The 140,640-nt window shown below is 44.7% G+C and overlaps 3 protein-coding genes across 3 annotated transcripts; 2 read left to right on the forward strand and 1 right to left on the reverse strand.

Moving 5' to 3' along the window:
- Nucleotides 1-15,838: 15,838 nt before the first annotated feature.
- Nucleotides 15,839-17,956, reverse strand: SERP1 (stress associated endoplasmic reticulum protein 1). Its single transcript, XM_004597696.3, has 3 exons — nucleotides 17,626-17,956; nucleotides 17,267-17,342; nucleotides 15,839-16,122 (listed from the first exon to the last, which is right to left on the reverse strand). Exons 1-3 carry the CDS (start codon nucleotides 17,707-17,709, stop codon nucleotides 16,082-16,084), a joined length of 201 nt encoding a protein of 66 aa, XP_004597753.1. The 5' UTR covers nucleotides 17,710-17,956; the 3' UTR covers nucleotides 15,839-16,081.
- A 220-nt stretch (nucleotides 17,957-18,176) lies between these two features.
- Nucleotides 18,177-61,160, forward strand: EIF2A (eukaryotic translation initiation factor 2A). The gene is made up of 14 exons (XM_058661435.1): nucleotides 18,177-18,248; nucleotides 26,285-26,354; nucleotides 35,194-35,268; nucleotides 38,206-38,324; nucleotides 41,209-41,308; nucleotides 41,667-41,749; nucleotides 45,371-45,444; nucleotides 45,584-45,728; nucleotides 45,879-45,995; nucleotides 48,692-49,263; nucleotides 53,203-53,313; nucleotides 58,947-59,075; nucleotides 59,983-60,048; nucleotides 60,762-61,160. The coding sequence occupies exons 1-14, from the start codon at nucleotides 18,221-18,223 to the stop codon at nucleotides 60,825-60,827; spliced, it is 1,755 nt and encodes a 584-aa protein (XP_058517418.1). The 5' UTR covers nucleotides 18,177-18,220; the 3' UTR covers nucleotides 60,828-61,160.
- A 13,806-nt stretch (nucleotides 61,161-74,966) lies between these two features.
- SELENOT (selenoprotein T) lies at nucleotides 74,967-110,697 on the forward strand. Its single transcript, XM_012930518.2, has 6 exons — nucleotides 74,967-75,189; nucleotides 99,857-99,967; nucleotides 101,030-101,156; nucleotides 102,966-103,053; nucleotides 109,638-109,790; nucleotides 110,288-110,697. Exons 1-5 carry the CDS (start codon nucleotides 75,053-75,055, stop codon nucleotides 109,760-109,762), a joined length of 588 nt encoding a protein of 195 aa, XP_012785972.1. The 5' UTR covers nucleotides 74,967-75,052; the 3' UTR covers nucleotides 109,763-109,790; nucleotides 110,288-110,697.
- The last annotated feature ends 29,943 nt before the right edge of the window (nucleotides 110,698-140,640 follow it).

Genomic DNA, 140,640 nt, shown 5'->3' on the forward strand with positions numbered 1-140,640 from the left:
AATGACTTTCATTTGCTTGTTTGTATATGATCTATATGGCTTCATCAAGCATGATACATCTGCATCATGAAATAGCTTCGGATCGGTGCGCATCGGCCCGTTGCGGCTCACTTGGGGAGTGAATCATCGGACGGAAGATCTTCCTCTCTGTCTCTCCTCCTCTGTGTATATCTGGCTGTAATAAAATGAATAAATCTTTAAAAAACAAAAACAAAACCAAGATAGCCTAGGTTTACCCGAGCTGTGACTGTGTCTTTTCATTTCCCTAAGAACTCTGGTTTCTTTTTTTCCCTGGGTTTGTTTTTTTGGTTTTTTGTATTTTTTTTTTTTGAAGGTAGATCAGATTTACAGAGAAAAAGAGAGACAAAGATCTTCCATCTGCTGGTTTGTTCCCCAAATGGCCACAGTGAACAGAGCTGAGCCAATCTGAAGCCAGGAGCTTCTTCCAGGTCTCCCATGCAGGAGCAGGATCCCAAGGCTTGGGCCGTCCTCTGCTACTTCCTCAAGCCATAAACAGGGAGCTGAATGTGAAGCGGAGCAGCCAGGACACAAACCGGTGGCCATATGGGACCCTGGTGTGTGCAAGGTGAGAACTGAGCCATTGTGCTGGGCCCACTCTCTCTCTCTTTTTTTTTTTTAATCAGGATGTGGTATTTGGAGATCACAATCTGTACTGTGAGGGAACACATTGCAACCAGATTGTCATTACTCCTAAGACTAAGTGAGCAAATCAAGAGAATCAATATTTTTGAGAAAAAGTACATCATGAGTTTGATTTTATATTTTTGAATTCACATTTTAGATAATAGATTTTCAATGTTTTTAATTTTACAATTGTTCCTTCCGCCTGCCTTTTTTATTAAATTGAAAGGGTTCCTAACATTCATTACTTAGTTAATCCTATTAATTGTAAAATAAGTTCACAATAATAGCAGTTGTATTTCTAATTGTATAATTACTGAAAACTTTAATTTTTAAGACATTCTGTCTTAATTTTTAAGACATTGAAAGACTTAAAGATTTATTTACTTACATGAAAGAGAGAGGGAGCCACAGAGAGATCTTCCTGCTGCTGGTTAACTCCCAAAGCACGACAGCACCCAGGCCACCCAGATCTTCAACTGGGTTTCCCACGTGGGGGCCCACGCACCTGGGCGAGCTGCTGCTGCTTTATAAAATACACTAGAGCAAGGAGCTGCATTGGAAGTGGAGCAACCAAGACTCAAATCAGCATTCCAACATGGATGCTGACACTGCCAACTAAGGCTTGCTACACTGCACCACAATGCTGGCCTCTTCATACTTCCTTTGTGTATGAAATATTTCTGGGGCATGTAGAGTCAAAATGCTGGCTTGTTAATGAACTAAACATTCTTTATGGCATGCCACTAACTTCATAAACAGCTAAGTTTAATTGTACCATTTGAATTTGATTTTTAGGGTTTCCTTTAAAAATAATTAAAAGAAAATCTTGACAGAGACATGATCACATACTATACACTTTACCTAGAACAAGCAAAGCTTTTAATACATTCACAGAGGTGTGTAGTCGGAGTACTGTGGCACAGAACTTGAAGCTCCTACCTGCAGAGCTGGCAATTCATAGAGGCACTGATTTGAGTTCTGGCTAATCCACTCCTGATCCAGTGGTTTGAGCTCTGGCTGTTTCACTCCCTGGGGAAGCAGAAAAGGATGGCTCATATGCTTGGGCTCCTGCGTCCATTTAGGAGACCCAGAAGAAGTTCCTAGTTCCTGGCTTCAGCCTGGCCCAAGCTATTGTGGCCATTTTAGGAGTGAACCACTGAATGAAGTGTTTTCTGTATTTTCTTTCTCTCTCTGAAACTTAGCTTTTCAAATCAATGAAACAGATCTTTTAAAAAAAAAGGGTGTGTAACCATCTGCATATTGTTATGTTTTTAATCACCTTGACAATAATAAACTCAATGTTCATTAGCCATCACTACTCACTGACTGTTCCCTACTCCTGCCCCACACAGCCTGGGCATTTCCTGTAAGAGAGTAGATCCCTGACATGTAACATTGCAATGATTGATTTCATCTGTGTTGTAGCATGCACTGACACATTATTCCTTTTTATGGCTGAGAGCTATTTCTTTTTTTTTTTTTTTAAGATTTTATTATTATTGGAAAGCCGGATATACAGAAAGGAGGAGAGACAGAGAGAGGAAGATCTCCCGTCCGATGTTTCACTCCCCAAGTGAGCCGCAACGGGCCGGTGCACGCCGATCTGATGCCGGGAACCAGGAACCTCTTCCGGGCCTCCCACGCGGGTGCAGTGTCCCAAAGCTTTGGGCCGTCCTCGACTGCTTTCCCAGGCCACAAGCAGGGAGCTGGATGGGAAGTGGAGCTGCCGGGATTAGAACTGGCGCCCATATGGAATCCTGGTGCGTTCAAGGCGAGGACTTTAGCCGCAAGGCCACGCCGCCAGGCCCAGGGGTATCTTGTTATGCAGTTTTATTTCCATGTGCTTTACACACAGTAGCCTATTTAGTCTTTCATTTACAGTTAAGGAAACTGAACGTTCGATAAACTGTGCAAGATCACTTAGATATAAAAATCACAAAAAATATAGAAATTCATGCTTCAATCCAGCACTTGAAATGTTTAGTCTTGTTCAAAAAAACAAAAGGCATAATTCTGGGAAAGTAGCAAGGGAAGGACCCAAGTCCTGGGGATCCAGCAACCACGTGGGAGAACTGAAAAAGTGTAGAGTTGAAAACAAAATGGAATAAATATGGCTTATTGCTGACTACAATACTTTCGTGCAGGCCAAACGGCCTGTGTGACCTTCAGCACTGATGGACCCCAGTTCTCAGTGAATCAAGGCCCAGTCTGGTTATCTCACAAATGGCTCCAAGGCCCAAGCCTGCTTATCTCATAGTAATGAAGTGATGGCTACCTTAATTACTGGACTAGAGAAGAGCCAGGCATGGGCTGTCGAGTGGAGACAGGCAGGGACTGTGTGGCATTCCTTGCAGGCTATTGGCCATTGCCCCTTTTAAGCTATTGTGGACTGCCCCTGTAAAAACTGTGAGTGTGCTGTTTGGGGCCACACTTCGGTAAGGGGTGTTGGTCAGTAGGTGGGTCGGTTGGTTGCCTTGCCTCTCATTTTTTATAAAACTTTGTTGTGACTGTCACTGGTAAATGCAACATTCTGTATTAGCAGTTGAGTTAATACAACAGAAGCTCCTGGTTCCCGGCTTCAGATTGGCCCAATCCCAGGCATTGTGGCTATTTGGAAAGTGAACCACCAGATTGAATCTCTCTCTGTCTTTCCTTCTCACTGTGTAACTCTGCCCTTCAAATAAAGATAAATAAATCTTAAAAAAAAAAAAAAAAAGTAGTGAAACTTCACCTTCTTCAGTGAGAAATACGTTAGTATCTAGTGAAATGAAATTCTAGTAAGCATTTAAAGAAATAGAAACTTTCACACTGACGGTAAATATTGAATTTTTGGAATCTTTTGGGGGGGGTGTAGCAATTTTTTTTAAGGATTTATTTATTTATTTATTTATTTTTAAGATTTTATTATTATTGGAAAGCCGGATAAGATTTTATTATTATTGGAAAGCTGGATATATTATTGGAAAGAGAGGAGGAGAGACAGAGAGGAAGATCTTCCATCCCCAAGTGAGCCGCAACGGGCCGGTGCGCGCCGGGAACCAGGAACCTCTTCCTGGTCTCCCACGCGGGTGCAGTGTCCCAATGCATTGGGCCGTTCTCGACTGCTTTCCCAGGCCACAAGCAGGGAGCTGGATGGGAAGTGGAGCTGCCGGGATTAGAACCGGCGCCCATATGGGATCCCGGCACGTTCAAGGTGAGGACTTTAGCCGCTAGGCCATGCCGCCGGGCCCCAAGGATTTATTTATTTTTATTACAAAGTCAGATATATAGAGAGAAGGAGAGACAGAGAGGAAGATCTTCCATCCAATGATTCACTCTCCAAGTGAGCGCAACAGCCGGTGCTGTGCTGATCCAAAGCCAGGAGCCAGGAGCTCTTCCAGGTCTCCCATGTGGGTGCAGGATCCCAAGGCTTTAGGCTGACCTTGACTGCTTTCCCAGGCCACAAGCAGGAGCTGGATGGGAAGCGGGGCTTCCCGGGATTAGAACCGGCACCCATATGGGATCTTGGTGCATTCAAGGCGAGGACTTTAGCTGCTAGGCCACTGTGCTGGGCCCTGGGTAGCAATTTCATCACACTGAATACATCTGAAGGTGCGCTAAATAATGTCCAGATATCCCACTTCTAGAGCTCAGAAGTTCTATATGCAGCTTTGTGAAGAGAAGATGTATAAGCCCCTTGTTGATTTCAGCTGGGATTGCAACAGCGAACAAGAGGAAACAAGGTCAGCACCCCTCAGAAGGAGGTTAACTACACAAATGTAGCTGCTTATTTGTAAAGGGCACACTGCCTAGCACAAATATAATGAATGAATCAGAACCACTGGGGAGATCTCAAGAGAAGGTTAGGTGCGAAGTTGCAAGCGGAAAGGCATGCTTCGGAGGTAGGTGTTTGCTTAGTCCTGACGCCGTGGGTGAGGACACCACATTCCACAGAGTGCCTCGGTTCACTCCCAGCTCTGACTCCTGACTCTGTCCTGGCCAACACAGACCCCGGGTGGCAGTGGGTGACAGCCCAAGTGGCAGAACCCGCATGCGAGATTTGAACTGCGTTGCTAGCCTCTGGCTTTGTTCAGGCTCAGACCTTAATGTAGCCATCTGGGGAGTGAATCAGAGATGGAAGATCTCTCTCCCTCTCTCTCTGTAACTCTTACTTTCAAATAAATAAAACTTGAAGTCAAAAAACAGATGCAATATTGAAGCAAGTTGTATAAAAGCTATTTACAGAACTGTTCTAAGCTATCTTTGCAACTTTTTTACAAATGTAAGCTTAATTTAGATATGAGTAAAAATACTAAATAAAATTCCTTATATATTTCTAGGCATTATTTTCCTTTAAGTGGAATCCAAGCATTTTCAAGAACAAGTCTTTTTAAAAAACATTTTTATTTATTTGAAAGGCAGAGTTCCAGTGAGAGAGAAAAAGAGAAATCTTTCATGTGCTGTTTCACTCCCCAGATGAGTGCAACGGCCAGGGTTGAACTGGGCCGAGGCTAGGAAGCAATAACTCCATCGTAGCCAGCAGCCCCTAGGTAGCAGGACTCTATGCACCTCTGCTATCTGCCGCTGCCTGCACAGGAACTCCATCAGAAGTGGGAGCATCTAGGACTTGGACAGATCCTCCAATGCATGCCACAATGCCAGCTTCAAAGGGCAAGTTTCAGGAATCTGTATATTTGAAAGCCTTCAGGCTAACACTATCTGCAGTTACAGTCACTTCCCTTTCCAGGGATGGTCATTTCTTTCTTTTTTAAAGTGGGTAATACCATTGTTTCCACACTAATATCATTTCCCCCGCTGTGTCTGGGGTCAGGGAAGAAACAAAGGGAAAAGCCCCATCCAGCCTCCCACCTATCTCCGGTCCCCAGTGTGAGGCACGCTCCAAGGGTCCTGCTGAAGCAGTTTTGATAGTTCAACAGTTCTGAATTGCTGCCAATCTTGCCGTTCCAATCGCAATGAAACCTATTCAGAATCCACTGGCTGACATAGTCTCTTCATGGTTGGGGTTCTGAGATCAGTAGTTCAGTTGGAGGGATCTCCAAAGAAACTTCATCTCAGATGATCCCAAATCCGATTCTTGTGTGAGTTTGCCAGTACAGGGTCTGGCACAGTCCGTCGCCCCAATCAGCTTATGCACATGCTGGTCATTGCAATTGCTGGGCCAGTTCTGTTTCCAGCCCTGTCTTCCACTTGAACCAATGGGTGTTGTAGTTCAGCTTGATCCTACCCACTTCATACTCGGCCCTCACATATACCAGTGGGAGCTGCAGCCTAGTTGGGGCGACTCACCACAAACCCCACCAGGCCTGCTCCCTACTCTGGTTCCCATGCATGCCAGTATGTACTGCAGGCTTATTCAGTCCGTCCCACTTCCCATTTAGGTCTCGTACTTGTCAATGGGCATTGAAGCCTAGTTCAACCCAACCAACCTACTATCCAGCCCACACACATACTGGCAGGTACCTTTCTGTCTAGCCAGGTCTGCCCTTGTCCTGGTTTTTGTGCTCTCCAGTGGGAGTGGTTACCCATGAGGGAGGTGCCTACTAGGCCTCTCCAACTTCCAGATTATGCACTCTCCGGGTGGTTCTGGCTTTTAACTTAACAGAATTAGTCCCCAGTGCCAGCCTCTGCCATCTGAATCTGCGGCAAAGTCCAACCAACCCTCACCCACTCTAACTGTTGCTTGCACCAGTGGGAACTGTCAGCCCAATCTGGCCCTTTCCTAATCTAGCTCACATGAGGCCCACAGGCGTTGTAGCCCTGCCTGGTCTGGTCTGTCCCCATCCCAACTCACACTCTACAATGGCAGTGGTTGTCCAGCAGGGGAGTCCACATTCCCCTGCCAGCTTTGCCTTCTCCCCGCCTCCGGTTCACACATGTGCTGTTTGGGCGCTGCAACCGCATCTGGTACAGCTCGCCTCACTTTGGCATTCCTTAATGTGCACCGGCATGCCTTGCGAGCGAAATTGGCCTGACCCACACTCTATGCTGGCACTCAGATTCACCCAAGTTGATGTGAATGGGCTCAGCCTGGTCTGCTCCCCACCTATGCCAAATGTATGATGGTGGGTATCTTCCTCTGGCCTGGTCTGGGTTGCTCCATATCATGGTTCTTATGCTCACCTGTAGGGGCTGTCTCAGCCTTTGCCTTCGATGCTGTGCCATAGTATCCCTGCCTTGTGAAGACCAGTTGGGGTAAGAGCCCTGGGGGAAGATCTCTCTTGGGCCTGAAGATGGCCAAGGACTCAGACACTGCCTTTCGGCAGTGGCTTTGGCCTGAGTCCCCAGCCTTGGATCTGGTCCGGCAGGGGCACCCCCCACAGCTGCCACACTGTAGGGAGCTGCAAGCCCCCAACCCCAAGGCCCGACCGTATGTCTGCTGCTTTCAGTTCATTTTTGCAAATGCAGCACAGCTTCCTGAGGACCTGGTACATGCGAAATGTCTCATGGTGAGAGCTAAATATGATTCATGGCTCTACAAGATCTGAGAAGTCGCTCAGAAGGCAAAACCTTGGCAAGGTAAAACTGTAACTCAGGATCTATATTCAGCCACTGATCCTGAGACTGCTGGGGGACTTCCTGCTAAGCAAAGAGGCAGGCTAGTATCCTTTTCTGTTTTTCTCGCAAAGCGCGTCTCTTTCAGAGATCTTTTCCTGTTTGCAGCTCACCAAGTCGATAGTATCTTATTTGCATAGAGTATTTTTAACTTCTCAAAGGGCTTTTTACCATCATTAGATTTCATAATGGCTGCAGGAAGCAGGGACATAGAGTGTTTCCTTTGTTTTTGGAAAGACAACACTAAAGGAGGTTGTGGGACCCATGGTCACAGGACTTAAGCGCCCAGCTAGCACTAGACATGGAGAGGCCACCGCAGTATTGGTCAGTGCACAAGTTGCAGACACATCACTCAGAGGCCCTCTGGGAGTTACGGTATTTCTTTTATGATGATGATTATTAAAAGATTTATGTATTTTTATTGAAAAGGAGATTTACAGAGAAAAGAGACAAAGATCTTCTGCCTGCTGGTTCACTCCCCAAGTGGCCACTGTTGTGCTGGATTTTGAGATCCCCAGAAAATCATGAGTCTGAAGTCAGTGCTAACGCATAAAGGGCAGTTTACTCAGGTTAACCTAGGTCTCCCAGCCACCCACCCCATCAGCCAGGCAGGGCTGGGCAGGGGAGGGGCCGCTGCAGCCCAGGCTGCTGCAGGAACAGCAGAGCAGAAAGAAAGAGCGAGGTGCATCAGCACAGGGTTCTTATACATTTCAGGCCAATTCCATAGAATTATACAGTCATGATTGGTCAGTTTTAACTGTGAACTTTCAAAAAGAGCAAGTTGGCAGGCTTCTATTGGTAGATTTGAAACAAGCAACTTTCAAAAGTACAAACTGATGAGCTATAGGGCGGTGGGTCTTATCAAACACCAGGGACTTCCTTCCTGAGGCGTGCTCTGCCTCCGTGACCTGCAGGTGTCCTGCTGGGTGTCACACAGACTGTCAGGCCTGGAGTTCACACAGCCCCCAGCCAAGCAAGTGAGGCAGAAATCACAAAACATTTAGGGTCTTCCCTTCCATGGCCAGAGCTGAAGCCAGGAGCCAGGATTTCCTCAAGGCCTGCCATGTGGGTGGAGGGTCCCTAGGCTTTTAGGCCATCCTCTACTGCTTTCCTAAGCCACAAGCAGGATGGGAAGCGAAGCAGCCAGGACAAGAATTGGTGTCCACATATTATTATAGATCTGGTATTTCTACAAATCTGTGGACCACTGCTGGTCTCCTGAGATGACGTGCAGCAGTATAGATTAGATCAGCTTGGGTGCTGAACGCCACTGATCCACTCTGTGTATTCAGCTACCCGGCAATGCACATTGTAACAACAGGTTTAGTAAATGAAATGATTCTCACCTTGAAAAACATCTTTAAGGGCCCGGCGGTGTGGCCTAGCAGCTAAAGTCCTCGCCTTGAACACGCACCAAGATCCCATATGGGCGCCGGTTCTAATCCCGGCAGCTCCACTTCCCATCCAGCTCCCTGCTTGTGGCCTGGGAAAGCAGTTGAGGACGGCCCAATGTATTGGGACACTGCACCCGCGTGGGAGACCCGGAAGAGGTTCCTGGTTCCCGGCATCGGATAGGCGCGCACCGGCCCGTTGCGGCTCACTTGGGGAGTGAATCATCAGACGGAAGATCTTGCTCTCTGTCTCTCCTCCTCTCTGTATATCTGGCTATAATAAAAATAAATCTTTAAAAAAAAAAAAAGAAAAACATCTTTAAGATTTTGGTATAGTTTTCATTCTCTCGGCATATGACCCATCCCTAATTAAGACTGGGGCCAGGCAGAAGCATGTTTGAATAATCCCAATATTTATTTGCTTTTATCTGGGCTCTATTGGATATGATTACCGGTCTCCCTCCTGGCCACAGATGCTCGCAATCTGTGGCTGTGTGCTGAGGCGTTGCCCCACAGGGCAAGCACAAAGGCAACTCGCAGCACCCCTGGGTGCCAGGGGTAACTACCTTGCCAAGTGGGCATTCGGTGTCTCTCCACGGTGGCTAAACTCCCCGCAAGGGCCTAGGGACTCTGCTTTGCCGGTGTGCGCTAGCCGGGCTGGTAACCACGCTATATTCTAGTTGCTAGTCAACATGGAGCTGTGAATCTGGTCATGAGGAATTCCTTCGTGGGAACAAGTGAGCTCTTCTCAGGGTCAGCATGGAGATCAATCTGACATCAGTCTGGCATGCAGAAGGGTGCACCTGGGTGGCACTCGTGCACCTCCACACCCTGGGCCGGGGCAGAGGGCACCTCACTGCCTACAAGCACCTGCTGTCAACAAGCATGGCTACTTGACTCTGTCCTTGTAACTGGACTGACTGGTGTAGCAAGGTGTCAGCTTTCTGTGACAAAACACTAGCTGGTATTCTCAACAGCACTCACTGTGAATGGATTTCAGATAGGGCTGATAAACAACTCATGCATTTCTATATATGAAACCTCTCCTGGCTGGGCTTGTTTGCAGAGTGGAGATCCAAGTCCGTGCTGAGCCCAGATACCAACCAGAGGTCACCTGATTTAGACAGTTGGGGGAAGGGGCAGCGCCACGTCGCAGAAGGTTAGCCTCTGCCTGCTGTGACTGCATCCATTTGAGTGCCAGTTTGAGTCCTGGATTCCCCACTTCTCATTTAGCTCTCTGGAAAGCAGCAGAGGATGGCTCAAGTCCTTGGGCCCCTGCACCCTAGGGGGAGACCAGGAAGAGAAGCTCCTGGTTCCTGACCGGCCCCGTTCCAGCCATTGTAGCCATGTGGGGAGTGAACTAAGAGATGGAAAGCTCTGTGTGTTTCTCCATCTCTCTAAAACTCTTTCAAATAATTAACTCTTCGAAGAAAAAAAGAAGAAGTTGGGATAATTGTAATATCAAGGCTGGAGGATTTTGTAAGATACATCTTACTTTGAAGATTCATTGGCATTTTTCCATTTTTCCCACTTCATCATACAACTAATGTAAGCGGAAGTCCCGTGTGTGTAAAGCTTCAAACCTGCTTTGTCTGTGGCGCAAACAGGTGAAGAAAATCAAATAGAACAAGATAGGGCATCCATCCCCAGTCTATAGTGTAGCTGAGAAAATCAGAAACACAACCAGTAACCACGACAACATTGTAGATACCAACTGGTCCAAAGTCATCAATCCCAGAGAATGACTCCCATGGGAAAGCAGGAAAACTTTCTAGTGGTGAAACAAAGTTGACGCTGGGGGTGAGCACTGTGGGATAGTACTTTAAGCTGTCACTTGCTAACAGAATGCTGGCTTAAGACCTGGGTACTGTGTTTCTGATCCAGCTCCTTGAGAGTACACCTGCCAAGTCAGCAGCTGACGGCCCTAGAGCCGGGGTCCTCACAGCTGGGTGGGAGAGCAGGCTGGAGTCCCCTGCTCCTGGCCGCCTCTCGGCCCTCTGGAGGTTTCGCCAGCAGATGGACGATCTGCCTCGGCCCGGTAGATGAACAAACTGAAAACTAATCAGCCAACCGCCCCACAGGTGAAACTGACAGGAGAGGCAGTATTGTAATGAACACTAAACCACTGACAGAATATACAAGTATTTGAAAACATGTGGCAAGTTTTACGGAGGGAAGCTGTGGTGAACAGGACTGATGGCGGCAAAGTGTACGGAAATCAACCTGAACAATTATTGCATTCTAACAACAGCGGTAAGCCATTGGGGGTGAGTGAATCTTCAGATTTTTTTTTTAAGATTTTTTATTTTTATTGCAAAGTCAGATATACAGAGAGGAGGAGAGACAGAGAGGAAGATATTCTGTCCGATGATTCACTCCCCAAGTGGCCTCAACAGCTGGAACTGAGCTGATCCGAAGCCAGGAGGCAGGAGCCTCTTCCAGGTCTCCCACGTGAGTGCAGGGTCCCAAAACTTTGGGCAGTCCTCTACTGCTTTCCCAGGCCACAAGCAGGGAGCTGGATGGTTAGTGGAGCTGCCGGGATTAGAACTGGCATCCATATCGGACTCCAACACATGCAAGGCGAGGACTTTAACCACTACGCTACTGCACAATGCCCAAATCTTTAGATTTTTTACCTCCCTGCAAAACTCAGTGAGTTTCATATGGTTCTACACAACCGTCTCCGGTAAATCTAAGGCTGGTGTTGTAGTGTAGCAAGTAAAGCTGCATGCAACAAGGTGCAAGGTGAAAATTTAGCTATTGTGTGGGCCCTGCTTTAATGATTTAAAGGTAGAGACTAATATCTGCACCAAAGCATATCATGACTGCTTTTTTTTTTGTACTGCCAAATTCTTTTTTTTTTTTTTTTAAAGATTTATTTATTTTATTGGAAAGTAGTTGTACAGAGAGGAGGAGAGACAGAGAGGAAGATCTTTCGTCCGATGATTCACTTCCCAAGTGGCTGCAAGGGCCAGTGCTGTGACGATCCGAAGCCAGGAGCCAGGAACCTCTTTCCGGGTCTCCCACACAGGTGCAGGGTCCCAAGGCTTTAGGCCATCCTCGACTGCTTTCCCAGGCCACAAGCAGGGAGCTGGATGGGAAGTGGAGCTGCAGGGATTAGAAGCGGCGCCCATATGGAATCCAGCGTGTTCAAGGCATGGACCTTAACTATTATGCTATCGTGCCAGGCCCTGTACTGCCAAATTCTTTAAGATTTACTTATTTTTATTAAAAAGCCAGGTTTACAGAAAGGAGAGACAGAAAGATCTTCCATCTGCTGGATCACTTCCCAAGTGGCCGCAATGACCAGAGATGAGCCGATCCTAAGCCAGGAGTCACTTCCAGGCCTCCCCTATGTGTGCGGGTTTCCCAAGGCTTTGGGCTGTCCTCTACAGCTTTCCCAGGCCACAGGCAGGGAGCTGGATGGGAGGCAGGGCGGCCAGGATATAAACCTGTGCCCATACGGAATCCCAACATATGCAAAGTAAGGACTTTTGGCTACTGCGCCTGGTCCTAATTCTTTTAAAATTTCTTTTATTATAGAAATTTTTCAGGCCCAAATGGCTCATATCCCCTTGCAAGCACCAGTTCATGTTCTGGCAGCTTCACTTCCCATCTAGCTCCCTGGTTTTAGCCAGGGAAAGCAGAGGAGAATGGCCCAAGGCCTTGGAAAGCTGCACCAGTGTGGGAAACCCGGAAGCTCTTGGTTCTGATCATCTCCGCTTCAGCAGTTGTGGCTATTTGGGGAGTGAATTGGCAGATGGAAGACCTTTGTCTCTCTTCTCTGCAAATCTGCCTTTCCAATAAAATCTTTTTTATAAAAAACATTTATTTATTTTCACTACAAAGTCAGATATGCAGAGAGGAGGAGAGACAGAAAGGAAGACCTTCCGTCCGATGATTCATGCGCCGATCCGAAGCTGGGAACCTCTTCCGGGTCTCCCACATGGGTGCAGGATCCCAAAGCTTTGGGCCATCCTCGGCTGCTTTCCCAGGCCACAAGCAGGGAGCTGGATGGGAAGTGGAGCTGCTGGGATTAGAACCGGCGCCCATATGGCATCTTAGTGCGTTCAAGGTGAGGACTTAAGCCGCTAGGCCATGCTGCTTGGCCCTGCCATTCCAATAAAATCTTTTAAAAATATTTTTCAACATCACAAAAAAATAAAGAATTGCAGCAAAAACAATTTGTTTTTCAAAAGTCCTCGAATGTCAGTGGTAACATAACTGACTTATCTTTGCATTTTTGTGGTGCACAGGAAACACCAATAGTAAATGTCACTTAAATTCATTTTCAAAATGAATTGCATCCATAAAAGGACAAATTCCTTTCTTCTTTGAATTGGCAAGTGGAAAAAAAGTTAAAAACTTTCTAAACTTGGAAGCAAAGGGCTCAAGAATGCAGAAGTCTATCTCAGATTTTGCAATCGCTCCATGGCTTCTACAGTGAAGTCCGTGAGTCAAGTATACGTCAACCCTAGCTTCTCTTTTACCCCCAATGAGGTCTTAGCAAAGACCACAAGGTGGTTTGGCTTTCCTTATGAAACCCTACCGTGGTGGTCGTGTTTTCATTGGTTGTCTGTTACCCTTTACCAGACAGAGACTTGTGCTAGGGCCGACTCCATATTCGGCACGGTACTCAGTGTGCAAGGGCCCAAGGCTTGTGTTTGGTTACCTGTAAACAGCAGTGCTTGGGCTAAATGTTCTGTGTTCTTTCTACCTTTATGTTCCTGCCATAAGCATGAGTTTACTTTCTGATCTAAGCAGTTGTCTACCTTCACCTTAATTTCTAGCCTGTTGCTGTTCAGAGGTACTCTTCCCAAAGGAGAAAATGTTGCTGTTGATTCAACTTGAAGAGAAAGCCATAAACACTGGGAATAGAACCAAGTCTGTGTTAGAGAAGCTCTAACAGAGAGACTTCTGCTGCCACAGCCTGTTTCTATAAGTTGGCTTGCACATACAGCATTCCATAAAAAACAAAATTAAAAAGGCAGGTCAAGGAACATCAAACTTAAGAACACTTCCTAAATGGGGAATTAGATGATGTTCCAAACTTCCCACAATGGCAATGTACAACTAAAGTTTTGTTGGCGAATCTATTGTGAACCAAAGTATCTAATGCAACTCTCCAGGGTGGTCCTCTGTGACAACAGACCCCGGAGAGGTTACAACACCTTGCAGCTGAGTAGAAAGGTATACACTGTTAAAATGTCAAACCATCATATACAACCTAACAGACAATGAAATAACTGACAACTTCAAATGTTAGCACTAAATTCAAATAACTGGATAATGCAGACAGCCCTGGGAAAGCATGTATTCCTACATTGTGCTCAACATTAGTTTATACGTAAAATGCAACTGGGAAAGGAAGATGAAACAACCATGCTTTTTCTTCGAATCAGGTGCAGATAACATGAGGAAATCCTGATTTTAGCTCATTGTGCTTGCTGCATATTTTCCTTGTGTCCATTTTCAATCATAAACCTTGCATCTGCACTTCTAGGTACTATTCTTTTTTAAACTGAAGTATAACATAATGCAGCATTCTTAAAACTTTTGTGTTACCTACAGTGTACTTAGTTAAAAACCCCATCATTTTCCTTTAGAAGAAAAGCATCAAATATCCAGGGAACTTTATTTTCAAATGATAAATCAAATAGACACAACTTGCATTTACCCATACAAGCATAATCCAATCTGAATATAAAATGCACTCAACTGGTAAATCACACAGGGAGTACAAACGGAATGCAATTTTACATGTGAAATGATTGTTGGCTACTGCAGTTTAACAGATTAATGAAAACGTACATCAAGGCAAAAAAAGTCTTACAGCCAGTGATCTATCATAAACCAAGGGAAATGCTGATGGGGAATGATTGGATTTCCAAGTAACAAATAAGGCACCTGCTATGGAGTTAGAGCAGTCAATTTCACCTTCAAAGGTACAACAAAACACGATTAGTTAATCATGACTTGTTTCAAACAGGGAAACAAGTATGGAGACTGGCTTACTGGGTAAGAAACACAGAGAATACCTCAGTTATGAGCCTGTTGGCCCGCGGTCAGCTATTCCTTTACTAGGCCAGAGTGGGTAAGCTCCTGTACCTCTGGAACCTCTCCAGCCCTCTGCTCCACATCTGAGGCCATCAGAAGCTCTCTGAGGTTCAAACTGTGTCTGGATTAGGTAGCAGTTTTCCCTTCTGTTCCTCTTCAAACAGCTTATTTTAAAGGAGATGTCCTGAGGCAATTAACAAAGTAAACTAAGCAGCTTTCATCGAATTCATTAATAGACACTGCTCAAGCCTTTTCACCAACAACGGGCCAAGCGCATAAGCAGCTAGTACCAGTACTAAGATCCCAAGCCTGCCTTATCACTCTCACCCTATTAGAAGAAAATTTGACCAATCATAACCTATAAAATCATACAACTAAGGGAAGACTAAAGATTGATCCTTATCAACAAATCCATTTAATTCCAAACAAGAACTCTGATGTGTACTTAAGATACCCTAGGGACATTCCAGAGACCTGGAAAAGTCATTCACAAACGCAGTGTAACTTCTTAGTTGATGTGCCTTGTTTGGTATTAAAAGTGCCATTCACAGGCTAAGAGGCCTCCAGCGCTGTAGACCAAGTATTGATGAGGCACTCATTTTTTAGTATTTTTCTTCCTAAAGTTTTGTCTAGTATAGTAAAATCCTTTAAAATACTCAAATAATTCTGCAATCATGTGACATAGCCAACTTTCCCTGATTTGACCACAGAAACTTCCAGTGAAACTGCAGTGACCAAGTCACAAAATGCTCCACGAGAATTAGGTTACCAGATCAGTTATACAAAAATCCAAAGAGTGCAACAGAAACAAAATTGTTACCACAGAAGGCGTGGCTTTAAGCATCTCCCTTCACACAATGTATCTACAAGCTGTTTTAAAACCTCAGGTGCTAACAGTTGTGGCCAAACTAAGCTGCATGGTGTGTTGTTCTGTGGATAAGCACCTTATTACGAGTTGGTTACAAGACCCTCTAAGGGAGTGTGCTTTTGAGACAGTAATAAAGTGCCTAGCTAGAAAAAAAAAATTAGCAAAGTCCACATTTTAAATTAAGCTAATTTCATGTTCATATTAGGGTGAACGAAATTTAGATCCTGTCTACTCAGATTTAATCTAATTTATTCATACTGCAGATTGTCTTAGTAATATTAAAAAAAAGAAACTCTTCACTGACTGAATAAGTAGGGTCCACTACTGTAGCTTAACAATCAAATTTTATTGCTTTTCTCATGTGGTGTTTTTGCAAGGCACTGTGGTATGGACTAGAAAACTTGGAATGACTTGTGAAGAAATCTTGGAATGACACAGGAAGGATGATAGGAAAGTCATTCGGAGGCAGGATGCTTTACTGAGCTGTTTTTAACCAGGGTATCAAACATCAGGAATGAGTTCAAGTTAAAATTCACAGGAGAATGGAAACATCTTAAGGTCAGTCACTTCACATGCCCATCCTGATACTCTGAATAATCTGGAAAATCGCTGCAAAGAGAAAAAGCAAACAACAAGATGAGCTTTCAACAACACAGACCTCACTGGATGCCAAGCCACCTGCTAGGGGGGCGGCAGTGCACTGCAACGCACTGCACAAGGGAGACCAGCCCGACTGCAGGAGGACAGTGAAATGTCCATACGCTACCTCTTAAAAGATCCCAGCTTCTCTGAGCCCCTGAGAGCATTCCTAAGTAACCACTTTATTTATAAAGAACTTAAAGCACCCAAAGCAAACTGGTTTTTCTAGCATGGAATTACTGTGGTTTACCCCAAAATAATTCAGCATCCTTCTAAGGTCTGGCAATAACATATGCACGCTTCCTCATTCTCACAAAGCTGAAATCCAATAATCCTTTTAGGTTATATAAACTGCTTGGCTCCAGGCCATTGATCAGGAGAGCTTCCAGTTGGTAGGTTCAGCGCAAAGGCAAAGTGGAATGTTCAACAGAAATCCCCGTAACCTTGGCATGTGGACGGCAGAAGTATCTCTTTCAATTTTGAGAGCTTGCCTACCAAGACAATAAATGAAGACAGGACAGCTATCCTGCGGTCTGTCCGGGTATCCCTGTTAACGGCAGAGCGCCCAGCTAAAACTTGCTTACCATATGTCAAACATTTCTTTATCGGAAAACATTTGTCTCACGGGTTTAAATCGCCCAACAGCTGTGTTTCCTCTACAGGGAATTCATTCTTTGCACTTGCTCTACTTTATAAAGTAGACCCAATGTTGACAATAAAGACAGGACATTCTGCTAGGCGTTAATCCCAGTTCTAAGGGACACATGACGTTCATATTCTTCCCTGGAAAGGCACTGATAATAGAGCTGCAAACCATTCTAAATTTTCATTCCACGAGGATCTGAGGGGTGCTGTTTGATCTCGGATGCTTTCCAATTTCATCATCACTACAGATCTGACCTCCTTTCTGATCTCCTCCGGGCATAAATCAAGCTGGAAGTTTCTGGAGCCTTTGGTTCACATGAAACAGCAGTAGGTGGAGGTCTTGGCAGGTGGGTCGCGCACCCGGCGGGCTGGACTCGCCACACACGCCTAGCTGGGTCGCTACGTCAACCCAAACCCTTCGCTGCACACCCTCACCCCCTGCCCGATGGGAGCCCCCGCAAACACTCACCGGAGCCACAAACAACAAAAATGAAGAGCGCCAGTAACCAGGGCCCTACAGATGCCTTCTCTTCGGGGGCATTTCTCTGCAAAAGGGAAAAAACAAAACAAACAAAAAAAAACCACCACCGATTCAGATGCAGCGCGCACTCGCAGCCCGAGTTACCAAAATCTGCAGCGTAGACCACCAGATCGCAGGCCCTCCCGCACGCCCGCCAGCCAGCCAGCGATCGCCCACCCCCCACCCCAGCCCCGCGCCCAACTTATTGTCCGGCTCGCAGCCCCCAGAACCCAGGGCCTGGGGGTCCGGGCAGAGCTGGACTCCCAGGCCCACTGCGGGGACGTAAGGGGCGCCGCTTTTTCTCGTACCGAGGTCTTGGCCACGTTGCCGCGCTGCGTGATGTTCTTGCTGTGCTTCTCGTTGGCCATCCGGATCCGCTGTTTGGCGACCATCTTTGCGGCGCCGGCACCTGCCACGGCCGCCCCGGGAAGGCCGCTGCGAGGGCGCTCCGCCTGTGCTGGCCGCGCCGGCGAGGCCGGGCGCTGGCTTCGGGCCTCGGGGCCGGGGCCCGGCGAGCGCGAGGCGGGGGCGTGGGGAGGAAGCGAGCAGGCCGCCGCGGAACGAGAGCGCCGAGACAAGAAGCCAGGACGCGCAACGCAACCAGCCAGCCGTGCAGCCCGCCGCCTCCAACTGCCCGGGTTCGGGTGCCAACGTCAGCACTGAGCAGGCTCCGCCCGCCCGAGAGGAGGGCCGAGCCGCACGCCGGCCCTCGCCCAGCCCGCCCGCCGAGGCCGAGCCCGGCGCTGCGCCTGCGCCTTCCGCTGCCGGAAGTCGCCGGGCCCCGAGCCCGCCGGCCCCGGAAACACCGACGCTGCTTCCCCACGCCTGGAGAGACGTGTAGCGGCTGGGTTCGGCCCCTGTGAACTCTCACCTCGGCGTGTGGATTTCTTTTTCCGGGACAAGATGGCGCCGTCCACGCCGCTCTTGACAGGTGGGTTCTCAACGAGCAAACAGCTCTTGTTTTCCTAAGAGTAGTTTCTTTTTGTGCCTCTTTGCCCTTGAAGAACAACCCTAGGGGCCTTGGGGGGGCGGCTGGGGGGTGGGGTCTCTTCTCCCGTGTCCTGTGTCTTTCGGCAGCGCCAGGTGGTCCTTTAGCTTTCCTCAGCTGTGGCATGGCAGTCCGAAGTGAGGCGCTGTCGTCCTCCCCGCCGCCCTTTACCCATCCATCCTGCTTCCCTGCTGTTTCATGTAAAGTGATGCAAGCAAGCAGAAGAACTGAACGCGATAGCTCAAGCTCTGACCCTGGGGGTCCCCAGTCCTGATGTCCCACGGGCTCTCGTGCAACCATTCCTCTCACTTGTCTCCAGTGATCCTACACGTTAAATGCCCCCGGTCTTAAGTCATCCACAATAAGGAACGAGGTTTGCAGGACCGAACGGGGAGCTGTGCTGGCAGGCTCCAAATGTCAGCGGCGTGGTCATCGCTGCTAGGGGTGCCACAGACGCATTTGGTGATGCTCGATGTGGAAATGGTTATGAGCGTTTTCAAAGTTGAACGCTCATGAACTCCTGAGAATTTGAAGCTGACACGGAGTTGGTGTTGGAGCTTGGGCTTGGCAGTGCCGGGGGCGACCCTGCACTGGGACTTGGTCGGGCGTAAGTCGCAGCTCGCCAGCAGCATGCCAGAGGGATGCTTAGGCGAGGAAGGATAGTCATGGGGAGAGAAAAAGCCCGTTCAGAGAAATGTTATCTACTTGTTGAGGGGCGAAGGAATTCTTGCTGGAGCCTTGAGATGAATCTTAAACTTCTGTACTTTTTGCCATTCTGTATTTTAAAATCTTTGTTGTTATGCATCCTGCCTGCCGGAGTTCATTTACCAAACGTCAAATACTGACTGTAACCTACTGGGTGATGTGTTAGGCAGACTGTTCTAAATGGCATAGACACCTAAATAAATGGATTTTTTAAACTTCATAAATGTAGCTTGTATATCCATATATTAAAATAGTAGATACTTATTTGAAGTCTAGGAAAAATTTTCTTTTTTGAGATTGATCTATTCTACTTGAAAGAGTTACCTAGAGTCCACTGATTCACTATCCAAATGGCTGCCGGGGTTGCAGCCTAGCTGGTGCAAAGCCAGCAGCCAGGAGCTTCTTCCGGATCTTCCACCTGGGTGCTGAGCCCAAGGACCTGAGCCATCCTCTGCTGCTTCCCCAGGCCGTAAGCAGGAAGCTGGAGCGTAAGTGGAGCAGTCAGCTTCTCATCTGGCTCCCTACTTGTGGCCTGGGAAATCAGCAGAGGATGGGCTAAAGCCTTGGGACCCTGCACCCACATGCGAAACTCAAAAAGAAGCTCCTGGCTGCTGGCTTCAGATCAGCTCGGCTCAGGCCGTTGTGGCCACTTAGGGAATAATCCTGTGGATGGAAGATCTTTGTGAATCTCATCTGTATTTCCAATAAAATAAATAAATAGAGTGATGGATAAATCTTTAAAAAAAGTGAAACAACCTGGACTAGATCTGGTGTCCATATGGAATATCATCACCACAGGCAGAGGATCAGGTTGCTATGCCACCATGTCAGCCCCAATCAAAAGGAAATTTTTTTTTTTTTTTAAGATTTACTTATTTGTATTGAAAAGTCAGATTTACAGAGAGAAAAATCTTCCATTCCCTGGTTCACTTCCCAAGTGGCCGCAACAGCCAGAGCTAGGCTGATCCAAAGCCAGGAGCCCTTCTGGGTCTCCCACACAGGTGCAGGGTCCCAAGGCCACAAGCAGGGAGCTGATGGGAAGCGGGGCTGCCGGGATATGAACCTGCGACGCTATGGGATCCCAGCACGTGCAAGGCATGGACTTTAGCCATTAGGCTACTATGCTGGGCCCAATCATTTTATTTTCAAACCTAATACATTTTTTTCTGTTTTGTGATGTTTACAATGGTCTCTCACTGCTTGCACAGTAAATTCCATCTTGTTTTACATAGTAGATCTCTTTGTAATCCTAGAATAGCTCTTGACATTTCATTTCTTTCCCTGCAAGCCATCTTATTTTGTGCCACACTAATACTGAACTCTTTGTTAATCCCTTTAAAAATGTAGCCGATTTCTTCGGCCCAGGGTTTGCCTGTTGTACTTGTTGATTTTGGCAGCTTTTTCTGTTCAATTTGGTTTCAGCCATCATTGTTCTGGGGAACCTTTCCTGACCTTCTCAGATAGAGGCAACGCACCCTGGTCTGTTTCTGTCACTGCTTCATACTTAGGATTATTTTTACTTATTGTAGAAGGTAATTACTTACCTGCTAGAGTCTTTTTCTCTCCTGTGAGTTTGTATGCCCTTGGGTAGCAGGGGGCTCTTACTCAGGCCTGTCTTCACAGTAGCGAATGAAGTAAGTGCCCAGTTAACACATGAACTCCAAATGTTTACTAGAGGAAGAAGGGCAGGCCTTTTAGCTAGCCAGAAAGTTGCTGCCGTCCGCTGTCTAAACAGCGTGGGTTTAGGATTTGGTTCCACGCTACATTCCAGCTTTCTGCTAATGCATGCTCTGGGGTCAGCGTGTGATGACTCACACGGTTGAGTCCAAGTCTTCCGCTCATACACTGAGCTCTCAGGGTCGGCCTGGCGCAGCCCAGCTGCTGTGGGCAATTGGGGAAAGAACTGGCAGATGTCTCTCTGCCTCTCAAATGAAAAAATGAATCATTTTCTTTTCATTCATGAAGGATAACTCCCTTACGGTCAAATTACTGGAGAGTGATGATCCTCTGTTCTGAGAGGCCCCCGGAGCAGGACTGATGAAATTCACAGTGGAAATTGTCACGGTCAGGATTGTATTCAGATTAGCTAATTCTGTAGTACAATTTCCTTTCAATAGAATACACTTGATAATTTTTTACACATAGTGTAAATATTTTATCCAACTATGGATTTTTTTTTAACTTCTAAATGCTTTTGTTAAATTTAGACTTGAGTGATTTTAGAGCTGTGGGTAACTCGGAGATTACCCAGTACATTTATTAGTCAAGACTGTTAATTAGAAATGTGAAAAACCTAACTGAAAACTGGGATTTTGGTTTGAATTTCCATATGCTTAAGGCGTCAGTCAGGCCAGTGCTGCCCATGGCTCAGCTTCATGCCCAAAGTGCCTTTCAGCCACCCAATGGCTCTGAGGGCCCAGCAGGAGCCCTAAGGCTGAGTCTCTTTTGCTTGAATCGGTTCATCAGTCAACTTCTAATCAAATTGTGAAGGCCAGATTAGAATTCTCACCCTTGAATAGTCTTTAGAAAAACAAAATAAAAAAATCTCTAATGTCTCCTTTAAGGAGGTCTAAATGCTATGTGTCTAAAACAGTAATAACCGTAACACGAAATCCATGTAGTCCCAGCAGCTGACCTGATTGTCACTGAGTCATTTCTCCTAAATTGTGACGTGCAGTTGAGCTAATGGAAGGGTTGGGAAAAGTATCGTGTTTTAAGGATCACTGTATCCCTGCCGTAAGACCCTTGTTTATAAAGCCGATTGCTTTTGTGATTCTAACTCAGGCCTAGAGGAAGACAAGAAAACGTTAGAGTTGCTGAAGTTTTCAGTACATTTAGAAAGTATATTGTGTAGATACAAAATTTAATATAATAACTATTTTTATTGGAAAGTCAGATATACCGGAGGAGGCAAGATAGTCTGATCATTCACTCCCCAAGTGGCTGTAAGAGCTGGAGCTGAGCCGATCTGAAGCCAGGAGCCTGGAACCTCTCCCGGGTCGCAAGGCGCTGGGTCGTCCTCGACTGCTCTCCCAGGCTACAGGCAGGGAGCTGGATGGGAAGTGGGGCTGCTGGGATTAGAACCGGTGCCCATAAGGGATCCTGGCATGTTCAAGGTGAGGACTTTAGCCGCTAGGCTACCGCGCCTGGCCCAAGATTTATTTATTTTTGTTGGAAAATCAGATATACAGAAAGGAGGAGAGACAGAGAGGAAGATCTTTCGTCTGCTGATTCACTCCTCAAGTGGCCAGGAGCCTCTTCCAGGTCTCCCACGCGGGTGCAGGGTCTCAAGACTTTGGGCCGTTCTCGACTGCTCTCCCAGGCCACAAGCAGGGAGCTAGATAGGAAGCGGGGCTGCCGGTATTTGAACCTGCGCCCATATGGGATCCCGGCATGTTCAAGGCTAAGATTTGAACCACTAGGCTACCCTGCCGGGGTGTAATAACTCTTTTTAAAAAGTTACAGATTATCTTTAATAGCTTCTAACAGAGATTATCTTTATTTAGCAGGGCCTGTCACTGATCCTTTTTGATTATAGGAAGAAAGCATTAAAAGCTCAAAATCTCACCCAATTTGACTCTATTAAACAAATTTAAAATTCTCCTTGCTGTTTCTGATTCATATACTTGTAATTAAAATGAATTTCTCTTTAGAAAGTTATATTGTAAAAAATTCACTTGCTGAAATTTTGAGTCTATGTTTATTTTTGCTTTTGTTAACATACAAAGCAGTGACTGTTCCATTATGGATTTCATTTTTTGTTTTGCTTGATAAACTTTGTGTATCCAATACAAATTTCTGTAAGGAAGTTGTGTAAAATGATTGGATCCATTCAAGTAACTTAGAGGTCCAAAATGTCCTTCCTTACTTTCTTCTAGATGGGGAGATACAAAATGGAATAATTAATTTAAATAGTGTTTTCTCATATGAACAAACTATAATGATCCAGTATGATACATATGATGGATTCAATTGACAATTGATTCCACTAATGCCCGACATACATATTATAAAGCATTGTGTACAAACAAGATTGTCTAATTTAATGGAGAACCAACATTTTCAGCAGCCTTCATAGCAGTTTTGATAACTGCTTGTCTTATGAAATATGTTTTTTAAGATTTATTTACTTTTATTATAAAGTCAGATATACAGAGAGGAGGAGAGACAGAGAGGAAGATCTTCCGTCCGATGATTCACTCCCCAAGTGAGCTGCAACTGCCGGTGTGCGCCGATCCGAAGCCGGGAACCTGGAACCTCTTCCGGGTCTCCCACGCGGGTGCAGTGTCCCAAAGCTTTGGGCCGTCCTCCACTGCTTTCCCAGGCCACAAGCAGGGAGCTGGATGGGAAGTGGAGCAGCCGGGATAAGAACCGGCGCCCATATGGGATCCTGGGGCTTTCAAGGTGAGGACTTTAGCCGCTAGGCCACGCCACCAGGCCCAGGACACATGATTTTTTATAAACATCTTTAGAGATTTTCAAACTGGATGTTTGAATGTGTGTGCACGTTGTAGCAATAGACCAAGATTCTTTGAAATCATAATATTTTAGTTAAATCCAATGATGGATTTAACTAATTATTAATTAAGAAGCAGAGAGAGAGAAAGCTTCATCTCACTTCCCAAATACCTTCAGTGACTTGTGGGTTGGTAGGTGGGTGGAGGGACGTGCTGCAGCCAGGAGCCGGAAGCCCAGTCGCCAGGTCTGTTGCGGGATTGGCAGGGGCCCAGGTCCTGAAACTCCCCACTTCCCTGACAGGGGCTTTGTTAGCATAGCAGGACCCTGGAGTCAGGAACCAGGGGCAGACACCAAGCCCACATTGTGGGATGTGAGTGTCTCAGCCGTTTATTTTCAATCCTTAATGCCTGACACATAGTTGAGCTTTTCAGGGACCAGCTCTCAGAACTGTGCGGGCTGTGATATAAGGAGTTTGGATTTTGATGCATGCAGAGTACTTTTCCAGGCTCCACTCTCAGACAAACCACCCACGGGGGCAGCTGTCCTCCCCAAATAGCTGGGTGCTGAGTTCTGTATAAGACCAAACATGGCATCCAGCTGTACACTAACAGATGTTTCACAATAAACTCATCATGCAGTTATGTATGTTTATTTTCTGTGGAGGCTCTACAAGGGTATAGTTGTGTTACTCATTGCTGATTCTTTTGTTCTAAGTTTAGATTTACTTTGGGGTCCTCAAATATCTGAAATTTGAGCTAGTTCTCAAGTAGAATAGCAGTGTTCTGAGACCCATTTCCTGGTAGTTTTTTTGTTTTTTTCAATGTTTGTTCTGTGCATCAGAGACGCAGCCAAGAGAGCCTGAGCAAGCGCTAGACGCAAGAGACCATCGCCCTCTGCTGGTTCATTGGTAAATGAGCATGCCAGGCCTGAGCCTGGCCCAGCTCTCAGCTCTCCCCGGTGCTTGGCAGGGCCTCCAGCACTTTGGCCATCATTCTCTGAAGCATAGCATGCTCATTAGCGAAAAGGCAGACTGGAAGCAGAGAAACCAGGACTCAGCTACACTGTGGCAAGGGAGGGGTTGACCAGGTAGTCGGCCACAGCGTCCACCCCTTGACGGTTCTTGGGAAGGAAAGAAATGGAGATCACAGAGCCAAGGATCCCCTCTCCACCAGTAACCAAGAGAAGGATGAAGATGTGTGAGTAGCTCGTAGAAATGAAAGCATATGAACAGTAGCCATGGACCTCCATAAATGTTTTTATTGCCTTCATTACTTACACTTTTTTTAAGATGTATTTATTTATTTTATTGGAAAGTCAGATTTACAGGGAGGAGGAGAGACAGAGAGGAAGATCTTCTATCCAATGATTCACTCTCCAAATGGCCGCAATGGCTGAAGCTGAGCTGACCCAAAGCCAGAAGCACAGAGCCTCTTCCAGGTCTCCCATGTGGGCAAAGGGTCCCAAGGCCTTAGGCCATCCTCAACTGCTTTCCCAGTCCACAGGCAGGGAGCTGGATGGGAAAGGGGCCATTGGGATTAAAACTGGCACCCATACAGGATCCTGGCGCGTTCTATGCGAGGACTTTAACTGCTAGGCCATGCTGCCTGGCTCCTGTCTCTTCATCTTTACACTTGATTTTCTATATTCATTATACCAGGTTGACCTTTTCCAAGTGCAGATCTGGTTTTAGCAATCAGCTTGAGTTTCCCAGCATCCTTAGGGTACAGAACAACAGTGCTTCACTTGCAGAGAGATCTCAGCCCTGTTCTCTCTTCCAGCCTGTGTGCCTTGTCTCCGTCCCTCTGGTACTTTGTCATTGTTCTTGCTGTGCAGCTTTTGTAGGTGTTACTAATTCTCTTTGCTTATTATGTGCTGCTCTCTGTTTAGACCTCAGCGTATGCATCGTTCAAGCACACTTTTCCTAACTTTTATCTTTTAGGTCGGAACTCCTTGTTACACACTCCACCTTCCGGTTTCCTTGTAGCGCTAGCTTCAGTGTTAGTTACATGTTGGGGTGACTGACCACTGTTTGCTGAGAGACCAGGCACAGGACGGGTTCCCCTCCCTGATCTGTGTTAGTTACATGTTGGGGTGACTGACCACTGTTTGCTGAGAGACCATGCGCAGGACTGGTTCCCCTCCCTGGTCTGTGTCCTGTGCCCAACACTGGACCTCGGACCTTGGAGATGATTTGCCAGTAAACATTTCTTGAATGACTCAATTGACTATTTGGCCTATTTTAGATACGTTTAACTCACCCATTTAAAACCATAATGTGATTCTACAGGTGCTTTATTTACTTATTTATTCATGAACTCTGGTCTCACTTGAGTTTTTAGGATATTACTATCATTGAAAACTTATTAGTAAATAATGTTTCATTTTGCTTGTTCTCTTTCAGTGATTGTAAACATATTTGTAATGCTTCGCATAGCTAAGAATGTTACATACATTTTATATTTTCATTCTATCTTACATAGCTCATGTGCTGTGATATCTGTTTTACATGTTAGGACACAGGAGCCCACGTCTGCCCTTCGCTGGTGTCATTTTTACTGTATCACAGTGCCATTTATTCTGCTGATAACCATGAACGTTTCAAATTTTTAGTTCTGAAAACCACATATTTATTTCTCAGCAGTTACTTGATTTAGAGGAAGAAACCACGCCCCATTAATGCTAGCATTCTATAATTCAGTAAAATGTTTGACAGTTATGCTAATATTTTGTCTGTAAAGTTTTTGATTTTTTTTTAGAACACTTCTGATAATTGTACCAGTAGAGTAATGGTGGTCCCTTTCGTTTTGTTTTTACAGTTCGAGGCTCAGAAGGACTGTATATGGTCAATGGGCCACCGCATTTCACGGAAAGCACGGTGTTTCCAAGGTACGGCTTGGTTTGTCGAGTGGTGTTATAGAGAACATAGAGTAGAAAATTTGTGTTGTAGTTGGGTATGTTTTAAACAGGAATAAAAAGGATACATAAGGTTTTGGGGACATACTCTGTAGTATCAATAGAATGTGGAAAAGCACTGTCAAGGATAGTGATCTTCAGATTTGAAAAACAATACCCGCCGTTGGGAGGTGCTGCTGGGGGCAGGCAGAGAAAGGGAGTGTGCAGACCTCACAGACATTGAATTCAAGTCATTTTTCTCCAGAAGAGGTAAATGATAAACTAGTAAAAACAACTACCTTATACTCACAGAGTGAGAGAGAGTTAAGGGACTCGGAGGTATTGGCTGTGGATCAACTTTGATGAATGTAGTTTTGAATTTGAACTGTGTAATTATCTTAAATTAATCAAATTTCAGTGCTGGTGTGGTGGCTCTACAAACTAATCCTCCGCTCTGAAGAACCAACATCCCAAATGACATTGGTCCCGCTCTTGGCTCCTTTGCTTCCGATCCAGCTCCCTGCCTGTGGCCTGGGAAGGCAGCGCGGGATGGCTTAAAGTGCTTAGAACCCCACCATGCATATCAGAGACCAGAAAGAGATTCCAGGGCTCCCAGCATCAAATCAGCTCAGTTCTGGCCTGGCAGCCTTTAGGGCAGTGAACCAGGCAATGGAAGATCACTCTTTCTCTATACATTTTTCCCCCGTCTGTAAAATCTGATTTCAAATAAAAATATAAATAAATCTTGGGTCTGGCATGGTAGCCTAGTGGCTAGAGTCCTCGCCTTGCATGCACTGCGATCCCATATGGGCACCGGTTCTAATTCCGGCGGCCCTGCTTCCCATCCAGCTCCCTGCTTCCCATCCTGCTCCCTGCTTGTGGCCTGGGGAAGCAGTCAAGGACGGCCCAACGCCTTGGGACCCTGCACCCGTGTGGGAGACCCAGAAGCTGCTGACCCCTGGCTTCGGATCGGCACAGCTCTAGACATTGCAGCCACTTGGGGAATGAACCAGTGAATGGAAGATTTTTGTGACTCCTCCTCTCTGTAAATCTGATTTTCCAATAAAAAATAAAATATATATATATTTAATTTTTAAAGAAACAACCTTCCTTTAAAATAAATAAATCTTCAAAAAGAGAGAAATTAAAAATACTTAAATGGAAACAGAAACAAATGAACGTAGCTGTGTACCAGAGAGTTAGTGCTGTAACCACAGAAAACCACAATTTTTTTTAAAGATTTATTTATTTATTATTATTATTATTTTTTAAAGATTTATTTATTTTTATTGGAAAGGCAGATATACAGAGAGGAGGAGAGACAGAGAGGAAGATCTTCCGTCCGATGATTCACTCCCCAAGTGAGCCGCAACGGGCCGGTGCGCACTGATCCGAAGCCGGGAACCTGGAACCTCTTCCGGGTCTCCCACGCGGGTGCAGGGTCCCAAAGCTTTGGGCCATCCTTGACTGCTTTCCCAGGCCACAAGCAGGGAGCTGGATGGGAAGTGGAGCTGCCGGGATTAGAACCGGCGCCATCTGGGATCCCGGGGCTTTCAAGGCGAGGACTTTAGCCGCTAGGCCACGCTGCCAGGCCCTATTTATTTGTTATTACAAAGTCATATATACAGAGGACGAGAGACAGAGAGGAAGATCTTCCATCCGATGTTTCACTCCCCAAGTGAGCCGCAACAGCCAGTGCTGTGCCGATCCAAAACCAGGAAACAGGAGCTTCCTCCAGGTCTCCCACACGGGTGCAGGGTCCCAAAGCATTGGGCCATCCTCAATTGCTTTCCCAGGCCACAAGCAGGGAGCTGGATGGAAAGTGGAGCCGCCAGGATTAGAACTGGTGCCCATGTGGGATCCCGGCACATTCAAGGTGAGGACTTTAGCCACTAGGCCACTCTGCCGGGCCCAACCACAATTTTTTTTTAAGATTTATTTGTTTTTATTGGAAAGTCAGATATACAGAGAGGACAGACAGGAAGATTTTCCATCCAATGATTCACTCTCCCAGTGGCTAAAGCTGAACTGATCTGAAGCCAGGAGCTTCTTCCTGGTTTCCCACATGGGTGCAGCGTCCCAAGGTTTTGGGCCGTCTTCGACTGCTTTCCCAGGCCACAAGCAGGGAGCTGGATGGGAAGTGGGGCTGCCAGGATTAGAACTGGCACTGATATGGGATCCTGGTGCGTGCAAGCAAAGGACTTTAGCCACTAGGCTACTGCACCGGGCCCAACCTACACAGTTTTCAGGTATATTTGATCATTTCATGGTAAGCGGTAAACTCATGTAGTCATTTGACTTATTGTGGGATACAGTAAATACAGAATTATATTACTATCATTAGGAAGCAAGATTTCTCAAATTTTGTTCATTAGAATGTTCTGGAAGCAGTGATAACGCACTAACAGCAGCCTTCCAGATTACGGTCTCTAAATACCGTTCCTTATTGAAAAGAAACAGCTCTTGGAGAAGTGGTCAGCTCATGTGTAGCACACCGAGTGCACTTCATACACTCGGGGCATCTCGCAGCAGAACGCAGGAAGCTGGAGTTAGGGCGAGCTGCCCCCTCGGCCACTGTGGCCGCGCAGGGAGTGGGCCAGCTGGTGCAGGAGCTGCCTCTGTGTCTCCAGTCCAATAAAGAAAACCATTTGTGATAACTGATAAAGTGATCTAGCATTTATTTTGCCTTTCTTGTACATACTTTTTTTCAGGGACCAAATTGTGGATGAAGGAGAGTTTTTTTGATTATATTTTGTTTTATTTCACCTTTTCCCGCCCACAAGGTTTTTTTTTGTTTGTTTGTTTTAAGTTGGGTTATTCTAAGAAAAGGAGAAACAGACAGAGGTTCCCCAAAAACCCACAACAGCTGGAGCTGAGCCAATTTGAAACAGGAACCAGGCACTTTTTCTGGGCTCCTAGCAGATGCAGGGGCCCAGCAGACTGAGCCGTTCTCCACCACTGTACAGGATCATAAGCAAGGAGATGGACTGGAAGCGGAACAGCCAGATCTTGTACCAGTGTCCATATGGGATGCTGCCCTGCAGGTGCACGGTTAGCATGCTGCACCTCCTTACTGGCCACATAAAAGTTTTTGTTTTGTTTTTATTTTATTTTTTTATTGAAGAATTTCAGCAGGTAATTACAGAGGGAATGATGGTATTAGATGGTTGCCATTTTGTAGCCCTAAGGGCATCAAAAGTGTAGGCCAGTCATTCTTAGACCTGGGCGTGCGTCAGAGTCATTTGAAAGGCTTGTTAAAACATAAATTACAGCTGCCCTCCACATTTTCTAATACGTTGGATCAGGAGTGGAGCCTGATAATTCGCATTTTTAGCAAATTCCCGGTGATACTGCCCCCTGAGTGTGTTAACTAGCATATGAAGCCCTGGTTTAGGTCAGTAGTTATCCAGTGAACTGTTGCTGGAGAATGTTAGAATCAGGTTGATCCCATGCAAATCTAAGGCCCAATTTTAGCGTTTCTTTATGCAGAACCTACAGGAAATGTAGGCCTGAGATCAGCTATAGAGACATCACCCATGAAGTGAAGTAGATGCGCAGTAAAGTGGCCTAGTGGCCAAAGTCCTCGCCTTGAACGTGCCGGGATCCCACATGGGCACCAGTTCTAATCCTGGCGGCTCCATTCCCATCCAGCTCCCTGCTTGTGGCCTGGGAAAGCAGTCGAGGACGGCCCAATGCCTTGGGACCCTGCACCCGTGTGGGAGACCTGGAGGAAGAGGCTCCTGGCTTTGGATTGGCTCAGCTTTAGCCATTGTGGCCGTTTGGGGAGTGAATCATTAGATGGAAAATCTTCATCTCTGTCTCTCCTCTCTATATATCTGACTTTCCAATAAAGATAAATAAATATTTTAATATATATATTTAGCTGTGTATTTATAAATATATACTTTTAAATTTGGCAAACAGGGCATATATGTGTGTGTATTTGTAAATATATAAAAATATATATATTTTAATTTGGCAGACACAAAACACACCTTCCGTCTGCTTTATTTCTCAAATCCTAGGCTGTGTGAGAGCCAGGAACCAGGAACTCCAGCTGTTTGTCCCCTGTGGGTGGCAGGGACCCAGCTCTGTGGGCACAGCTGGTGTGCATGTCCTCAGGGAGCAGGCATTGGAGATGAATCAGCACTCGGATCATATGCACATTACTGTTTTAAAAGCACGTGGCTCGGGGAGGAGGGGAAGGATTGCACCTGCAGCCAGAGTGGTTTGCACTGTTAGGATTGCCTCTTGGTGCCAGCTCTCCTGTTGCTATTCCTGTCATGGAGGCAGTGGAGGTGTATTGGTGTAGAGTCTGTGACAACCGGTGGTGTTGGGGAATGAAGTGACTAGGTCTTTCCATTGAAGAGTTGAGGCTTGGCAGCAGGAAGGGTTAGGTTAGGTAGGTGTCTAAGTTGCCTGGAGAACTTCTAGGGCCTAACAGGCTCCCACTGTGATTTGGCGGTGCTGACATCCCAAATGGATGCTGGGTCAAGTCTTGGCTGCTCCAGTTCCCTACTAATGTACCTGGAAAATCACCAGAAGATGGCTCAAGTGCTGGGTCCCTGCTCTCACATGCGAGACCCAGAAGAAGCTCCTGGCTCTTGGCTGCCCGCTTGAGCCTGGCTGCGCCCCAACTGCAGTCCTAGTCAGTGCAGCCGTTTGGGAAGTGTGCCCGTGGAAGGAAGATCTCTCTTGTCTGTCTCTCTCCTCACTTTCACTCTGTAACTCTGCCTTTCAAATAAATAAATCTTTTTTTTTTTAATTGCAAAGTCAGATATACAGAGAGGAGGAGAGAAAGAGGAAGATCTTCCATCCTGTGATTCATTCCCCAAGTGACTGCAACGGCTGGTGCTGCGCTAATCCAAAGCCAGGAGCCAGGAACTTGCTCCAGGTCTCCCACATGGGTGCGCAGGGTCCCAAGGCTTTGGGCCGTCCTTGACTGCTTTCCCAGGCCACAAGCAGGAAGCTGGATGGGAAGTGGGACTGCTGGGATTAGAACCGGTGCCCATATGGGATCCCGGTGCATTCAAGGTGAAGACTTTGGCTGCTAGGCCACGCCAGCAGGCCAAAATAAATACATCTTTAGAAAAGAAAGACATGGCTATTTGTGACTGGTGTGGTACGGCAAGTTGAACTGCAGCCTGTATTGCTGGTGTCCCAGATGGATGCTGACTTGAGTCCCAGCTGCTCTGCTTCTAATCCGTCTCCCTGCGAATGCTCCTGGGAAAGCAGCAGAATGTACAACTCTTGGTCCCCTGGAAGCCTTCTGGGAAACCCGGTTGCAGTTACAGGCTCCCAGCTTTGGCCTCCCCCAGCCCTGACTTTGGAGGCCAATTTCTTCTTGCTATAACTCTGCCTTTCAAATAAATCAATAAAGACATCTTTAAAACTTTTTAAAAGTGCCTATCCAGTGTAAGTACTAGGTATTAGATGATAGTGGAGTTAATTTTATAGGATGAAGTTATATATTAGTGATTTTTAAAAGACTGTCTTCAATTATAGATGCATACTGAAATGTCAAAGAGAGTAATATGACATCTGAATTTTGCTTAAAATAAAAGTGAGAGGTAGAGAAAAAAATTTCAATATTTAAAGTTGGTGCCATCTGCCTGCATGGATTAATGGATTATACTTTTTTTCTGTCCTCATTTGTGTTTGAAATTTTTCATTTAAAAATTTATGCCAAAAATAAATAAAAATTTATACCAAAATAAGCAAAATCTCTCAACTACCATGATTTAGAAAACAATTGAGAATTGAGGTTTTTTTTTTTTTTTTTTTTTTTTATTCTTTTACAGTTGAGTTCTGGATTCTGCAGTTTAATAAGTTTGCCATCCACCCTAAACATAGTTCTAGAATGAGTTGAGAGAGCACTTTATAACCACTGAGATAAGAGTGTAATTATGGGCTCAAAATGAGAACAGATTTCCATGTATCTTGTTTCAGCGTAGAATTTACAGACACAGCAAAGTAAATAGAACTGTAAACGTGATTTTAGCAAAGTGGGAAATAAGGAAGCTTTTGGGTGGGGTGATGGTGACAGTGAAGTTAACTGGTTAAGGAGTTGGTTTTAGTTTAAGGGAGAAGCAGTTTCTGAACTGCAAGATGTTCTGAACTTATTCATCATTCTTGTAGGTAATTTGTGTGATAGATTAGAAATATTTTATAATTTATACATTATGTACATCTGTGAGGAAAGATGTAATGTTTTATTTTCTTTTGACTATTGGTTGTGTAGGTGGGAGGGCTGCATGCTCATGTGGTGGGGAAGGGGCTAGGGTGGGGAAGGTGAGGTATCAAGGAGGTGGATGGGATGTATGTTTCAGTCTTTTTTTTCTCCTGTGTCTCCAGTGGGAGAAGGGAAGGGGGCCACTCCTTGCTGTCAGATCATTATCAGCATCCAGGGAGAGGGGACAGTCCCTTGATGTTGCTGTAGAGACCCTGATGTGGAGAAGAGTGTTCCGAGTTTCAGTACCCCTGACATGTCGTCAGTTTTGTTGCTCTGTGGTTGAGAAAATCTTCCCAAGATCTACTGGTTAACAAAGTGTGCCTTAGTGTGTCCACCACCCCAGGAACATGTTGCAGAGCTGTTCTGCTTTGCATCCTCTGATAAGGCAGTTGGCATCCTCTGCTGCCCGTGTTCACTGCGCAGGCATCAGGAGCTGAGGAGGCCCAGTCCCAATACATGCACTTCAGGGTTGGACCACACAGCCTGTGATTCTTCCCTTTCCAGGGTCTGAGTCCAGCAGTCTAGTCCAGGAATCCTTTAAGACACCTCTCCTGGGGTAACAGAAGACTTGACTCTTCCATGTGTTAGCCAGTGCAGGGTCAGGTGTGGCCTGCCACCTGCAGCAGCCAGTGCATATACTGGTGGATGTAACTTGGTTCGCCACCTCAGTCCTGTATCTCTCACACACTAATGGGTGCTGCAGCCCAGTCCAGCCAGCCTTCCTGCCACAGAGCTGCTCCTCACGTATCCCAGTGGGTGCTGTGGTCTAATGGTGACTCCCAGCAATCGCCCCCCCCCCCACTAGAACCACTACCAGTTCCCTTTTTTGTGCATGCCAGTCTCTGCTGTAGGCTAGCCTGGCCCAACCCAACCCACATCACATCTGGCTCGTGTGCACACTCATGCGTGCAGCAGCTTAGCTCACCTTGACTCTGCTCCGGACTTGGCCCTCATGTATGCCAACAGGTGATACTGCCTTGTCCAGTCTGGCCTGCTCCACCCCTGCTTCATGTGCTCATTAGCCATAGGTACAGCTTCACAGGAGAGTGCCCACTGTTCCCCTGCCAGAAATGTTCTAAGCTCCAGATCTTGTTCCTGTGAGGGGGTCATGTGGTCCAGCATGACTTGCTCGCAGTCCCAGCCTTGCCAGCCGGTGCTGCGCCCTAGCTCAGCTGGCCCAAGCCCATTCTGTCTCCTGCAAGATGTCATGGTTTAAAAGAGAAAATAACATTTAAATAGTTATAAACAGGCTATAGTGATAGGTCAAAAGGTGGGAGAAATTTAGTAAGAATAAATGTAGAATTCGACCTTAGTTTTGGAAGTGAGTTACATAAATAATAGGATGGCGGACATCTTGGTCGTAACAACTTACTAAAGGGTAGTGATTTTGTAAAATGGACTGTATTCTCAGTATATTATTGTTACTCAGCAATTCACATTATTTATTAGTCACAGAGTTCTCATCTCGTGTTGGGATGCCCCAGTGGACGTGTACATACCCAGACATTTCTGCTTGGATCTTCATTGTCAGCAGGAAATACAGTGTCCGGCATTGTTTTGCTTTGTTTTTAACTTTTAATTTTTAAAAAGTTTTTTTTTTTAATTGCAAAGTCAGATATATAGAGAGAGGAGGAGAGACAGAGAGGAAAATCTTCTCTCCAGTGATTCACTCCCCAAGCAGCCACAATGGCCACCATGCCGGACCCAAGTGCCCATTTTTGGTTGAGAAATACAGTATTTGGGCCTGGCGCAGTAGCCTAGTGGCTAAAGTCCTCACCTCATATGCACCGGATCCCATATGGTTGCCTGTTCTAATCCTGGCAGCCCTGCTTCCCATCCAGCTCCCTGCTTGTGGCCTGGGAAAGCAGTCAAGGATGGTCCAAAACCATGGGACCCTGCACCCATGTGGGAGACCCAGAAGAGACTTCTAGCTTCTGGCTTCGGATTGACTCAGCTGCAGCCATAGCCAGTGCTTGGGGAGTTAATCATCGGGTGGAAGATCTTCCTCTCTGTCTCTCCTCCTCTCTGTATATCTGATTTTCCAATAAAAATAAATTAATCTTTAAAAAAAAAGGAGAGATACAGTACTTAGAGCCTTGATTATTTCTAGAGTAGTGCCCAGCAGTGTGAAAATGATCTGGGTTTGTGTGGAATCCTGTCAGTATTTCCGGAATGTGAAGCTCCTAGTGTTGTTAAGCTCCGTGTGAGACCGATGGCAGGTGTTTTCTGCTTCCTGGGGATGTCCTGTCCTTCACTGCTTTGTTGTGTAGGTGGTCTAGGGTTTCTCCACAAAACCTCCTAGTTGAACCCCTTTAACTTTGTTAACAGAGCAAGGCTGGCTCCTGGTAGCTTTTACATGGAATCACATTTTGGGGATTCCACACAGTCCCAGTTCTTGACCCCGAGGGCTGTTTCTGGAGTCTAAACTGTTGCTGGGATCAGATTCCCAGTCTATTTTACAATGATTGTTGGCATTGTATTTTGGCAGACTGAAGCATTTTGAATTATCTTCTAAAATTTGTGTAAGTTCTGAGTCATTAAGTCAAATGTTTGGAAATTATTAATGTGTATATTAATCTAAACTCTTTTTGTCATTTTCAGGGAATCTGGGAAAAATTGCAAAGTCTATGCCTTCAGTAAGGATGGCACGTTGTTTACCTGGTGCAATGGAGAAAAGTTAGTGTTCAGATTTTATTGCTATTTTGTGTCTTTTGATTATAAATGTAACTAGTGTTACTTGAATATCATGTGCTTGGATATCATTAACAAAATCCATCTTTTAGTGTCATGATATGGTGAAATACATCCAGTGTAAAGTTCAAAACAACTTTGATAACATTTGAAGTTCTTTTTGTATATATGCCATGACTGACTTATCTAGTTAGAATTAAAAATCAATATATATGAAACATAGGGTTATAATTAATTTAATATTGATGTTGAGAAGTTGTTGCTTAGAGTATCTAAAATTCCAAACTAACAGTTTGCTTATTTAGACACTTTTTCTCTTTACTATTAGTAACAACTGTCTTCAGTTAGTATCACTTTTAGTATTAATATTAGCATTGTGTATAAAAATGTGTAAATTATTCAAAAGAATGTTTCATGTGATCTGTATTATGTAAAATAATCAGATTATAAAATTGGTCTGAGCAGAAAAGTAAATATTTTGATTAAATACTAAAATTTTACTAAGAAAATAAGTCCTTTTCAGTTTTCAAAGAGTCACTACAATGTGTCATTTCACAGACTGGGAAATGCTCAAATATTTGTTGTTAGATTTAAAATTACTATCTTTAGCCATAGGTGGTACTGTTGGGTTCTTTGAGGAAAAAAATTTATGGATTAGTTTGGAAAGCACATTTTAAATGTTGGTCATTACAGTGGAAATATGTTTTGAAGTCTTAGAAATTTCACCTCAGATTGGATAAACATTTTGGAACATTGCCAAGGAGATGCATAGAATGTAGTGGGTTTAGCTGCTGCATCCCATACGGGTGCTGGGTCATTCCTGGATGCTCCATTGCGGATCCAGCTTCCTGCACCCTGCTGCAATGCCTAAGGAAGCAGCTCCTGGCTTCAGCCTGCTCTGCCCTGGCATTGCAGCCATTTGGAATGAGCTGGTGAATGGAAGACCTCTCTGCTGTGTGTCTCCTCCCTCTGTAACTCTGCCTTTCAAATGAACATATAATTTTTAAAAATTAACAGTTAGAATGCATTGAATTACTTGATTGACCTTTCATAAGAATTAGCTCTATAATGGCAAAATAAACGGAAGCATTAATTTATTTTTAAGTTATTGAGTCCATATGTTAAGCTGCTACTCTCAGATGATTAATCATGTAATTGTCTTGAGTATCTGCTGCAATTTTAAAAGCATAGATGCCAGAATAAATGTTCAAATTTTCTCATTTATTCTGGTATAGTCTACTATGAATACTTATTTTTTAAATCACATTTTAATTTGAAGTATTTGAGTAATGAGTCAGTAGAAATTTGCAATCACTTTTTAAGTATTCCTTTTTCTAATATTTTAGAGATTTTTGCATAAGTGGTGGTTATTAATAATTTTGTATACTTTTATCCTCATTTAGCCTTCTGATGGATTCAATTTTGAATCTTTTAAAAAAATTATCTGTTTGTTTGAGGGGGGCACATTCCTTGAGGCACTAGAGCGCCCCTCCACCATTTCGTGCACTGACACAGCTGGACCTTTTGTCCTGGCTCGTGTGGTGGCAGAAGCCCGGCTGCTTGAGGAAGTTTTGTCATCGCTGCTTGCCAGGGTTCTGCTTTAGCAGGAGGACGAGCCAGGCCTCAAAAACAGGCCTCCCACGTGGGATGCCGAGTGTCCTACCCAGTGTCTTCACTGCTAGGCCCAATGTCCACTGCTGAATCTTCTTAATCTGGCGCTATAAGTCCTGTCCATCATCGTCGTAGGTAATTTCTAAAGCAGATTTTAGCATTTATTTCCCGAATATCCTGAGGCCGCAATGCTACAGTTTCAGTCAAGAGAATCAGATTTTGATCTTAGCTCATTTTGTGGTTAACTAAGTCAGAAACTATAGTTTTTCCTTTAATGGTTTTAGGTTAAATAAGCACCATTCATTAAGCTAAGAATATTAAGATGATAATAATAAAAAATAAAGTTTCATGTTACTCTACATAATGTGATTTACAATAAGTGTAAAGAATCCTGTGTGTGGGTTCAAGCAATATATGATAATCTTTCATTCCCAAGTGGTTACTAGTCATTTTAACACCAATCTCCTCCTCAAACTTGGGCTATAACAAATACTTTCAACAATTTTTGGAATAAGGTAGGGTATCATTTTCTTTACCAGTGAGTGTAGTACAGTACGTTAGAACAAATCAGGCCAAAATGAATTCACATTGGCCCTGGAAGTATCAATAGTATGACCTTAGGCCAATTGTCAAATCGTTTGAATTTTGTTAGTCTAAACAGTTTGTAAAAAAAAAATAGGGCTGATGATACCTTCTAAGAGTTAAATGAATAAATGTGCATCAACTGTTTAGGCCACTCTATGGTACTTTGGAAGCATCCGAACAACACTATTTATTACACACTATTGTTAGTTTTGTCATTATTGAGTCTTAATGCTTCTTGCAGTCATGTCCTTTGGAGACTGCTTTTGAGGTCTGAGTAAACGCCAGATTTCCCTAGCTGCAGTTTGCATCGATTCCCATCCAACACGTGTTCTTTCGCCACTCTCTCTGGAAGCTCTGCCTCCTCTGCCTGCTCTCTGCCTCAGCTCCCCGCAGCTTAGCTCTGTGTCCAGTGAAAGGCCTTGCGGCTTCCTTCTTAGCTGAAGATCAAATGGTTCTTGTGTCTCCTCTACTGTTCTATATCATTTCCCAAAATTAGCTTTAGAGAAGGCTAATGTGCTCATTTTATTTTATTGTTAGCAAAATGTACTAATTTTATTTTATTGTTAGAGTATATTCTGAGTATTTTCTAGAAGCAACTGAAAGTAGATTTTATGAATAATGAATATTTTGGAGTGATGTGTGTTTGAAAAGAAGTATGAAGTTTTGGTTAGTGCTGGGTATCATAAAACAGTGTTTCATTGCTGAAGTAATTTCTTTCAAAACCAGAGTAAACACTATCAATGTCACTAACAAGGAACCACTGCACTCCTTCGAACTCCCAAAGACAGTTTGCCTTGAATTCTCGCCAAAAAACACTGTTCTGGCAACGTGGCAGCCTTACACTAGTAAGTATTTTTATATTTTAAAAATGTTCTGACAGGACCAATCAAATTTCATGAAAACAGAAGTTTTATGGCCTTAAGAAGATATAATTAGCTTTTATGATACTAAATAGTGTTTGAATATTTGTTATCAACAATAATCATTGTATTCTTCAAATACAGTATACTGAAGATAGATTTTTAAAATGCAGTAGTCCTCCCTTACCCACAATGGATACGTTCCAAGATGCTGCTAGAGTCCTGACATTACAGACAGTACTCAGCTATATCGTTTAATTCTTTTCCATCTTAACTAAGCACTCTTCATGCATTGTGGTCATCACTATTGTAATTTGAGGTGCAGCAACAATACAAACATCAATTTAGTTTGTGAATCTATTTATTTATTTATGTGAAATGCAGAAATACAGAGACAGAGCAACAGAGAGCTCATAAACCTGCTGATTGACTCACCAAATGGCCACAATGGCCAAAGCCAGGAGATTGAAAATCTCTCCAGGTCATTGGGCCATCTTGCACTGTTTTTTAAAATAGAACAGCAGGGAGCTGGATTGGAAGTGGAGGTGCTGGAATTCAGACCAGAGCTGCAGTGCCTAATGCTGATACCACAAAATGCGACTTAATTTATTGCATTACAACTCCAGCTCCACAAATTTCTTTTTTCCTCTTTACACTTTGAAGGGTAAGATTCCTTCTTATTGTCATTTCATCTTAATGTTATTAGCTTGGGATTTTTTTTTTCTTGCCTTATTGAGAACTTTTACCATTTCCCAATGGCTTCTTGTTACAGATCCAAATTGCTAACAGCACAATTCTTGTACTTTGGGAATCATCCTTAAATAAAGTAAGAGTTACTTGAATGCGAGCACTGTGGAACAGTAGATTTGATACCGTGACAGCCGCTTAGGCAGTAGCTCAGTAGCCCAGCCAGGACAGTGGGGACAAGATTTCACCATGCTACTCAGAACAGTGAATAACCTGTAACCTACGAATTGTTTTTCTGGGATTTTCCATTTAATTATCTCTGGGCTGCAGTAGGCCACAGATAACTGTAACCACAGAGAATGAAATTTATTCTATGCAGAAACTTATAGACTGTGTAGAATAAGTTAATGGGGAAAAAATGCATTATGAGATAGAGGAGAAGAGAAAGTCAAGGGAAAGTTTAGAAGGCAAATAGCTATGTGATACAGAAGGTCTCCTTATAAAAGAATGAGTGGAGGAATGTTACACAGCATGTAAGAGAGGCGTATGATATGACAGAGTAGGAAATGTGTGCCGTCTAAAGCTTTTGTGATCACATGTTATTTGGACATTTTATATAGCTGTACTTCACAGATTAGTAATAAAATCTTGGAAGCTGGCATAAGGAGTTTCTAAGAACCTGCTCTAATAATGTCAATCTAATTGAATCATAAATGGGCCATAAACTTTCATGGTTTTGTTTTTTAGCAGGCATGAACACTCATTCTCTTTTTCCAAACAAAATCGAAGTTGAGAACCATACGAGTGATTTGATATAAATGTTTTCTGTTACGTTGGTGATACTGACCCAGACTTTCATGGTTTAATCCATTTAACAGTATTCCACGCCAAACTTAATAGAAAAGAGGTCTCTGAAATAATCTTGAAATCAGTAGCAGTTTATTTCAGAGATACTGGACTTATGGTCATACTATCATGTCTTGAGGGATGGATGTTTTATTCCTTAATTAAAGTACAAAAGGAAAGTTAATCGAGGCAAGTCTTTTTTTTTTTAAGATTTCTTTATTTTTTATTTATTTATTTATTATTTTTTTTAAAGATTTATTCATTTTATTACAGCCAAATATACACAGAGGAGGAGAGACAGAGAGGAAGATCTTCCATCCGATGTTTCACTCCCCAAGTGAGCCACAACGGGCCGATGCGTGCCAATCCGATGCCGAGAACCAGGAACCTCTTCCGGGTCTCCCACGCGGGTGCAGGGTCCCAAGGCATTGGGCCGTCCTCAACTGCTTTCCCAGGCCACAAGCAGGGAGCTGGATGGGAAGTGGAGCTGCCGGGATTAGAACCAGCGCCCATATGGGATCCCGGGGCTTTCAAGGCGAGGACTTTAGCCGCTAGGCCGCGCCGCTGGGCCCAGATTTCTTTATTTTTTATTGGAAAGGCAGATCAGATTTACAGAGAGAAAGGACAGAAAGATCTTCCATCTGCTGGTTTACTCCCCACATGGCCGTAACAGTTGGAGCTGAGCTGGTCCAAAGCCAGGAGCCGGCAGCTAGAAGCTTCTTCTGGGTCTTTCTGCTTTGGGCCATCCTCTACTGCTTTTCCAGGCCACAAGTAGAGAGTTAGGTGGGAAATAGTGCAGCCATGACATGAACTGGGGTCCATGTGGGATCCCAGCACTTGCAAGATGAGGGCTTAGCCATCGAGCCATTGTGCCAGGCCCCTTAAAAACTTTGTGCCAGGCCCCTTAAAAACTTTTTTTTTTTTTTTGAAAGGCAGAGTTATAGACAGAAGGGAGAGAGAGAGGGGTCTTCCATGTGCTCGTTCACTCCCCAGTTGCTACAATGGCTGGAGCTGAGGCAATCTGAAGCTGAGAGCCAGGAGTTTCTTCCTGATCTCTTATGTGTGTTTAGGATCCAGAGAGTTTGGGCCATCCTCTGCTGTTTTCCCAGGCCACAAGCAGGGGGCAGGATGGGAAGTGGAGCAGTTGGGACAGGAACTGGTGCCCATATGGGATGCCAGTGCTGCAGGCAGAGGCATACTTGCTCTGCCATCTTGCTTGCTGTTGCCAGAAGCAACTCTTGATCTTTATAACCTTGCTCAATTTTTTTTCCTAAGAATGAAATGTTTTTGCATGTGTTAGGAGATGATGATTGTAAAAATTTTTACTTCATTGCAGCTTCTAAAGATGGCACAGCTGGGACACCTAACCTTCAGCTTTATGATTTGAAAACTGGGACATGTTTGAAGTCTTTCATCCAGAAAAAAATACAAAATTGGTAAATAAAATAAATTTAAAGTACTAATTATTTACTCAAAATTTTAAGTACCATCATGGTATAATAATTGTTTCTCTGCTATTTAAGTAAACTCCCAAATCAAAATTTGTGTCTTTAAAGATTTTGTGTATTGAGTGCAGTAGAATAAAAGCTGGATCTTTTGTTTAGCGTTTTTAAATGGAAAGAGCAGTTTTTTTTTCTGTTACAATCAGTGGCTGAAACTGTTAGTAGCTGATTTGATATTTATATGTACTGTTTAAGTATTTTTCTTTAAGGTAGTAAATAGCCTCAGACATTAAAATGTGAACATAAAAATGTTCATTTCTGATTTTTTTTCTACCCTTTCTTTTTTCTGTAGGTGTCCATCCTGGTCAGAAGATGAAAATATTTGTGCCCGGAATGTGAACAATGAAGTTCACTTCTTTGAAAACAACAATTTCAGTATGGAAAGATTATAAAATAGCCAGTATTTAATACACATGTGTACATTCAGCTTCCTTCACCTTTTGTGGTGCCATAGGGCTCTCATAGATGCTAATCAGTACTTTGCTTAACTCTTTATAGTCTAAATGTAGTGAAATTCTGTTGCAAATGCTTTCTTTTATATTAACTTGTATTGTCTATGCTCATTGCTGTTAGATTAGGACATCTGAATACTTCTGAGTATACTAATAAAAAAAAACCTCTCTAACACTTTTTGCACATGTTTTGTTGCATAGAAGAGTCGACACCTAGTCCCAGTTAGCATTGATCGGCGGCCAGGCCTGCCCAGCTATGCCTCTTTCCAGCCACTCTCTTACCGAGACAGCCCCTAGACATCACAAAGCTTTATCAGTAAAAATGTCAGTATACACTCTGAAGATAAGGACTATTACTTTTTTTTTTAAGATTTATTTATTTTTTTTATTGGACAGTCAGGTTTACAGAGAGAAGGAAATGTGCAGTGTAAGATCTTCCATTGCCTAGTTCACTCCCCAGGTGGCTGCAATGGCCGGAGCTGAGCTGGTCCAAAGCCAGGAGCCAGGAGCCAGGAGCTTCTTCTGGGTCTCCCACTTGGCTTTGGGCCGTCCTCCACTGTTCTCCCAGGCCATAGGCAGGGAGCTAGATGGGTAGTGGAGCTGCCAGGATACCGACCAATGCCCATATGGGATCCTAGCGGATGCAAGGTGAGGAGTTAGATACTAGGCCACTGCTCCAAGCCCTATCCATCTCTCCCCGCACCCCCCTTTATAATGCATTCAGGAAACAAGTTATTTGACTTGTATTTTTCTGTAACTTGAGTTTTGTTTTTGTATACCATGGTGTATTTCAACGTATTTGCCTTTCTCTTAAAAATTACTAGTTGGATTTAGAGATGTTCAGGTGCAGGTTCTTCTATTTGTGGCACGTGGCAGCAAGACTACATTGTATGACCTTTCGTTCTTTTTTAAGAAGTACGTGCCGTGTTAAGTGACATCAGTGTTCAATCCTGTCAGCTTTATTTCATTAGTATTTGCAAATTGTTGTATTCTGATTTTCCCCTTCTTATGCATTGATTGTACTATTATAAAGGAAAATTCTCCCGTTTACTACTAGCGGTATTGTTTGGATGGAAGAGGCGGGGTGAGTGATTAGCTTTGTGGCACAACATGCTCAGCCTCCACTTGGGACAACCATGTCCCATACCAGTTTGACTCCTGGCATCTGTGGTTCCAGTCTGGCTCCTGCCAGTGCATCTAGTAAATAGCAAATCATGCCTCAACTACTTGCCTCTCACTCACAAGGGAAAAGTGGATGGAATTGCTGGCTCCTGGCTTTCGCCTGGTCCAGCTCCAGCTGTTGGGGCATTTGGGGAGTGAACCAGCTGATGGAAATCCTGTCTTTGCTGCTCTGGGTCACTCTGCCTTTCTAATGAATGAATTAGGGAAGTGGGGAAAGGTGGCAGGATGAATATTGTTTTCCTTTGTCAACTTACTATAAAATATTCTTTCTCTATCAATTAACATTTAACAAGTTGGCTTTCCCCTATCCGTGTTGAACTTTAAAATTTTAAATACGTACTTCAGTCCCCTGCGTTTGTTTTTCTTAGTTGAAGCTTAAATTGTCTCATCCTAATCTGTTAATCTTTAATGGCTCATTTGAGGATTGTGTAGGTATAAAAGGTATTCTAGGATTATCCTGAATATGTCCTGCTACACTCCTAGGATGAACCAATATTCCCAGAAACTTTGGTTGCTTTAAAGACAAAAGGGCATTTAGAAGCCACAAGCTGTGTTCTAGGGCATTCTGTCTATGCCCTTTGTTTTTCTTTTTGTAAAGTTGTAATAATCCTGAGTTTGTACTGATACCTCCATTAAAGACTAGAAGATGGGCCTGGCGCAGTAGCCTCGTGGCTAAAGTCCTCATCTTGCTCGTGCCGGGATCCCATATGGGCGCTGGTTCTAATCCCTGTGGTCCTGCTTCCCATCCAGCTCCCTGCTTGTGGCCTGGGAAAGCAGGAGAGGACGGTCCAGAGCCTTGGGACCCTGCACAGGTGTTGGGGACCCGGAAGAGGCTCCTGGCTTTGGGTCACCTCAGCTCTGACCATTGTAGCTACTTGGGGAATGAATCAACGGACGGAAGATCTTTCTGTCTCACCTCCTCTCTGTATATGACTTTCTAATAAAAATAGAAAAAGAAATTAACAAAAGACTAGAAGATTTTTTTGCTTAACTTGTTTACTCATATTGTTTTTTGTTAATGCCAATAGTCTTGTTTTTCTTTATTATCAGAGGCAATTGGAATGTTACATTTACGTAATATTCATTTGTTTTGTCCCACATTATCATGTAATTGTAGATTAGCAATACCAACAGCAACTCCAGTGATTACTAAAAATAATTTAAAGAAAAATATTTGCAATTCCAAGTTTGTTTATTTATTTGAAAGGCAGAGCATCAGAGATCTTCCATCTATTAGCTCACTCCTCAGATGCCCACAACAGCCACGATAGGACCAGGCTGAAGCCTCAGACACTCCATCCCTGTCTTCTTATGGGTGGCAGTTGGCCAAGTATGTGCGCCTGATCTGCCTTCCTAGGAACATTGGCAGGAGGCCGATTTGGAAACAGAGTAGCCAGGGCTGAGCCAGGCCAAAGCCTGGGTTTCGCAAATTGGGGGCAGGAATCCAGGACTTCAGCCCAGTTCTGCTGCCTTCCCAGCCACCTTAGCAGGGAGCTGGTTGGAACTGGAACAGTCAGGACTTGAACCAGTGCTTGCTCATGTGAGCTGCTCACAGTGCTGATGCTAGCCCCACGGTAGCAGTATTGTTCATAGTATAGGTTCTGATTGCCTATCCTATGTAAATATTCAAATACCAGCCATTGTTACTGTTGTGATGGATGGATTAGCTTATGCAGATTCTATAGGAGCAGGCCAGCATTCAGTCTTCCCACATCTCATGAGCATTGAAACTGTATTTTATGTATTTTAATTAGTTAATTTCTTTGAAAGTCAGAGGGAGAGAAAAAAAAAAGAGGGAGAAACAGAATCTTCTGCCCACTTGTTCACTACCCCAGTATTTGTGATGGCCAGGTTGAACAAGGTCAAGTGCCAGGAACTTCTTCCAGGTTTCTCACATGGGTGGCAGGGGCCCAAGCATTTGGGCTACTTTTCCTGGGGCACTAGCAGGGAGATGGATGGGAATTAGAGCAGCTAGGTTATAAACCAGTGTCCGTGTGGGATGCCAGCGCTGCAGGCTGCCGCTTTACCCCCCACATTTCACAACACCAGCCCCAAGCTTACTTTATTTCAGCAGCTAAAGAGCAGAACACTGATATCCAGTGAATATCTTCTTTTGCCTGGCACTGTGCTGTTAAAATCAATCACTGGGATCAGGTGATATAATTCTATTGACTGCCTAAGCTTGCTGTTATGTGACTGAATGAGAAGTCAAACCAGGGCCTTGCCAGTAGCCCAGTCTTTTTCTTTTGTGTCACTCTGACTCAATATTAGTGTGTAGTTATAGTAACGTCTTATAATGCATTCAGAGTTTAACATATTTCAGTTAACTTTCATCAAGCTAATACTATTTACTCTTTTGCAGATACAATTGCAAATAAGTTACATTTGCAAAAAATTAATGATTTTGTGTTATCACCAGGACCCCAGCCATACAAGGTGAGTACTGTGGTTTTGTTTGTGTGGAATATTACGAGTTGAAACCTTTTCCTGTTTTTTTTGGCAATTGTGTAAACACTAAGTAGTGAAGTAAAATTATTATTAGCATTCAGTAATTATTTGTATCTGTGTGTCTCAGGTTGCTGTCTACGTTCCAGGGAGCAAAGGCGCCCCTTCGTTTGTTAGGCTGTATCAGTACCCCAACTTTGCCGGGCCTCATGCAGCTTTAGCCAATAAAAGTTTCTTTAAGGCTGATAAGGTTACAATGCTGTGGAATAAAAAAGGTATGAGCAATATGTTTTATTCCTTATTTATCAAGTCTTTGTTATTTAATAAAGTCAAGTATTAGTGTCTAGTGTTCTTATGTGTGTTAAAAAGCAAAGTAATTGCTTATTAATTAGCTTGAAATCTAACTAAAATATTCACTGTTTCAGCTACTGCTGTCCTGGTAATAGCTAGCACAGATGTGGACAAGACCGGAGCGTCCTACTATGGGGAGCAGACGTTGCATTACATTGCAACGAATGGAGAAAGTGCTGTGGTACAATTACGTGAGTATTGCCGCAGTATTCTTGGATAAAGACAAAAATAGTTTTTTTTAAAAAATACCATGCCATAAAGGTGTAGCATCTAAATTTTTGGATCAACTCCTAGAACTCAAATACCTTAATCACCTTTAAGATAAAATTCCTGTATGGGCACATCATCCTCCGACTTACCCTTCCTTGCCAGAATCCAGTGAGTTAATTGGGTTTTACTAGCCCTTCAGGAGGGTGCTTCCTGACTGGGGACCACAGCTTCGGCTAGTGAGTGGACCATTGAGAATTATGAATAATGTCTGAGAGTGTTATCACTTCTTATGTTGATGAAATAAATTAATTTTGAAATACTGGCAGACAGGTCACCATTTTTTTCTCTCTTTGAATTGAGTATTTGTGTAACATATCCTTTCTTAGTAACTACCCGTAATGAAGTCACGGGTAAAACAAGACTGGCTCTGCTTCCACGGTGTGACATCCACGCTTCTGTAGGCGTTGGTAGATAATAAAGTCAACATTTATGTCAATGTAGAAAATAATGGGCATTTAATATGTTTTAGAGACAACTGGCTAGCCATTTGGAACAAAAAATTAATATCTCTAACTCTTCACCAAAATACATTCAATTGGACCAGAAAAAACCACAATAAAGAACTAGAAGAAAACGTGGAAGAATTATTTCTCTAATCTTTATGAGCCAGGGAACCTTTTTTCCCTGCCAAGGACCATTTAGGTATTTATTTTTAACGTCATTCACAGACCATACAAAATCAAGTTAAAAAAATCACGCTGCCATAGATATACTGGATTTCAAGTTCCACCTTTGGTTGTCCTGGCAGGGCCAAATCGGGATTTTGACATTTGCTATCCATAACAAAAAGACCTTCAAAACAAGACAGAAGGAGCAGGCATTCTACGCAGTGTTTAAGCTGCCACAAGGGACATCCCCCTCCTGTATGGTAGTGCCTGGATTCAGGTCCCACCTTTGTTCTCAGTTCTGGCTTTCTGCTAATGCTTACACTAGAAGGCAGCAGGTGACAGCGTTAGCAGTGGAGTCCGTCAGCCAGGTGTGAACCCAGGCCAAGTCCTCAGCTCCCTGACTGCTGTGGGCAGTTGGGAAGGGAACCACATGCTGACCACAGTTATCTGTCACGCTTGCTTTCAAATAAATTAATTTTTTAAAAAATTGAATAGGATTCTATAATGGGGAAAATGATAAATTTGACCATATACAACTTATACATTGAAAAATAATTAGAAATGTATAAATTATAGATTGTATAGGAGCTTCATCTGGGGTTCCCACATGGGTGCAGAGCCACTCCCTTGGGTCATCCTGCACTGCTTTCTCAGGCCAATAGCAAGGAGCTGCATCCAAAGTGGAACAGCTGGAATACAAGCCTGCTCTGTATGGGGTGTTCATGCTGCAGGGGCAGAATTAACGTGTACCATGTAGTGCCCCCCCACAATAAGTGAGTCTTTTTAAAAATTCATAAATGAAGTATAGTGAATAAAAATTGGAGAAATACACTTTTTAAATGAAAAAGTAATAAGAAATTTTAATATTTCAAGTATGCTAACACATATAAGGCAAATAAAATTGATGCACAGAAAAAATGAAATTATTTAGAAATATGTTAGAAAATGCTTAGCTTATAATTAAAGAAGTGGAAATTAAAGCAAGATATAAGTTTTTATTTAGTAGATTGGCAAACATAATAATTTTGGCTGGCACAGTGGTTCAGTGGCTAAATCCTTGCCCTGTACATGCCAGGATCCCATATTGGTGCCGATTCGTGTTCTTGCTGCCCCTCTTCCCATCCAGCTCCCTGCTTGTGGCCTGGGAAAGCAGTCAAGGATGGCCCAAAGCCTTGGGACCCTGCACCCGTGTGGGAGACCAGGAAGAAGCTCTGGACTCCTGGTTTTTGGTTGGTTCAGCCTTAGTCTTTGCAGCCACTTGAGGAATGATCCAACAGATGGAAGATCTTTCTCTCCATCTCTCCGTAAACCTGCTTTTCTAATCAAAATAGCAAATCTGGTTTTTGTTGTAAGATAGTGATAAATTACCTGGGATAGGTGAGAATGTGGGGGCATCCTGACCGGAGCATCTGTAGATAAGCGTATGAGCTTTACAACTCTTTGGAAAGGCATTCTGTTGGTCTGTTAGCAAGGAAGTGGATATGCCCTTTGCTTTTGGGCACATCCATAGTAAAGAATATGCAGTCAGATTTACAATGGAATACATTGCAGCTAAAAAAGAATGAAGTAGATCTTAATGTACTAATGAGGAAAAGTCACCAAAGGTAGTACTCGCTGAGATAACGAAGGCCACGGCTGTCATTTTCGAGTATGTTCTTAGAGAGTGGGGTGCTGTATTGCACACAAATATTCTGAAAGGATGTGCAGGAAATAGAGTTCGTCCGTGTGGATAGGTGTGTTGTTTTATAGTGTATTTTCATCACAAAGTACATATGTTACACTTCCCAACGAAGTTCATTTATTAACAGTAGTAAACTATTTCAGTAGCCCAAATTTGCATCTGTGAGCTCATATTGCTAGCATGTTTGCTCAGCAGAGATTCTTCAATTCATGATTTTGCATTCTTCCTATAGTATACCATTTGATATGTTTGAGTACTCTGGTTATATCTTTGTCAGTATTAATGTAATTCTTTATTACTAACTTGAGATTTTGTATTCTTTTTCTAGCAAAAGGTGGCCCCATTTATGATGTGGTTTGGAATTCTAGTTCTACTGAATTCTGTGCTGTTTATGGTTTTATGCCTGCCAAAGCGACGATTTTCAACTTGAAATGTGACCCCGTGTTTGACTTTGGGACTGGTCCTCGCAATGCGGCCTACTACAGCCCTCATGGACATATATTAGTACTGGCTGGCTTTGGAAATCTGAGAGGACAGATGGAAGTGTGGGATGCTAAAAATTACAAGCTGATTTCTAAACCGGTGGCTTCTGATTCTACATATTTTGCTTGGTGCCCAGATGGGGAGCATATTTTAACAGCCACGTGTGCTCCCAGATTACGAGTGAATAATGGGTATAAGATTTGGCATTACACTGGCTCTATCTTGCACAAATACGATGTGCCCGCAAATGGAGAATTGTGGCAGGTTTCATGGCAGCCGTTTTTGGATGGAGTATTTCCAGCAAAAGCAATCACTTACCAGGCAGTGCCAAGTGAGGTACCCAGTGAGGAGCCTAAAGTCACAACAGCTTATAGACCTCCTGCTTTAAGAAATAAACCTGTCACTCATTCCAAACTGGTAAGTAAAGTTTTATTACTTTGGTTGGAAAAAATATTGTCATTATGCCGAGTTCTATAAACCCTTTTCTTGTGTTCTTAAGTTACTTAATACCTGACTAGAATATGTAGTGTAGGACAGAGCTCAAAGTACTTAGTTCATTCACATTTGAAGATCTGAGAGGCTGGCACCATGGTTAAGCTTCTGTCTGTGGTGCTGGGATCCTGTACGGGCGCCAGTTTGAATCCTACCAGCTCCACTTCCAAAGCAGCTTCCTTGCTAATATGCTTGGAAAAGCATTGGAGGATGGTTCAAGAACTTGGGCCCCTGAACCCACATGAAGACCCAGATGAAGCTCTGGGTTTGGACCAGGCCAGCTGTGTTCATTATGACCATAAGGTGAGTGAACCAGCAGATGAAAGGCCCTCTCCTTTCTCTGCCTTTCAAAAAAAAAGTTTGAGAATGACCTACCGGGTTTGTAGATGAAGTACTCAAATTCATTTACCAAGCTGGGCCAGTAATGTGAGGCAACAGTGTATATAAAGGATGTCAGAGAGGAGAGCTTGTGCCCGCTTTGTAGGCCTTGGCGACTGCACAGCAGTGACTGATTTGCCCAGTTTGATTTTCAAGGCAAAATGATTCTAGAGGCTTAAGGGGAATCTCTCGTAATTATTAAAACAGTGCTAGACAGGCAGAGCGAGTTTGTCCTTCTCAGGCCCCTAGTTCCCTACCACTGTAAAGGAATAACCAGGGAATTGGTGACTTTATGGTGTGCTTTAAAAATATTTAGCTTTCCATAGCTCAGGAGAGAGACCAGATGGCCCAGATTTGTTTCACAGCACTACGGATTAAAGGTCTCAAAATGAACAGTACGATTGTTGCTTTTAGCAAAGTGACCAGAGATGGGCACTGTGGTACAGCGTGCTAAGCCACCACTTGGAAGTCCCACTTCCCATGTTGGAGTGCCAGAGTGCTAGCTGAGGTCCCGACTGCTTTGCTTCCTACTGATACGAAACTCCCCACAGTTGCATTCTGGAAGGCCGGAGGCGACAGGACTCAAGGTCTGGGCTCCTTCTCAGCTTGGTAGTGCTGGACTTTGGGAGAGTGCAGTAGTAGACAGAAGATCTCTCTCTTGCCCAATTTCTTCTCAATATCTCCTTCTCTTTGTTTTTGTCAATCTGCCTTTCGAAAAGATAAAAATAAGCAGTAAAAATGAAACAAAAAATGATCATACAAAATCCATCAGTTGGTATTGTTCCGAGTAGAAAGGGATGTATGGTCACTTAATTGTTAGGCACTCATGGGGCCTAGCCTAGTAGCCTAGTGGCTAAAGTCCTCGCCTTGAATGTGCCGGGATCCCATCTGGGTGCCGGTTCTAATCCCGGTGGCCCCGCTTCCCTTCCAGCTCCCTGCTTGTGGCCTGGAAAAAGTTGAGAACGGCCCAAAGCCTTGGGACCCTGCACCCACGTGGGAGACCTGGAAGGGGCTCCTTGCTCCTGGCTTCGGATCAGCTCAGCCGTTGCTGTTGCGGCTGCTTGGGGAGTGAATCGTCAGACCGAAGATCTTCCTCTCTGTTTCTCCTCATATCTGTTTATCTGTCTTTCCAATAGAAATAAATAAATCTTTAAAAAAAAAAAAACAAATTATTAGGCACTTTGGAAAGTAGATACTTTTCCAAGAAATAAATATCCCTATGCTTGCATTATTGAATTTCCACCACAAAAACATAAAGGTACAGCCTTTCTTCTTGAACTCAAAGAATGTAGCAGTGATCTGTAACTTCATTCATAGGAATATTCTACTTAAACACGTGATTGTTACATTATTATTTAAGAAAGACTATGTAGAAATAATGTAATATATGAAGCCTTGCAATATTTGTATTTATTCTGTTTGTATTTAGACCAAGAGAAAACATACATTAATCTTCAGGTTTAGCCTATCCCTCCACTGAAAATTTGTTGTATCTAAGATAAAGAAAGAAATAATCCTGACTCATCCTGCCTTCTAAATCCATGTAAGACGGCACAGGAGTAAGAAATTCTAAATTAATGCATATTTTTTGAATTATTTGATTCATTAAACTGTTTGGTTTGTTTTCACATAAAGAAGATTACTTTGAAAATGGTGAAAAGGTAAAAACTGAAAATCAGAATTTTCTGATCTTGAAGATTTCCTACTGAATTTTATTTACTAATTTGTAAAGATGTATTTATTTTTATTGCAAAGGTAGATTTACAGAGATAAGAAGAGACAGAAAGATCTTCCATCTGCTGGTTCACTCCACAAGTGGCTTCAATGACCAGCGCTGAGCTAATCCAAAGACAGGAGCCAGGAGCTGCTTCTGGGTCTCCCACGTGGGTGCAGGGTCCCAAGGCTTTGAGCTGTCCTCAACTGCTTTCCCAGGCCACAAGCAGGGAGCTGGAAGGGAAGTGGAGCAGCTGGGATATGAACTGGCTCCCGTATCCTTCCTGCAAGGGGAGGATTAGCAAAGTGAGTCATCACACCAGGCCCTAATTCATTCTTTTTTTTTTTTTTTTTCAATATTTGAAAGGTGCAGTTATGGATAGAGGAGGAGAGGCAGAGACCTCTGCTGGTTCACTCCCTAAATGGCCGTGACAGCCAGGGCTTGTTCCTCGTACCCTGTGTGGGTGCAGGGACCCGAGCACTGGTGTGGTCTTCTGCACATCAGCAGTGAGCTGGGTCAGAATTAGAAGAGCCAGATCTCGCGCTGACCCCCATGTCGGATGCCAGCATTACAGGTGGTGGCTTTATCCACTGTGCCACACTGCCAACCCTATTTTGTGTTTTTCTTTATCATTTATTTTAGTATTTCACTTTTCAGAGATTTGTTAATTGTTAATTATTAATTGTTAATTGAACAATTGAAATTAACAATTAATTAACAATTGTTAATTAACAATTGGAAAATTGTTAATTATTCCAGTTAGAGCTGGAATAATTCAGTTTAAACAGCTGAAGTGAAATTAACAGAAGTGAATTAACACCAGCTCTTATTAACTGGAAGGTACAATATATCAATTATAAATTTATTCTACTAGTTGGAATATGCCACTGCTAATAATGAGAGCTTTGAAAATTTTGCTAATAATTAAAAAAAATAAGTTTGATAAAGTAGGCTTATTGGTGCATGGGTTAGTGAAGCAGCTGTTGGTCAGGATTTCCACATTCCAGGTTGGACTGCCCAGGTTCGAATCCTGGCTCCACTGTTATGTCTGCTTTCATGTTAACATGCACCCGGAAGGCGGTAGATGGTAGTTCAAGGAATTGCATGCATGGAAGACCTAGGTTGAGTTCCTGGATCCTGGCTTCAGCCATTACAGGCATTTGGGAAGTGAACCAGCATATAAGAACTTTCTCTCTTTAAGATCTGTTTTCTTTGTTTGAATGGCAGAGTAACATTGTTCTGGGGCAAAAAATTCCTTCTGTCTGCTGATTCACTATCTACATGGCCGCAGTAGCTGGGCTGGGCCAGGCTAGAGCCAGGAGCCTAGTGTCCACTTGAGTTGGTCACGTGGGACGCCAGCACCTGCGTGGGTCTGCTGCTGCTTGGCAGCAACGAGCTGAACCCGGAGGGAAACAGCCAGGGCGCGAGCGGCCAGTAGTGTAGGTGGCAATGCTGCCGCTCTGTCTTTTGGAGTCTCTGTCTCTCACATAGTTAAAATTGAAAGAGCTATTTTCCTCTAGTGGAAAACGTGTGTCATTTGTTATAGTGCTTTCTTTGTTTCCTGCAGTTTTGTAGGTTGGAAGTAAATGAATAGAGTAATACTTTCCATCTAGTCATCTTGCCTCATGCATTTCATGGCCTATCATTAAAATAATGAAATCGGGGCTATATATACATACACACACATTTTACATATATGTACATTATATATGTATTTATATGTATATGAATCTAATCTCCATTTCAAAACTGTTTATTTCTGTTTTCCATAGCATGAAGAGGAGCCGCCTCAAAATATGAAACCACAAGGAAATGATAAACCCATATCAAAAACAGCCCTTAAAAATCAAAGGAAACATGAAGCTAAGAAAGCTGCAAAACAGGTATTTGGGGTGTTAAACTTGTCAGAACAGAAAGACAATTCAAATTTGCTTTGCCTTAAAGTTTAAAGTACTATATTGGTTGTTATAAAATGGTATCAAATTAGACTTCAATAATATCTTTCTTTTGTTTTGCCTATGACTTTTTCAGTAGTCTTGTGCTTTGACAGTTAATGAAAAAAGCTAGGTTTGACCTTAAAGCCTGAGGCTCTGTGGGATTGTGTGGTGTGTTATTTGCTGCTGACCCTTTTTATACAGACTGTCTGAGGTGGTATCACTCTTTTACCTTTAAGCAAGAGAGACTGTCATGATGGACTGAGGTCAGCCATGTCTGGGCGCTCCCCCGTCTATGTCAGCATGTCTTGTTCGAGTCCCAGCTGCTACCCGCTGCCCATCAAGCACCCTTGGCATCTCCCCAGCCACTTGGGAGGCATCAGGGGAGTTTTTGGCTCCTGTCTTCAGCTTTGTCTAGCCCTGACTGTTGCAAACATTTGGAGAATGAAGCAGCAGACGGGAGTTCTTTTTTTTTTTAAATTTAATTTTATTTTATTTTTATTAATTACATTGTATTATGTGACATAATTTCATAGGTACTGGGATTCTCCCCAGCCCCCCAAACCCTCCCCCCATGGTGGATTCTTCCACCTTGTTGCATAACCACAGTTCAAGTTCAGTTGAGATTCCCTCATTGCAAGCATATACCAAACATAGAGTCCAGTATCTTATTGTCCAGTCAAGTTCAACGGCTTCTTAGGTATACCCTTTCTGGTCTGAAGACAGAGCCAGCAGTGTATCATCCTGATCAATTAAAAGCTCCAACATACCATCAGCAAAAATTTACATCATTATGGAATTAATTGACATAGTAATGAATAACCAGTATGTTAAAAATAAATGCGAGTTCTTAACCACCTTCTGTGACCACCTCATTGACATTTCAATTTTAGTTTATACACAACATATAACACACATAACATAACATGTTATACGTAACATCATATCATCTTAAATTAAGGCAAACATGTGGTATTTAACCTTTTGGGATTGGCTCATTTCCCTTAGCATTATGGTTTCCAGTTTGACCCATTTGGCCACAAAGAACTGCATTTTGTTTTTTTTAATAGCTGAGTAGTATTCCATGGAGTAGATGAACCATAGCTTTCTTATCCAATCCTCTGCTGATGGGCATTTTGGCTGCTTCCATGTTTTTGCAATTACTGATTGTGCTGCTATGAACATAGGAGTGCATGTTGGTTTCTCATAAAGCAAGTGTTCTGGATATATTCCTAGGAGTGCTATTGCTGGATCATACGGTATGTTGATTTTGAGTTGTTTGAATGTTCTCCATACTGATTTCCATAGAGGCTGTACCAGCCTGCAGCCCCACCAGCAGTGGAGTAGGGTTCCCTTTTCCCCACAACCTCGCCAACAAATGTTGTCGGTGCAGACAGGAGTTCTTTCCACTCTTTGCCTTTCCAATAAATAATAAATCTTTAAAAAATAATTTTAACAAAGGATGAAAATGACTGAATTGTAATAAAGTCAGTTTGTCGATCAGTATTGCATTACTGAATGCAATTATTCAGCTAGGAATCTAAATGTCAGAAATGCCCAAATGATGCATTCATTCTAAAGTATTTATTTATTTGAGTCCTAGTTGAAAAGCCACACTACTGTAATAATTGATAGTTCAGTCGTTGCATCGTGTGGCTCGCGGTGCTAGTGTGGCCAGGCAGGCTGGGAGTGTTCCGGCAGTGATGCTGTGCTGGTTGTTTGAGATTCAGACAGTGAATGTGTTAGTCTCCTTAGACTGCCATACAAAAGTATTGTTAAGTTGGGTAATTTTAAGATATTTATTTATTTATTTATTTAAGAAAATGGGAATTTTTTTTTAAAGATTTATTTATTTTTATTGTAAAGCCCGCTATACAGAGAGGAGAAACAGTGAGGAAGATCTTCTGTCTGATGATTCACTCCCCAAGTGACTGCAACGGCTGGAGCTGAGCCAATCCAAAGCCAGGAGCCAGGAGCTCTTCTGGGTCTCCCATGCAGGTGCAAGCTCCCAAGGCTTTGGATTGTCCTCTACTGCTTTCCCAGGCCACAAGCAGGGAGCTGGATGGAAAGCAGGGCTGCCAGGATTAGAACCGGTGCCCATATGGGATCCCGGTATGTGCAAGGTGAGGACTTTAACCACTACACTATTGCGCCAGGCCCAAGATACTTATTTTTAAATTAATTTTAAAAATAGAGTTACAGAGAGAGGAAGAAATAGAGGGAGCTTCCATTCACTGGTTCACTCTCCAAATGCTTACAACAATTGGCTATGCCAGGTTGAAGCCAGGGACTGGGAACCATGTACACCTCGTCCACGTGAGTACAGCGGCCCAAGGTCTTGGCCCAGCTTCTCATCCCAGGCACATTCCCAGGAAGTTGAATCAGAAGTGGAACAGCCAGGACAGAAATTGGTGCCCATGTGGAATGCCAGCGTTACACGTGGTGGCTTTATCTGCTATGCCACACTGCCAGCCCTGGATAATTTGTAGACAGCAGCCATATTGTTTATGGTCCCGTAGCCAGGGGAGTCCAAGAGGGCCTGCTTCTCTCAGATCATACTCGCTTTGTCTTCTCACATGTCCCGTGAGCCTCTTCTTAGGGTAATAATGCCACGCACTGAGGGAAGAGGTCCCCCGTCTTAGATCTGTCACCTTGGAGAGAAGGTCCCAGTGTAACAGGACACCAGCATTCGAATCCTAGCGGCAGTGGAGGTACATTTATGTCAGAATATTTACTTGTTTTATTTTTAAAATTTATTTCATTTGAAAGGAAGAGAGAGCAAAAAGCAGAAGAAGGGAAGTATCCTATAATCAGATGTCTCACTCAAAAACAATCCATGTTAATGTAGCTGACTTGGCCTGGTACGTGGGCCGAGCAAGCTCATCCTGCACTTCCAGCGTTGCATCCCTCTGGGGCATCGGTTCAAGGCTCAACTGCTTTACTTACAGTCCAGCAGAGGATGGCGAGAGGCCTTGGGCCTTCAGCACCTGCGAGGGAGACCAGGAAGAAGCTCCTGTCTCCCAGCTTCTCTGGCCTTGTGGCCATCTGGGGAATGACCAGCAGGTAGAAGAGCTCTCTCTCTCCTCCCTCTCTGTGTAACTCTGACTTTCAAATAAGATAAATCATAAAATATAAATCACTGTTGTTGCTTACTAAAGGTAATACTGTTAATCCACCATTATTGAATTGCTCTGTAAATGTTTTCAAATGATAGCAGAGGGTTTTTAACACATAGTAGGTCTCATGCATACATGTTTTTAAAATATTTATTTTTATTGGAAATACAGATCAGATTTATGGGGAGGAGGAGAGACAGAAATATCTTTTATCCACTGGTTCACTCCCCAGATAGCTGCAACAGCCAGAGCTGAGCTGATCCAAAGTCAGAAGCCAGGAGCTTCTTCCAGGTCTCCCATGCGAATGCAGGGTCCCAAGGCTTTGGGCCATCCTGTACTGCTTTCCCAGGCCACAAGCAGGGAGCTGGATGGGAAGTGGAACAGCCAGGACACAAACCAGAACCTATGTGGGATCCTGGCTCTTGCAAGGCGAGGATTTAGCCTTTGAACCACCCATATATATTTTTGAAATAAGTGGCTGGAATTACATCTTTGAAGAAATATAGCTAAATAATCCTTATAGTTAATTTTCTGTTGGTAATACTGCAGTGTGCAAATTAGATGAGTGTATTTGGTTTTACAGATTCTGAAAGAACAAAGTTGTAGAGCTGCATCTAAAAGTGGTCTTGCTGGCAGTCCTGAGGTGGTACAAGGCAGCACGTGCTGAGGCATGGGGTGTGTGTGTGTGTGTGTGTGTGTGTGTGTGTGTGTCTTCTTTCTATAAAACTCCCAGGATATGGGCCTGGTTCAGTAACCTAGTGGTTAAAGTCCTCGCCTTGCACGTGCCAGGATCACATAATGGCACCAATTCTAATCCTGGCTCCCTGCTTCCCATCCAGCTCCCTGCTTGTGGCCTGGGAAAGCAGTCAAGGACAGCCCAAAGCCTTGGGAGCCTGCACCTGCGTGGGAGACCTGGAAGAGCTCCTGGCTCCTGGCTTCAGATTGGCTCAGCTCCAGTCATTGTGGCTAGTTGAGAGTGAACCAGCAGATGGAAGATCTTCCTCTCTGTCTGTCCTTCTCTCTGTATGTCTGACTTTTCAACAAAAATAAATAAATCCTAAACAAACAAACAAAAACAACTCCCGGGATTCAGTCATGAGGCCTCCACCTAATGACTTTCCATCATTCTGATCACTTCACACAGGCCTTACCTTTGAGTAACAAAATTGGATTCAATTTCCACTCTCTTTTTACCTCACAAGGGAGATTAAATTTCAACACATGAATCTTTGGGGTGATTACTCATATCCCGTTCAAACCATAGCAGTTGTCAAACAGAACATTACCAGAATTTACAGGCTCCTTAAGAATAGAAACTCGGGGACTGGCGCCTTGCTTAGCAGTTCTATACGCCACCTGTGGCACCAGCATCCCATATGGATGCCTCTTTGAGTCCCAGCTGCTCCACTCCCCATCCAGCTCCCAGCCAATGACCTGGAAAAGCAGAAGAGGAGAGTCTGTGGGCCCCTGTACCCAGAAGAATATCCAGGGTTCTAACCTGGAACTGGCCATTTAGGGAGTGAACTAGCAGATGAAAGATCTCTCTGTCTCTCCTCTTTCTGTAATTCTGCCGTTTCAATAAAATAAATAAATAAAGCTTAAAAACAAACAAACAGAAATTTGGGCTAAATGTTTGGCACAGCAGTTTCAGTGCCGCTTAAGATACTTGTGTGCCGTATCAAGGTGTCTGGATTTCACTGTCAGTTCTGCTCCCCACTCCAGCTTCTACATAGTTAGCACGTAGTGGTACCTTCCTGCCATGCCTGGGCTGGCTCCGTTGACTGACTGCTGAACTGTGCAGCTGCCCCAGCCTTGGTCGGGGCATTTCCCGGGGGGCTTCAAGGATAAGTAGGGTTCAATGGATGACCTGCGGAGACATACCCTGCGTCCCCCAGGGCCAGCCCCTTTGGAGAAATAAACAATGGTTCCCAGTCAGTGTTCCTTCAAAGTGCAGAAATGACACCAGGAAGGTTATCCGGGCTTGGATCCCACAGAAGCAACGTAGAGGTTCTTTATCAGCAAAACGGGTTCTAGGGAGCTGGGTGACAGAGCAAAGTCGATTGGACCATGGATTCATCTGTACAAGACTTTGGTCCACCTGCTGTCACCCATTACACCTGCCTGATCATGTGCACTCTTGTTGTGGAGGTATTCTCAAGAGCAAAACTTTAAATACCTTAACTAGAAAAGTCCTATCATGTTCCCAGACCATCCCTAGAATACCCAGAAGGTAGGAATGCCTGTTCGCTTGTGCAGGATCTCCTGGTTTGCACTCAGGACCTTTGATTTCTGTCTTTTATGGGAATGTGTAGTGTACTTCATGATACCTTTAATTCAGATTTTTTGACCACACAAAATACAGATAAAATTACACATTTGGTTTCTGTAGTATATGTACCAAGGCTGTATTAATTGAAATACTTTGATGTTTTTTAAAACTGAATTTTAAGAAAATTATTCCTGCAGGAAGCAAGAAGTGACAAAAGTCCAGATTTGACATCTACTCCTGCTCCACAAAGCACGCCACGAAACATCACCTCGCAGTCAACTTCTGGAGACCCTGAGGTGGACAAAAAAATTAAGAACCTGAAGAAGGTGAGAAACTTAAAAAGAGCTATGTGTACTGAAAGAAGTACTTGAGAATGGTGTTAGCGAAAGTCAAGGTTGGTTGCCTGAAGCCAGTTATCTATGGATGGTTTCCTAACCTTGGGAAATCAGCAGAGGACGGCCCAAGTACTTTGGAGCCTTAGTCTCACATAGGAGACCAGGAAGAGGCTTCTGGTTCCTGGCTTGGGATTGGCTCAGTTCCAGCTGTTGTGGCCATTTTGGGAGTGAACCAGGAGATGAAAGATTCTTTCTGTCTCTTCTCTATTTGTAATTCTGCTCTTCAGATAAAAATAAATCTTTAAAATACACACACACTCAAATTTTGCTTTTACATATGCTTTTCTAACTTCTAACTTTAAAATGGTTTACCTGGGGCTAAATGTTGTGGCGTGGTGAGTAAAGCCACCATATGCCATACTGACAGCTCATTTGGGCACTCCTTTGACTCCTTGCCAATCTGCTTCCAAATCAGCTCCCTGCTAGTGGCCTGAGAAAAGCAGCAGCACGTGGCCCTGCCGTTTGGTCACTTGCCACCCACTTGGGAGACCTGGGTATAACTCCTGGCTTCAGCCTGGCCATTGTGGCCATCTGGGGAGTGGGCCAGTAGGTGGAAGCCATCTCTCTCTGTGTCTCTCTGTGTCTCTCATTCTGTCTCTGATTCTTTGAAAATAAATAAATATTCAAAAAAATAGCTTAACCTAACATTTTAACGGACCGTTCTTGATAGAAATATAAGATAATTGACTATCCTTATTAAAGTCTCACATTCACATAGCTCAGTTGTCATTAGGAAAATGTGGGCCTGGTGGTGTGGCCTAGCGGCTAGAGTCATTAGGAAAATGTACCAATCAAACGGCTTTCTTCCTGCTTCTTGACTCGTATTTGATGTTTATAGAAACTGAAAGCAATTGAACAACTAAAAGAACAAGCGGCCGGTGGGAAACAGCTGGAGAAGAACCAGGTATGTGCTGCGTGCTTCATCTGTGGTCCTAATCACAGCCACTTCCCCCGGCACTTCTGCTGTAAGCAGTGATTTAATGTGATAAAAAAAAATCACGTTAATTTTTAAGAGTAGGCATTTCTCTTTCTTGAACAGTGTTCAACTTATCTGGACAATAAGATGCTGGACTCTATGCTTGGTATAAGTTTGCAAAGAAAGCATCTTGATTGAATTTGAACTGTAGTACTGCAACAAGGTGGAGGAATCCACCAGGGGGGAAGGGCATCGGGAGGGGTGGGGGAAACCCAGAGCCTATGAAACTGTCACATAATGCAATGTAATTAATAAAAAAAAATGAAAAAAAAAAACGATGCATATAGCTGATGGGCGAGTCACTAGCCCTCATATGCCAGTGAGGCCGCTGCTGGAAGAGCCGGCGGTTCCCCGTGTCAGTCACCCGCTTCCTGGGTCGCCTCTTCCCTCCTGGCTGCACTGCTGCCTCAGCCCACGTTACGTGGGAAATCTTCCGCAAAGCATTCAGAAAGTCAGTTCCTGTCGTTTCCCAACTTGAGTCATATCAGATATGTTAAAATTTGTTTCTAGCGTGTTTTTAAAGTGCATTTACCCACAAATCTCAAAAGTGTCAGAAATATTCTTTCTCCTGTTGTTTTAGTGACAAAACCGATAATTTTTCCTTTTCTTTTAGTAACTTCTTTGTGTTTGAACTTTTCCAGTTGGAGAAAATTCAGAAAGAGAAAGCACTTCTTCAAGAGCTGGAAGATTTAGAATTGGGTATTTAAAGTTTCATCCAAAACAGGTGGCTACCAGAAGTCAGTTCAAGCATCTCTTCTGTTAAGCTGTTGGTCTACGTGGGACACCCATGTGCCCACATTTAATGTGGCTCTATAATTTTAGCCATTCATTCAGGATTCTGCTTGTGTGTAAAGATATTTAATAATGCCTGTTAAGTTGACTTTTACATTCTGCATCCTGTATCATGTCAGTATGCAATACAGAAAGAGAAATGAACTTTCAGCTAACTAAGCTTGACAGATTGAGAGACAAATGTCATTGTTTTTTTCACAAGGGGCAGTATTTACCACATAAATGAAATAAAGACATTTTAAATTTAATCATTTTGTCTTTATTTTAAATTTCTTTACTAATTTATGAGGCATGTATTAAATTAAGAGATATATATTGTAATCTATCATATATATATTTTAAAGATTTAATTCACTTGTTTGAAAGACAGAGAAGAGAGGGAGAGACGAGAGATCTTCCACTCGCTGGTCTGCTGTTTCCTAAATGGCCACAGTAACGGAGGCTGGGCCTGCCAGTGCCAGGAGCCGGGCATGCTCCCCTGGCTGGCAGGGACCCAGACACCTGACAGGTTGTCTGCTACCTCCCAGGGTGCAGCAGCAGGAAGCTGGATCCAAAATAGAGCAACTGAGACTGAACCTAGCACTTTCTATGTGAGCAAGGGCCAGGCCAACCGGCAGTGTCACAAGCCTGGCCCAGAGAGTTTTTAATTCAGGAATTTCAAAATGGTTCCTGGATTGAGCCACCTGTGTGAATGCATCAATATCCAAAGCATGACAAACTTGGCCAGAATTTCTAAGTAGTGACATGATAGGATGTGACTGTGAGAGCCCTGCTGTCCCCATCATACCCAGGTTTTGTTGGCTCTGAAAAGGAGGGGTGGGCTAAGCACGTATCAGGCACCCTCATCTCTAGGCCTACTCAACTGGCAAGGTCATCAAGTCAAACCAGATTTAGCAATAACAATCTGTATACATGGGTCAGTTCACTGGATATACTGCAAATTACAAAGGAAATTTAGAAGCATAAAGTTATTTAGGGATATGTTTGTGGATTTGTTAACTTCATGCATCAGAAGGCAATTCAAGATTCCAGATGTGGTACCAAAGGATACTACCAGAGAAAAATATTACAGCAAGTATTCGCTGTGTAGTACTGGGCAAATACGGTAGACACATGTTGACTGTGTTAATATTTCTTGTGGCTTTTGCCTTTGTGCCCATGGGAAAATTTCACTTCCATTGCCCCTTGAGTTAGGCCTGACTGTATTTCTTGATGCTTCTAACAAAGTGTTAATGAAAAATGAGCAGAAGGGTTGATGAGCTGATATTTGATTTTTGTGCCGCCTTTCCTGCTCTGGTGGACCCGGAGTCCTGGGGGTGAGTTAGCACCATTATAGATGGAGGGTCTCCAGTGAGCAAGATTAGCAAAATCCCCCTTTCAAATCATGTTGGACTTAAGACCTGAGTGAGAAATAGACTTGCTTTTTAAGCCATTGAGATTTTTGGAGGTGTTGTCTATTTTCAGGATAATTTAGCCCAGTGATTCCCAAGTTTTGTTGAATTTTAATGATCAAACTCCCTTCACAGCAGTTACGTTTTAAGAAAAAGTTAGTGGTAGAAATCAGGTGTCTATATTTTTGATTCTGCAATGACTCCAGTGTGTTCCCGAAGTTTGGGAACTTAGCCCATGTTCCCTACAATATGTGATACTATGTTCCTAAAAATGTGTCAACAGTCAAGTGACATTTTTTTCGCTTAAGAAGTGTTTCTAGAAAGCTTAAAATAGAAATAAATTATGGCACACCTTATGGACATCTTTGCTATATTTATAATGTTTCAGGTGATTTTATTCTTTGTTTTCATTTGGATATGTCAAACATCCTATGGTCATCTTTTACTAAATATTTTCTACTTTTGGCATACCTAGTTTTTTTTTAATTTGGTGTAATCTTTTTAAGTATCAAATGTAGCTCTCTCTTGGACTTTGTTATTGTTTTTTTTTTTTTAAGATTCATTTATTTTTTATTACAAGGTCAGATATACAGAGAGGAAGCGAGACAAAGAGGAAGATCTTCCGTCCGATGATTCACTCCCCAAGTGAGCTGCAACGGGCCGGTGCGCGCCGATCCGATGCCAGGAACCAGGAACCTCTTCCGGGTCTCCCACGCGGGTGCAGGATCCCAATGCATTGGGCCGTTCTCGAGTGCTTTCCCAGGCCACAAGCAGGGAGCTGGATGGGAAGTGGAGCTGCCGGGATTAGAACCAGCGCCCATATGAGATCCCAGGGCGTTCAAGGCGAGGACTTTAGCCGCTAGGCCGCTGTGCCGGGCCCTGTTATTGTTTTTAAAATCATTTAATTGATGTGAAAGGCAGATCATGTGTGCGGGGCTTCACTTCTTACACGCTTGCAGTAGTCAGGGCCTGGACCTTCTTCTGGGGCTTCCGCACGAGTGGGGCACCCCAAGCGCTGGGGCCATCTGCTGCTTCCCAGGCTGCACCTGGCAGGAATCTAGAGCCAGAAAACAGAGCTGGGACTCAAAGTCGAACGCTCCAGGACGGAATGACAGGAGTGCCAGATGCCTTCCCCCAATCAGTGCTTTCCTTTCTCAGTAATTTTCTTTCTTTTTTTTTCATTTTTTATTATATTTTTGACAATCTTTACACAGTTACTTAGGGTAAAAAGGTTCAAGGGTTACAGGAAAGTGGGTAAGACTATTATTTCCACATTGTTTCCTTCATGTATCTGAAGTAAAGGGGGATATTAAGGGAGAGGCCCAGTCTCCCACCTACCCCAGGTCCCGGATGTGGGGCGTGCTCCGAGGGTCTTGCTCAAATGGTTATGATAGTTCAATAGTTATGAATCGCTGCCAATCTCGCCATTCCAAGCATGATGAGGTCATTGAAGAAACCACTGATTGACATAGTCTATCATAGAGTCTCCATTTGCCAAGTATTTCACTGCCAATGTATAGCTGAGGTGGTTGATGACTTGTTCTGTCTTCTGTCTTTTCTTGGCTAGGGTTCTGAGTCCGGCATTTCGTTTGGGGAGATCCCCGAAGTAACTTTGAGGTGTTCCTAGACCAGATTCTTGTATGTACTAGCAAGCACAGGGCCCAGTACGGTCCATTGCCTGGATCAGCTGGTGGTTGCAATTGCTGGGTTGGTTCTGTTTCCAGCCCTGTCTTCCACTGGAACCAATTGGTGTTGCAGTCCAGCCTGATTCTGCCCAGCACATACTCAGCCCTCACATCAACCAGTGGGAGCTGCAGCCTTAGTCCGAGCAACCCACAGTAACCCCCACCAGGCCCGACCCGTACCGTCATTTGCCAGTATGTGCAGCAGACTAGTCCAGTCTGTCCCACATCCCATTCGGCTCTCATACATGTCAATGGGCATTGAAGCCTAGTTCCATCTAACCAACTCCACTATGCAGCCCACACAGATGTTGTTGGGTTCCTTTCTGTCTGGCCACCCCTGCCCTGTCCTGGTTTTTGTGCTCTCCAGTGAAGAGTGGTAACCCCGAGGGAGGAGCCCACTATTTCCCTACTAGGCCACTCCTACTTCCAGATTATGCACTCTCCAGGTGGTTCTGTGGTTTGACTTGACAAAATTAGCTCCCAGAGCCAGCTTCTGCCAGGTGATGCTGTGACTAAGCCCAACCATCCCTCACCCACTCTAAGTTTTGCTTGTACCAGTAGGAATAATCCGCCCAGCCTGGCTTTTCCCTGATCTGGTCCACATGAGGCCCACAGGTGTTGTAGTCCTGCACCCAGCCCAACTCACACTTTCCATGGGAGTGGTTGTCCAGCAGAGGAGCCCACATTCCCCTGCTGGCTTTGCCTCCTCCCCCCGATTTTCACATGTGCTGTTTGGGCACTGCAACCACATCTGATACGGCTCATCTCACCTTGGCATTCCTTAATGTGCACTGGTATGTGTCACAACCAAACCTGGCTCGACTCACTCTGTTCTGGTGCTTGGATTCGCCAGTGGGTGATGTGAACAGGTTCAGCCTGGTCTGTCCCCAACCCATGCCAAATGTATGCCAGTGGGATAATTTCCATGGCCTATTCTGGGTTGTTTCCTATCATGCTTCTTGCGCTTACCTGCCTGGTCTGTGTCCTGCCAGACGGGTTGCCCAGGCTCCTCCATCAGAACCTCTCCCAATGCCAGATTTTGCACGTGCCAGTTGGTTCATGAGCCAGCCCTGCTCAGTTCACCTCCTGTCCTAGCAGGAACAGTGGCTTTTCCTGACTGGCCTTCCACGCAAGCTGGTTCTTGTTGGATGTTTCCGCGCAACCATGCTAATGCAAGAATGTTAACTGGCATCTTACCCCTTAGGCTAGCCCTGGGCTGTGATTGTTGTGCACTATTGTTTCTTCATTTCCCGATTCACTTGTTTGATTTTGCAGTTTTGTTTGTTTACTTAATACAGTTTCCTGTTTGTTACTGCTATCATGGAGACCATTTTTGTTTGTTTTTGTTTTTTTAAAAATATATTTTTATTTTGAATTTTGATTTGTGTGGTACAGTTTCATATAGGATGGGATGGGATTCCCCCCCCCCCCCGCCCAAACTTCCATCCCCTAACAGATTTTCCCCATTTTGCTACAGTGGAGTAGTCCTTTTTAAGGAATCATAATTCTATCAGTTATTTAAGTGTACCCCAACCCCGTTGGTACAGACAATGTCAGACAGTCCAGCATCCCACTGTCTGCCCATGTCTAACAGTTTCATTGGGAATCCATCTTTTGTCTGGAAGCAGGGATACATGTTTTATTATGCCCCCACATCTGTATATGATAGACTCCAGTACTCCGTCACTGTACATTTCCATGATTGAGAAGCCATGAACTTTTTTGTAAGAAGTAAGGAGGCTAGATTAAGGATTTTTTTTAAAGCTTTATTATTATTATTATTATTATTGGAAAGGCAGATTTACAGAGGGCGAGGGAGAGAACTAGAAGTCTTCTGTCTCTGGTTCACTCCCTGAATGGCTACAATGGCCAGAGGTAAGCCAATGAAGCTAGGAGCCAGGAGCTTTTTCCAGGTCTCCCATGCGGGTGTGGGAACCCAAGGCTTTGGGCCATCCTCCACTGCTCTCGGAGGCCACAAGCAGGGAACTGGATGGGAAGTGGAGTAGTTAAGACATGAGCTAGCACCAATATGGGATTCTGGCATTTGTAAGGTGAGGATTTAGCAATAGAATTTTGTTCTGCATACCCCATCCTCCCTCTCCTTCTCCCCCAATGTACCATTTTTAAAAAGACTAAATTGAGCTTTATGTACCCAAAGAAATTTTATATGTCAGTCTGTGGTATTTGTATTGTACCCAAAACATTAAGGGAAAAAAGTTTTGATATTTTGAAAAGTTGTAACGTGAGCAAGGTCATGTTGGCACCTCCTCTGTGTCTGTATGTAAGGACACAATCCATTTGCAGCCACAGTCATGCTGAGATGCAAGTCCCCCATCAGCTCCGTGGTCAGGCCTCCACACCACCATGATACTTCCGCAGAGACAGCTCAGTGCTGGACACCTGAAGGTAGGCATCAGGCTGGGACACGGCTGCGGTTGTATAGGTCACCCCCTCCAATGCCAGTACCATATACAGGGTGCTTATTCGAGGCCTGGCTGCTCCACTGTAACCCAGCTCCCTGATAATGCAGCTGGGAAATAAGAGGAGAATGACCCAACTGCTTGGACCCCTGTGCCCATGTGGGAAACCTCAAAGGAGCTCCTGGCCTCTGGCTTCAGATTAGCTCAGTTCTGGTCATTGTGGCCATGAGCCATAGATGGCCTCTCTCTTGGACCTGGCATGGGGGCCCAGTGGCTAAATCCTTGCCTGGCATGCTCCAGGATCTCATATGGGCACCAGTCCCTGTCCTGATTGCTCCACTTCTCATTCAGCTCTCTGCTTGTGGCCTGGGAAGGCAGTAGAGGATGGCCTAAAAAGCCTTGGGACCCTGCACCCACCCACGTGGAAGACCCAAAGGAAGCTCCTGGCTCCTGACTTCGCGTCAGCTCAGCTCTGACCATTGCAGCCAGAAATTGGGAAGTGAGTCAACCGACCAAAGCCTTTCTAATAAAAGTACATGTGTCTTAAAAAAAAAAAAAAAAAAAAAGGAAGAAGAAGCTCTCCTTTCTGTCCTTCTCCCTCTCTGCTTCTTAAATTCCTCTTTTAGGTGTGGAGCCCAGGGCTGTCTTTGAAATGTACTTGTTGCTTACACTTGGAGGAAAGTCCTTGCCAGTGGTTCCTTTTCAGCCCGCCCCCTCCCTCCTTCTGTGGACCTGCCTTGGTTTCACCAGCTCTTAGTTTTACTCTACCCCAGTACGTTGTGGAAATGATCTGTCAGCCGGTTAGTGCAATGCCTTCTGCTTTCTGTTTCCTAGGATGTCCGCAGTGCCCCGTCCTTCCTCCTTTTCCCTGTTGCCATGGTACTTGTACTACACTTGCTGCGTTGTCACCATGAGGATAGACAAAAAAGCTCCTGTCTGCTCTGCTAAACTGGAAGTGAGAAAGGCACACTTCTCGTTACATTTCAGAATGTGTACGACCTAGGGGGGGATTTGAAAATTGGAAGTCATTTACTAATGTCACCTGCTACGAAGGTTCTTCGTAAGGCCAGTAGGGGGTTCCAAAGATGGAAGTGTAGGTAAATTCAGGAGAGCTTGGAAATGTTACTGTGTATCTGGAGCATGTCTATTTGTGTTAAAGTTGTCATTTTAATCATCTGGATTACTGATCTTTCTTCTTTTCTCACCATTAGATTCCTTGAATGAGCCCCATTTCTCCCCTTGCCATGAACTTACTCCCACTTTTCCTCTAAACTTCTCTATTCATGACCTCCCATGGACTGAAAATGAGTCATGTTCCAGGAGTTTGTTGGTAAGTCAGCAACTTATAGAATGGGGCAATATTTTCCCATGGGAGGAATGTAAAAATGATGATGGCTGCTAAGGTGAACTATGAAAATCTGCAGGACTTACTAGGGGAAAAAAAAGTTTAAAAATGTGGGGAGTGGGCAGCTGGTGAGGAAATAGATAAAAACCAGGATTTTCAGAGCAGTAAAGCTCTTCTGTAGGGACCATGTAATGGTGGCTGCCTCTCATTATACACTTGTCCAAATCTATTGAACGCAGAGCAACAAGGGCGCACCGAAGTGTGAATGACAGACTTGGGATGATAATGAGGAGTTGGTGCAGCTTTATGTTGTTCTGGGGGAGAGGGGCTGAGCAAGTATAGGGCCGGTATGTTACATTTCCTGTATGCCTCCCATTCAGTTTTCTGTGAAACCAAAGCTTCCCCAAAATTACCTTACTAATCACTTACAGTTTAAAAATTAAGATTAGAATACCAAATAGGAATAAGAATGAGAATTCTTTTTTAAGTTTGAATGATAATTTTTGTAGGAAGACCAGATTAAAGACATTTTTAGGAGATTCATAAGGATGCTTTGAAGTGTTTTTAGGTATTACCAAAAAGAGGGTAAACTTGACACACACACAAAAGATTTATTTAATTTTATTGGAAAGTCAGATTTACAGAGAGAAGGAGAGACAGAGAGAAAGATCTTCCATGTGCTGGTTCACTCTCCACGTGGCTGCAACGGCCAGAGCTGAGCTGATCTGAAGTCAGGAGCAAGGAGCTTCCTCCGGGTCTCCCATGTGGGCACTGGGTCCCAAGGCTTAGGCGGCCTCACTGCTTTCTCAGGCCACAAGCTGGAAGGGAAGTGGAGCAGCCGGACTATGAACTGGCACCACATGGTATCCTGGTGCATGCAAAGCGAGGACTTTAGCCACGAGTGTTTCTGCAGAGGAGAGAGGTCTTGCAGAAGCCAGGCATGTACCCAGGCAGAGTTACATATTAGACACTGTGTGACCTCTAGCATTTAAGCTGATTTTAAGAAAACTCAACTATAGCTTTATAGTTTTGATATCTGGAAAAGCAAACTTTTTGTATATTTACACTATTAAGCAAAATGACTTCTAGGCATAGTTTTATTGACTTAAGTTAAATTGGCTTTGCATCTTCCTCCTTCTACTGCCCACCAGGGACATCCGGGCCTCTGTTTCAGGAACTAGAAGTCCCTAACTTGTGCCTCTTCCCCTCTGCCCTGTCTCAGTTATATCTCAGATGATCCATTAAACATTGCCTGGAAAGACCTTCTCAAGGAATTTCAAATGAGAGTATGGGTACCACTTAGCATGGTATCAAGATGATCAGCCTTGGGCATAGAAGTAGGACCTGGGGCCCAGAGCAGTAGCCTAGTGGCTAAAGTCCTTGTCTTGCATGCACCAAGATCCCATATGGACACTGGGTCATGTCCCAGATGCTATGCTTCCCATCCAACTCCCTGCTTGTGGCCTGGAATAGCAGTCGAGGACAGTCCAAAGCCTTGGGACCCTGCACCTGTGTGGGAGACTCTGAGGAAGCTCCTGGCTTTGGATTGATTCAACTCTGACTGTTGTGGCCACTTGGGGAGTGAACTAGTAGATGGAAAATCTTTTTCTCTCTGTGTATCTGCCTTTCCAATCAATCAATCAACCTTTTCTTTTTAAAGTAGTGCCTGCTTCATAATTTGTGGTGTCTGTTGCAAAGCAAAAATACGAAGTTTCTTGTTTAACAAAGCCAGGCGCAGTGCATTTGGGCAGGTAACAGACTCTCAGTGCCTACCCTGCGTGGAGCTGCTGACACTCCCTCAGACAGGAGGCTCAGAGCTTTGGTTCCGGACCCGTTCTTCACCCACATCCCAGGAGGAAGAGGGGATGCCTGACACCCCAAGGCTGCTGGCAGTCTGTGAGTTGGGAGGTGCCGAGTGAAGAGATTTTTGTTTCCTGTTCTCTCCTTTTCCCCTTCTTACCAAAGCAGCCTTCGGAAGATGATGGTGTAGATATTGGTAGATAGTGTGCTAGGCAGAGAACAATGAGCTGAGGACTTACCGGCTGATATCCAGTTTAAGCCATTTTTATTTTTCATGAAATCTCTTAAAACATCAACTGACTTTTTGGAGAAAGCGTTACACAGCAATGGCACACTGTGTTAAATGCCCAGAAGTTCTTTATACACTGAAGAGAACATCTCCCTTCCCTGTCTTCAGCTGCCAGTTTTCCTCTTGGGAATCAACTGTTTGGTGTCTTGTCTACTAGTGTGTGTGTAACTGCATGTGTGTAAGACTTTGTCATCCTTAATGGCTGCTCAGAGACCTATGATGTACCGTGATTTACTTAACTCAGTGTTGGACATTGACATGGTTTCTGATATATGAGTGATATTTTGATGAGCGCTTTTGTGATTAAAGTTTTTATTCATATATTATTAATTATCTAGGTTAAGGTGGAATTGCTGGATCAAATTCAGTTTTCCCCTTTAAGTGGAATATTGTCTCGGCAGTTCTCAGAGCCTCCTTTCACCCAGACAGGCTGATTCCTCAACTTAACCATCTCTGCTGACAACTTGGGATGCTGGGCTCCGTTGCTGCAGGTGTAGATGACAAACTGATAACTCTGAGAACTACATTCCTAGGGGTTGGTCAGGGGAGGGTCTTGACTCCAGATTCACTTGCAGACAGTAGGGAGTAAATTACAAGACCCGCAGGATAACTTTCTTCACTTTAACTGTTGTAGAATCTGTTGGCCAGCCTTTCCCTGGCATAGCAATCCAGCCTTGCTGCTGTGCTTGCTGCCCGGGTGTTGCATCTGTATAAACAGCTTCCTAGATGAGGACAAGTCTATCGTTCAAACCTTCAATATTGTCTTTAATTCTATGTGTAAGAGCTGAATGTGTAAATAGCAGCAGTGGAAAAAGCTCAACCAGGCTTAAAGAAAAATGCACAGTTCTAAGAGTTTTTGCTTTGCAGACAAAATGATATATGGCTCCACATTGATTCAAAGGAAAAGATAAAGAATGAAGACTTGGAGAGGCTCGCAGTCCAGAGTTCTTCTTGAGATTCTTCTCCCAAACCCAATCCATTTTCATAGTTTGTGACTTTGCCAGATTCACCTCTGCCTGTGAAAGTGTTGAGCTTTTAATTAATTGACAGTACAAGGCTGTGAGCAATGCAGTGTGATTGACAGCCCCCCTCCACCCGCCTGCCACTAGAAGACAAACTGAGCGGCTAGCTCTAGGAGAAGAAAAACAGCACGCCCATTTTATTAACCATCTAAAGAAACCCTAGAAGATAACTGAATGTGCTACTCAATTGCTGTACTTTATTTTTCATTGACTTTAGATTCAAATGTTGTTTTTTTTCATACATATTGTTTTGAAATCTGATATGCTTGTAGTTGAGGCTTCAAGAATGTTGCATAACTGCATTTGGCTGTCCTTTGGTAACCTTAGCTTCATATGCCCTTAATAAGTCTCAAATGATTGGAAAGCAAACAGGACTCAGTCTGTACTCGCGGGGACCTTGAACCTCATGCACAGGGTGTGATTGCACATGGGAACAATCTAAGCAAATTGTAAAATATTGGGAATGCTCAGGCCCCAGACTACACCAAAAGAGTGAGGGCATCTGCCCTGGAAGGGTGAATGGTAGCTGTCTACTCGTTTGTACTCCTTGTCAGCAATCACTAAATAGGCTTATTTCTCCAGAAAATTTGTTAGTAGTTTTTCTTCCTCTCACTTATTATCACGCCATATTCAAGACTCGTACTACAATAGAGACTCTTACTACATTAGATAAAGCAGTCTTAAACCTTGCCATTCACTGAGGTACCAGCCAAAACTTTCAAAAAGTTGTGATGTATTTATTTTTGTTTTATTTGAAAGGAGAGAAAAGACAGAAAAGCTTTTTCCATATATCATTTTTAAATTGTTTTATTTATTTATATGCAAAGCCGAGTGGCAGAGAAGGAAAAACAAAGAGGAAAAGTGACATATCCACTGGTTCACTCCCCCAGATATCAGCAAGAAGGATTCTGCCATGCTAAGTCAGGGGCCAGGAGCTCCACCTGAGTTTCTCCTTTGGCTCTCAGAGGTCCAAGCACTTGGGACATCTTCCACTGCCTTCTCAGCTGCATTCATAGGAAAGTGGTTTGGAAGTGGAGCAGCCAGGACAAGAACCTACACTCTGATATGTAATGCAGGCATCACAGGCAGAAACGCAACACACTGTGCCACAATGCCAGACTTGCATATCACTTCAGTTACCAGAATCCTTTTTAAACAATTTTTATGTATTTTTACTGGAAAGTCAGATTTACAGAGAGCAGAAGAGACAGAGGGAAAGATCTTCCACGCGTTGATTCACTCCCTGAGTGGCTGCAACGGCCACTGATGGTGATCAATGTTCTGCTTCATTATCTCGGTTCTCTCTTGTTCATTTTGCACTAAGTTCCCAAGATGACCTTCCGTGAGAACTTTCTGCAGCACTTTTCTCTCTGCTCAAGAAACTGTTAAATTTGCTTTCTTTTTCAGTTTGATTTTCACAGTCAGCCAACTTCTGGCTCTTCTTTGCCTTACAGATTGTATGAGCTGTATTCTCCCAGCAAACTCCACCCAGCTAGTTCCTGATTTTTCTATAGACATGGCTACCTCTTTGTAACCTGAATTTTGGAACAAACTATCTGTGAAAATAAATGAAGTACCACTGATAATGACCACCCCATGTCCCCGACTCACTGGCCTGCATGCAGATCCCCCAGCTACAAACAGGAAGCTCCGAGATGGCTGACTTACATTGGATAAAATTAATTCCCTCTTTTAAAAAATTACTTCAAAGGCAGAGTTATGGATAGAGGGAATCTTCCACCTGCTAGTTCACTCCCTAAATGGCAGTGATGGCTAGAGCTGAGCTGGTCTGGAGCAAGGAGCCAGGAGCTTCCTCTGGGTTGTCCACATGGGTGAAGGGCCCCAAGGCTTTGGACCATCCTCCATTGCTTTCCCAAACTGAAAGCAGGGAGCTGGATGGGAAGTGGAGCAGCAATAATGAAAGGACATCATGAGTTTGTGATGAGGAAGACATAGGCTGTGGAAAACCCAATGTGACAAACACACAGTTTCTTTATCAAGTAAGAAAAAAGGAGACAAAGTAAGAGCTGGTGGGGGGAACGGACAGTAAGAAGGAGCATGGCTGCCACTTGTGCCGCTGGCATCCCATGCGGATGCTGCTTCTGTGCTGGCTGTTCCAGTTTCGTCCAGCTGCCTGCTGACGGCCTGGGAAAGGCAGCTGAGCATGGCCCAAGTGGCCATTTTTAGTGATACATATTTTAAATATGTATAGATGACATTCTATGAAGTCTGAATGTTGCTTCCAAATATCCTTAGGGGAGGAGGAGATATGTCTAGAGGCACTAACAACTCCAGACAGACAAAATGTTACCAGTTATTCAAGGTAATTTTCCTTTAAAATTTATTGGGCCTGGGGCCTGGCACAGTGGCCTAGTGGCTAAAGTTCTTGCCTTGAACGCCCCGGGATCCCATATGGGCGCCGGTTCTAATCCCGGCAGCTCCACTTCTCATCCAGCTCCCTGCTTGTGGCCTGAGAAAGCAGTTGAGGACGGCCCAGTGCATTGGGACCCTGCACCCGCGTGGGAGACCCGGAGGAGGTTCCTGGTTCCCAGGTTCGGATCGGCGTGCATCGGCCCGTTGCGGCTCACTTGGGGAGTGAATCATCGGATGGAAGATCTTCCTCTCTGTCTCTCCTCCTCTCTGTATATCTGACTGTGTAATAAATAAATCTTAAAAAATTTGTTGGGCCTGACATGACAGCTTAATGGCTAAATCCTCACCTTGCAAGTACTCGGATCCCATATGGTCTCTGGTTCATGTCCTGGCTGCTCCACTTCCCATCCAGCTCTCTGCTTGTGGCCTGGGAAAGCAGTCGAGGACAGCTCAAAGCCTTGGGACACTTCACGCATGTGGGGGACCCGAAAGAGGCTCCATGCTCCTGGCTTCGGATCATCTCAGCTCTGGTTGTTGCGGCCACTTGGGGCTTTGTGAACCAGCAGATAGAAGATCTTTGTCTCTGTCTCTTCTCTTCATAAAATCTGATCTGCCTTTGCAATAAAAATGTATAAATCTTGTTTAAGATTTACTTATTTTACTTAAAAGTCAGAGTTTCAGAGAGTGAGAGAGACAGACAACTATCCTCCATCTGCTGTTTCACTGCACAAGTGACAACAAAAGCCAGAGCTGAGCTGGTCTGAAGCTGGGTACCAGAATCTTCTTCCAGGTCTCCCACAAGAGTGTAGAGACCAAGAACTTGGCTTATCCTCCATTACTTTCCCAAGCCACCAGCAAGGCGCTAACTTGGCAGTGCAGCAGCCAGGACTTGAAGTGGCGCTCATACGGGATGCCCACACGGCAAGTGGAGGATTCACTTGCTAGGTTACCATGCTGGCCCCAACAAAGGCAAGTTTATTCTTGTCAGTGAAACTCCAAAGATTCTCCCAAAAGTTATTGACTTATTCTTTAAGTTTTATTTATTTGAAAAGCTTAGAGAGGCAATGAATGAGATTGCCATCTCTCACTTTGCTACTTCACTCAAAAAGCTGCAACAGCCCAGAGTCAGCCAGGGTCTCCCACCTGGGAGGCAGGGACCCATGTATCCAAGCTATCAGCCACAGCTTCTGCAGCAGCAGGAAGCTGGATCTGAAGTGGAGTAACTGCGACTTGTGCCAGGTACCCCTATGTGAGATACGGATGTCCAGAGGGGCTGCAACCACTGTGCCAACATCAAATCCCAACATTTCTTTTCACCATTTTTTAAGCGGGAAGCAATACTGTAGGAGTAAAGAAAGGGCTCTACCCACAGCACCCCAACAAGCCAAACATTTCGTTCACAGGGTCACAGATTTCCCATTTACCCCTGTCACAGGAATACAGGTCAAGCAGGTGTTTTTGTACGGATCTCAGGAAGATAAATGTCTGAATTACTGAGCTTGGAAGAAGAACCCGAATACACCGGGACAATAGTTTTCAGGTTTTTGCAATATCGCACTAAGCACGTGGGCCTCTTGTCTCCCAGTCTCCCTTCCCAGGGTGCCTGAAGTCAGCCAAGATGGTGGTGGGTCAGGACCACGAAGCCGGTCAGTGCCCCACTCGGTGTGTGCGCAGGCGCCGCGCCGCGCAGGCGCACCGGCGCCCGCCTGGCCGACCTTGGCGGATCGCGCCTGCGCCGTGAGGAGCGGCGCGCGGCCGGGCTTAGGGCTGGCTGCAGTGTGCGTGAGGGCGGCCGGAGAGGCTGGCTCAGTGAAGATGAGGCTTGTGCTGCTGTTCCTGGTGGCGGCGTCGGCGGTGGCCCGGAGCGAGGCCTCGGCCAACCTGGGCGGCGTGCCCAGCAAGAGATTAAAGATGCAGTACGCTACGGGGCCGCTGCTCAAGTTCCAGATCTGGTGAGTGTGCGCCGAGCCCTGGCCTCTCGGCCGCGCCCGTCGTCGGCGCGGGTCGCTACGCGAGGCTCCGGCTTTGCGGCCTAGCGTGACTGCCGCTCCCCGACTCCGGAGGACCTGCCGTCCCTGCCGCCGGGCAGCCGGACCCTCCGCCGCCCCTCCAAGGGCCGCCGCTGCTTAACCTGGGCGGGGACTGGGGCAGGAGGGCACGGGAAGGTGAAGCGCTGGAAGGGAGGCCGGCGCGCACTTGTCAGTGCGGAGGAGCGGTCGGCGCAGCGCGCGGGGACCGGGATGAGCAGGCGCCGCGTCGGCCGAACAGCTCCCGGCGGTTGTCATTCCGTTTTCGGGGTGCCTGTCCGCTTTCCCGGGGTTACGTTCGTTGGAAGCGATGGAGGGGAGCTGGGACACAGGCGCCCGGTCCCCCGGAGCTGCTGGGGCGACTGTTGAGTGGAGGGACGTGGAGCAGTTCGTTTGGGGAAGCTGGTTCTGGGTTTGGGATTTACGGAGCGCCGGAAAAGGAGCGGGGTGGCCCCTTTCAACTTGGACAGTTCGCTCACAACCAACCAGATTTGTCTTCCCTGCACCTGATCCGGAGATGGCCCACTCCGGCATCTCGGATGCCTTGGCCATTCACGTGGGAAAACAAGTCGGTAATTTTCAACATAGAGATTTTGTTCTTAGCTAGTAAGTTTGAAGCAGGGCAGTGGTGCATTTAAGAAAGAAAAAGGTAAGTGGGTTTGAGGAAGGTGAAAGAAATAACAACAGAAGACCAGAATTGTAAAATTGTGGAAATGAGAATCCTACACCCCAAAACTTGGCGGGTTTTTTTTTTCATGATGTCAGATTGGTGTATCTTAATCCTAATATCTAATGTTGCCGTTAGCTGTAATTCATTTAAAGCCGGTTTTAAAAAACTTCCTGTAGTAATGTAAGTATCCTGAAGTTTAGATCTTATACTTCAACAATGTTTGCTTAATGTTGAAGCTTAATGACGTATGTAAACATTTTAACAGATCAGCTTCAACTGGACAGTCAGGAAATAAGATGACGGTGGGACTTCATTTTTGGAGTGAAAAGCAAAAGCCGTGTAATCTTTTCCTAATTAAAACAAGAACAGTGTATGCAGTGTGTGTGTGGGGGGGTATGCCTGTTAGTACAGCAGGTGGGGCCTCGGTTGGATCATTTCTCAGTTTCCCGTTATTTTTAAAGTTAGAAAGTGGTGACTATTTTTGCCAGCCTGGAGACATGGTTAAAGGTGCAGGCTGGGGCTTGGATTTATGCGGTTAGGACTGCCGCGTCAGGTGGCGTCATTATTCGCTGCCCTCCTGGTCTAGCTCTTCATTGCACTTTTTCTCTTCCAAGAAATATTCTTGTATTCCCTTGAATTGGAGTCCTTTTCAGAATAATTTACCACGTGTGTCTTTTGCTGAGGACATACGTAACAAGGTTTTCATTGTGTAAATTCAGTACTTCAAATGACATTTTTTTTTTTAAGTTCTTCAGTTGGATTTTTGATACTTTATTTGCCTTAGTTGCACACAGACTTGTTCTGAAGCTAGGATGTTCTTGTGGGGTTATCTGATATGTATATATTGAAAAAGGGTGAATTATTTTGTAGGTACTTTGGAAACACCTTTTTTGTTTTTAAAGATGTACTTATTTTTACTACAAAGTCAGATACATAGAGAGGAGGAGAGACAGAGAGGAAGATCTTCTGACCGCAACGACCGGTGCTGTGCCAATCCGGAGCCGGGAACCAGGAACCTCCTCCGGGTTTCCCATGAGGGTGCAGGGTCCCAATGCACTGGGCCGTCCTCAACTGCTTTCCCAGGCCACAAGCAGGGAGCTGGATGGGAAGTGGAGCTGCCGGGACCAGAACCGGCGCCCATATGGGATCCCGGGGCGTTCAAGGCAAGGACTTTAGCCACTAGGCCACTGTGCCGGGCCCGGAAACACCATTTTTAATACACCTAAAAATGCAAATAAATTTAGGTTATCGCTTGAAACTTTTTTCCCCCAAAGGAAGGCAGATTTTACAGCCAGAGGGGGAGAGAGAGAGAGAGATCTTCCATTGGCTGCTTTGCTCCCCAAATGGCCCCAACAGCCTGAGCTGAGTTAATCGAGCCAGAAGCCCAGAGCCTCCTCCTGGTCTCCCATGTGGGTACAGGGTCCCAAGGCTTTGGGGTCATGCTTTGCTGCTTTCCCAGGCCACAAGCAGTGAGCTGGATGGTAAGTGCAGCAGCTGGGACGTGAACTGGTGCCCATATGGGTTGTTGGTGTTTACAGGTGGAGGACTAGCCAGCTGAGCCATCTGTTTATAGTAATGTGAAAATTAGATTTAGGTTTTGGTAAAATCTGGACATTTGTTTGCAAATTGCAGAAAGGAGAGAATGCTGACTCAATTAAGGGTAAACGTGAAAAAAATATAAAAAGAACAGATTTCACGTGTTTCAGAGGTACCGTTCTAAAAAAGATGTTGATACTTTCTTCTCCCCTCTTTCCCTTTCTTTTAATAATTACGGTAGCTTACTTTTTTTCTTTTTTTAAGATTGATTTATTTTTATTTGAAGTCAGCTTTACAGAGAGGAGAAACACAGTAAAAGATCTTTCATCTGCTGTTTCATTCCAAGTGGCCGCAATGGCTGGAGCTGAGGCAATCCGAAGCTAGGAACCAGGAGCTTCTTCCAGGTCTCCCACGTGGGTGCAGGGTCCCAAGGTTTTGTGCTATCCTCGACTGCTTTCCCAGGCCACAAGCAGGGAGCTGGATGGGAAGTGGAACAGCCAGGATACAAACTGGTGCACATTTGGGGTCCCGGGCTTGCAAGGCAAGTATTTAATAATTATAATGTTGAACAAGTAAAAAGTAGAGCACTGCTCATAGAAATATAGAAATGGGCTCAAAGCAGTAATCCAATCATAAGATGTATGTTTCATTATTACGTATTTTTCTTATATTCTGTTAATTACTCCATATCGGAGAAGACATGATTGGTCTTTTTTGGAACTGGCTTTTTTCACTAAGCATAACGGTCTCCAGTTGCATCCATTTTGTTGTAAAAGACTAAATTTCATTCTTTTGTATGGCCTAGTACAATTTCTTTATCCAGTCACCGGTTGATAAACATCCTGGTTAATTGCAGTGCTCTAAGCATGGGGTGTAGGTAACGTTCATTTTGTTGAGCTCAGTCCCCGGGAGTGGCATGGCTGGGTCATATGGTAGCTCTGTTTTCAGATTGGTGTGGATTCTCCATTCTTACTCCACAGTAGTTGTACTAGTTTAGATTCCCACCAACATTTTATTAGGGTACCTCTTTTCCTCACCAGGATTTGTTATTTTTTGATTTTTGGATGACAGCAGTTAGATACAAACTGCACCAAATAGTGGGGCTACCGAGACTAGAATGGTGATAAAACCAAACTTTTATTTGAGATCTTTTGAGAGGCTCACCGGTCAAGGTAGCAGGTGCTGAGTCGTGCCTTCACAGTGCTGCACATTCCTTACATAGTGGTGATGTCGGAGCTTGACGGAAAGGTGTGTGTTGCCTTCTAACTGGTCGGCTCCATGTAGACAAGCCCCGGGTGGCTATTCTCAGTGGAAACTTTTGGCGCCTCTTAGGGGCTAACAACAGCCAATCTTTTTTTTTTTTTTTTTTTAATTTTGGCTTAATTTCAATATTGTTTACGTGGTTGAGAGGGATGCATAGAAAGGCTGAGGCTAGGCCGTTTGGAAGCCAGAGCCAGGACCTTCTTCCAGGTCCCCCGCGTGGGCGCAAGATCCCAAGGCCTTGGGCCAGCCCCTGCTGCTTTCCCAGGTGATAAGCAGGGAGCTGACAGGAAGTGGAGTAACTGAGATTATTAAGATGCCGGCATCACAATCAGAGGCTTAGCCAACTATATAATGGCACCGACCTTTGTATTTAAAACTATATTGAGTAGGTCTTTGTATGGTGGCAAGAAAAGAAAGGACAATTTGGATGTGAGACTGATTAAGATTAGTAAAATGCTGTTTTGGAAAAACGGAGCTATGGAGAATGTTGGTTATTGCAGCCTGGGCATTTACGTGGTGAGCAGTTAGCTGAGTGTCTGCGCTGTGCAGGTACATCTGCAGGGCGTGCAGGTCAGTGATCTACTGGTCCGTATAGGCAAGGGCGGAGAACATGGTTAGGCCACAACCACCTGGGGGCCTGTTCAGACCTGTTCAGGGGGTTCTGGAGAGGTTCCTGGGAGGCAGTGAACTTTGAACTGAAATCTCATTTTTTATTGGAAAATCAGATTTACAGAGAGAAGGAGCGACAGAGAACAAGATCTTCCATCTGTTGGTTCACTCCCCAAGTCAGGTGGAGCTGAGCCGATCCGAAGCCAGGAGTCAGAAGTTTTTCCTGGGTCCCCCATGTGGGTGCAGGGTTTGCTGCTGCTTTCCCAGACCACAAGCAGGGAGCTGGATGGGAAGCGGGGCCACCAGGATATGAACCGGCGCCTGTATGGAATTCTGGCGTATTCAAGGCAAGGCCTTTAGCCAACAGGCTACCATACCAGGCCCTATAAGATTTTAAAAATTTTGGGCCTGGTGGCGTGGCCTAGCGGCTAAAGTCCTCGCCTTGAAAGCCCCGGGATCCCATATGGGCGCCGGTTCTAATCCCGGCAGCTCCACTTCCCATCCAGCTCCCTGCTTGTGGCCTGGGAAGGCAGTCGAGGATGGCCCAATGCATTGGGACACTGCACCCTCATGGGAAACCCGGAAGAGGTTCCAGGTTCCAGGTTCCCGGCATCGGATCGGCGCGCATCGGCCCGTTGCAGCTCACTTGGGGAGTGCATCATTGGATGGAAGATCTTCCTCTCTGTCTCTCCTCCTCTGTGTATATCTGGCTGTAATAAAATGAATAAATCTTTAAAAAAATTTTTTTTAAAATTTTGTTCAGTAAAGGATTCCCCAAATGATGTCAATGGGAGTTTTGTAAGTTCTTTCTCTCTGGGTGTATGAATATTCATGATAGGCATTGTGTTAGCCATTGTGACTATTTCCTGAGTTCCTTCTCTCCTACTCTGAATTGTACAGAAAAACGGTTGACACACTATTTTGAAACCTGTCTCGGCGCCAGCAGTTGAAGCTGTGAGGTGGTATTTTGACTTCCTGAAGCTTTTTCATAGGATCATGCTGATTGTGGCCTTGAGCAGCTCAAGCACAGGTTGAGTCCCTCAGGTTTTTTAGTTTGCCACTGACCTGCTGAAGTGAGTCAGAAGGCTGCGGCCCTGCAGGAATGCGCATTGCAGCTGGCAGAAGGCTGGGGCCTAGGAAGGGTCTGGAAACACTTGTTCACCTTCACAGCAGGGCAGGGGTGTGGGGAGGGGAGGCTTTGCTTCCCTCTAGTCCAAAGGAGGGAGAAAATGACTGGTCTATGATAGGATTTAGAGAGAGCTTTTGTGGCAAAGGGAGTAAGCTGTAGTGGCTTTATCATAGAGTTGAGACTCATTTACCTGTGAAGCCCACGAGTACTGACTTCAAAGATGGAGGAGATGTAATATAGTGTTTAAGGCTCTGGCATACTCTGCCTAGGAAGTACCAGCCAGTTTCATTATGGAAAAGACATTCCAGTGAATACAGGATGAAAGGGAAGTCACAAATAGGGGGAGTTTAGAAATTGCGGGAACTTTGAATAAAAAGGAGATATCAGAGCCTGCTAATGGCTTGGGAAAAGCCATGGAGGGTGGCCTGACTATTTGGGTCACTGTCACTAGTGTTCTGCCTGGCTCAGCAGTGACTGTTGCAGCCATTAGGGGAGTAAACCAGTGGATGGAAGGCCTCTGTTTCTGACTTTCAGATATTATCTTTAAATGATATATACTTACGTCTTCCACCTTTCAGCCATGTGTGCCCTGTTAAAGAAGGCAACAGAAGTATAAAGTACAAAGTAAATGGGGCTGGGTCTGGTGCAATTGCCTAGTGGCTAAATCCTCTCCTTGCATGTGCCATGATCCCATATGGGTGCGGGGGTGTATCCCAGCTGCTCCACTTCCCATCCAGCTCCCTGCTTGTGACCTGGGAAAGCAGTCAAGGACGGCCCAAAGCCTTGGGACCCTGCACCCCATGTGGGAGATCCGGAAGAAGCTCCAGGATCCTAGCTTTGGACTGACTCAGCTCCCATGTTGTGGCCACTTGGGGAGTGAGCCAGTGGATGGAAGATGTTCCTCTCTCCTTTTCTCTAAAATCTGACTTTCCAGTAAAATAAATAAATAAATAAATAAATATATTTTTTAAAGACCCCACAAAGTAAATGGGGCTGATGTTGTGTCTCAGTGGGCTGAATTCTGGCTTCTTAAATCCTGGCTGCTTGTTTTTTTTTTTTTTTTTTTTTTTTAAGATTTATTTATTTCATTACAAAGTCAGATATACAGAGAGGAGGAGAGACAGAGAGGAAGATCTTCCATCCGATGATTCACTCCCTGAGTGACCGCAACGGGCCGGTGCTGTGCCGATCTGAAGCCGGGAACCATGAACCTCTTCCGGGTCTCCCACGCGGGTGCAGGGTCCCAAGGCTTTGGGCCGTCCTTGACTGCTTTCCCAGGCCACAAGCAGGGAGCTGGATGGGAAGTGGAGCTGCCGGGATTAGAACTGGTGCCCATATGGGATCCTGGTGCGTTCAAGGCAAGGACTTTAGCCGCTAGGCCACGCCACCGGGCCCTGTATAGGGTGTTCTTTGGGACCTGGTGTAAATGGTAAGTTAAAAACATTTATTTGCAAGGCAGAGCATCACAGAGAGAGCTTTCTTCTGTTGGCCCACTTGCACAATGCCTACACTATCCAAGGTGGTGCTGGACCAGGCACTAGCTGGGAATGAGAGCCCGATCGATTTTCCCACATGGCTGGGGTCCATGTACTTCAGCCTTCACTTGGTGTGTCCCAGCTGGCACACCAGCAGGAAGCAGGGAGTAGGAAGTGGAAGGGCATTTGAGCCAGAAGAGAGAAGACACATGAGGTACGCTGGCTTTCTGCGAAGCTCACTCTGCAAGAGTTCACCCATACCCTCCAGAAAAGTGGTCATGCCTCAACTTCCTAATTAGCTTTGAAAGTTTCCAAGAGCACAGTGACAGGCAAATTTCAGCAGGAGTTTGAGGGAGATCATGTTTAAAGCATAGCATTTGAATCATATGGTCATTCTATTTTTAATTTGAAAGATTTATTTACAGAGTTGAAAGGCAGTCCATCAGGGAGGGGGAGAGGATGGCTGCTGCTGCTGGGGTGAGGCCAGGCTGAAGCCATCCAGCAGGAACTCCATCTTGGTCTCCCGAACGGGTGGAGAGGACATGTACTGGAGTCGTGTTTCACTGCCTTTCCAGCCTTTCCAGATGGAAATGGGATAGCCAGGGCTTAAACTGGTGCTTCCATGTGGAAGGCTTGCGTTGGCAGCGGTGGTTTAAATTGCTGTGCCACGATGCCAATCCCTCTGTTTGTTCTTGTAGGCCCCTCCTTGCTGTTTTCCATAATGATGGTGCCATCCTACACTCAGGCCAGCAGTGCACCAGGGTCCTGATCCCCTCATGTCATCGCCAGCACTTGCTTTGTTCTTTGGATAGTGGTCACCTTAATGGATGTGAGGTTGATTTCTTTGCGATTCTGATTTACTAGAGCTTCAAAATATGTTTAGTTGTGCTTTTGGTTTTGGGTTTCTTTCTACTCCCTCCATAAATACTGTTTCTTTTCACGGCTCCTTCCTATTGCAGGGCATTTTGGACTTTGGGTTCTTACTTTGAATTGGCTCAGCTCTGCCTGTTGTGGCCATTTGGGTTGGGAAGTGCCAGGTGGATATATTTTTCTTTCCCTCACTGCTCTGTGTACGTAAGCATTTCCAATAAAAATGAATAAATTTAAAACCAACCACTTGGAGCCTAGGCATAGGATGGGTTGGGTGTCAGACTTCAGTTTTGAATGGCGTTTGCTCTGAGTGACTGTCTTGGCGGATTTCCTCTGCTCCTGCCCTTTTGCTTTCTTTCTACTGCCCTCTTACCCAGACACGCTCCTGCTACCTGTGTTTTTGGTTCTTTCATCTTCTTTAACATGTTTTTCCAGGATGTGGAGGGTTGGGAGCGTGTGGTGTAGCACCTTACCTGCCTCATGTTGTGGAAGGTGAATAAAAGCTCTCTGGCTCTCCCTTTGAGCAGAATTGAGGTGATGTTTTTTCACCCTGTACTTTAGGCTGTCTTATAATTAGTGTAATTTTTTTAATGTTTTGTTGTTAGATTGTTGATTGGTGTCAGTATGATACATTTTGTGAATTTGTCATTTGTGATTGAATGAGGATTTGATATGGAGTCTGAGCCAAAAGATACAATAAAGACTTTCAGTGATTTTAATGTTTTTACAAAGCTAATTATCACTGGTAGAAAAAATTGAGAAATGGTGAGTAACTGGTATTAAAGGTTTGTGTAATGGTTACTATATCAAAAAGAAAATGAAACTCAGCTCTTTTGGGTGGTCTCTGTTCTCATATTGCAGCATCTGCTTTTGAAGGTAGCTTAATATTTTGTTATTGTTTGATTATATTTTTGATTTTTTTCTACGATAGATTTCTAGGCATAGGGATTCATCCCTTCCTCTCTGCTCTCAGTAATTGCTTCCAAGTTATCACCAAAGTCCAGTCATTTGTTACGCTGTTACAAGGATAACTTTTTGTTAATTAAATGTATGATTACATGGCAGATAGAGACAAAGGTTGCAAACATAATATGGTAATTTACATGTATAGTTATCAGCGGGAGTCCTGCTCATTGGGAATCCATTGTGCTCATCTACTTTGTAGCTTTTATATATATATCTGCATATATAAACATGTGCAAATATATGTAGTGTCCTGTGAGTTATTGCATAGCAGAGAGAACATATGATGTTTGTCTTTTTTGGGCTGGTTTATTTTACTGAACCTAATGGTTTCCAGCTGGGACCATTGTATTGCAGATGGTATTATCTCATTGTTTTTCTGGCTGAGTAGTATTCCATGGTATAAATGTACCAATTTCTTTTTTTTTTTTTTTTTTTAAGATTTTATTATTATTGGAAAGCTGGATATACAGAGAGGAGGAGAGACAGAGAGGAAGATCTTCCATCAGATGTTTCACTCCCCAAGTGAGCCGCAAGGGGTCGGTGCGCGCCGATCCAATGCCGGAAACCAGGAACCTCTTCTGGGTCTCCCACGCTGGTGCAGGGTCCCAAAGCTTTGGGCCATCCTCGACTGCTTTTCCCAGGCCACAAGCAGGGAGCTGGATGGGAAGTGGAGCTGCCGGGATTAGAACCGGCGCCCCTATGGGATCCCGGTGCGTTCAAGGTGAGGAGTTTAGCCGCTAGGCCACGCCGCTGGGCCCAAATTTCTTTATTCATTGCTCTGTTGATGGGCATCTGGACTGGCTCCATGACTTTGCTGTTGTGAATTGTATTGCTGTATATATGGGGTTGCAGGTCACTCTTTCAAATGCAGATTGCGTTTTGTTTGGCTAAATTCCAGGAGTGGGATGCTAGGTCATGTGGTAGCCCTGTTTTCACTTGTTTGAGGAATCTCCGTACTGACTCCATCATGGTTGTACTGGCTTGCACTCTCACCAGCAGTGGATTAAGGTACCTTTTCCCCCACATGCTTGCCAGCGATTATTTTTGGGTTGATTTCTGAATGTAAGCCATTCTCACTGAACCTCATTGTGGTTTTTATTTACATTTCCCTGATAGTTAGAGAACCTGAGCATTTTTTGAATTTGAACTGTTGAAAAATACGCTTATGTCCTTTGCACATTCCATTTCTTTTTCTTTTTCGCTTTGCTCATTTCCTAACAGAGTTGTTTGCTTTGCTGTTGGGTCAATCCTGGGTATGAGCCCCCTCTCTGCTGTGTCTGTACGGATGTTTTACCCTGTTCTGTTGGTTGTCTCCTCACTTTATTGACTCTTGTTAGTTTGATGCAGTTCCGTTTGTTTGTTTGTTTGTTTGTTTGCTTTAATTGCCTGTGCTCTAGGTGTCTTTTCAGTGCAGAGTGGTGATCTACTCCTCGCTGTGATCTTAAAAGTGTAGCGAATCCTTTGGGATCCAGCGATGTGTGCAGGGAGTGGTCTGTGCACTCTGGTTGGTACTCTGAAGTGTGGCAGTGCTGAAGGAGAAAAGATGTGTCCAGTCCTCACAGAGTGAAATGTGTTGTGGGAGTGTGTGGCAGTGTGTGGGAAGCCCCTGGAGACGGTGCTGATGGCACACATTAAGGGAGTGTAGGGTGAAGCCTGGGGCTGGGGTTTGGTACGAGTGGTAAAGATGCTGTATGCTTCAATGTTTTTGCAATTACTGATTGCGCTGCTATGAACATAGGAGTGCATGTTGGTTTCTCATAAAACAAGTGTTTTGGATATATTCCTAGGAGTGCTATTGCTGGGTCATACGGTATGTCGATTTTGAGTTGTTTGAATATTCTCCATACTGATTTCCATAGAGGATGTACCAATCTGCAGCCCCACAGCAGTGGAGTAGGGTTCCCTTTTCCCCACAACCTCGCCAACAAGTGTTGTTGGTGCTTTTATTCATGTGGGCCAGTCTTACTGGCGTTAGGTGGTACCTCATTGATGTTTTAATTTGGATTTCCCTTATTGCCAGGGAACTTGAGCATTTTTTCATATGTTTATTTGCCATTTGGGATTGTTCCTTTGTGAAATGTCTGCCCATTTCCCGTGCCCATTTCTTGAGTGGCTTGTTTATTTTGGTGTTTTGGCTGTTTTGTAGCTCTTTGTATACTCTGGAGATTAGCCCTCTATCACCTACGTAGTGTGCGAAGATCTTCTCCCATTCTGTGGGCTGCTTTTTTTACTTTGTTGATTGTTTTCTTTGCTGTGCAGAAGCTTCTTAGTTTGATGAGGTCCCATTTGTTTATTTTGGTCTCGATTTCTATTGCTTTTGGTGTCCTTCTTAGGAAGTAGGGACCTACCCCTAGATCTTGCAGAGTATTTCCAACATTTTCTTCCAAAAGTTTGAAGGTTTCTGGATGCAGGTTTAAGGATTGGATAAGAAAGCTATGGTTCATCTACTCCATGGAATACTACTCAGCTATTAAAAAAAACAAAATGCAGTTCTTTGTGGCCAAATGGGCCAAACTGGAAACCATAATGCCAAGGGAAATGAATCAATCCCAAAAGGTTAGATACCACATGTTTGCCTTAATTTAAGATGATATGATGTTAAACATAACATGTTATGTTATGGATGTTATGTCATGTTGTATATAGAAATTGAGCTGTGAATGGGGGGTCACAGAAAGTGGTTAAGAAATCGCATTTATTTTTAACATGTTGACTGCTCAATACCATGTCAATTAATTCCATAACGATGTTAATTGTTGCAGATGGTATGTTAGTGCTTTTATTTGACCGGGATGATACTCTGCTGTCTCTGCCCTCAGACCAGAGAGGGTCTACCCAATAAGTAGTTGGATTGACTGGACTATAAGATGTTGGACTCTATGCTTGGCATATACTTGCGAAGAGGGAATTTCAACTGAACTTGAACTATGGTTATGCAACAAGGTGGAGGAACCCACCATGGTGGGAGGGTGGGGGGAGAATCCCAGATTCTATGTAATTACAACACAATGTAATTAATGAATAAATTTAATAAAAAAAGAAAAGGTGCTGTGTGCGTTGCCTGGGTTCAGGTGCCAGTTCTCATTTCAGCATTAGGTTCTTGCTGATGTGCCCTTGGGAGGCGGCAGGGGAGAATGCAGGGAAATGGATTCCTGCCACCACAAGACCTAGGTTGAGCTGCAGGCTTGTGGCTTTGGCCTGGTGTCTCCCAGCACTTGGAGAACAAACCAGCAGCCAAAATATTGCTGTGTCTCTCAGCCTTTCAAAAATAGATCGATTACTTAAGTGGAAATTCTGTTGGGATCTTGAAGAATGAGTAAGAATCAGGGAATAGGAAGGTGGACTGCATGGAGTGCAGCAAGAAAGGGAAGAAGTCAGATGTAGGAGTATGTGGTAATTGGGGATGGGCCGTTGACTCGGGGTAGTGAGGGTAGAAGTTCCAGTATGGGGCTCACAGTGTAGGAGAAAGGTGTTTACATAGGTGAACAGTGTGGAGCAAACTCCATTCTGGGGCCACTGTTGTGGCACAGTGGGTGAACTAACTGCTTGTGGTGCTGATATCCCATATTGGAATGCTGGTTCAAATCCTGGCTATTTTGCTTCCAAACCAGTTTCCTACTGATGCTCCTGGGAACTTAGTGGAGGATGGGCCAATTACTTGTACCCTTGCCACTCATATGGGATTCCTGGATAGAATTCCTGGCTCCTGGCTTTAGCCTGGCCCAGCCCAAGCTGTTGGGACCATTTGGGGAGTGAGGCAGCAGATATAAGTTATTTCCCTCCATCCTACCCTCCTCTTCCTCTTCTCTCTCACTCGCCCTCCCTCTCTACTGTTCAAATAAACTGAAAGAGAGCAAGGGGAGAAGGAAGGGGGTAGGGGGAAATCCTCCTTTCTGGCAGCTGCACTGAGGCTAGAGGGGCTGCAGGCCTGCCGTGGGGTGTTCGTCCTGAGGCCTGCTGTGACCGTCGGGGGGCCGGGGGTAGGCCTGCCGTGGGGTGTTCGTCCTGAGGCCTGCTGTGACCGTCCGGGCCGGGGTAGGCCTGCCGTGGGGTGTTCGTCCTGAGGCCTGCTGTGACTGTCGGGGCCGGGGGTAGGCCTGCCGTAACAGAAATAAGAAACGTGGGCTTTAGAGACAGTTTTGAATCTCAGAAATGGCATATTACATTGTTTCAGGAGGCAGTGGAAAATCGAAATGGAGCTGAGGTGGAAACCAGCTATTCATATAGGGAATGTTGTATTCATGGGAAGGAGTTTCATCTCTTTATTCTTGAAATTTTATGTATTTATTTTTCTTTAAGATTTGGCTTATTCCGTTGAATTTGGACAATGAGATGCTGGACTCTATGCTTGGTATATGCTTGCAATGAAAGAATCTCAACTGATTTTGAACTGTGGTAATGCAGCAAGGTGGAGGAATCCACCATGGGGGGGGAGGGTTTGGGGAGGGGTGGGGAGAATCCCAGTGCATATGGGACTGTGTCACATACTGCAATGTAATTAATTAAAAAATTAAAAAAAGAAAAAAAAAGATTTGGCTTATTTTCATTGGAAAGTCAGACTTATAGAAAGAAGAGAGAGAGAAAGATTTTCTGTCTGCTGGTTCGCTCCCCAAGTGGCAGCAATAGTCAGAACTGAGCTGATCCAGAGCCAGGAGCTAGGAGCGTCTTCCGGGTCTCCCACACAGGTGCAGGGTCCCAAGACTTTGGGCCGTCCTTGACTGCTTTCCCAGGCCACAAGCAGGGAGGTGGATGGGAAGTGGGGTCATTGGGATTAGAATTGGCGCCCATATGGGATACTGGGTGTGTTCATGGCAAGGACTTTAGCTGCTAGGCTACTGTGCCAGGCCCTAAATTTTATTTTTTTAAAGATTTACTTATTTTTATTGGAAAGGAAGGCTTACAGAGAGGAGAGACAGAAAAGTTTTCATCACTGGTTCATTCCCCCAAATGGCTGCAGTGGCCAAAGCTGAGCCCACCTGAAGCTAGGAGCCAGGAGCTTCTTCTGGGTCTCCTACATGGGTGCAGGTGGCCAAGGATGTGAACTGTCTTCTGCTGCTTTGCTAAACCAGAGGATAGGAGATATCTCTGCCTTTCAAATAGACTGAAAGTAAATACCTCAACAATTTTTTTTTTGTATTTAAAAAAATGAAGTATAAGTCACATACTGTAAGATTCAGTGGTTTTCAGTGCATTTTTGTGTTAGCTTAGAAAAATAATTGTGATCTATACTATTTGATAAGCCCATGTTAAGAAGGTCTTTTGGATGCTGTGTTGTACCATTTCTTGTTTAATCTTGTCTTTTTATACGTTTGTTGTAGATTGATAATAGGTGAACATTTAAACAAAACTAGTGACGAAGCCAGAACTCTTCATCTCTTAAGAATCATCGTGTGTGTTTAGATTTTATGTATTTATTCATTAGGCTTATTTATTTTACTTGAGTTACAGAAGAGAGACGGGGGAGAGACAGAGAGACCTCAGATCTGCTGGTTTACTCCCTGAATGACAGGAGCCAGGAGCTTCTGTGTTGCCTTAATGTGTGCAGGGGTCCGAGGCCTTTGGCCAGCCTCTCTGCTTTCCCAGAGAATTGGCGGAGGGCTGGAGCAGAAGTGGAGCAGTCGGGAGTGAGCTGTGCCTGTGTGGATGCTGGAGCCACAGTTGGGGGTTAGCCTGACTGATCGTTGTGTTTTTAGTCAGGGCATTAGAGTGTTCCAAGAGTGGGCAGCCAGGAGGGGAGGCCACCGGATTTCATGTAACACAGTTCCTTAATCTGATAAGGTGCAACCTCTTTAGTCTTGCTTTTGCAACTTTTTGGAGAATTGTGCAAGTTCTGGCCCACATCTTTAAAATTCCTTCATGTACAGGAATGAGCACTCCTGTTTACGACTTAGAAACTAATTATTAGTTATTTACGTACTTTTGAGCAGAGGTAGAGCTTCCATCCCAGTGCCCACAGGGTCTGGGGCTAGGCACTGGGGCCAGAGCCAGGTGCAGGGCCCTTGCCCGTGGCTCCCATGTGGGTGTCAGGCCAGTTATGGACTGTGTTGTAGAAGATGCTTCTGTGTGGAGGTCACCTGCGCTCAACTCACGTGGTCTGGCCTGGTGCCAGCAGCTTCCAGGGAAAAGCTGTTCTCCTGTACTGAGCAAACTTTGCTTGAGAGAAAAAAAGGAGTTTGCATAGTGTTAGGACTTAAATTTATGATTGTTTTTTTCAAGAGTTAGATGTACTTCCCTGTCGCTGTTCCGCAGCGATGGACTTGGTGCACGGAGCCGATAATAACACGCGTGGACCCTGACTGATGGTCAAAAGCCGAGGTTTATTAGTAGCATCAGACTTTATACTCTGAGGGTCATATATGATAAGGGAGGAAGTGCTGAGCTTATCAACAAAACCATTAATGCTTGTTTGGAACTCCTTTTGTCTTGTATATTCCACCAGGTGTTCTCATATACATATGCAGATGATATCCAATAAGGTATACAAAAGGTAGCCATTTGGTTATTCTCCTCCAAATATTATCCAACCAACTGTAATCCTGTGCTCACTGACCTTTTAGGGTCACAATGTCCTCCTACAAATCCCCCTTCTGTGTTTTGTAAAATTAGGCCTGAATGATGTATGTAGGGGAAACATGCTCTTGGGAGAGCAGAAAAATGGGGAGAAACAATATTATTTAACCGAAAGCAGAGTGGCACAGGAACAGTGTAAAGACCAACATTGACATACATAGCAGCTGAGTTCAAACATAACATCAAAGTTCTTTACAGTTACGTCTTGCTTAGCATTAACAGTTTTAAATTGATAAAAGCTTTTCAGGGAGATTCTTAACCCAATTTAAATTTTGCAGTTTATAGAGGTTAAGCACAGTTTTGCATTTAACAGTTGAAGAATAGAAAAGTTTTAGGTAGGTAAGCAGGGAAATCCCCAACAACTTAGTGAGTGAGGAAGAATTTAACTCTACGTGGGACTCACAAGCAACCCTAATGGTTGGTGTAAGAGAGGGCTGGGAGCCAAGGCTGGAACTAGTTAAGAACTAGAGGAAGCTCCTCCTACAATCCTTTTGTCTCTGAGTGCCTCCCGGGGCTCCTGGCTTAAGTTCCCAGGTCACCAGACCCTATGAGCAGGGTACTGGGCTGCTTCAATCCCTTGTGAGAAATCCAATAGGAAAGGACTGACCTCAGAGTTCTCGGCCTCCAAGGGCACTCATCTTCCTTGTGATCTCCTTGGCAGTCGGGATACGGTTCTCGATGTCCTTGATGAGGCAGATATCCACTGCTTCTGCAGCGAAAGCACATGGGAGGCCTCCGGGGGTCTCCGGGACTAGGATAGAGGGCTCCTCTTATCCTCCTGCTCCACCCTGAGATCCCCCTTGCTCTATACACACAACCTCCTTTAAGAGCGTGTCAGAGTCGTCCTTGGATGCCACCACAAATTTCTATGGCTTTTCTAATGTCTAAGGTCATTAAAATCTATAAATAACAAGTTACACTTAAAGTCTTCCTCAAACATTCTAAGAAGGTGGAGAATTTCTCTGCACTCCTGACCTGTAGTGGAACCAGAGGAATATTAAACAAATTTAGCTTTTCAGTTCTTAGAGGCAGCTCCACTAGGGGTTCCATCTTCTCCAGGGGCAGTGTTGAGTTCAAGGGAGTTGCAGCACTTTCGAGGTCAGATTAGCCAGTTTTGAGGATCCATCAGGAAATTCTAGGGACAAGAGCATAACCTTTCCCACGGATTATTAATGTTTATCAAATGCATCATAATGTCAAGGACAGTTGCGCTTGATGCACCAATCTCTTAGGATCCCTCACGTCACCCGGTGCTGGGAGGGGTCTGGCCTCCTCCTCCTCCTCCAATGTCTCCTTGATGGCAATGGATCTTTCAGAATGAAGTCGCGAATTTGTCTTACTGCAGGCGCTTCCTCCGGTGAATGGAGTCCAGGGCTTTACATTACCAGCTGGCACCCACACAGGCTGCAGCTCAGTTTCTGGAAAAACACAAACAAACCCTCTTCCCACAGTTAGCAAGGGGTCAGGACCTCTCCACTTGTGAGTGGCTGGGTCCCTCCATCAAACCAAAGGCATCTGTGTTGGGCCTGCAAGCAGCCTCTAGTGACGCAGAGCTGGTGCTCACCAGGAGTCAAAATCTGAACAAAATTTAAGGTGAGTAAGACCAAATTAATGCATTTACAGGGGTAGCATATTCCCCCCTCTGCTTTTAAAGCAGAACTTTAATATCTTTGTGATTTTACAATCCTATTAGAAAGCTCTGGGCGTGGCTGCAGGTTGCCACAGCCCCAAGGCAACCTGCTCTTGATAAACAAACAGCAACACATGATAACAATTTGAAACAACTTTTTACAAAGGACAAAATGTTAAGACACACATGTATGCGCGCACACACACAGACACACACACACACTTTTGGAGACTTGAATATATTATTCTCAACCAAGCTTAGTAGTAGTGTTCACCAAAAACCAGTAAGCGAAACGCCATTAAATCAATAGTTTTGAACTGAGAAACTCAGACAAAAACATTGATCATGCTATGAAATCCCTCCATCAATCTAAAATTGCAAATTTCAGTCTTCCCAGCAATACAGCCATGCTAAGAATACATAATTAGCAACGCAAACTAAAATTAAACCTTCACAACTCCATGGATGTATACAACGTTTTGAGACAATAAAATTTTACTCCATTTGTTATTTGGCAATAATCTTAGTATAATCCAATAGCCTGGTCAACTGTCTCCACAAAACGGGAGATAGATCCGTTGGCATTCTTGAGGCCTCGTAAGAATACCAAGGGAATCCCTAGGATTTGAAACCTTTGAATTCTTAAATGCTTTTTTAAGAATAGCTAAAAATATCTGAAACAAGATTTGTTGTTGACATTAGCATAACACATGATAGATTACAATTGGTTATTGATGCGAGATCATCACTCAAATATCTTTAAAACAAATACAAAACCTTGACACATTAAAGGCAGTGAGAGATTTGATAACCAGCCAAGAACACAAGAATTACATTAATACATGCAATTAATACATGCAAACACTTTGTAGACAATGAATAGCACATTAACTTATACCTTGAAATAATCAAATAGTGTTCGAGTTCAATTTTATACCAAATTATTTATGATAAAATTTCACATTTTTATTAAATGTCCCCCCAAAAAACCCTCAGGATTTACAAAAGCCTAGTATCTTCTTTGAATTCCAAGCTCCCAAAAGTTGCAATGGATATACAGATGAAGTCAGTTTGCTAAACATCTACCACAACAAAAGACCTTGAAATTGGTGATTATTGTGAAAGCTAGCCATCAAACTGAAGGCCAGCTTCCTCAGCATTATAAAATATTCCAAAAGACATGCGGTTACAACTTGGGTACATTAACAAACAAAACAGCAAACATTCACTTTATAATGATATAATGACATCACCCAAACACTCCTTAAAGCAAGAACATCGCTTTTGTTAATTTTAAACAATGAGAACGTAATGAGACAGTGAACATAAAAATTAACTTAATATAAAGACTTGTACTTAAAAATTAGTATACATGATTAAGCAATGCTGTATAGGAAAAAGTGCTATATGAATAACATGCATACACCACAACTGATTGGAATTTCAGCCTCCAGGATTTATACTTGCAGGGTGAGGAGCACAGGTGGGGCAATGAGACAGTGGCAGTTTTAAGTTTGTAGCTTTTCTGCAGATTCCCATTTTGTAAACCTGTGAATGTTTGGGACCTGGGGCTGACCCCTCCCAGAGTCTTCTGGCCACAGGCATCTGCCATCACGGTCAAATTTGGATTTACATTCTTTTTTCCAGTGTTGGCCTCTTCGGCACTTAGGACATATTCCAGGGGAGTGACTGTTAAAAGTATCCGCATGGTATTTTTGAGTTGAAGGACGCATTCCGCAATCTTTTCTAAGGTGTCCTGGCTTGCCACAATTAAAACATTTAGCCTTCATTTGTTTTTGAATAGCAAAAGTTTCAAGTGCTGCTAGGTGGGCACAGTGTTTAAATGTCCCTATGTTGCGACAGGCTTTCAGGTAACCCAGAAGATCCTCTTTTTCTTTGATAGGACGGATAACAGCCTGGCAGTCCTCATTCGCATTATCAAAGGCCAGTTGCTTTAACAACAATCTCCTAGTGCCTTCTCCCCTAACTTGTTTTTCAATGGAGTCTGTCAAACGTCTTACAAAATCAGCATAAGATTCTCTGGCTCCTTGAATGACTTTTGCATAACTGCCTGCAAATTCAGACCCAGTTTCAGTTTTCTCCCATGCCCACAATGCTACGTCTCGTATATGCATGAGCGCAGCTTGAGGTAGCTGTATCTGTTGCTCTGTAGTAACCCACTGTCCATCTCCAACCAACATATCATAAGTCAATTGTCCTCCACCAGGGAGTTGCCGACCTGATGCTCCTAAGGTTCGCAGTTTTTCCTTAGCCATATCGCTTCTCCACATTTTCCATTGTAAATATTGAGAAGGAGAAAACCCTATTTTTGCTATTACTTCAAAATCATAAGGAATCCAGTTTGCTCCCTGGCTCCAGCCATTTAAATATTCCCACACATAAGAAGAAGTAGGTCCGTAGGACACACAAGCCTTTTTAAAAGCTATGATGGCATTAACATCTAGGCTTTCATAGGTAGGTTGGTTATTTTCTTGACTAAGTATGATTGGAAAAAGCAATCGGAGTTCATGAGGTCTCCGGGGAACATCAGACATTTGGAAACGTTTTTGATCAGATTTAAGAGCAAGACGACATGGGCTGATATTTAACTGTTGTTTTATCCCAGCCTCATTTACCTCACTAGAGAAATCCTGCGGTTTAACACTGAAAATTTTCTTTTTCTTAGTTCTGATTTCATTTTCAGTCACATTATGGTAACATCTTCCAAGTTTTCTTTTCCTAATTTCCACATCTGTAGTATAAGGCCTTTCTCTTTTTGCTGCATTACAGTGGCATCTCCTCGTGGGAGGGTCTCTCACACATTCTTTCTCATCTTCATCTGTAGTATAAGCCATTTCTTTCCTAGCCACATTACGGTGGCGTCTCCCGTTAGGGAAATCTCTCACAGGCTCCTCTTTGCTGTCCTCCTCATCTGTACTATGAGGCGTTTCTTTTTTACCCATATTACAGCGTCCTTTCCTGTTAGGTGGGCCTCTTAAGGATTCCCTTTCTGTTTCTTCCTTGTCCGTACTATGAAACACTTCTTTTTTAGCTACATTTCGGGGGTGTCTCCCCTTAGAGGAATTTCTTGCAGATTCTCCTTCTAAAATTATAATAATAGCTCTAATTAAAGCCGATATAATCCAACAACTAACTTGAATATCTTCTATCCTTCCGGCCTTTTCACCATTGTTCTGAGTAAAATTCTTAAGTCCAGTTTCTAGTGTCCATTCATCTGGAGACCAAGGATTATATTCACTAACCAGCTCTAAATAAGAATGCAATTGCTGCCTAGTTATCTTCGTTCCACTTTTCACTAAAAAATTCTGCATAAGAGAGATAAAAGACTGTGCCCTACACTGGTTCTGGCCCATTATCCCACTCACCACTTTCTGTGGGGGTCTCCGCTGCACTTTCTCTTCTTCTTTCAAGTCCCTGTTCGGGCGCCAGTTGTCGCTGTCCCGCAGCGATGGACTTGGTGCACGGAGCCGATAATAACACGCGTGGACCCTGACTGATGGTCAAAAGCCGAGGTTTATTAGTAGCATCAGACTTTATACTCTGAGGGTCATATATGATAAGGGAGGAAGTGCTGAGCTTATCAACAAAACCATTAATGCTTGTTTGGAACTCCTTTTGTCTTGTATATTCCACCAGGTGTTCTCATATACATATGCAGATGATATCCAATAAGGTATACAAAAGGTAGCCATTTGGTATTCTCCTCCAAATATTATCCAACCAACTGTAATCCTGTGCTCACTGACCTTTTAGGGTCACAATGTCCTCCTACACTTCCCAAGTGGTGAGCCTTTGCTGCAGCAGGCAAGATGCCCAGGGAGGCCACCCTCTCCCAGCACAGGGCCCGGGTTGAAGTCCAGATTTGCTCGTCTCAGCTCCTTGCTTGCATGCATCTGGAGGGGCAGCAGGTCGCTGCTGTTCACACGGGAGAGCTGGTCTAACTTCTAGGCTGCTGGCTTCAGCCTGCCCCAGCCCTGGAATCTGAATACGACCTTTGACAGCCTTTCAAGTAAAAATGTTAAATAAAGAGAGGGGAAAGGAGAAGCAAACAGTTACGTTTACTTTTTAAGAACTTTTGGTTCTCAGGCAGAAAAATAGCAAACTGCTGCAACATTTTTTTTTATTGTTAAATTTTTATTATATTTTTGACAATCTTTACATAGTTAATTACAGTAAAAAGGTTCAGGGCTATAGGGAAGTGGGTAATACTATTATGTCCATATTGTTTCTTTCATGTATCTGAGGTAAAGGGGGATATTGAGGGAGAAGCCCCACCTAGTTTCCCACCCACCCCAAGTCCCGGTTGTGGGGCATGCTCTGAGATACTTGCTTAAGTGATTTTGATAGTTCACCAGTTATGAATCGCTGCCAGTCTTGCCACTCTGAGCACAATGAGGTTGTTGAAGAATCCACTGATTGACATAGTCCATCATAGAGTCTCCATTTGCCCAGTATTTTGCTGCCAACATATAGCTGAGGTGGTTGATTGACTTGTTCTGTCTTCTGTCTTTTCTTGGCTAGGGTTCTGAGTCCGGCATTTTGTTTGGGGAGCTCCCCAAAGAGACTTTGAGGTATTCCCAGACCAGATGCTTTGTGTCCTAGCAAGCACATGGCCCGGCACAGTCCATCACCACGATCAGCTGGTGGTTGCAATTGCTGGGTTGGTTCTGTTTTCAGTCCCGACTTCCACTGGAACCAATGGGTGTTGCAGTCCAGTCTGGTTCTGCCCAGCACATACTCAGCCCTCACATAAACCAGTTGCTGCAACATTTTTAAGGTTGTCACATAGTTAACTATTGCTGGAGAGAATGATGCATTCACTTGTGATTTGATAAGATGGAATAATTTGAAAGAACTGGCAGAGTTGGTAGATTTGGAGTGATGACTGATTCCTTACAATATATACCTTTAGTTTAGCATTTGCTTATCTGGTTTACAGATGTTTCATTTTAGAACTTTTAAATAATTACTCCCCTCCCCTTCCCCTCTCACCTCCCCCTCCCTCCCCTCCTGTTCCCCTCCCGTTCCGTCCTCGTCCCGTCCCGTCCCCATCCTGCCCCCTTTTCTTGAAAGAGAAAGAAAAGCAAAAATCTTCTGGTTCGTTTCCCATATGCCCACAACATCCAGGGCTGAAGCCAGGACATTGGCTGGCAAGGACCTGAGTCCCCGCTGCCTCTAGTGGTGCTAATTAACAGGAAGCCAGACAGAAGCAGAATAGCCAAGCTTCAAAGCTGTCCCTCTCCTGCGGGCGTCTGCCATGATGTGTTGCTGGCGCACCTGCCCCATGTTTTATTTTGGCCGACATCGTCTGCAGCAGCAACTGCAGTGACTGCTGGTGTGAAAACAGAGAACTTGTTTGGGGAAAATAATTTCGTAGGGAAAAAAGGTTCCTTGGTTTTTCTTCATAAAACTGAAGCACATAAATAGAGGAGCCTAATAAATAAACAGGTCTAAAAATATGTTGTGTTGTAAACTGATTCTTTTTTTTAGAAATAGGGGAACTATATTTTTAAAAATCCTTTCGGAGCTGCACATGATGAGCTAATTCTACTTGGAGTTTCACCCAAAGGTGCGAGACTTAAAACTTTTTTGGGATCAGAAGAACAAAGGATAGACTTAGACTTGGAGACAGACTTGCCAGAGAAGTGGCTGAGGGACTGGTATCTTGGCTCATGGGTTCAGCTACCACCTGCATTGCTGGCATGTAAGCACTGGTTTGAATCTCACCTGCTCACCGGATCCAGCTCCTGCTGATGCTCCTGGGAAGGCTGCGGCAGTGTCCTGAGTGGGGCCCTGCTGCCCGTGTGCGAGCCCTGGGGGAGTTCCAGGCTCCCCCAGCTTCTGCAGCCTCGGGGAGAGAACCAGTGGATGGAATCTCAGGCGCGTTCTCGCTCTCTCGCTCTCCCCCCACCCAATTGTAAAGTTTTTACATTTAAAAATAAAATAATACAAGAAAAAACTAGTGAGTTTATCCTCCCACCCTGGAATGCATGTTTTTGTAAACTGAGATGTCATGAGTTATAAAACTCCATGGATATTTTGAAAAACAAAGCAAAACCAAAAACCAGAAAATATACAAAACTTCTATGTACTCATCATCCAACTTTCATTATTACTAGTTTATGATAGAACATAAGAAAACATTTTAATTTTATCAATAATTCTTTTTTTTGGGGGGGGCTTGTTTTTTTTTAAATTATTTATTATTTAACTTCATTAATTACATTGTATTATGTGACACAGTTACATAGATACTTGGGTTCTCCCCACCCCTCCCCAAACCCTCCCACCATGGTGGATTCCTCCACCTTGTTGCATAACCACAGCTCAAGTTCAGTTGAGATTCCCCCATTGCAAGCGTATACCAAACATAGAGTCCAACATCTTATTGTCCAGTCAAGTTCAACGGCTTCTTAGGTATACCCTCTCTGGTCTGAAGACAGAGCCAGCAGAGTATCATCCCAGTCAATTGAAAGCTCCAACATACCATCAGCAAAAATTTACATCATTATGGAATTAATTGACATAGTAATGAGTAACCAATATGTTAAAGATAAATGCGAGTTCCCAGCCACCTTCTGTGACCACCTCACCTATACTTCAATTTTAGTTTATACACAACATATAACATTCAAAACATAACATGTTATACATAACATCATATCATCTTAAATTAAGGCAAACATGTGGTATTTAACCTTTTGGGATTGGCTCATTTCCCTTAGCATTATGGTTTCCAGTTTGGCCCATTTGGCCACAAAGAACTGCATTTTGTTTTTTTTAATAGCTGAGTAGTATTCCATGGAGTAGATGAACCATAGCTTTCTTATCCAATCCTCTGTTGATGGGCATTTTGGTTGCTTCCATGTTTTTGCAATTACTGATTGTGCTGCTATGAGCATAGGAGTGCATGTTGGTTTCTCATAAAACAAGTGTTCTGGATATATTCCTAGGAGTGCTATTGCTGGATCATACGGTATGTTGATTTTGAGTTGTTTGAATATTCTCCATACTGATTTCCATAGAGGCTGTACCAGCCTGCAGCCCCACCAGCAGTGGAGTAGGGATCCCTTTTCCCCACAACCTCGCCAACAAGTGTTGTTGGTGCTTTTATTCATGTGGGCCAGTCTTACTGGCGTTAGGTGGTACCTCATTGATGTTTTAATTTGGATTTCCCTTATTGCCAGGGAACTTGAGCATTTTTTCATATGTTTATTTGCCATTTGGGTTTGTTCCTTTGTGAAGTGTTTGCCCATTTCCCGTGCCCATTTCTTGAGTGGCTTGTTTGTTTTGACATTTTGGTTGTTTTGTAGCTCTTTGTATGTTCTGGAGATCAGCCCTCTATCACCTATGTCGTGTGCGAAGATCTTCTCCCATTCTGTGGGTTGCCTTTTTACTTTGTTGATTGTTTTCTTTGCTGTACAGAAGCTTCTTAGTTTGATGAGGTCCCAATTGTTTATTTTGGTCTTGATTTCTACTGCTTTTGGAGTCTTTTTTAGGAAGTGAGGGCCTACCCCTAAGTGTTCCAGTGTGTTTCCAACATTTTCTTCCAAAAGTTTGAAGGTTTCTGGATGTAGGTTTAGATCTGTTATCCATTTAGATCTGATCTTAGTGTATGGTGAGAGATGTGGATCTATTTTTTTGTTTCTGCAGGCTATTAACCAGTTGTCCCAACAGCATTTATTGACCAGACCTTCCCATTTGCCTGGATTGTCGTTTGTCTTTTTGTCAAAGATTATTTGGCTGTATCTGTGTGGGTTTCCTTCTGGTGTTTCTATTCTGCTAATAATTCTTATCTAACTGCATATACGAGCTTTGTATATCATTCTTCTCTGTGTCCTGTGTATCTGCAGTGTTTCCTGAGGGTATCGGCGGGTGTTTGAGGAGTACATGCGGGTTATTAGCCAGCGGTACCCAGACATCCGGATCGAAGGAGAGAATTACCTCCCTCAACCAATATATAGGTAAGTACATTTAAGGAACTTAAAAAAATAGTTTGATTTTTATAAGCTTTTGTGAATTGTCTAATTAGATTACCTTGGTTGTTATAATTGATAAGTTATGCTAATATTCAGACTGCACATTTATACGTGGCACATTTATTTGATCCAAATCAGCTTTTTCTATGAGAAGCAATAAGGTTATTTTACGGATGGCAGCACTTATAAACCTATGTTTTCTTACGTAGTTTTAGTGGAAATAGATCAGTGACTCCTGAAGTTTTCCAGATAACTTGTGGAATTCTGTGCTGTGCTAACTTAGTGTCTTAGAAGACCAATTCTTTAGGATTGATTGTGTGAGCTAATTTTTGATTGATTTAAAATATTATTGGAGGGGGACAGATTGGGGACAGTATGATAATGTAGCAGGCTAAGCATTTGCCTGCTGTGCTGGCATCACATGTGGGTGCTAGTTCAAGTCCTGGTTGCTATACTTTCCATTCACATCTCCACTTATGGCCTGGGAATGCAGTGGAGCCTGGTGCAAGTCACTGGGCCCTTGCCACCCATGTGGGAGATCCAGAAAAACCTCCTGGATTCCTGCTTTGCATACGCCTGGCTCCAGACATGGGTGTCCTTTAGGGAGTGAACCAGTGGATGGAGGAGCGATCTCTGTCTTCCCTGTAACTTTGCCTTTCCAACATAAATAAATAAATCTTTTTAAAAAAATGTAACGGGGTGCTGGGCTCTGCCACTGTCCATACTCACAATGTCAGGATATACTTAAATGGCAGAATGATCAGTGTTCATGAAGGACTGTGCATTGTGAAAAGAGAGGGGGAAATTGGTGGGGTGACAGGACTCGGGGGTGGGGTGGGAATCCCAGAGCCTATGGAAATTAAAAAAAAATTTTTAAATTCAAGAAGGCCAAAGATTTGTATGATTTGAAAAGAAATAGGAATATTAAACCTTTTTACTACAACTGCAGTACGTCTGTTTTCAATAATTAAGTTTGGTGTTTAGAAATCGTCTGTATGCATTTATTTGAATTATTATAGCTTCTCTTGAACTTCTTTGTTTTGACAGACACATAGCATCTTTCCTGTCAGTCTTCAAACTAGTATTAATAGGCTTAATCATTGTGGGCAAGGATCCTTTTGCTTTCCTTGGCATGCAAGCTCCTAGCATCTGGCAGTGGGGCCAGGAAAATAAGGTATGTAACTCGCTGGTAGTAATTGTAGGTTTGTTGGCTGTCAGTGAAAAAGATGTTAGTGACTTTTTAAAATTGCGTATTTGTTACTACTGACTGATGTGTGAAATAGGTGTTATCTTTGGACAAATCGCTCAGTCTCCCTGGGCTCAGGTGTCACATGTCTATGCTGAGGGTGATTGGAGCATAAAAGCTACTTATGCAGAGGCTGGGTTCGAAGTCTTTATTTACTTGATTTTTTTTTTATTATGTAGCTTAAGTCAGATCATTTTCTGCAAAACATAATATATACATAATGTATATATAATGTATGCCTTCTGTACCAAGGAATGAGGAATTACAGATTGGTTCACATTTGAAAAAGGAGTTTTCACTAATTTGTTCTTTGCAAAATCCCTTTCTCTTAAATATTAGTCTTTTCATTTTGGTTCTGGGCAGTCTGTTGGGCAGAACTGCCTGAAAGCATGAAATGCCAAAGAATCTTAGCCTCTTTTTTCTTCATCGGATCTTACTGCAACATACATTTTTTTCTAGATCACATTTGTTTTCATGTATTCTACTTAAAGTCATTGTGTTTTTGTTCCTCTTCTGGAGGGTCTTATCATTTTGTCTAATCTGGGCCTTATTTTAATTTTTATCTTGGATGGGATTGCTTTGGCTTCCCTTTAAGAAGTGTTGTCTTTTGGAGTTATCTGCCTGGTCTTTAAGTTTTAGAATGGAAGGCTTTAGCAGACTCCTGCATAGCTGTGGTTTTTTTTCCCTTATGGAACCAGCTGTTTCCAACATCAGACAGGACAGCATGAGCATGTGCTGCAGGATTCTCTTTAGTTGAAGTGTCTCTGTGGTTGCCAACAATGTTGATCTGCAGAGAGTTAAAAACTGGAAGTTGTGTACTTACGCTGTATTAATTAATTCCAAATTATTGTTTGTGCATTTTACTTCTATATATGTAGATGTATGTGCTACTGACTTAATTTAGCAGATTATATTTGAAAGCTGTAGCTTTCGAGGTGGCTAAGTGCGTGATGGTCCCATAAAAGTAGTCTTGGCTTTCCAAGTACTGGAAACCCTTATGATATAGCTCCGTCTCATCCGACTGGCCTGGGGGAGATGATTGTCCTCATCCCCTGTGCAGATCTGTGTTACTTTTTGGAAATGGTTTGCTATGAATGACATTCTCACTATATTCTACCTTTAATCCAAGTAAATTTGTAAATTAAGCCTTTTGTCCAACTAGGGGCTTCTTAGGGAGAGTAAAGATTCGCCTTGAGAAAATGAATGAATGGACTTTAATGTGCTTTCTTGCTGCTTCTTTGGCTTAAAGTGATTTGTTTGAAACATAAACAGGTTATATTGAACACATGGAGTTGCTGACTGTTGCGTCACTAGTCCTTTGTGAATTCGTATTAAATGGTGTTTAGAGAATTACCTAGTGAATAGATTTCCTGCAGTGTAGTGTGTGTGTGTGTGTATGTCTATCTTTGTCCCCCTCTCTGTCTTTCAAATAAATTAGGAAAAATATTTTTTTGTGTGTGCTGAACTAGCTAATCTTGCCGTTTAGTTTCATTTTCTGTAACTTTTTTCTTCAGTATATATACAGCTGTGAATTAATACTGCATTTTTCTTGCTGTGAGTGTATTATCTGGGCATATGGAACAGTAATGACCTATATAAAAGCTGTAAGGTAGTCTAGGAAAGAGAATTTGCCAAATAAATAATGCGATTGTAGATTGAAAAGATTACTGTGTCTGTGATGGTGTTTTGACTTCAAAATGACTTTGCCTCTTGTGCTTAATTGTTATTTTCTTTTAGGTCTATGCATGTATGATGGTTTTCTTCTTGAGCAACATGATTGAGAACCAGTGCATGTCAACAGGTGCATTTGAAATAACTTTAAACGGTAGGTTTGAATAGTTGGCATTTTGTGAAACTTTTTTTTTAATTTATTTTTATTGGAAAGTCAGATACACAGAGAGGAGGAGAAACAGAGTGGAAGATCTTCCATCCGCTGATTCACTCCCTAAGTGGCCACAACAGCCAGAGCTCAGCTGATCCAAAGCCAGGAGCCAGGAGCCAGGAGCCAGAAGCTTCTTCCAGGTCTCCCACATGGGTGCAGGGTCCCAAGGCTTTGAGCTGTCCTCTAATGCCCTCCCAGGCTGCAAGCAGGGAGCTGGATGGGAAGTAGGGCCGTTGGGACTAGAACCAGTACCCATGTGGGATCCCGGTGCACAAGGTGAGGACTTTAGCTGCTAGGCCATCTCACTGGACCCAGTTTGTACATCTTTAAATGGTTGAAATAATCTGTTAGGACACATAGAATATTTTAGTCTCTGCATATGTAGTTGAAATTTTCAGCTTAATCAATGAAAAATTCATGAAAATGTATCTAAATTCCTGTATAATATCCTTGACAAACTCTTGATTTGTAAAGCCTAAAATATTTACTGGCTTTTAAGAAAATGCATTTTATTTTTTTAATTTAAAAGGTAGGTTTCAGAGAGAGAGAGAGAAGCAAAGGCTGAAAGAGATCATCATCTACTGATTGTCTCCCCGATGGCCTGATGACTGGAGCTGGGCCGGGCTGAAGGCGGGAGCTGGGTGGGGCTTATTTGCAGTCCCTCGTGTGGGTGTCGGGCCCCAGGGTTTGGGTCGTTCTCCTCCGCCTTTCCCAGAAGCTGGATGGGAGGTGCAGCAGTTGGACAGAACCTGCACCCAAATGGGATGCCAGCATTTGAAGGCAAAGGATTAGCAAGTTGAGCCCCCCTGTCTGTTTTTTTTAAGTAAGATTTTATTTGAAAAGAACCTGACTTATTTGTTTATGAATTGAATATCCCTGAGTGAAACCATGTATCTTCCCTAGCCAAAAAAAGTATTTGTTTTTTTGCTCCTATACAGTCTATTGATCCCAAACTAGTCTTTCGTACAGCTCTAGTCTCCGTTTTACCACTCCTCTTGTATATTTCAGTTTACTTACTTTTTTAAATAATAAATTTATTTTGTTTTTGATGATGTTTACATAGTTAAGAAGGATGCATGCCCATGTGGACCACTGATCGGAGTAGGGAGGGTCAAGGGATGGGGGAAAGCAGATGAGACACCTATTTCCAGTCTACTCTTTTCTTCCTGTGTCTGGGGAAAGAGGGGAGAGAAGAGGGGAGGGCCACCTCCAGCAGCCCAGCTGCATCAGTGCCCAGGAATGGAGGAAGGGTCCCTGCTGTGGAGCATATTCCGGGAGCACTGCTTTAGTGGTTTTGATAGTTCTGAGATGCTGTTGACTTAGCTGCTCCAAGGTTGAGGAAATCCTCCCAAGGTCCATTTGCTGACATAGTCCACCTCAGTCTCCACTCGCCCAGATACTCTGTCAAAGCTTGGCCAGGAGAGCTGTCCAATTTGTTCTGCCCTCCTTGGTACTGGTTGTCCTCTGCAGGCCTCAGTGAACTGGTTGTCGTGTCCCCCATGTGCATCTGGGCATGCTGTCAGCTGCACGGGCTTCAGCACCTGAGGAGGCCCAGTTCTGACACTTGCACTCCACGGTCAGACCACAGAACCTGTGGTGTTCCCCATGTTGGAGTTCTGAGTCCAGTGATCTAGTTGGGGGTTCCCCAAAGAAACCTCACCAGAGGTGACCCCAGACCTGGTTCCTGTGGGTGCCACAGCCGTTGTGGGGTGTGGCTTAGTCCATCACCCACATCAGTTGCACATGCACTGGTGGTTTCAGTTGCGAGGTCAGTTCTATCCCCAGCCCCATCTCTTATGCAAATCAATGGATGCTGCAGCCCTGCCCAGCCCACTGTGCCACACACACAGCCCTCACATACACTGGTAAGTACAGCCTGGGCAAAGTGACCCCATCATTCCCCACCAGGCCCACTCCCAGCCCTGGTTCCCGTGCATTCTCGTATGTGCAGCTGGCTGGTCCAGTCCGTCTCATTCAGCTCCCATACCTATCAATGGGTGTTGGAGCCTAGTTCAGCCTGACCAACTATCCTGTCCCCACTAACCACTCATATTCATGCTGGTGAGTGCCACTGCCTGTCCAGCCAGGTCTGCCTCAACTCCTGGTTACCATGCTCATATCCTGGGAACTGTAGCCCGTCAGAGGTATGCTCACGATTTCCCTACTAGAGTCATTCCCAGCCCCGGATCTTGTACTATGGCCTAGTCTGACAGGACTTGTTTCCAGTCCCAGCACCTGATAGCTGATCCCGCAGCAAAGGGAACCAGTTTGTCCTTACTCTTGCTCATGCATGTGCCCGTGGATATGGTGGCTTATCCCATCCTGGCTCTCCCCCTAACCCAGCTCACATGCAGGCCATGGGTTTTATAGCCCTGCCCAGCCTAATCTGCCCCTAGTGCCAGCTCTCTCGCTCACCAGCAGGAGCAGTAGCCCACCAAGGGAGTCCTTGTAGCCCCACTACTGAGTTCACTGCCCTCTCACCCTGGGCTCCTGCCCTGGTCTTACTTGTGCTGGTGGATGCTGTGTTCGAGTCTGGCAAGGATGTCTCCCCTTGGCATTCACTGGCAAGGTGCTACAACCTGGCTCGACCTGACCTGCCCACAGTCCCAGCTCATGCTGGTGGATGCTACAGCTTAGCCGAGCCTGGACTGCCACCAGTCCCAGCCCTAATGTGAACTGGCTGCTGTTGTAGCCCAATTCGGCCTGTCTTGCATCCGTCCTGGTTCTTAAATCTGTCAGTGCGTGTTATAAATTAGCCCAGGCTGGCCCGCCCCCAGACCTGATCCACACGTATGCCAACAGGTTACTGTAACCTGGCCTGGTCTGGGCTGCTTTCAGCTTGGTTCTTGTACTCACCTGCAGGGACTGCATCCTGCAGAGGAGTTCCCCCAAGGTCCTCCATCAAGTCACCTCCCAGTGGCAGATCTTATGTACACTGGCGGGTTCTTGGCACACTATGACTTGGCCCACCTCCTGTGTTGGCAGGTATAACAGTCTTGCCTGACCAGCCCACACCCATTCTGAGTCTTACTGTTGGGTGCTACAGCCCATTCCCACCCCTAGACCCAGCTCTTGCGTAGTTCAGTGTGTATTGGGACCTAACCCATCCTGTCCTAAACCTACCCTGGCTCTTGTGAGCTCTAGTAGATCCTGGAGCCTAACATATAACATAGTCTGGCACACCCCAGGTCTAGTCCGCACCCATGCTGAGGGATGCTGTAGCCAGTTTAGCCCAGTTCGTCGGCCCTCATTCCAGTTCTTGTGGTGACTAGTGGGAACTGCATCCCAGTAGGTATGTCCCCTTGGCTCCCTGACCAGGCCTGCTCCTAGCCACAGATTTTGCATATGCTGTTGGTTGCTCTCATCCAACCAGCAAGTCCATCCTCTGTCTTGGCCTTTGACATCGGATACTGCAGCCTGACCTGGCCTGGCCTGCTCCCTAGTCCCAACTCTTACTGGTGTGAGACAGCCCAGCCCTGCCCAGTCTGTCTCCAATCCCTGGCTTTCATGAAAACTGGTAGGTATGATAGCCTAGCCCTGCACAGCATGCGCCTTATCCTGAATCCTATGCATGCCAGTGGTTATGGTTTGGCCTCCCCTCCCCGTCTGCCCCCAGAGCCAAGCCACACACCTGCTGACAAGTGAGGCATATGCCTGCCAGCGGGAGGTGCCACCTGCCAGGGGAGTTCCACAAGTTCCCCTTATCAGTCCCACTCCCAGGCTCAGATCTGGGTGCCAGTAGGTTTTTATGCCATTACCCAGCACAGTCTGTCCCTGACCCAGTTGGCCTTTGTGTGTACTGGTTCATGTGTGGCTTGGCCCACTCCACACCCAATTCTTGGTGCGCCTGTGGGTGCTACAGCCTGGACCAGCCTGGCATGTTCCCAGTCACAGTACTCATGAATGTTGGTGAATTCCACGGTCATGTCTAGCATGGCCCATCATCACTCCCAGCCCTTGAGCAAAGCAGCTGATATGGTAGTTCCAAAGGGGTGAGCCCACAAATCCCCCACAAAACCAGCTGCCAGACCTGATTCTGTTGCATGCTGGTTAGTGTCATGGCCCAGCATGACATGGTCCTTCCTCTATGTCGGCACTCACCGGTGGGGACTGTGGTCAAGCCCTGCCAGAAGACTCCCAGCCATTGCTTTCGTGTGTGCCAGCAGCTGGTGGTGCCGGTACGTGGTTGGTACCAACAAGGCCAGCACAGGTTTACCACGTGGCTAGGTGTATTGGTTTGGTCCTGAGAGGTCCTCCAGTTTTCCTCCAGCACACCACCCTGTCTCAGCCCCCTCATTTTCCTGCAAGTGTAGTAGCGTAGTTGGTGAGGTCCCCAAAAAGTCACCCCTCACCTGTCACATTTCCCCTCAGCAGTCTGCCCTGCCATACAGACCCAGGCCTCCTTCCCTGGACAACCCACAGCCTCCATGCCCACAAGTGAGCAGATCTTCATGTCCAGTCCTGTGCTGTGTTGTGCCACCCTGGGACCCTGCCGGGAACCCACACACACTTGGGTTTCCAGACCCTGTCTGCTGGCGTGATGGTGTCTGACCCCACATATCTTAAACAAACAAAAAAGGAAACAAAGAATAGGCGACTACGCTGGCACACTGGTATAGTTAACACAAGTTTGGTGTTAATCAGGCCCAGAATGCCCACCAGCTTTTAGCTGCTTTTTCAGTGTAACACTTTGTTAGGTGCAATGCAACCTTGGCGGTTGCCTACATCTGGGGTCACTGACTTTCATTGTTAATATACCAAGCTCCTTTGCAGCCTTTATACCTCTGTTTACTGTGCCTCAAAAGATTTTCTACTTCCATGAAACCTTCCTTGATAATCTGCCTTTTACATTTCAATTTAAATGAACCTACTCTGACTAGCCAGCAGTGAAGCGTGTGTACTGGAGCACTCCACAGGTTCATGAACGTGCAGTCAAACACAGGCTTAGAGACATATTTTGCAGTGTCAGGTAAGACACTGATAGCTCCTGAGCCTGACTTCTGTTAGTGCAGGTCCTGGGACACAGTGTGATGTCCCAGTGATATGATTTGGAGAGTCCACCAATAGGTGGGAAATCTCTGTTTCTGTACCTTGTAAATTAAGCAAACAAGATGAACTGTGCCACGATGTATCAGGTTAAGCCTCTGCCTGCAGTACCGGCATCCTATATGGGTGTTAGCTCATCCTGGCTGCCCCATTTCCAATCTAATTCCCCACTAATGGCTTCAGAAGGCAGCAACAGATAGCCCAAATGCTTGAGCCTCTGGACAAAGGGAAGGGCTCAGAAGATCCTGGCTTCCAGCTGGCCCATCTCAGCCATTGTGACCATCTCGGGAGTGAAGCAGGGGCGGAAGCTCTTTCTGTTACTCCACCTCTCTCTCTCTAGCTCTGCCTTTCAAATAAAAACACATCCCTTAAAAGAAAGCAAAAACAGGAAGCATCTATTTTGGTACAAAAAAATCTTGAAATCTGTTCACTGGTTTTTTTTTTTTTTTTTTTTAAAGATTTTATTCATTTTATTACAGCCAGATATATACAGAGGAGAGACAGAGAGGAAGATCTTCCATCCGATGATTCACTCCCCAAGTGAGCCACAACGGGCCGGTGCGCGCCGATCCGAAGCCGGGAACCAGGAACCTCTTCCGGGTCTCCCACGCGGGTGCAGTGTCCCAATGCATTGGGCCGTCCTCGACTGCTTTCCCAGGCCACAAGCAGGGAGCTGGATGGGAAGTGGAGCTGCCGGGATTAGAACCGGCGCCCATATGGGATCCCGGGGCTTTCAAGGCGAGGACTTTAGCCGCTAGGCCACGCCGCCGGGTCCTGTTCACTGGTTTTTTTTAAAGATTTGTTTTTATTGGAAGGACAGATTTACAGAGACAGAAAGATCTTCCATCTTGCAGCTACTGTGCTGGGTCTGCACTGTTTGTTCTTAATACACATTTTTCATTGTTTTTAAAAACCTCTTCTATGCGCCTCTGATTTGACTATAAGCACATTTTGTTTTTAATTCTTTGTACACGGGTGTAGTTCTAGCCAGTTCTTTTTGCATTTCCCATACAAGAATGTAAGTTAAGAGCAAATGGCATGAGCCCGGTGCTTTAGCCTAGTGGCTAACATCCCAGGATCCCATATGGGCGATGGTTCTAATCCTGGCTGCTCACTTCCCTTCCAGCTCCCTGCTTATGGCTTGGGAAAGCAGTCGAGGATGGCCCAAAGCCTTGGGACCTTGTACCTGTGTGGGAGACCTGGAAGAAGTTCCTGGCTTCAGATTGGCTCAGTTCTGGCCATTGTAGCCACTTGGGGAGTGAACAGTGGATGGAAGATCTGTCTCTCCTTCACTCTGTAACTCTGCCTTTTCAGTAAAAACAAATCTTAAAAAAAAAAAAAGCAAGTAGATTTTTGTTTGTAGCTTTTTGCTCTGTTGTGTCACTAGTTATGTCCATATCCAGTCAGACAGATATTTGTGGACTAGATGTCTGCTGATGGTATTATTAATTTTGGGACGCGGTTGCCCTTTGTTTTTACAGGTGTGCCTGTGTGGTCTAAACTGGAATCTGGTCACCTTCCATCCATGCAACAGCTGGTTCAAATTCTCGACAATGAAATGAAACTCAACGTGCACATGGATTCAATCCCGCACCATCGATCATAGCCCCGCCCACAGCACTGGAAACTCTTTTGTAAGTAGGTTAAAGATACAAGTGACCGTCTGTATTTCTGTTTATTTCTCATCGTGCACCCACATACCAGTAATGAAAATATCTTTTGTTGCTTCAGTTTCCGGCTCCATTTAAATGAATGATCTGTGCATTAGTAATTTGTGTTTCAAGAGAGTTTGGACCTGCCAAAAATAAAGTTGTGTTGATGATTTTATCTTCAATAATTATTTGGTGTGTAACTTTATTTTCTCCCTTTATTCTGAACAGCTCATGACCAGGGTTTGTATAGTGTGCTGGGGTGTTTTAAGTGTATTCTCTCTTTATCTTCAAATAATTGGTTCCTAAGAACATCTAAATTCTTTTAATATGCTCAAGGTAGAGATTTTTAAGCTAATCTTTGACAGTGGAGAATATTGATTAACTGAAGAGTTCTTATCTTTTGATCAATGAATTGACTTTCTGAGTTTTTGTGAGAGTGAGTTTTACAAAAAAAATTATGTTTTCTATGTGTTTTTCAGACATTAAGGGATTTTGCAAGAGCAGCGTGACTGACACTATGAAGGCCTGTACTGAAGACAGCAAGCTGTTAGTACAGACCAGATGCTTTTTGCGCAGGCTCGTTGTACCTCTTGGGAAACCTCGATGCAAGAGAGTTTTTCAGTGCTAGCACATTTTGGAATTCTGCACATTTCATGGAGTGCAATAATACTGTATAGTTTTCTCCCCCTCTTAAATTCATCTAGTTAATAGTGTTTTTTTTTTTTTTAATGTAAACATTGCTTATAACTTTCTTAGCCATATTTGAAACAGAAAATTGAGTTAAATTTGGCTTATTTTCAAAGATACCTGTTACATCGGTTGTGCTTTTGTATGAATTTTTTTTTATGGTTTGAAAAAAATCAGTCTGTTTGGGAATGTAGCTGAAGTTCCCAAGAGTTCAACTAGGCATCTGTGATTTGGCCATTCGAATTTATGTAGTTTTCAAAATACTGCAAATTGTGAACAATGCTTACTATACAAAGCTATAGGGGGAAATCTAATATCCAGAGTACTCTGTCAATTTGTGCGTGTGTGTGTGTGTGTGTGTGTGTTTGCCAGAGAACTACCATAATACCAACTGCTTTTTAAGCCCTATTATGTAGTTCAAGTGTCTTGCCTTGACCAGTCTAATGAGTTGATTAACTGGGCCTTTCTACTTAACTAAATTAAAAACTAAGCAGATGTCAGTTAAATAAAAAAGTTTGAATTTGTTGCTCAGTATACCTGTTAACAGTGAATTTAACAGTCGTCTCTCCAAATTTTTGTTTTTCACTATCAGATAATTTCATAAGGCACATGCTTGAGGTACACTCCCCATTTTTAGGATAGTTGAAATTCACTCAGTTGAATCTTTGCAACATTGATATTAATTGAATGGGAATCAGTTCTCTGATAGTTTGTCTAATATTTTAGAACTGTAGTTGAGGAATATAATTGGAAAAAAATTTAATATTGTTCTACAGTTCTGTAATGGCAGTTTAAACAAAGTTAAACTGATGGACTGTAAGAATAACTTAGCAGAAATAAGTCCATAGTGTGGAAAAATAATAATATTGCATCAGTACAACATACAACTCTGAAATTGGAATACAGTGGTAAAGCCAGTGGTCAGCGTAGGTGTGTTAGAAGTAAAGGGATTTAAGGAAACATGAGGTCATTCAGCCTTGGTTTCGTGTAATACAGCTGTTTTTGAGATCTATTTTGAGGATGTTTTAATGATTCTTGGAAAGTGGAGTTAAAAGTAAGTTTATTTTGATGTAAAAAATGAAATCTATACATATGAAGAATATTAAAAATTAATGAAAATGCATATTATGGAAAAGCTATGCACAGATTATTATTTTTTTTTGCACCAGAATAAACATCTTTAATTCTGTTTTCCATGAACTTATTGAAACAGCTTTTGGACTTACATGTTATAACACCTAATTTACCGTGCTGGAAGTTTGTCTGCTAGCTCACGCCACAAAATTGATTAAGGGTTATCCTTTTGTTAATAACTTAGTCATCTATTAACAGTATCGACTTCTTGATGTAGTGATAGAAAGTATTACAATTAAAGGTCAAATTTTCTTAGAGATTATTATTAGTTGTAATCCCATTTTTATCTCTGAGAAAGCTTAAAAAGATCTTTGTTAGACACTCCAAACTCCTTATCTCCTGTAAGTTGAAATGTCTTGTTGCATGTTTCCAGGGCTCTGTCTGCAGCTGACATTCCGCTAGTGACACAGTTAACTTCATGGTATGCAGACATTCGAAACTCGGGCTTTGAATGTCCTACGACCTGAAAGGTCAAACTATGAAGAACCTAAGATTCCAATACAACTTTCTCCATGTTTGCCTTAGGTTGAATGGCGTGTCTTTTGAAGAATAGCTTTAAGTGACTTAGACACTGCTAAAATTCAGCTATTTTGTTGTCACCCTTTGCTTTTATGTTTAGCCATATTTAAATCTAGACCTTAAGTGAAGAAAGTCTAGTGGGAGACATGAATAAAAAATGTTAAACTATGGAAAGTAAGCTATTTATAATGTAGTTTTATTATATTCCTAACATTTTAAATGTATTGCTTATAAATTGATAAAACATTTGAATTTATATTCCTAACGATTTAATTTGTTGCTTATAAATTGGTATAACTGTATGGTTTCTACATGTATGTGCACTAGTGTATTAATTAGAAGTCCACAGAACATGCCAGCAGGTTGGCTAATGTTATTGGACTTTTTAGTATATTGCCCGTTATGGAAGAAATTGTTCATCATGTTAATAAAAATGCTAGTAAAACATGGCTTTACCTCAGTTTGTAAAATGTGCAAGACAAGTATGCTTTGGGATATAAATGGCATTAGTTGCTTCAGGCAGTAGGATTATTAATGATAACAGTTGATCAGCCTTTACAGTGATTTACAATGTAATGGGATCCCAGTGATCTTTCTTGTTTTGAATGTTAGATTGGAACTTTGATTAACTGGCCAACATTCCATTATTGTCATAATTTAAGATAATTCATATTTTAACATTAGCCCACAGGATTTTTAAACATGGTTTGATATTCTGAAGCTTTTTATTTATTTATTTTTTAATATCTTTTTGGAGAAATAAGTGAGGAATTGTAAAGTTTGGGGACTTACCTCTTTAGAATTGTGAAAATAAACTTTTATAATGCTGATGTGAAAGGAATTCCTACTTTGTGGAATTAAATCTATATTAGAGCATGTTCCATGGTGATGTTACATAGGAAACTTTGCATTGTCACTAACTGCTATGTTGATTTAATGGCTTCTTACCCCATCCCATGTTCACCGTTTCACCTCATCCTGACTCTCGAAACTTAAACGACTTCTCAAGCCTTATTATGGTCCACTTGTGCTTCTGTGTTGCTGAAGTGGCGGCAGCTCTGTGGGCTGTCTGCTGGAGCAGAGCAGAGAGGCACAGCGTACATTGCTGTCCATTTTTAACTCCAGTTTCCAGAATTCCTGAGAAACACACTATCTGAACTGTGGAGAGAAACAAAATAAATTCTTTTCCCTTTTTGGCCAAACTTCAGCTGAGCCTTTATTTCCCTAATCCCTCTCTTCTTTTTCCATGAGGTTCAGAAAGACACATAGAAATGAGCGTGTGTCTTGAAGGCAAATACAGACTGGTGTTAGGTCCGGTCCATTGGGAAGACTGTTAATGATCCATTCTGTGTCAGCCGAGTGTCCCTACCAGGCCACCATTCTATAAAAGTCAAGTATGCCAAAGGTCCTTTTAGGCTGAGTTACACGTCTGCTGCATCTTGGTCCACTGTGGTACAGTGGACCACAGACTGGTGGTACCAGCCTTGCATTTTAGCTTGTCTGATATACAAACCATTAGGCTTTTGCAGCTTTGAAATAAGATTGTCCAAAAAAAAAAAAGAGAGAGAAAAGAAAAAAGGCTGACTCTGGGTTCTTTCTGTGTATGTTTCTACCGAGGCAGTTGTGTTAATAAGTCATAAGAGGTGACTGACATTCCAGACCAGAAGAGCTGAGAAGTATCTTGCAACAATGAAAGCAGCCTGCTAATCCTCTGGGCTGCTGCCTGTTCTTAGGTTGATGAGGGTGAAGAGAACTTTGGAATTTGTGCTGAGGACCAAGCAGATCCCAATCTGAAAGTTCTGTTGGAAATCCTACTTCTTCAAAGGCAGCTTTTCCATCTAGCTTTTTAGAAACCTTTTTTGGGGGGGATTTCTATGTGCTGAATCACTGTGTGCGGGAGTAGTAGTTGTGAAGACGTGGAATAAGATCCTTGTATCCAGAGAGCTTATACTGTAGTGGTAAGTGGTGGTACAGAAGTACAGTTGAGCGCCCGCTCTGCACCCTTGCAGGCAGGGTCTTCAGTGAACGAAGATGGCTGCACGGCAGGAGCAGCACTGTAAGGTGAGATAAAGCACTGAAGTGGAGGTGTGGGGCTTCAAGGAAAGGGGGCTGCACCTTGCCTGTGGGTAGGGGTGGAGGCAGGGGTCACCTGCAGGGGAGGAGAGTAGGAGGGTGAGTTGAGACAGATGCTTGAGGGCCATGAGAGCTGAGTGGAGGAAATGGCTGTATTCTACAGATTCTAGCCAAAGCATGGTTCTTGGCAGACTAGCTGTAAATTCAGAGCTGGCTCTTAAAGGCTGAACTAAAGATCTTGGAGGCAGAAGAGGGAGGAGAGGTGGCGAAGGTTCTAACAGAAGCGTTGTCCTGGAGTTCTGATAGCATCAGACCTTCAGTAGTCGGAGGTCGGATTTGTAACTTACTAATTTATTCAGTTCCAACACAATGCAGCCTTACCTTTTGTGTTGACATCTATTCTGTTTGTATTCCTGAGTTTTATTTTTAGATTCAGTGCCATGCTGGGACTTGGACTGTCTTTGAATTACCTTCAAATCTGAAGTGGCACATTCAGAATTTTGCTTTTAGCCCCTGGGTATTCCTTTTGGTGTCTGTTTTTGGATGGTTAGCTAGTAAGCCAACCCTCTTCACATGAGAACATGAAATTCAGTGCAGTGAAAGTGCTTTGAGGTCTAGTGGGACTGTTGTTTTTCTGAGAAGTCATCCTTGCCCTTTGTAACCATGTCAATCTTGACTTTAGTCCCTAGTGACAGTGTGTTTTATGTCCTGTGAGTATTGGTTTCAGAAAGGACACCGATCCTAGATGCTCATCAGGGGACTAATATTCCCTTAGTAATTTCAAGGAAAATGGTATGATTGTCCTCTTGAACTGAAACAGAAACTCCATGTTCTCATTTATTACGAGTACACGTAGGTTCTAGAGCTCTTACCTTACTGAGATTTGAAGTCTTGTTGCCACTTAGGTTTGTCTGCCTGATATGTTTACAGTGCTCAAGTGCACTCCAGCCGGGTTGTCCTGGATGCACTTGAATTATGGGTAGTGACTGGAGTTTTATCACAGGCGCTTTGTGATGGGATTTTAACAAATCATGTTTTTTTTTTCTCCATTCTTTGGAATATCAAAAATAATAATTATTTTTAAAGAATGCAGTGCTGCAAAGGGTAACCCTGTGTATAATAGGACCCGATACACCCTACTAATGTAAACAACTGGAGGTAGACCAGATGTTTGAAACAACTCCAGTTGGGCAACAGAGAGCAACTACACAATGTGGTCCAGAGTTTCTCCTACTAATGATGCCGTAAATTTTGTTATTTTTGGTGGTCTGAGTACCAGAAATTGGGCCAGTGTTGTAGCATGCTGGTTTAAACCACAGCTTGAGTTGACAGGATCCAATGTGGGCACTAGTTTGAGTCCCAGCTGCTCTCCCTTCAATTCGGCTCCCTGGTCACTGCCTCAGAGAGCAGCACGAAGGCGTGAAGAGCTGGGCTTATGCCACCATGTGGGAGAACAGGTTGGAATTCCAGGCTCCTGATTCTGTCCTGGCTTTTTCAGCTATTTGAAGAGTGAACCAGTAGGTGAAAGATCTCTCGTTTTGTGCCTTTGGTAAGTGGCAGAAATCTGGAGGCTTGGAGTCCCAGGATCAGGTGCTGAGAAGGCTGGTTTTTGATGGTGATGCAGCTGTTTGGGCCTTGTTTGCATTCCCTCCCTGAAGACTTTTATTGACAGGTGTATCCAGTGGGATTTGAGGATTTCACTGTTTGAAGAGAAAAGTTAAATTCATAACAGAGGCACTTCTCAGACTAAACTGCAGAAAGAATCCCAAACAGTCAACCTGCCGAGTTCAAGAGGTGGACACCATAGAGCAAGGGGCTGTGTGCAGGAAGTCCTGGAGAAGTGTGAATGGGAGATCGTTGAGGGGGCTTCAGGAGATTGCAGAGACCCTGGGAGGCAGGACTAGGGAGCAGTTAGCATCAGTTCCTGGAGCTCAGGCTGGGGTTGTGTTCTCAGCTACTGGAGTGGACACCACTCATTGGGAGCATTCAACAGAGTCCCAGCAGGGTCACGTGGTGGGAGTCAGGCTGAGTTAGCCAGAGTAAAAGGTACCCTAAATTTATTGCAACTTGCTTAAAGTGGGGTATAATATACTTAAAAGTGGCAAAATAGAAATATGTTTGATCTTTATTCTGAGAAAACTCAAAATTTCCTTAGTGATAAGGTTTTTCTTTTTTCTTCTATTCACACCTAAATTAATGAAGTGACAAAGGCTAGGGCCCCAGAGAACCTCTTGTTGAGCTCCTAATCAGGGAGACTAAGTAATTAGCCTCAACTTCAACTTCCTGGATGGAGAGAGGGGTTCTTGAGATTTTGCTCAGTAAGAACTGATTTTAAAAGCCTTATGTATTGAAGACAGAGTGGCTGAGGGAGAGAGCAAGATATCTCTCATTTCCTGGTTTACTCCCCCAATGGCCACAGCAGCAGGGGCTGGGTCAGGCTGAAATAGGAGCCAGACACTCTACATAGGTGGCAGGTACCTAAGTACTTGGGCCATCCTCTGCTTCCTTCCCAGGCACATTAGTAGGAAACTGGATCAGAAGTGGGGTAGCTCAGACTCAAACCATCACTCTGGGGTGTTAGTGCCCCAAGCCACAGCCTAACTCACTACGCCACAACTCTGGCCCCTTGTGAGTTGTAAAAAGAATGGAGATAGAAATTACAAGTTCAAGAAGAGTGAGTTGCAAGACTACTTGAGCCATTCCAGGTTGAACCATGTACAAGAAGCCTAGGACTCAAATTCAGGCTCCAATAAGGGGTGCAGGCATCCCAATTGGCAGTTTAAATGCTACATCAAACACCTGTCTGTTTCCTTGTACAAAGAACCAAAGGCATATGAAAAGGGGCTTAAGATCAATGACCACATCCATCAGGTTGAGTAGTAACAAAAAGACAAGTGTTAGATATGGAAAAAAGGCGCCTTTGTATATTAATAGTGTGAACTAATAGAACTGTTATTGTAAATAGTATTGAGATCTCAACAATAAAAATAGGGTGGGCATTGTGGTTAAAGCGAACGGATGTGACACCTGCTACCCTTATTGGAGATCCTGAGCTTGGTCCCACCTCTGCTTTGAATTCAGCTTCTTGCTAATGCACTCTGGGAAGTAGCAGATGACGGCTTACGCCCCTGCCATCCACGTGGAAAAGCCAGATGAAATCGCAGTCTCCTGGCTTCAGCCTGGTCCTGCCCTGGCTATCTGTGAGTATTTGAGAAGTGAACCAGCCAATGGAAGATCTGCTATGCTGCCCTTCAACATAAAAAAATAAGAATAATAAAAAATAGGATGACTGTATGATCCAGCAATTCTGTTTTTGATTATATACTTGAAAAAAAATGAATGAGTCACAAGAGCCAAGTGCTGTGTAGTGAACATCATATGCTCTTTGCTTCATGTACACATTGAACCCAAGTGAGGACTTGCTGGTGCTAGGGCCAGGGAGGTTTGAGTCTATCACTAGTGCCCTGGAGGTTGGCCTAGGAGGCTGTTCAGTCACTGGGGGCACTGGAGGTAATTCCTAGACGGATGAGCCTTAGTTGGCCCATCCATCCTCTCCCGTCCTGGCTCTGACCCTTCTCTGCATTCAGCTCACCTTCCATTGCCCCCACAGATGCTGCATCAAGCTGAAACAAACTTTGCTTCCTAAATAGTCTGGGTATTATAGTAATAAGAAACTATGGCACCAAGAGTGGAAACAACCGAAGAATACATTGGCAGATTCATGGGCGAAGAAAGCCTGACACATGAAATGGAATACTATTCAGCCATAAAAAGAAAGGGAGTTGTGTCATTTCCAATGATGATGGAGCCAAGCATGGATGAACTTCCAGAGCATTGTGTTAGGTGAAACAGACAGGACAAAGACAACATGGCAATTGTTTGTGGAATCTGAAAAGCTCAACTTGGACTCCGAGTCAAACGCCTACTTAGAATTGGAGGGTGGATGAAGTGGAGAGATGCTGGTCAAAGCACAATTTTTAAAAAAAAGATTTATTTATTTTTATTGCAAAGTCAGATATATATAGGGAGAGGAGGAGAGACAGGAAGATCTTCCATCCAGTGATTCACTCCCCAACTGACCACTACAGCTGGTGCTGCGCTGATCCGAAGCCAGGAGCCAGGAACCTCCTCTGGGTCTCCCATGCAGGTGCAGGGTCTCAAGGCTTTGGGCCATCCTCGACTGCTTTCCCAGGCCACAAGCAGGGAGCTGGATGGGAAGCGGAGCTGCCGGGATTAGAACCAGTGGCCATATGGGATCTCGGTGTGTTCAAGGTGAGGACTTTAGCCGTTAGGCCACTGTGCTGGGCCCAGCACAAATGTTTTTACAAAATGAATACATTCAGGGCCAGTGTGGTGACTCAATTGGCTAATCCTCTACCTACAAGTGCTAGCATCTCATGTGAGCACCGGATTTTGTCCTGGTGTTCCACTTCCCATGCAACTGCCTGCTTGTGGCCTGGAAAATAAAGTGGAGGATGGCCCAAAGCTTTGGAACCCCATACCTGCGTGGGAGACCCATAAGAGCTCCTGGCTCCTGGCTTCGAACCAGCTCAGCTCCAATCTTTGCAGCCACTTGGGGAGTGAACCAGCAGATGGAAAACCTTTCTCTCTGTTTCTTCTTTCTGTATATCTGCCTTTCCGATGAAAATAAATATTTTAAAAGTGAATAAATTCTAGGATTGTAATGTACAGCATGGTGACATTAGTTAATAAAAGCATGTTTAATTCTTGATGTTTGCTAGAGTTGAGTTTTTAAAAATTACCTATTTGATAGAGAGACAGAGATCTTCCATCCACTTGTTCATTCCCCAGTAAGCTACAACAGCTGGAGATAGCCAGAGTGAAGCCAGGAACTCCTGGGTCCCCCGCAAGGATGATATGGGCCCAGATATGTGGCCCATCATCTGCTGTCCTCCCACACACATTACAGGGAGCTGCTTTGGGAACAGCAGCCAGAACTCAAGCCAGCACTCCTATATGGGAATGCCTGTTTGTTTTCTTGCTTCCTTTTCTTCCTTCCTTCCTTCGCTCCCTCCCTCCTTTTCTTTTAATATATATATATATATATATATATACACAATATATATATTTATATTTATTTTTATATATTTATTTAAATTTATGTTTATTTATTTGAATTTGTTTATATTTATTATTCATTTATATTTATTTATGTTTATATATATTTATATGTTTTATATATATTTAAAAATAAATATTTTATATATATATATATACACACACACACATTATTTGAAAGGCAGAGTTACAGAAAGAATGAAAAGAGAGGTCTTCTATTTGCCGGATCACTCCCTAAATAGCTCCAATGACCAGAAGCTGAGCCAATCTGAAGCTAGGATCTAGGAGCTTCCCTTGTGTCTCCTTACATGGGTGCAGGGGCCCAAAGGCGTCAGCTGTCTTCTGCTGCTTACCCAGGCTAGAAGCACAAAGCTGGGATTGGAAATGGAGCAGCTCGAACAAGAATGGCACCCATATGAGATGCTGGTGCCGCAGGCGGAGGTTTAGCTTACTGTGCCACTGTACTGGCCCCTGGGATGTACATTTTCAAAAGCAGTGGCTTAACCTGTTGCATCACGATGCAGGATCCTAGAGTTGATCTTGAATGTTCTCACCATACAGAAAAAGTTGTAACTGAAAGGTGATAGTAATAGATAAGCTAATCAACTTGATTATGGTAATTGCCTTGCCATATATACAAGTATACACATTGAATCTCACTTGGTATGCCTTCAGTAGATGGAGTTATGTCAGTTATACCTCAGTAACCTTTGGTGGGGAGGAAATTACTGAAACCTTTCTGAGTGGTGGGGCAGCTTATCACGGTATCTTGGGGAGGCTTGTGGATGTGTGTTGGTAGGAATAACATCCTATTAGTAAGATCGTTTTAATTTCACACATACAGAAAAAGATGGGAGAGAGCAAATGCGTTGCTATTCTCTGGTTGATGTTTCATATACCTGCGGTGGCTTGGACCGGAGAACTCCGCGGTTCTCACATGGGTGTCAGGGATGCAAGCACTTGAGCTGTCATCGCATCTGGAATCTGAAGCGGAGCTGGCGTGGGAAAATGGGTGGTGCCATGTGAGATGCAGGCCTCCCAAGCAGCGTAAGTGCTGTGTCAAACAGCCAGCCTATCACCGTGGATGCAGAGAAATCCTGTGTGGCAGGGGTGGGGGTTGTGGAGCTGCCTCATAAGGGGCTATGAAGTGTAAGCAAGGGAGCTGAGGAACAGCTAAGGCCTTTGTTTTGGGGATCTCCCAAGCCTTGCATGGGCACAAAGAAATTTTATCTGAGCTTCGCTTCTCCGACCCAAGCAGAGACCCTGAAAATTGAGCCTCCATACGCTACCCCGTGCCCTTCTCCTAGGAAGTTTCCAGACCAAGAAGGGACGGGCTTTTTCTTTTTATTTATTTATTTATTTTATTGTATTGTCTTTACATAGTTAATTACGGTTAAAAAAAAGGTTCAGGGGGTATAGGGAAGTGGGTAATACTATTATGTCCATATTGTTTCCATCATGTCTCTGAGGTAAAGGGGGATATTGATGGAGGAGCCCCACCCGGTTTCCCGCCCACCCCAAGTCCCGGATGTGGGGCATGCTCTGAGATATTTGCTCAAGTGGTTTTAATAGTTCTCCAGTTATGAATTGCTGCCAGTTTCGCTCGATGAGGTCATCCACTGATTGATATGGTCCATCATAAAGTCTCCGTTTGCCCCATATTTCGTTGCCAACATATAGCTGAGGTGGTTGATTGACTTGTCTGTCTTCTGTCTTTTCTTGGCTAGAGTTCTGAGTCCAGCAGTTCGATTGGGGAGATCTCCAAAGAAACTTTGAGGTATTCCCAGACCAGATTCTTGTATGTTCTAGCAAGCACAGGGCCCGGCACAGTCCATCACCCCGATCAGCTGGTGGTTTCAGTTGCTGGGTTGGTTCCGTTTTCAGTCCCGAGTTGCACTGGAACCAATGGGTGTTGCAGTCCAGTCTGGTTCTGTTCAGGACATACTCGGCCCTTACATCAACCAGTGGGAGCTGCAGCCTAGTCGGGGCGACCTACAATAACCCCACCAGGCCTGCCCCCTACCCTGGTTAGCCAGTATGTGTAGCAGTAGACCAGTCTGTCCCCCATCCCATTTGGCTCTTGTACTTGTTAATGGGTATTAAAGCTTAGTTCCATCTAACCAACTCAACCATCCAGCCCTCACGGATGTTGTTGAGTGCCTCTCTGTCTAGCCACCCCAGCCCCCGTTTTGGTTTTCATGCCCTCCCGCGGGAGTAGTGACCTAAGAAGGGGGAACCCACTTTTTCCCTCCCAGGTCTCTCTCAGTCCTGGTTTATGCGCTCTTCAGGTGGTTCTGTGGTTTGACTTGACAGAATTAGTCCCCAGTGCCAGCTTCTGCCAGCTGATGCTGCGGCTAAGCCCAAACATCTCTCACCCACTCTAATTTATGCTTGCACCCGCAGGAATAATCAGCCCAGCCTGGCTTTTCCCTGATCTAGTCCACATGCAGCGCACAGGTGTTGCAGCCTTGCTTAGTCTGGTCTGAGGGATGGGCTTTTTCCCCCTAGCATTTTTATTAAGAAAAATTATGTTTTGATAGGCAGATTATAGAAAGAGAGGGAATGGAGTCACTCATTTATTTGAAAGGCGGAGTTACAGAGAGATCTTGCATCTGCTTTTTCACTCCCCAAATGGCTGCATTGACTAGGGCAGGACCAGGCTGAAGCCAGGAGCCTGGCGCTCCATTCTGGTCTTCCACATGGGAGCAGGGGCCCAAGGACTTGGACCACTTTCATTGCTTTCCTATGCACATTAGCAGGGAGTGTAATTGAAAGCAGAACAACCAGGATATGAAATGGCACCCACGTGGGGTAATGACATTGAGGATGGTGGCTTAACCCATTGCACCATAACTGACCGAAGGAAATTTAAAACTTATTAATTTAAATATCTGTATCAATAAATAGATGATTCAATAATAGATCTTCAAGCATAAAAATATATCACGGTATTTCTCTGGAGGAAGGATACACATGTACATTAAAAATGACAGGAATAGGGCCCGGCGGCGTGGCCTAGTGGCTAAAAGTCCTCACCTTGAACGCGCCGGGATCCCATATGGGCGCTGGTTCTAGTCCCAGCTGCTCCACTTCCCATCCAGCTCCCTGCTTGTGGCCTGGGAAAGCAGTTGAGGACGGCCCAAAGCTTTGGGACCCTGCACCTGTGTGGGAGACCCGGAAGAGGTTCCAGGTTCCCGGCTTCCGATCGGCACGCACCGGCCCGTTGCGGCTCACTTGGGGAGTGAATCATCGGACGGAAGATCTTCCTCTCTGTCTCTCCTCCTCTCTGTTACCCGGCTTTCCAATAATAATAAGTCTTTAAAAAAAAAAATGACAGGAATATTGCCATGTTTCTGAATATTAAAGGAAGGCTAGTTTATGTTTTTTTAAAGTGAATAATGGAGAGTATAACGTTACTGTGATGTTTAGATTACACTGGATTTGTTTCAGAAAGTGATGTTTTATTTTAAGATAGCAAGATTGAGACTACTGTGGAAATCACATCTTTGTGAAGACTAATCTTGGGATAATGGGTTATTACAGTTGGAACTGACAAATGTGAAGGGCGGTACACACAAGCATTCGTCTAAGTTTATGAAAAGGGAAAAGTTGGAGAACTGACTTGGCTGAATTGTTGGCTTCTTTCTGGAAGACTGATGTAATTTGTTTGAAGCCATATCTGTTTTTCCTAGGCTATTCTAGCAGCCTGCAGGGCTATTCTAATGAGAGAATGTAATGACGCAAAGATTAATCCATACTCCTGTTTTATAAGATCATAAAGCATGCAAGGACTTAGGTGTGTGCCTGTGGAAATTAGGTGGGTGTGCTTTGTGGGGGTAATTTCTGTTGCACGAGACAAAGTCCTTCTGTTGTTGGTTTATTATTATAGCTTATTTTAGTGGTAGCAATTGAATTGTTTCACTCTGACCCGCGCTTTCACTTCCTAGGAATTTTCTCGTTGCATTATCTAACCAACTCCACAGTCTGTCTGCTCTGTTAGTCCTCAGCAGGATCTGGTCCCTGGTCAGTGAGCGGGGCTGTGTTGGTGACAGGGGACGGTCCTGTGCATGCTTAATCTTTTCCCCATTGTGGTGTGGGGAGGTGGGGCCTCAGGAAGTGAGTAGGACTGGAGGGTGCAGCCTTCATGAATGCGGTTAAAACATTTACAGAAAGAAACCCAGAGAGGTCTCTAGCTCTCTTTGCACAGCTTAAAACACAATTAACAAGTTGAAGTGGAGGGCGCTCACAGGAATCCAGCTATGTTGGTAAACCATGATCTTGGGTTTTCCAGTTTCTAGAGATGTTTATTGTTTGTTTGTTTTTTAAAGATTTATGTTGTGGGCTGTGGAGCTGATTTACATTGCTTTAGCTGAGCACTCAGGAATCAGGCCTAAGGCAGTAGCACCTGGCCTTTGCAGACTCATTGACGTCCTATTGTCCTGTTAATGGACTTGGGGGGAAGAGGAGATAATATGTAACAAAGAGGCTTTGGAGCAGACGGCTCCCAGCACTTCTACCACCATCATGGTCTCCGTGTGTCAGTGCTTTTCGCTTGGACATTCGCTGTGCCTACTATGCCGGCTCAGCGGAAGAATTCTAATCTGTCCAGGCATTTTCGCTATTGTGAGACTGGCTTTTTACACAATGTGAACTTGGAGGTTAATGTCAATGATAATGTCTTACAAAAGGGCCTTCCATTATTCCTACTGTTTTGGCTGTCCCCATTGACCTTATGCTAATCAAGGGACCTGTGTTTACGGTTTCATTCTTTCCTTAATCTTTAGGTTCTCCTTTGTGATACAAGATTAGGTTGTAGGATAAGGATTGTAGCAGGAATTTCTGTTGTTTTTGGATAAAGCAGATGGCATGGTTGTCCTTAGAAACACCCACTTGACCATGACGTGGAAAGTCTGAGCCAGAGTTTAACTGATTCTGTATAAATAAAGCAGATGGCTTTATTGCCGTGTCCACTATCATCATGGAATCCTAGTGGTCCGTCTCTTTCTTTCTGCGCCTTGTCCACGCACCCTTCCTGAGTTCCGAAACCCAGGCTGGAGCTGGACTCCGGCAGATTTATTTGTTTTTATTGGAAAGGCAGATATACAGAGAGAAGGAGAAACAGAGAGAAAGGTCTACCATTCACTGGTTTACTCCCCATGTGGCTGCAAAGGTTGGAACTAAGCTGGTCCAAAGCCAGGAGCCAGGAGCTTCTTCGGGGTCTCCCACATAGGTGCAGGGTCCCAAGGCTTTGGGCCATCCTCTCTACTTTTCCTCACACCACAAGCAGGGAGCTGGATAGGAGCAGTTGAGATATGAACTGGCACCGATATGGGATCCTGGCACATGTAAGGCAAGCATTAACCACTAGGCTATGGCACTGGTCCTGAGATGTTTATTGTTGAAGTCATCCCCCTTATGTTAGTTTGTTGTGGCAGCCCAAGCTAAGATACCATCAGAAGTGATAGTACATTTTGTTCAGTTTGTAGATGAGTGACTGAGGCTCAGGTAGGGGAGGTAACTTGCCCAAGGGCACACAGTTAGTGCGCGGAGAGCTGGAACGTGGTCCTGGAACATCTGGCTAAATAAAGTTCTCCTGTGTACACCTTGGAACATGCTGTACTTCCTCAACTCAGCCCACTGCTTAAACCCCAGAGCCCAAAGTTAGTGGTGCTGAGGGTGAAGCTCTGATCCGGGGGGGGTCTGATGGGCCATGCTTAAGCCATGATTCAGCGGGGCAGGTGGAGTGGCTTCCACCTAGTGGTCCCACCTGTTCACTGTTTCCACTCCTGGCCTCCCTTGCAATGACTCCTCTCTCATCTGCTGGCCTTGCCAGAGGCTGCACCAAAGGGACTTCCTGCTCTTGGACTGCGAGCTACTGCTCCGAAATAGGCCTTCTTCCTCCCAAAGTGCCCATGTCAGTCTTTGTCATAGTGATGGAAAGCTAGTTCAGATCATTGGCACTCAGGAGCAGGTTTATTACTACTGGTAACTAGAAGTAGAACAGCCTGTGGAGCTGGTTAATGATAAGCGCTTGGAAGAATTTGTATTATTTTGTTTTTAAGATTTATTTTTATTGGAAAGGCAGACTTAGAGAGAGAAGGAGTTATAGAAGGATCTGTCCACTGGTTCACTCCCCAAGTGGCCGCAATGGTTGGAGACAAGCCGATCCGAAGCCAAGAACCAAGAGCCAGGAGCTTCTTCTGGGTCTCCCACATGGGTCCAGGGTCCCAAGGCTTTGGGCCATTCTTTGCTTCTTTCCCAGGGTATAAGCGGGTTGCCGGATGGCAAGTGAAGCAGCAGGGTCATGAGTTTTTGCCTATGTGGGATCCCAGCGCTTGCAAGGGGAAGATTTATCCACAGGGCCATCGTACCGGGCCACAAGGCTGGGAGAGTTTGATGAAGCCAGCTAGAGAAAGCCAAAATAATGTAAGTTGAGTGTTAGAGCAAATTTTGATGAGGGCTCAGAAACCTAGGGTGCTGATTTAAATGTTACTGTACAGCATGGTAAACCACTGCCTGCATCCCATGTGAGCACCAAGTCTAGTCCTGGTTGCTCCAGTTGTGATCCAGCATCTTGCCAATGCACCTGGGAAATCAGCGGAAAATGGGGCATATGGGAAGCCCAGATGAAGTTCCTGGCTTCAGCCTGATCCGACCCAGCCGAAGCAGCCATTTGGGGAATGAACCACTGGGTCAAAATCTCTAATCTGTTTCTTTCTCTCTCAGTAACTCTGCCTTTCATATAAATAAATAAATCTCTTATTTTTTTTAAAGCATGAACTGTAAAGGCCATGCTGATGGTATCGCAGATGCAAACGAGGATTCTCTTGGGAACTGGGCTAAATGCAACCACATTACCTGGTTCCATACCCTGAGACTTGCTGGAGGGCTGGACTGGAAGAGCGCGTGTCTTGTTGGCTCAGTGGGGACTCCAAGGCAGCAAAGTACGGCTGCTGTTGCTTGAGTGTTGTTGCCTGTCGTGAGCAAGCTCTGTCATGTGAATCGGGAGCAGACAGAAGGGACCGAATGGGCAAATCCATCGCGTGGTAAAGGAAGTGGAAGCTTTTCAAGACAGTTTGGCTTGTTGAAGGGATTGGTGCAGGTGAAGGGAAGCCTTGTGCTAATGGGCAAAACAGAAAAGGTCCAAAGGCAGTTCAAAGAGTTTCAGGTTGCAGCTACCGTCACAGCCCAGAGGCCAGCGAGAGCAGGATTGTTCTGTGAAATCGAGGTGCTTTTGGCAAGGTCTCCCTGAGACTGCATTGGGAGTCACTTCTCTGTCAGGCTAGTGCAGCATTCAGGGCTTGCACAAGGACTCCGGCCGTAGGCAGGCATCAAGTGGGCCCAGCTGCAGCCAGCCCTGGGGGCAGGCCTTGGTGCTGGCTTTGCAGGTGTGTAGGTTGCAAGGGTTACGGGGTCATGGGAGCTTCCACTGAGTTTTCAAAAGAATGTTCAAATAGCTGGGCAAAGTGGTGTTACATTGTACCCAAGTGAACCAAGACAGAGGCATGCCACACACTGATTAAGATTTGAAAGTCCTGGGGCCTGGCATGGTAGCCTAGCAGCTAAAGTCCTCGTCTTGGCATGTGCCAGGATCCCATTTGGGCACCGGTTCTAATCCTGGCAGCCCTGCTTCCCACCCAGCTCCCTGCTTGAGGCCTCTGAAAGCAATCAAGGACGGCCCAAAATCTTGGGTGCCTTTACCTGTGTGGCAGACCTGGAAGAGGCTCCGGGCTCCTGGCTTCAGATTGGCACAGTTCTGGCCCTTGTGACCACTTGGGGAGTGAACCAGCGGATGGAATATCTTCTGCTCTCTCTCTTCTCTGTATATCTGACTTTGCAATGAAAATAAATAAATCTTAAAAAAAAAGAAAAGATTTGAAAGTCCTTTATTTTAAGCAGGCAGTGGAAAGTGGGCTCATACCCCAAAGACCTCTCGACCCTGAACAGCAGGGTTAATGAAGGTAAAAACCACAAGCTGGGAGGGCTCTGGGGGACTGAGCTAATGTGAAACTGACTGACTTCGAAGTCTTTATTGCTTATCAGGTGAAACTCATTCTCCTGGTCATTCTTTTTTTTTTTTCTAGTCATTCTTCAACTGCCTAGTCAGGGGTTCGAGCATTGGTGCCAAGCAAGATACGGTTTTCTCAGCTGGGCTACAGTCTCCTCTGGAATGGGGGTCCTCCACCTAAAATGGAGCCCAGTTCAACATGGAGTTCCTCGTGTGAAGCCTGTTAATTCAGTTACACGGCTGTGGCTCCTAAGGGGGTCATCCTAGGGCATCCTGTGTGCACTGTAGCAGCCAAGAGCGGAGCTTCAGAAGAGCCTCCAGAAAGGTAGAGTTGCTGATGGCATGGGACATCGCCCAGGACAGCTGTAAGCAGTGTGCCAGGCGAGCCTGGGCAACCCACCAATACCTACATGCCACCTGGGAGGACAGCCATGTGGAGAGACTGGCTCAGGTACGTAGGTGTCCACTTGAACTCCAAAGGGTGTCTTGGACAGTGTGGGGAGTGGGGCTTGGGAGGGGACCTGTCCCATTGGGGAAGCTACTGCAGAGAACACCCCTTAGGGCAATGCTAACTGGAAATGGGGGCTCAGAGAGTCCCCTCCATGTAATGTCTTGTGGGGTAGGCAGCTAGTTCAGGGTCACAAGCTTGGAGGCCACACCCCCCCACCACTTAGTGTTCCCTCCAGCTCACCTGTGATGCTCACCTATCATCACCTGGATCCTGTGAGGGGGCGGTACTTCATTGTTGTGTAACCACTCCCCTCACCAGCCCCTATAAAGCCCCAGGCTGGGGAGGGGCTCGCTCTCTTGGCCATGTGCTTCCTTGGCTCTGGCACTCCTGCTCTTGACCTCCCCGGTGCCTGCTTGCTCTGGCTTCCCAAGAACAGACTCAAAGGACAGGTGGTCCCTGAGCATGGGCCCTGTTTGTATACCTCACCCTCTGTTCACTGTGAGGATTTTAATGCTAAGATGTTTTGTATTTCTAATTTGTGTACTGTGGAGAGCTCCAGAAGAGGTGAGGCCTGACAGTAATGGAATGTGGGCAGAGAAGCCAGGGAAAGGTGAAGGTCTGCAGCTTTGTGTGTCCAGGTTGTTCGCCGTATGTTTCTTAGGATAACTTATACTGCTGGGGAAGCTGGGATGTAGGTCTTCAGGGTAACGGATGGACCTCAGGGTAATGACCACTTGCTCCTCTTGGGGTTTTGATTGACAGGAACTCCATAAGGACTTGTCATTTGCTAGTTTCTAGTGGGTCCTGTTATCACCAAGCGTGGTTAGTAAAGACTCCTTAATATACCCTAGACTTGTCTAGCATGATCTGATTCGCACCCCGCAACAAGGAGACTCATCCGTGAGAACCAAAGTGTAGGCTGTGACCAGAAAGGGCAAGGCTGCCTTTACCCTTGCCCTTCATCACTGCCAGACACGCAACTTGGGGATTTAGCATTTGCCCTGCTGACTTGGGAGCTTGATTGGCACCAGTAGATCATTTCTGCTTGATTGTTAGTGCCTTGGGAATAGAAATGTGAACCCTGTCCCTGTCTCTCCCTGGTGTCTTGGAAGTATACAGTTTTTGATTTTGTGGTAGCTCATACTTGGGAGTTTGCCTTAAGTTTCAACATTTTAACTAAGACTTTGGAATTTGGAAGCGGGGGTGGTGGGTAGTAATTCTGTTACATTTGAGAAAAACATGAGTTTTGAGGAGCTAGAACAGTTTCCTATAGTAACCATATATCAAGAATCATTAATGAAGTCTTATGAAGTTACTAGTCTAAGTCAATGACCTCCATCATATGGGTGAATGATTGACAGTGATTAGGTTGCTGCTTCGGCCACCTGCATTCCACATGGCGTGTCTGGTTCAAGTGCTAGTTCCTGCACTTGCAATCCAGCTCTCCAGTGCATGCCCTGGGGGTGGCAGGTGATGGCTCAGGTAGTTTAGATCCTGGCACCCGTGTGGGATCCACGCTCCAAGCTTGGAGCTCGCCCCAGTCCTGATGTGAGTATCTGAGGAGTGAATCAGTGGATAGAAGTTCATCTTCTGCTTCTCTCTCTCTCTCTCTCTCTCTGCCTTTTAAATAAAAATGAAAGCTAATAAAATTTGGGAAAAACATAAAAAATGCTCATCACATATACTCCAGCAATGAACACCAGCTTGGAGTGTAGCATCAAGCACTTTCAGGCATTTCTTTTTATGCAGGGACTTTGAAAAGGTCATGGGAATTTTGAATTAATCCCATTTTTTCCTGTGAACTTTAAAAAGCCTCCACGTATGTTGCAGATATGACTACCTCAATGGTATGTGAGATGACTTTGCATGGATTAAAACTTATCATAAATAGAATAGTACTGAATGTTTCTTTGCCTCTCTTGTTTCCTTCAGAGTGAAAATTGTGAAAAGATTTGTTTGAAAGAATTACACACATGTACACATACGTACATACATACACACATATCTTCCCTCTACTGGTTCACTCCCCAAATGACTGTTGGCTTGGAGCTGGGCTGATCAGGAGCCAGGAGCTTCTTCCAGGTCTCCTATGTAGGTCCAGCGGCCTAAGCACTTAGGCCATCGTTAGCTGCTCTCAGGCCACAGGCAGGGAGCTGAATTGGAAGTGGAGCAGCCAGGACTTGAATTGGCACCCACATGTTATGTTGGCCCCATAATGAAAATATTTTACGTAACTGTTCATATTTATTCAGGTAGTTCTAGTTCGCTCATTTTCATGACTGTTTTGGAATTCCAATGTAGGAATGAATATGCCATGATTCACCTCTTTCTCTTGATGGACTCATTTTATTGTTGTTTTCCTATTGCAAACAATGTCTGTCCCGAACCAGTTTCCTTTGCCTGCCTGCATAAATGCAGGCTTCTCTAGGAGCCCTCTACGCAGGGTTGGGACTTTGCATCTTGGATAGGCACATCTTCAGCTTTTCTAGGTAATGTGAATTTCTGTCTGAAGTGAGGATACCACATCAGCCAAACATTTTACACCTTCCTCTTGGTACCGACCCTTGCTCCAGGTGGTGGTTTATTAGGTAAGACAGGGAGGAAAAAAAAAAAAAAGAATGTGTGTGTTTTATGCTAAGATCAACTTGCAGGTTTTTGAAATGGGTACCTGTGCAATCCAATCCCAGCTGCTTACCGTGGCACAGCCGCTGTGTTACGTTGCTTCTTCCTCTCTTGCCAGCTTTCCCCTTACCCAGTGCTCCTCATTCCAAGTGACCTTCCTTCTGTCTCTGCCTAGTGACCCCCAGGCCTTCTGTGACCACATCAGATGAAATAGTCTCTGACTTATTTCCTGACTCGCAGTCACATTACTCTTTTTTTTTTTCCTCATTGCAAGTATTGTGATTTGAAAGTACTTGCGTAATTGCTGTTGCTCTCACTGGAGTAGAACCATGTGCAGGGCCTGGCATGGGCTGAATGGGTCCTGAAAGAATGAATGTGCACAGTCATGCCTTCCCCCTTAGGCAAGCTTGTTCTTCTTTCCTATCGCTTCTGAGACACTATCCATCCCAGCATTTCACCAGCCACTGGCATGCAAGTCAGGGTAAATGCAGAGGTCGCTGATCGGGTCCCCAGTAGGCGCTCTGTCCGGGACTCTCTGTTTCCTGTGGATTTATGCCATCATCTTGTGCATTGCTGCCTTCTATAGCTGAACTTTCTCGGAGGCTAAGCTAACCTCCTCTCCGCTCAGTGCCCAGGATGAAGCATAAGACTCCCTCTCTAACCCTTTCTGGCTAAGCTTACGGTGTGAGCAGTGCCTCAAGGCGTTGAATGTGTGCTCATTTACTGATCCGCAGAGCATTTGTGATTTTAGGGTTATCATTTGCATTGCCTCTGATTCCTCCATCCAGTTGACTTACTCAAGGGTTAATTGTTGCTTCCAGGAGAGAATTCAGTGGTTGTTCTGAGCAGTCATCTGTAACCTGCTGTCTTCACCCTTGGCCTGGCACCCAGCTCCCAGGGAGCGACACGGGCTGTCTTTCTGGTACTCCCTGTACTGTGCTGTCATTCCGCTTACCTCATTGCTTTGCCATAGTCGCTTCTTCCCAAGGACAATGAACTATGGCTTCTCATTTCAGGTCATTACTAGTGCTTGGTAAAAAGTAGGAATTGCATAAATGTTTATTAATTAAATGAACAAGTGAGTGTATGGATTGAATTAATATGGTTTATTAGCATATTTCATTTATGAAAAAGAGTACCAGCCATGTTTCTGGTTGATTTTTTTTTTTTACCAATGGTAGCTGAACTGCAGAGAATACCATATTTCCCATAAAAGGATTGACATGAGAATAAGGCTTGAGATAAATATATTCAGTATATTCTTTTTTTGTTTCACTAGTGTTTTAAAAGTTATTATTACCATTTTATAATACAGTTCCATAGGCCCTGAGATTTCCCTTACCCCCTTTCCAAATCCCCCCACAGCCACTGAGTTCCCCTATATTGTTAATATAGCATAATTCCTGATAAGCAATCATATGTCCATCATTGCAGGCATGGACAATGGCAGAGAGTCCAGCATCCTATTGTCAAGATATAGTAAACAGTTTCATTGGGAGTCCATCTTTGTCTGGAAGTAGAGATACATGCTGTATTGTATCCTCATATCTCCATATGATAGTCTCCATTACATGGTTACTATATATCCCCGTAAATGAAAAGCCACAGAACAAAGTAAACAACAGGGGTCCAGCAAGGCGGTCTAGCATCTAAGTCCTCACCTTGAACACACCAGGATCCCATATGGGCGCCAGTTCTAATCCTGGCAGCCCTGTTTCCCATTCAGCTCCCTGTTTGTGGCCTGGGAAAGCAGTCGAAGATGGCCCAAAACCTTGGGATCATGCACCTGCGTGGAAGACCTGGAGGAAGTTCCTGGCTCCTGGCTTTGGACCAGCTCAGCACCGGCCATTTCAGTCACTTGGGCAGTGAATCAACGGATGGAAGATCTTCCTTGACTGTGTTTCCAGGCCACAAGCAGGAAGCTGGATGGGAAACAGGGCTGCTGGGATTAGAATCAGCACCTATATGGGATCTCGAATGCATGAAAGGCGAGGACTTTAGCGGTTAGGCTACTGCGCTGTGCCTCGGGTCTGGGTTCTTAGGGTAGACTTCCACCATGGTCTCTGAGCCTTAGCTCCTGGCTCACCAGTCTCCACCTTCTGTGATACCATACTGAGGCTGCACTGTTGTCTGTACAACGTTGCTCTGATCTCTGGTTTGAGCAGTTTCCAGGACTGGGGAGACACTAGGTGTCCTAAATAGCTAGGTGTTTGGTGGTACTGATCTTGCTGGAACTTGTTGGCCATTAGTTCTGATGGCCACACAGACATATTTTGACCCTTACATTGCCAAAATTGGTATTATTTTCCCTGTCAGACCAATACAATGCACTGAGCTCAGTTTGCTCCCAACCCAGTGCATGCGCAGCTCACTGTTGTCTCTGCAATCACAAAGCCTTTGCCACACTGTACAAAAGGAGCCAGTTTCCTTTGCCTGATGTACAACTACTTGAATTCTTGATCTGTTTGCTGTCAGGTCTGAGGGCTACCCAGATCTATTTTAGGTAGAATGTTTAGGATGCCACATTGTTGCAATTTACTGAGCCTGAAATGAGTTCACTACCAGCTTAGTGCATGTGTATGCCTGTCCCAGAGCCTTTGCCTTCCTACACAAGATGACACCCAATTTGGCTGTACTGGGGCTTGGGTTCTGAAACCCACCCAGTTCCTGCACTGCCTGTTTGGGATCTGCTGCTCTGTCTCTGCTCCTGGTCAAATTAAACAAACCAGTAGGATGGGCAGTTCTTTGTCTGGGTTCACCTCCTGAGCTCCCGGTGAACTCCCCTTCCCGCCTGATTGCCAGTGGAGGCACTGGTGCAGTTCAGATCACTGCTTGCTGAATGTCGCTGGGGTATCAGTCACTGCAACACCACATCGTTGTGTATGCTGCTTTCGCATGTCTGCCAGTTTCCAGGTGCCCCTCTGCTGTCATTCTGTCCTTTCCTGTTTTCTGGTTGTGTCCTCTCTGCTTCACACTGGCTAATGTTTCTCCATCTGTTTAAATGTTTCCTTACTCTATTCCAACATCTTGATTCCTCCAAGCAGATTTCAGTATATTCTTTTTTTTCTTAAGTTATTTTATTTTTTTATTTTTTATTACATTGCATTATGTGACACAGTTTTATAGGTACTGGATTCCCCCCTACCTCTCCCCAAACCCTCCCCCCATGGTGGATTCCTCCACCTTGCTGCATTGCCACAGTTCAAGTTCAGTTGAGATTGTTTCATTGCAAGCATATACCAAGCATAGAGTCCAGTATCTTATTGTCCAGATAAGTTCAATGGCTTCTTGGGGAGACCATCTCTGGTCTGAAGGTAGAGCCGGCAGAGTATCATCCGTATCAATTAAAAGCCCCAACATAACATCAGCAACAATTTATAACGTTATGGAATTCGTGGACATAGTATTGAGTAACCAATATGTTAAAAAAAAAAAAAAAGCAAGTTCTTAACCACATCCTGTGACTTCTTCATTGACATTTCAATTTTAGTTTATATACAACTGGGTTCTATGTACCTTAAAATGGCTATAGATTACTATCCAATTGTCTCGTGTCTATTTTCAGTGTAATATTTAGCTTTTTATAGCGTTGAAGCATAATTTTGGTGAACCTGTTTTTTTTTTTTTTTTTTTTTTTTTTTCGTTAAGTCTAGACTGGCTTATAACTCTAACAAGACATATGTCAACAGTTTAGGTGCAGAACAGTTTTATGGAGGGGTGTGCAAAGAAATCTTCAATGCCCTAGTGAGGAGTAACTAATCTTTGTGTCCCACCTAGTAAGATATAAGTGAGTCCACTCTGACCACTTCCTGTCTGATTCTAGGCTTTCCTTGTTGTTCTCTCTCTTTCTATTCTAGATTTTTGTTTGTTTGGTGGTTGATTATTTGTTTGTTTTGAGGGGTTTCTGGAGCGATCCTGATGGTCATTGACAGAGATGATGTGGACCCAAAGTTGGAACCAAGCGAGGACCAGAGAGAGCTCCCCTCCCTAGTCCCAAAGGAAGTTTACTGTTCTTCTGTTTTTGCGGCCTGCTCAGGGCTCTTGGCTGTTGTTCTGATGCTATTGGATCCTGTGAAGGAGGATTTGGACTTCTTCCATCCCATGTGGTAGATTCAAGCGGGAGTGGATGACCTCAGGGTTCTTGGCCTCCGAGGGCATTCCAATTCCCCATGGTCTCCTTGGCAGTTGGGATGTAGTCCTTGGTGCTTGTACTGATAGACCTTGGTGAAGATCCGGGAGTCTTCAGGGTTGGGATACAAACCTCCTCTTGTCCCCCTGCTCTGGGGTCCCCCCCTGCTCTTTGCATATGACCTCCTGTTAAGAGGTTGTCAGGATCACTCTTGAATCCCCCTATATGTCTTTGTTGTTTAGCTGTTGTCTAATTCTGATTCGAGTCTGTTGTTTATGAGTTACCAGTTATGATCCTGGTAGGTTGTATTTCACCTCTGCCTCACACATTCTAGCGAGATGGAAGATTTCTCTGTTCTCCCGCTCCATTATGGAATAACATAGGGTATTAAAAGTATATTAGGTTTTACAGTTCTTTGATGTAGATCATAAATAGTCTGACTCGCATTCATTGTTGAATATATATTCTTTTTTTTAAAGATGTATTTATTTTTGTTACAAAGTCAGATATACAGAGAGGAGGAGAGACAGAGAGGAAGATCTTCCGTCCGATGGTTCATTCCCCAAGTGACCCCCAACGGCTGGTGCTGTGCCGATCCAAAGCCAGGAGCCAGGAATTTCTTCCAGGTCTCCCACGTGGGTGCAGGGTTCCAAGGCTTTGGGCCATCCTCAACTGCTTTCCCAGGCCACAAGCAGGGAGCTGGATGGGAAGTGGAGCTGCCGGAATTGGAACCGGCGCCCATATGGGATCCTGTTGCTTCAGGGCGAGGACTTTAGCTGCTGGTTCCTAGAAGCCTATTTTGACAAAAAGAATTTCGAAACCTATGCAAAGTTTTTTTATGTTATATATTTTCCATTAACTTAAAAAATTTCTTGTGTATCATCCAAGTAGATATTATATATATTTAAAATTATTATTTTTTGAAAAGTGACAATTTTATTTTCGATGATGTTTACATATTTGAGAAGGATGCATGAATGCCCATATGGACCACCAGTTAGGGTGGTGAGAGTCAAATAGGGGCAAGTGGCTGAGATGACTGCCTCCAATCTCCTTTTGTCTTGTGGTATCTGGGGAAAGGGGAGAGTGAAGGGGAGGGGCCACTCCGAGCAAACAAGCTACGTCAGTACCCAGAAAAGGAGGAAGATCACCCATTGTCATCCCAGGGTCCCCAATGTAGAGCATGTTCAGAGGATACCGCTTAAGTGATTTTGATAGTTCTGGAATGCTGTTGGTTTTGTTGCTCCAAGGCTGAGGAAATCCTTCCAAGGCCCATGGCTGAGATAGTCTACCCTAGAGTCTCCATTCACCCAGATACTTGTTTGGAATAGCTGTCCAGTGTACTAGATGTCTTCTGCAGGCCTCAATGTCATGGTTGTCATGTCCCCCATGCATCTGGGCATGTCGTCCACCTCACAAACATCAGCAACCACGGAGACCCAATTCTGACACATGCGCTCCATGGTTAGACCATATAGTCTGATTTTCCCCATGGTTGGAATTCTGAGTCCAGTGATCCATTTGGGGAGTTCCCCAAAGAAACCTCACCAGAGGTTACCCCAGACCTGATTCTTGTGTGTGTCAGCCATTGTGGGGTCTGGTTTAGTCCATTACCCACATCAGCCTACACACACTTACTGGTGGTTGAAGTTGCTGGGTCTGTCCCCAGCAATATCTCTTATGCAAACCAATGGATGGTGTGGACCATCCCAACCCTGTCTACCACATACTTGGCTCTCACATACAGCAGCAGAAACTATAGCCTAGTCATTGCAATTCCTAATAACCCCCGCTACACCTGCCCACAGCCCTGGTTCCTGTGCATTCTGGTATGTGCAGCTGACTAGTCCAGTCCATCCTGCATCTTATTCAGCTCTCATACGTATCAGTGGGTGCCGGAGCCTAGCTCAGTCCAGCTGACCTTACTATCCAGCCCACATTCATGTTGACAGGTGCCACTGCCTCTCTATAGTCAAGCCTGCTGCCAACCCTGGGTCTCATACTCACCAGTGAGTGTTGCAGCCCATAGGGAGGTGCCTAAAGTTTCCTTATGTGCCTACTCTCAGCCCTGGACCTTGCACCTGTACTTGTCAGCTGATGCTGCGGCAAAGTCCAACCAGCCTGCCCTTGCTGTGGCTCATGCATGTGTCAGTGAATACAGTTGGTTAGCCCAGCCCTTCTCTCCCCTAACCCAGCTCACATGCAGGTTCATGGGTTTGTAGCCCTGCCCAGCCCCCATAGCTCCCCTACTGGGCTTGCCTCCCCATCCTGGATCTTACGTGTTATGGTAAGACCAGGCAGCATTCACCAGGTGGTTGCTGATGTGGTAGCCTGGCTCAGCCCTGTCTGTCTCTGGTTCCAGTTCATGCTGATGGATGCTACAGCCTAGCCCAGCCGAGTTAGCCTCCAGTCCTAGCCCAATTGTGAACTTGCTGGCATTGTGGCCCAACCCAGTCCATCTTGCACTCTGTCCTGGTTTTCACATCTGCTAGTGGGTGCTATGAACTGGCCCAGCCTGGCCTGCCCCCACACCTGACCCAAACATATACCAGTGGGTACTGTAACCTAGATTGGTCTGGGCTGCTCCCAACCTTGCTTCTTGGGCTCACCTGCAGGAACTGCATCCTGACAGAGGAATTCCCCCAAGCTTTTCTACCAGGTCACCTTCCAGTGTCAGATCTTGTGTACTCTGGTGGGTCCTTGTCCAGCATGACTTGGCCTACCTCCTGTCCTGGCAGGTAAGAAGCCTTGCCTGACTGGTCCATACCCATTCTGGCTCTTACTGTTGGGTGCTACAGTCCAGCCCTGCCTGAACTGTCCCCAGACCCAGCTCTCGCATGGCTCAGTGGGTGCAAAGACTTAGCCCAGCCTGTCTCACACCTACCCTGGCTCTTGTGTGCCAGAGCCTAGCCCAATCTGGCATACCTCAGACCCAGTCCACACCCACATCAATGAATGCTGTAGCCATGTCCAGCCCAGTTCACCATCCCCATTCCAGCTCTTGTGCTTACTAGTGGGAACTGCAGCACAGCAGGGGCATCCCCTTAGCTCCCCAACTAAACTGTTCCCAGCCAGAGATCTTGTGTATGCCAGTAGTTGCTCTGACCCATTCTGACTACAGCTTGATGGCAAAGGTCACCCAGCTTGACCTTTGCCATCAGATGCTGCAGCCTGGCCTGGCCTATCCTGCCTCCAGTTCTAATTCTCACTGGTGGGTGCTGCAGTCTACCTCTGCTCATGCTTCCCTCACCCCTGGCTTTCATATAAACCAGTATGGGCGATAGCTTAAACTAGCCCAGCATGGCTCACACTGATCCTGGTTCCCACACATGCTGGTGTGCTATGGTTTGGCTTGGCCCTGCCTGGTGTGTCTCCTACAAACCCAACCTACACACTTGCCAAGAAGTGAAGCATCCCTGCCTAGCCTGACCAACACCTAGCTTGACTCATGTGCTCATCAGCAGGAGCAGCAAACCACCAGGGGAATTCCCCAAGCTCCCCCCACCAGGCCTACTCCCAGACCCAGATCTCATGCATGCCAGTAGGCCCTTACCTGGAACAGTCTGTGTCCCCGGTGTAGACCTTTGTGTGTGTTGGTTAATGTTGCAGCCTGACCCATCTCAGTTCAAATTTTGGGTGTCTCTGCAGGTTATCTCATGATACGGATAGTGTTATGGCGCAGCCTAACATGGTCCTCCCCCTGCCCCAGCACTCACTGGCAATTACTATGGTTAAACTCTGTCAGACAGGCCCCCAGCCATGGCTTCTGTGTGTGCTGGTAGGCAGTTTCTGATATCAACAGTCTCGAGTCTCCCACATGGATGAATGTTGGTTTGGCCCCCAAAGGTCCTCTGGTTTCCCTCCACCAAACCACCCAGTTTCAGCTCTCTTGTTTACCTGCAAGTGGAAAAACCAGGTTGGTGAAAGTCCTCAGGAAGTCACTCCTCACCTGTTAAGTTTTCCCTCAGCCATTCCACACATCTGCAGACCCGTATGCATGCCCGAGCAATCCACAGGCCCCCATGCTTGGTCCTTTGGCAGTACGCCTGAGGTCCTGCTGCCCACCCAGGGCCCTCGCACATTCATGCCTGTGTCCCCAGACTCTGTCTGTTGGTGTGCCGTTATCTTCCCCCCACATTTAAAAAACAGAATAAATAGGCACCTGTACTGTCACACCGGCATAGTTAACACAAATTTGACATTAACTAGGCCCAGGATGCCTGCCAGTTATTAGCTGTTTTTCTCCCAGCACTGAAACACTTGCCTAGGTACAGTGCACCCTAGGTCATTGTCTACAACTGGGATAAAATAAAAATGTTTTTACTTGGAAAGCAGACTCACAGAGAGCAAAGGAAAGACAGAGAACAGGAAAGAGAATCTTGCCGGAGTCCAGCTCCCGCTGAGAATGGAACCGGAGAAGGGTGCGTGGATGAGGTGTAAAGAAAATAGACGGACCACAAGTGTGAGAGGAGTTAGACTGGGTAGTAGGCAGTTAGGGCATTATGGGTCCCCGAGTCATTTTTTTGTCAAATATAGAGGGATATTTTCCCCACCATGTATTGGATTCACCAGAGCACGTCTCTCCCAAGACAAGTGCATATCTATCAGGAACATGCTTCCGCAAGAGACAAGGGCGACATTAACGTATCAATTCCCCACCTGAAGCCTCAGCTTGTCTGTCTCTGGCCATTGCCAAGGGGAGGGCTTCAGACTGGTCTCTTTATCATTAGAAAGGGACCAAGGAAGTTGGCCAGTGACACCTTTCTGGCCTTTTGTCCCAAACCCAGGTACCATGGAAACCAGGAATTTTCTTTGTTTTTGGAGAAACATCTTTGAGGTTAACCTTTAAAAGATGCTTTCCCCACCATTAATACGGGTGTTTTTACTTTTTCTCCTGCCACTATGGTAGAGGACAAGGGTCTTCTTTTTCACTTTTCCTCCTGCCACGATGGCAGAGGATCTCAAAGTCCCCTCCCATCACTAGGAGTCTGCTTTCTCAACTTTTCTAATAAATCTGTGTCTGCACGAAAATTGTATTTTCCTGCGAGACAAAAATTGAGGTTGCTGCCGTATTCGGGGTCAAAAAAACCCTACAACACTAGGATTCCATGATCATTGTGGACAATGCAATAAAGCTGTCTGCTTTATTTATACAGAACCAGTCAAACTCTGGCTCAGACTTTTTACGTCATGGTCAAGTGGGTGTTTCCAAGGGCAGTTCTGCCATTTGTTTCACCTTAAAGCAGTATGTTATCCATCCTGACTCTGCGGTCAGGAAGTTCTCAATAGATGGTACATATTAATCAGTAACACATTCCTGCTACAATCCTCATTTTACAACTTAATCTTGAATCAGTTAAGGGAGGAAAGGCATCACAGAAGGAAGGACCTAAAGATCAAAGAAAGAGGGAAAGAATAGATTCCCACTACACCTGGGGACAGAACACCCTTGATTAGCATATGGTCAATGGGGGCAGCCAAGACAGCAAGAAAGGCCTTTTGGCTAAAACAGTATCAGCAACATCAACTTCCAAGCTCACATTGGTAGTAAACATTAACTCTGCAGAGGCAGACAATGCCTAAATAAATTTTAGAAATCTCAGCGGGGTTGTCCGGTGTCCATGCAAGAGGAGGTGGAGCTGCATTCAGGTTGTTGTAGAGACATCCCCCGGGCCCTGCCAAACAGCAGGAAATTCCTTGCGACCCTGCCTGCAATGGAACAGTTCTCTTCATGCCTTCCTGTCTTCCACACCCATCACATGGACCCCAGCAGAATCTTCCCTCTGCTGATTCATTCCCAAATGCCACAAAGGCTGAGGCCAGAAACTTCTTTCAGGTCTCACCTGCGGTTGCAGGGGCCAAAGAACCTGCGTCGTCATCCTCTGCTTTCCCAGGCCGTAAGCAGAAAGCTGGATCAGAAGTGGAGCAGCCTGGACATGAAGCGGCGGCCGTATGGAATGCCGGTGATGGCACGCAGAGGATTAGCCTGATGTTTGAAAGGCAGAGCTGGAGGGAGAGGGAAAGGCACATTCACAGGCTTCCATTCACTGTTTCATTCCCCAAATGGCTGCAATGGCTGGAGGTGGGCCAGCTGAAGCCAGGAGCCAGGAGCCTCCTCTAGGTCTCCTAC

Source organism: Ochotona princeps, chromosome 3 (genome assembly GCF_030435755.1).
Source record: "Ochotona princeps isolate mOchPri1 chromosome 3, mOchPri1.hap1, whole genome shotgun sequence".
Lineage (NCBI taxonomy): Eukaryota > Metazoa > Chordata > Mammalia > Lagomorpha > Ochotonidae > Ochotona > Ochotona princeps.

Excerpts from the sequence above, each read along its gene's own strand:
- SERP1 (XM_004597696.3), bottom strand. The coding sequence starts at position 17,709 with ATGGTCGCCAAACAGCGGATCCGGATGGCCAACGAGAAGCACAGCAAG. Across the intron at positions 17,343-17,625 it reads GCAACGTGGCCAAGACCTCG|AGAAATGCCCCCGAAGAGAA; the intron begins GTACGAGAAAAA and ends TCCCTTTTGCAG. Across the intron at positions 16,123-17,266 it reads TTTTGTTGTTTGTGGCTCCG|CGATTTTCCAGATTATTCAG; the intron begins GTGAGTGTTTGC and ends TTCTCTTTGCAG.
- EIF2A (XM_058661435.1), top strand. The coding sequence starts at position 18,221 with ATGGCGCCGTCCACGCCGCTCTTGACAG. Across the intron at positions 35,269-38,205 it reads ACCTGGTGCAATGGAGAAAA|AGTAAACACTATCAATGTCA; the intron begins GTTAGTGTTCAG and ends TTTCAAAACCAG. Across the intron at positions 41,750-45,370 it reads CTTTGAAAACAACAATTTCA|ATACAATTGCAAATAAGTTA; the intron begins GTATGGAAAGAT and ends ACTCTTTTGCAG.